We start from the raw sequence: 114,756 nt of genomic DNA on the forward strand, positions 1-114,756 counted from the left end.
ATTAGGTCAGAGCTGCACTACCACACATCACCTGCGGACAGGTGTGGCGCTGTTGCTAGAGAAAGCAACCAAGTTCTAGACACTGAGTGCAGTGATGGACATGGACAAGGAACTGTACACATCCCAGAAGGGAGACACAAACCCTCAGGCCCTTCAGATCTTATCAGACAAGGAGATGAAAGGACAAAGCAGCTGCTCTCAGGAGATAAGTGCTATTGACTTACTAATGGCCTGTATAGTAAATTACTGAATTACTAACGAGCGGCACAGAATATACATTCCATTATCTCTAATGCTGATCATGTGACCCAGAAGATGCCCCCCTTGTATGGACTGTAACCAGCACCCAGCACCTGCCATCACTTAGGGGCTGCGGAACATGTCCCTTATCATGTATATAATGTATATAATATATAATATAAGGGGGCATATTCCAGTGGGGGCACATTAAGGAGGAGGTGTTATGGTGCCCTATATTATGGTGTGTGGGGCACAAAGGGAACACTAAGGAGGAACATTATGGTATTGGGAGCCATGGATTGGGCATATAATAGAGTATGATGGGGCACTATGCTATTGGATATATGATGGTGGGGGTGCACTGAGAGGGTATATTACAGTGAAGGAGACATATTATGGTGCAGCTGGCGATAAGGGGACATATGTTGGGGGATGTTGATGCCATGTCAGTTACATCTCTGAGCATTCAGTTCTGTGTTAGATGGAATTCCCCTTTAAGGGACTGCAGGTATCAGCGCACCATCTCTGCCGCTAAACAAAACAGGGAAAACCAGCTCAGACCGTATCAAACCGGCATTGTCTCAGCAGGGTGTCAGGAAGCTACATAGCGCTGCACTACGGGCACGTGTACCTACCCTCCAGACATATGGAGGACCACTTTATGTAATAGGACACCCCACACAGTGACTACAGTAACTTGTGCCATTGTAGAACTACAAGTCACAGCTGACACTATGACATTTTCTAAATGACAATGCCTTGCTATTATAGTACTACATATCTCAGCATGCCCTGGGAATATTAGCACATACATATCCTTCTGTCTAGGTTGAAGTTTTCCTTCTACAGGATTGTCAGGGTGCTGGGTGCCAAGGGTGGCACCAATAACAGTGCCAGGAAAGTGAACTGAAATCTAGCTACAATTAATCAAATGCGCACTACAAGACCCATCATGCCTTGTTTTTCCAATTACTTTAGTGCATTGCAAAAAAAATTAAAATGATCAAGGCTTTCATCTTCCTTTGTGGAAGTACGTGTGCCAACAAGTAGATTTTGTTCTGCAGTCCCAAGTATGGCACCAACAAGCCACCTATACAGTGCTGGGATAGTGAACTAAAGTCTAGCTACAATTAATCAATCGCGCACTACAAGACCCATCATGCCTTGTTTTTCCAATTACAGCAGTGCATTAAAAAAACAGTAAAATTATCAGGCTCTCATCTTCATCTGTGGAACTACAAGTACCTACAGGCAGATTTCACTCCACAGTCCCAAGGATGGCACCGACAAGCCACCCATACGGTGCCAGAACTAAATCTGAACAAAAGTCTACTTACAATTAAATGAATTGCGCACTACAATACCCATCATGCATTATGGAGCTAGAGTAACAAGAATATTAAGTTCTGCAATAACCGTATACATGATCTGACTACAATGTATCTATTTGTAGTCTGAAACCATGGATACCTATAGGCCTGTATTCTATTAGATTCTTTATCGAAACTATTTGCTAAAATGTAACATTTGTTGTTCGATTTTTTTTTTTTTATTATATTTTTTTGCCACATCGGAAAAAAAAGTGCCAAATTAGTGTCAATAAGTGGAAATGGTTACGGTTGTTGCGGCGTAGGAACGGTTGTTATGTGTCAATGGCGAGTTGTGCGATGTGACAGGAGCGACTCTCCTCCGCTGCCTGACTGCACTTATGAATGAAGCAAGGGTTAGCTGCAGTGGGTGTGCCGCTGCGTGAGTTCAATCGCAGACACTGGGCCAGACCAGTGACTAAGCTCTGGGCGGAACTGCATTCCTGAGCCTGTCACTGGGAAGGATGGGAGGGAGTGGTGAACCGGTGACATAAATTCTAACATAGCTTCTCATTCTTCTCATTCACGCTCCCAGCCATAGCCGGAGACACAACTACAAGGTCCTCTGCCTAGGACTATCCTCAACTGGCTAAGAAGACCCCTTCACTCGTCTTCAAGGAGCTCCCAGTAGACCCTGCATCCACAACATCTCCCAACCTTCCCACCACCCAGAGAATGAAAATGCAGCTCAACACAGAGGTGATTATGGAAGGAGAACTGGAGAAAAGGAGCGACAACCTCCTACAGTTCTGGAGGAAGAAGCAATGCGTCTTGACCAAGGATAGCCTCAACATGTTCGCCGACAGCCAGAAGAAGACCAAGTGCAAGGAGCTTAAGTTCCAGTCCATCAAGAAGTTGGATTGTGTTGAGCGGACGGGAAAGTACATCTACTTCACCATCGTCACCACCGATAATAAGGAGATCGATTTCCGATGCCCGGATGAAAGCTGTTGGAACGCCGCCATCACCATGGCGTTGATCGACTTCCAGAACAAGAAGGCCATCCAACATTTTAGGTCGCGTCAGAACAGCGAGAGGAGGGTGGCCCCGTGTGTGTGATCCAGAGACTGGATTCATGCAACAGCACCCTACCATACAGGTGAGAACAAGTCTACATTACCCATGCCAAGATCTTAAGAAGGTGGCCCAACGTGCCGGCACATGTCTCAAGAAGCCACAAGCAAGGGCTTTCTTGCTACCAGCTGGCATTGAGTGACATACAGCCTAGTTCTTGTATATTCAAATATTATTTGGATTTCAGTAGTTTCTTAAACCTTTTTTAACCCATTAAGTTTGGACACTGGATGTCACTCGATGTCACTGGCTACAAAGTATATAAAAACGTCATATTAACAGTTTGTTACATTTCGGAAATAAATTATTCCTTTATAGATAAAAGGATGGATCTAGATAAGTAGTCGGCTATTGGTAGTCAATGTATATTTGGGGGTGTGGGTTGAGAAATTACATGAGATTCTTCAACCTAAGGAGAGACAAGTTCTCACAGAGACGTAATGTGAGGGTAGAGACGGATGAAAAATGAGGAGAAACAGGAAGAGATTTTTGCTCTGCTGCCATGTGCTTTCTACAGGAAGAGTCTCAGAGCGTGTTCAGGCCAGGCTTTTTATCTTCTTTATTGCACTAGTTAATACATTTAGGCAAATTTCCAAAATCTTAATTCTAATTTTGAAAAAAAAATAAAAATTCAGTTATCTGTTACAAATATTTACCGAAAAAAAGTAAAAGTAACACCGGTCTTACATGAATAACTATTAATGGATAAGATTAATTAATATGTCCAAAAGCCTATAAATACTTCAGGAAATGTCTCCATTTATATTCAGATATTTATTAATTTAATGAATTGTAATTTAATAGTGTTCCAAAAATTGTTCTAAAAACTTTCAATCCAATTTGCAATTAAAATGAAAAAAAAAATACAGGATTTTTAAAATATACTTTGTAATAAATCCAGAATTATTAAAAAATAATAATAATAATTAAAAAAAAAATATATATATATTTTTTTTTTTTTGCTCCAATTTTACAAAATATGAAGAACATTTTTTTTTTTAATCTTATTGATTTTTTTACATTTAGGAAAATATAATTTACTTTAGATAGGGGATTTGTGTTAATATCCTATTTGTTGCATAATTATATTTATGTCACAGGTTATTAATTGGCTGGACAAGCTCTAGTCATGGCTATTGAGTAGTAATATTAGTTATAAGTCTATGGATTAGTTACTCATCTGTATTACATAAGAGTTTGGTATTAACTTTTCGCCCCTTTGTCCCTTGCAGCGCCCATGTGTTATGGACCAAATAAGAAAGCCGAGGCCAAAGCGCTGGCTCCGAAGACAGGAAGCCACTTCCTTACAAGGACAAAGCAAGTTGAGCAAGATTTCTATGTGCATTGATCGCTGGAGCCTAACCAGAAGAGCTGACGATTGAGCAACCATGATGATGATGATGATGATGGAAGATTCTTCACTATTTGCTTAGTGTTATTTATTTATCCGCGGGGAAAAGCCTTATGCAACGTTAGACCGGATCAGGGTCGGATAATTTATTGGATAGTCTCGTCTGTATATGTATCTATTTATTTCCAAAGCTTTCCCTCTTAATATATATATATACGTTGTTCCATTTCAATGCCGGTAATTTCGTAATGAATGTAATTTGAGATGTTAACTTATTATTATATTAAAAAAGAATTTTTTGATACGAAATCTGCATGTTTTGTATGTTTAGTAGAACAAAACACCCAGAAAACAAGCTCATATTTCATAAAAGTAAGGGAAACCCATAGTAGGGGTCAAACAGAGACCCATTACTGTACCTAATTTTGTTATAGAACCATAGAATGGACCGTGAAAGGGGATTATATTCTGCGATTACAATTGGGAGTTGTAGTTTTAGAAGCAGAGAGATGTTGGGAGTCTATTGTATTGAAGGATTAAATTGTCAGGTTAGAATAGTGTGTGTCCCCATGACCACTACTGGATCTCATATATCCTGTTCGGAGAACCTCCAGATACATCCATTCATGTGACTGGTATCATTCACGGCTCTTATGCTGCCGCTGAACTTTCCTAAGGTGACGTCTTCAGCCGGTGACACCCAAAGTTTGACCTTTAGCTGCTTCCCTTTGAAGCATAATTTACTCTATGACTTTGAGCTTTACTGGATGAAGTTATCAAAGTTTCCATAAACTTCTGACCACCTCATCTATAGCCAAGTCCCTCTGAAGTCCCTTTATATGTAATAGGGGCCCTACATAGACGTTGGGCCCTACAGTACACAATGAGCCACTTATGTTAGATTTAAGATTCCAGAGTTTGTTGGGGATAAATTGTTCCAGTTCTTAAATCCAGCAACAATAATGTGCAAGATGATCAAATACTATAGATTCCATAGCTTCCATATAACTTTCTAGTAAGGGGTAAAGGGGTTAAATATTGATGAGCTATTAGTAAAGGTCATCAATACTGATCATCTGATTGTAGAGACCACACTACTTGGTCTTTTCACTGCTTACCAAGAACAGCACAGAATTCATTGTATAGTGGCTGTATTTGGTATTGCAGGTCTGTCCCATTAATTTGAATGAGCCTGAGCTGTAAGCAGATCATGTGACCTGTGGATGTTATGTCACATGCCTGTAGACCCCCGTTGACCATAAATGAATGGCTTATCCTAAGTAAAGGTTACGGATCTCGTACTCTTTGGAAACTCCTTTAAGAGTAGGGCCGCTTCTACCACCACGCAGGACATGCAACCGCCCGGGGTGCTGTCCATGTGAAGCAGGTGTGGGGGCGCCCACCATGTCGGGCAGGTGTGGGGGCGCCGACCATATGTTGAGCAGGTGTGGGGGTGCCGCCATATGTTGAGCAGGTGTGGGGGCGCCCACCATGTCGGGCAGGTGTGGGGGTGCCGACCATATGTTGAGCAGGTGTGGGGGCGCCCACCATGTCGGGCAGGTGTGGGGGTGCCGACCATATGTTGAGCAGGTGTGGGGGCGCTATCCTTCATACCCCACCTGCTCCATATTGCACAAGAGCTTTTAATAAGACAGAACTATATAAATGTTGCAGGGTAGCTACAATTTTATAAACTTTTGGAGATATTCTAGTGACCTGTGATTGGTGGGAGAGAAGAAAGCCGATGGGGCACAGCGCTCATAAGTTATGTCTTCATAATATGTAGAAAGTTCTGAAAGTTTTGCTTATGGATGTTGATGACTTAACCTGAGGATATCTGATTAGTGGGGGGCTGACTCTAAGGGACCCTCACCCTTCGGTTTATTCTGGTGCCCTGCAAACTCAGAGAATAGCTTCTGGGTCTGGATTGGTGGGGTCTTGTGTCAGACCCCCGCCTATCTGATGACCAGTCCTGTGGGTGGAAGCTGGAGAGCTCCTTTATCAGCGGATTATAATATGGGTGGTTTGGGCAGCTGCCCGGGGCCCACGACCACCGGAACCAATCTCCAAGTTAGATACTGATAATAAGGAGAAGGACCTCCAGCCATGAAATCCTCAATGCATACTTATACCAGGGTCCTTCCAGGACCTTTGAAGGTCCTGCAAAGGTTCACAAACTGTAGAAGTGGACAGAAGAGTCTCCCTCCTTTCAAATGTCATTAAAAAGTAAGACTTATAATGGCCGACAATTTTTATACAGCCCAGGACCCATGACTGGCCTAATCACCTGCCCTTTATCATCGCCTTTAACTTTTCCTACTGATAAGAAGTGTCAGGGCGCCTTCCCTCCTATACGTGCACCCTGAGTCCTGCTTAATGTGTAGGGGGTGCCCATTATAATAGTGGGGGGTCCATATGTAGGACGGGAGCATGTGATTGCTGAGTCTGTAGGAATGGGGAGGGGTATGAGACATGGCGTGTGTGAACCTCCCGTGTCATGTAAGATGAGGGCAGGCGTGTACAGTATATAGCGGCGTTACAAGACAAGGCAGCGATACGTCACCGTACAGAGTACAGAAGGGGAATTCCTTGATTACAATCCACACAGCCGCGGGGCGATAACCAGGGAATTTATTATGTGCCGTGAAGTGTATCCGCCTTATTATAGCAGAGTCATAAATGTATCCAATTCATATTACATGTATGGAACGGCCCTTTAAGTGACTGCGCTCCAGTCTATTAATCGAGTCCTACAGACCAGACAGGGCAGGGGTCATGACCTTAGGACCCTGCTGGACCCTGGATCCGGGTCTGCTATATGCATTACCGTTCTGTATGGATACATTTTATTTACACTGATACATTGGGAGTTATTTATCATTGGTTTTCCTGTTTTTAGTGTAAATAAAAGTGTCAAAAAAAAGCCCCATTGATGTTTTTTGGGACTTCTCACTGCTAAAAAGTCTCACAGGACTATTTCCACCCATCATTAATCTGGAGTAAACATAAAACTGCTACTAGTAGTAACATTGTGGAAAGCCACAGTCTTCTGCAAAAAGTCCCATAAAAAGTCTCACAGTTACTGCAGTCCCTGCTGGTGGATGTGCTGGGACTTTTTATGCATTTTGAGACTTTTTTGGGACTTTTTGAAAAAAAAAAAATCCAAGATGGAAAATAGACCATAAGAACATTTATTAAAGTGGCAAACCACTTTAATGGATCTGATGGGCAGCGAAGCTCCAAAAATAGACATAGAACCGTCCCAAGGAGCCGCCTTATATGATTAATAACCCCCTTGTATCAAACTATCAGGAGAGAGATTTGTGCTGCTGATGTGTTCAGCCCACAGAGGAATTTCTTGCTTGATTACAATAGTAACAAACCCTCAGCTGGGAAAAAGCCATTACAGGAATGTTTCCATTCAGTGGAGGAAATAGTAACTGAAAGTACTAGAACTTTCTATAATATAATGATGTATAGGGGGTTGCTGTGCTTTCCGAATGATCTTTTAGGGCATACAGATGACATGGGGGGGGGGAGGGGGGTTAGGGCTGGGGTGTTCTTATGGACCACAGAGTTATCATACAATAAATCAAAATGTAATTTTATATCATCCCTAGACAATATCTGGGCCCTCTGCAGCCGGTGTTATGTATTGTCCCTGGAGAGAGGTGTAATCGGACCTCTCTGTATGTTGTTAGTAGCAGCAGGACTGTGATATATGGATTTATATTCTAGGATTGTAGCTTTTTCAACTGCACTTGTGTCCTCACACTGCTGTGCTCCTTGCTCTCTCTTTAGCCTTTAGCAGGACTGTGAAATATGGATACATATTCCAGGATTGTAGCGTTTCCTAGTAGACTAGGAGCTTCTCTTCATACTGCTCTGATGTTAGCTCTCTGCAGCCAGTTGTATGTTTTAACCCTGAAGAGATGTGTAATCAGACCTTTGTGTTGTTAGTAACAGCAAGACTGTGATATATGGATTGATATTCCACATTTGTAGCTTCTCCAATCCTCGCCAACCTAACAGTGGCTGAAGAGAGCACAGAGCACAGCAGTGTGAGGACACACCACAGTGCACTTGGAGAAGCTACAGTCCTGCTGCTACTAACAACACTAGCTACTAACATCTGCACGGTCTCACCTGTTGATACCATTTAAAACAAGACATGCTGGTACTTGTAGTTGTACAGAGTAGTTGCTATACACATATAGATATAGTGATACGCGTTGTTCTGTGTAATCTCTTATGTGATGTAACCTGTGACTGATGTCATCGAGATGTGATGGTGCGTCACCCGCTGCTCCCTCACCCATCATCTACAATCAGATGAGGAAACCCTCGATAATTATCTGTAATATTTTGGTTACGTCTTGTAATGCGCACATGTTATGTAACCGCCAAGCACACGGTAACACGCAGCGTCATGTTGGCGTCTGTTCATACATGGTGCGCTCTGGCAGCTATTAGTTGAAGGGATTTTCCCACCTGGGATATTTATGGCATTTCCACAGGAATCATCTAAAAATAACTGAGCTCAGAGACTTAGATATTGAGTCTTCTCTGAATGGAGAAGGCCAGGCTTGCATGTCCACCCCTCGCCATATGGGCTGTATGTCCGCCTCTCCACACAGGGGCTGCATCTCTGCCTCTCCATACAGGGGATGCATGTCCCCCTCTCCACGCAGGGGATGCATGTCCACCTCTCCACACAGGGGCCGCATGTCCGCCTCTCAAAGCAGGGGCCGCATCTCCGCCTCTCCACGCAGGGGCCGCATGTCCGCCTCTCCACACAGGGGCCGCATGTCCGCCTCTCCACACAGGGGATGCATGTCCGCCTCTCCACGCAGGGGATGCATGTCCGCCTCTCCACACAGGGGCCGCATGTCCGCCTCTCCACACAGGGGATGCATGTGCACCTTTCCACACAGGGGCCACATGTCCACCTCTCCACACAGGGGCCGCATGTCCGCCTCTCCACACAGGGGATGCATGTCCGCCTCTCCACACAGGGGATGCATGTCCGCCTCTCCACACAGGGGATGCATGTCCGCCTCTCCACGCAGGGGATGCATGTCCGCCTCTCCACACAGGGGCCGCATGTCCGCCTCTCCACACAGGGGATGCATGTCCACCTCTCCACACAGGGGCCGCATGTCCGCCTCTCAAAGCAGGGGCCGCATGTCCCCCTCTCCACACAGGGGCTGCATCTCTGCCTCTCCATACAGGGGATGCATGTCCCCCTCTCCACGCAGGGGATGCATGTCCACCTCTCCACACAGGGGCCGCATGTCCGCCTCTCAAAGCAGGGGCCGCATCTCCGCCTCTCCACGCAGGGGCCGCATGTCCGCCTCTCCACACAGGGGCCGCATGTCCGCCTCTCCACACAGGGGATGCATGTCCGCCTCTCCACGCAGGGGATGCATGTCCGCCTCTCCACACAGGGGATGCATGTCCGCCTCTCCACACAGGGGATGCATGTCCGCTGCTCCACAAAGGGGATGCATGACCTCTGTTCTCACAATAGAAATCCCTCTTGAAGCTGCAGCAGGTCCTGGCCCTGATGCCAGAACATTTTGCTACATTTCTAAGAAGCTTTGACTTTGTTCATCCAGCGCCTCCTGTTTCATAAATAAAACACAATAAACAACTAACTGCCATAACCATTGTGACACCTCAGTGAGGTAGGTGCTGAGGGAAACATGCGCTTATGAGAATATTATGTCATTTATTTTTGCATCTTAAATATTAACAAAAGGTTTATAGCGATAATCTGCAGCCGTATACAACACTTAGAGGTTTATTATACTCCTGAGCGCTGCAACAGAAATAGCTACATGCCGTGTGTACAAAGAACAGATAAGCCTCCAACGGGGAAGCGGCAAGCAGATCCCTTGTAGTTTGCCCTCACACTGCTGTGCTCTTAGTTCTCTGCAATAAACTGCTCCACAGCCCTTCCTCTCTGCTCTGCCTGACAGCTGTGGTATTCAACTAGAAGAAGCCTGTTACAGAGGTGGGATAGGATATATAGAGTAGCACAATGTACAGAGCTAAGGGCACAGCAGTGTGAGGATACATCCCCAGTGTACTTGGGGAAGCTACAATCCTGGAATATAAATCCATATATCACAGTCCTGCTGCTACTAACAACATACACAAAGGTATAACTACACATCTCTAATACCTAACACTGGCTGCAGAGAGCACCGAGCACAGCAGTGTGAGGGTACATCCCCAGTGCACTTAGAGAAGCTACAATCCTAGAATGTAAATCTATATTTCATAGTCCTGTTGCTCCTAAAAGGTCTGACTACACATCTCTCCAAGGAGATACCCAACACTGACTGCAGAGAGCACAGAGCACAGCAGTGTGAGGATACATCCCCAGTGCACTTAGAGAAGCTACAGTCCTGGAATGTAAATCTATATTTCATAGTCCTGTTGCTCCTAAAAGGTCTGATTACACATCTCTCCAAAGAGATACCTAACACTGGCTGCAGAGAGCACAGAGCACAGCAGTGTGAGGACATCTTTAGTGTAATTGAAGCTATTTTTTTCTGATACAGATCCCCAACACCTCTGCATAGAGATTGTTCCATCATGAGATTACTTGTGACCATCACAGACGAAGTAAGACATGAGCCTAGAGCCAAGGAGCTTACAATCTATAGATCCATATGTCTTATGTAGGGGGGGGGGGGGGGTACAATGCTGCTCCCTGTATACGTACAGCGCATACAATGTGGATTGTAGTTTCGGTGTGTGACTCGCGTATATTACACTGGTAACAAGGTCCATAAATCGGGTCCTCTGCCTTTTATCCCGAGTTTACAGTGTTAGGAGCAGATGTGCGGATCCCTTTATAGAGGATGAGCAGCGGCAGCTACACACAATAAAACCGCAACAACCTCGTAAAGATTTCTCACTTTATAGAAAGTCATGTGATGGCGAAAGTCATCTCTTCTCTCTCCCAGTTGTAGTAACAGAGGAGTAGGATGAAGCTGCTGGGCCCCACTGTGTATCAGGGTCCCTACCATCATGTGAGCTCTTACTTAAAGGGAACCTGTCATCAGCTTTTACCCCACTAAACTCACAGCCCCCTCAGGTAGGGATGAAATGTCCTTCTTGAATTCACTCTTTTATGTGAAATCTCCCCCTACACCAAAATGTTCTCTAAAGTCCTGTGACAATGAGCAGAGAAGAGTCATATTTTCACACAGATGAGTCAAGTTTGGATGCCGCAGGGGGGTAGTGATATCATATGCCTTTACCTTTGGTTCAGAGGAACAGGAAGGAAGAATATTTATCTAGAGCTCACATTTTCAACTATGGGGCACATTTACTTACCCATCCCGTCACGATCTCCGAGGTGCGTTGTCCGACAAGGATTCGGAGCTGCCACGATTTACTAAGATTGTGCGTCAAATTTCCTGCATGTGTCACTTCCCCGCTCAGGTCCGGCGGAGTTCAACATCTTCTTCCCGGTGCATGTAAGTGCATGGCTTGCGACACAATTTTGAATGTTAAATCCCGCGCTTAGTCCGAATGAGTCGGGTTGTCTGATGGCCATGCCCCCCCGATTTGTGTCGCATGAAAGTCGTTAAAAAACCCTGTTAAATGCGGCGCAAAAACGAAAAAGTCGGGAAACACAATGAAAATGCGGTCTGCAGACCGTTAGTAAATGTGCCCCTATGTCTTTAACTCAAAGAACCACAAAATTCTTTGATTCTTGTGATTCTTAACTTTAATATGACACCAGCAGCATGTCTCTAGGTGCTATAGAAGTGAAGATACCGGCGTCTGACTATCCCCTTGCAGACTATGAATATTGTCTGCTTATAGTCACATGACTTTGGAGAAGATTTTGAGAAGTAAACGGGTTATATTTCACATAAAAGAGGGTATTCTAGAAAGGACATTTCTTTGCCTCCCTGAGGGGGCTGGGGTAAAATCTAGTCACTGGGGTCAAAGCTGCACCGCCTCTAGACCCTGTTTATACACAACAATTCCTCCTGATTAGACCATGCACATGCACACCTGGCTGAGCTCAGCATGCATGTGTTTTCAGTGGGGAAAGGGCATCAGCCTCTGCCAAAAAGCAGGGCAGTGACCGGATCTGGAGCTGGGTTTTCAGGTTACTATCCTCGCACTCATCATGGTAACACTCCCCCCAGGACTCAGCACCCGGGATAGAGGAATAACTTTACACCCATTTATGTTGTGTATCCTAATCCCATTTTTGGATGAAGGTTACCCAGGACAAGCCAAGCCTCAGAATAGCGAGTCTGTAGATAGGGGTAGGTATATAGTCCCACTAGGGTCGGCCGCACAGAGAGCGGATTGTGCAGTTTTACTGTAAATTGCTGCAGATTCAGGGCCAAAAACATCAGAAATTTATAGTAAAACTGGAACAGGAAGTAAATAATGTAACAACCTGCAGAAACCTGATCCATCCGCCGAGCAGTCGCTACAATTGTATCCAGCGCCGTGTTCCGTCACAGAACCTCTTGTTATGTAAATATTTATTACTATTGTGATACAAACATCTCGATTTCTATAGAACAATTCTAAATATTCGGAAAATGGCATCTTCCTTCCAGGAGCCTTATGGGTAATGTCGGTGATTGGGCACCAGGAAGGGTTAATAGACAGTATATGGTCCTCCCGGGGGCAGCACTCACTATACATGATGGGGGGCTACAGACTGGTCTCCTTTAAGATCATCTTGATTTGCAATAATTAAAAAATATAAAAAATCTGCATATAAAAGTTCTTCTACAGCTTAGTTATTCTTTGCCGTCTTCCGCTTCGGATGAGTATTTATAAGATACATTAATAATAAGACATTGATTATAATATTAAACAGGCCGAAGGAGGGGACCCCATAATGTTTATATAGATATCCCCCAATGGTGGGTCCGATGGTCCGGGTCAGGGGTTGGATGGAGGCGCAGATTCCCAGCATCGCTCCTGTAAGAGAAAAGAAGAAAGAGATAGTTTATAGATGGACTTTAATGACGCCTCCGGATCTGTGAAGATCACTCTGCAGCCTGTGAGCTCATGATAAGGAGGAGTGCAGCAGAAGTTCAGTATAATTTATTACAAGGTAAAGTAATGTAGACAGATCCTCAATGTTATCATCAGTAAGTCTCTGAGTATTTCATTACAGGAGCCCAGTCTCTGCTCTTCTGGATCTGTGAAGATCACTCTGCAGCCCCTGAGCTCATGAGAAGGATGAGAGCAACAGAAGCTCAATACAATTCGTTGCACATCTGACATATGTGACTGCAGGTAAATAATGAAAATGGATCCTGACTATTATTAGTGGCAAGTCTGTGTGTATTTCATTACAGGAGCCTGGTCTCTGCTCCTCTGGATCTGTAAAGATCACTCTGCAGCCCACGAGATCATGAGAAAGATAAAAGCTGAAGTTAAGTAAAATTTGTGCAAGGAAGTAATGCATATAGATCCTTACTGTTATAAGTGTTAAATATCTGAGTATTTTATTACAGGAGCCCTGTTTCTCTGGATCTGTGGAGATCACTCTGCAGCCCATGAGATCTTTAGAAGGATGAGAGAAACAAAAGCTCAGTACAATTCCTTGTACATCTGATGTATGTGACTGCAGACAGATCCTGACTAATATTAGTTGTATGTCTCTTTGCATTTCATTACAGGAGCCCAGGGACCAATTTCTGCTCTTCTTGATCTGTGAAGATCACTCTGCAGCCCATGAGCTCATGAGAAGGAGGAGAGCAGCAGAAGCTCAGTACAATTCCTTGCGTATGTGACTGCAGACATATCCTGACTATTATTAGTTGTAAGTTTCTGTGTATTTCATTACAGGAGTCCAGGGCCTAGTTTCTGCTCTTCTTGATCTGTGAAGATCACTCTGCAGCCCTGAGATCATGATAAGGATGAGAGCAGCAGAACAATCAGTACAATTCCTTGTACATCTGACGTATGTGACTGCAGGGAAGTAACGCAGATAGATCCTGACTATTATTAGTGGTAAGTCTCTGTGTATTTCATTACAGGAGCCTGGGGCTTATAATGTAAGACTAATGGTAATTCTACACAATGTCACAAAACACAGGAATGTGCGGATTCATGGCCGACACCAGAGACCCCTGCAATGTGATACCCCCCTGAGGAGAGATCTGGGTGTGTACAGTATTACCCGGAAACATCCTAAATCCAAAGGGAGACACGAAACCACAAACAATAGAGAATAACTGGTCTGATCCTTGTAGAATTGGGAGTAAAGGATTAGATATCAATGGCTGATTGTCTACAAGACCCCCATTATCATGAAACCAGGGGTCCTGTTACCCCCAATGCTACAATGTATCAGTGCATGTGAATTGTATCCACCTGGAGACTGTGTAGGATGATTACCGCTGGATAATGTAACAAACCCTCAGCTGGGAGTAGTCTGTGCAGGTTTTGAGACATATTAATCATTAGAATGTATCATTGTACAGTCAGCGCATCGCTATGGGTCTTCAGGTTTGGGTTTCTGATCAGTCCAGTCACCCTAGGGGTTAACTACCCCACCATGTACTAGTGAGGATACCCTAGGGGTCCTACACCTGCCCCATCTCTCTTCTCAGGATTTATTGTGGACTTTACAATCACGTTATATGACCCTAGTCCATGCATTGTCAGTGACAGGTGGGACGCCCTGTGTGAACTGTGGGCTTCATGGTAAAGAGACTGCATGGCACTGTATCATCCTGAGTGCCCAAGAAGTACCAGCCTCTAGTACATGCCAGTGCCCAGTATATACCAGTGTTCATTATATAATAGTAATTAGTACATAGCAGTGCTCAGTACATAGCAGTGCCTTATATATACCAGCACCCTTTACATACCAGTGCCCAGAACACACCAGCACCCTGTAGACACTAATGCCCAGTATATACCAGTGACCTGTAGGTACCAGTGTCAAGTAAGTACCCGCACCCTGTAGACACCAGTACCCAGTATATACCAGCACCCTGTAGACACCAGTACCCAGTATATACCAGCACCCTGTAGACACCAGTACCCAGTATATACCAGCACCCTTTAGACACCAGTACCCAGTATATACCAGCACCCTGTAGACACCAGTACCCAGTATATACCAGCACCCTGTTGGTACTAGTGGCCAGTATATACCAGCACCCTGTTGGTACTAGTGGCCAGTATATACCAGCACCCTGTTGGTACTAGTGGCCAGTATATACCAGCACCCTGTTGGTACTAGTGGCCAGTATATACCAGCACCCTGTAGGTACCAGTACCCAATATATGCCAGCACCATGTTGGTACTAGTGCCCAGTAGATACCAGTACCCAGTATATACCAGCACCCTGTTGTACTAGTGCCCAGTATATACCAGTGCCCAGTACATACCAGTCTCTGATGGAGGGACGGCCTTGGTTAAGATGCTGTCAGTGATGACTCCGGAGACGCACAGGGTGAAGACCATGGGGATGGCGATGAGGCAGAAGTGGAAGACGTTTGTCATTACCACCTAAAGGAGGAAACGCAGAAAGTTGTGACACATCGCACCCTCTTATAAAACATAATGGGATTATTCTGTGCCAGCCCTGTGTGCGCTGTGACTAGTTCTGCTATGGGGTCACATTGATCGAAATGCCTTGTTGTTGCTATTAAAGGGGCACCATGGATGACTGGCACTGTTATGTGGGCACCTATATGGAACTGCTATGGGGATACGGAGAGGTCATTTTCTTATTGGCATTACATCTTGTGATAATATAGGCAGGGGAATCGAGATAGACTAGACTTGGTGATGTTATGGGCGCTATGACAGGGGCACCGTGGATGACTGGCACTAGCACTGTTATGTGGGCGCCTACATGGAACTGCTCTGGGGGCAAGTTTTCTGCCACATATGTGATAATAGGTAAATTATTCACCCTAGTGAAAGTAAACTAATGTAAGACATGATACACGTCACATATAGAACACAAAGTAACTACATTTTGTTATTTTCCATTAGTCCTGTAGACTCTAATGGCCACCTCAGAGATAACAGCCGGGGCGGGGACGTCCGTGTATGTCTGATGCGGATGCGCTGTGTACACAGACACATACAAGGATAAAACACATCACTTACTGACACAAAACACCAGAACATAACCTTATGTATGCAGCCGCCGGCAGTGGCCACAGATCTGCGCCGTGTTATGACAGCGCCCAGGACGGGCACATGGTGTAAAGGATGTTATTTCTAGGACTCTTTTCACAAGTGCCGCTGGAGAGTGAGATTCCTGCAGTTGTTATTGTGGTATTATTAGTAACATTCACAGGCGCTGTACAAATAAACTACCTGCGCTACACGAAAGGAGGATTAAAGGGGGAGGATTAAAGGGGGGATCAGGCACCAGACACAAGGGTCTCCAGTGCTAGGGGGCCCTGATCACCAGGACAACCAGTTATATGGTCAATACTTCAATCATCACAATGTAAGTGCATCAATAATGGGGTCAATGTGACTTTGCTATAGGGGCATCGGGATAGAAGTGATATGGAGACACTGTGCCTGGAGCTATAATGGGGGCACTGCAGCTGCTTCTGTTATATCGACACCTGGGATGATTATGGGGGCACTGTAGCTGACACTAACATATAGACCCCTGGATATTACTCTTATACTGACACTATATTTGGAACAATTAAGGGGGCGCTGCGGCTGCTTGTGATACATAAACACCTGGATACTATTCCTATATATTTAGGATGATGATTATGGGGGCACTGCAGCTGCTTCTGTTATATAGACACCTGGATACAATTCCTATATATTTGGGATTATTATGGGGGCGCTGCAGCTGCTTTTGATACATAGACACCTGGATACTTTTCCTATATATTTGGGATTATTATGGGGGCACTGCAGCTGCTTCTGTTATATAGACACCTGGATACAATTCCTATATATTTGGGATTATTATGGGGGCACTGCAGCTGCTTCTGTTATATAGACACCTGGATACAATTCCTATATATTTGGGATTATTATGGGGGCGCTGCAGCTGCTTCTGATACATAGACACCTGGATACTATTCCTATATATTTGGGATTATTATGGGGGTGCTGCAGCTGCTTCTGATACATAGACACCTGGATACTTTTCCTATATATTTGGGATTATTATGGGGGCACTGCAGCTGCTTCTGTTATATAGACACCTGGATACTATTCCTATATATTTGGGATTATTATGGGGGTGCTGCAGCTGCTTCTGTTATATAGACACCTGGATACTATTCCTATATATTTGGGATTATTATGGGGGCACTGCAGCTGCTTCTGTTATATAGACACCTGGATACTATTCCTATATATTTGGGATTATTATGGGGGTGCTGCAGCTGCTTCTGTTATATAGACACCTGGATACTATTCCTATATATTTGGGATTATTATGGGGGTGCTGCAGCTGCTTCTGATACATAGACACCTGGATACTTTTCCTATATATTTGGGATTATTATGGGGGCACTGCAGCTGCTTCTGTTATATAGACACCTGGATACAATTCCTATATATTTGGGATTATTATGGGGGCACTGCAGCTGCCTCTGTTATATAGACACCTGGATACAATTCCTATATATTTGGGATTATTATGGGGGCGCTGCAGCAGCTTCTGATACATAGACACCTGGATACTATTCCTATATATTTGGGATTATTATGGGGGTGCTGCAGCTGCTTCTGATACATAGACACCTGGATACTTTTCCAATATATTTGGGATTATTATGGGGGCACTGCAGCTGCTTCTGTTATATAGACACCTGGATACTATTCCTATATATTTGGGATTATTATGGGGGTGCTGCAGCTGCTTCTGTTATATAGACACCTGGATACTATTCCTATATATTTGGGATTATTATGGGGGCACTGCAGCTGCTTCTGTTATATAGACACCTGGATACTTTTCCTATATATTTGGGATTATTATGGGGGCACTGCAGCTGCTTCTGTTATATAGACACCTGGATGCTATTTCTATATATTTGGGATTATTATGGGGGCACTGCAGCTGCTTCTGTTATATAGACACCTGGATACTATTCCTATATATTTGGGATTATTATGGGGGCACTGCAGCTGCTTCTGTTATATAGACACCTGGATACTATTCCTATATATTTGGGATTATTATGGGGGTGCTGCAGCTGCTTCTGTTATATAGACACCTGGATACTATTCCTATATATTTAGGATGATGATTATGGGGGCACTGCGGCTGCTTCTGTTATATAGACACCTGGATACAATTCCTATATATTTGGGATTATTATGGGGGCGCTGCAGCTGCTTCTGATACATAGACACCTGGATACTTTTCCTATATATTTGGGATTATTATGGGGGCACTGCAGCTGCTTCTGTTATATAGACACCTGGATACTATTCCTATATATTTGGGATTATTATGGGGGTGCTGCAGCTGCTTCTTTTATATAGACACCTGGATACTATTCCTATATATTTGGGATTATTATGGGGGAGCTGCAGCTGCTTCTGTTACATAGACACCTGGATACTTTTCCTATATATTTAGGATGATGATTATGGGGGCGATGCAGCTGCTTCTGATATATAGACACCTGGATACAATTCCTATATATTTGGGATTATTATGGGGGTGCTGCAGCTGCTTCTGTTACATAGACACCTGGATACTTTCCCTATATATTTGGGATTATTATGGGGGCACTGCAGCTGCTTCTGTTATATAGACACCTGGATACTATTCCTATATATTTGGGATTATTATGGGGGCACTGCAGCTGCTTCTGTTACATAGATACCTGGATACTATTCCTATATATTTGGGATTATTATGGGGGCGCTGCTTGTGATACATAGACACCTGGATACTATTCCTATATGTTTAGGATGATGATTATGGGGGTGCTGCGGCTGCTTCTGTTACATAGACACCTGGATACAATTCCTATATATTTTGGATGATTATGTGGGTGCTGCAGCTGCTTCTGTTACATAGACACCTGGATACTATTCCTATATATTTAGGATGATGATTATGGGGGCGCAGCAGCTGCTTCTGTTATATAGACACCTGGATACTTTTCCTATATATTTGGGATTATTATGGGGGTGCTGCGGCTGCTTCTGTTATATAGACACCTGGATACTATTCCTATATATTTTGGATTATTATGGGGGCACTGCAGCTGCTTCTGTTATATAGACACCTGGATACTATTCCTATATATTTGGGATTATTATGGGGGCGCTGCAGCTGCTTCTGATACATAGACACCTGGATACTTTTCCTATATATTTGGGATTATTATGGGGGCACTGCAGCTGCTTCTGTTATATAGACACCTGGATACTATTCCTATATATTTGGGATTATTATGTGGTTGCTGCAGCTGCTTCTGTTATATAGACACCTGGATACTATTTCTATATATTTGGGATTATTATGGGGGCGCTGCGGCTGCTTGTGATACATAGACACCTGGATACTATTCCTATATATTTAGGATGATGATTATGGGGGCACTGCGGCTGCTTCTGTTACATAGACACCTGGACACTATTCCTAAATATTTGGGATTATTATGGGGGCGCTGCAGCTGCTTCTGTTACATAGACACCTGGATACTATTCCTATATATTTGGGATTATTATGGGGGTGCTGCAGCTGCTTCTGTTATGTAGACACCTGGATACTATTCCTATATATTTGGGATTATTATGGGGGTTCTGCAGCTGCTTCTGTTATGTAGACACCTGGATACTATTCCTATATATTTAGGATGATGATTATGGGGGCGCTGCGGCTGCTTCTGTTACATAGACACCTGGATACTATTCCTATATATTTGGGATTATTATGGGGGCACTGCAGCTGCTTCTGTTACATAGACACCTGGATACTACTCCTATATATTTAGGATGATGATTATGGGGCGCTGCGGCTGCTTCTGTTATATAGACACCTGGATACTATTCCTATATATTTAGGATGATGATTATGGGGGCGCTGCAGCTGCTTCTGTTATGTAGACACCTGGATACTATTCCTATATATTTGGGGTGATTATGGGGGCGCTGCAGCTGCTTCTGTTACATAGACACCTGGATACTATTCCTATATATTTAGGATGATGATTATGGGGCGCTGCGGCTGCTTCTGTTACATAGACACCTGGATACTATTCCTATATATTTGGGATTATTATGGGGTCACTGCAGCTGCTTCTGTTATATAGACACCTGGATACTATTCCTATATATTTAGGATGATGATTATGGGGGCACTGCAGCTGCTTCTGTTATATAGACACCTGGATACAATTCCTATATATTTGGGGTGATTATGGGGGCACTGCAGCTGCTTCTGTTACATAGACACCTGGATACTACTCCTATATATTTGGGGTGATTATGGGGGTGCTGCGGCTGCTTCTGTTACATAGACACCTGGATACTACTCCTATATATTTGGGGTGATTATGGGGGTGCTGCGGCTGCTTCTGTTACATAGACACCTGGATACTACTCCTATATATTTGGGGTGATTATGGGGGTGCTGCGGCTGCTTCTGTTACATAGACACCTGGATACTACTCCTATATATTTGGGGTGATTATGGGGGTGCTGCGGCTGCTTCTGTTACATAGACACCTGGATACTACTCCTATATATTTAGGATGATGATTATGGGGGTGCTGCGGCTGCTTCTGTTACATAGACACCTGGATACTACTCCTATATATTTGGGGTGATTATGGGGGTGCTGCGGCTGCTTCTGTTACATAGACACCTGGATACTACTCCTATATATTTAGGATGATGATTATGGGGGTGCTGCGGCTGCTTCTGTTACATAGACACCTGGATACTACTCCTATATATTTGGGGTGATTATGGGGGCGCTGCAGCTGCTTCTGTTACATAGACACCTGGATACTATTCCTATATATTTGGGATTATTATGGGGGCGCTGCAGCTGCTTCTGTTATATAGACACCTGGATACTATTCCTATATATTTGGGATTATTATGGGGGCGCTGCCGCTGCTTCTGTTATATAGACACCTGGATACAATTCCTATATATTTGGGGTGATTATGGGGGCGCTGCAGCTGTTTCTGTTACATAGACACCTGGATACTATTCCTATATATTTGGGATTATTATGGGGGTGCTGCAGCTGCTTCTGTTATGTAGACACCTGGATACTATTCCTATATATTTGGGATTATTATGGGGGTTCTGCAGCTGCTTCTGTTATGTAGACACCTGGATACTATTCCTATATATTTAGGATGATGATTATGGGGGCGCTGCGGCTGCTTCTGTTACATAGACACCTGGATACTATTCCTATATATTTGGGATTATTATGGGGGCACTGCAGCTGCTTCTGTTACATAGACACCTGGATACTACTCCTATATATTTAGGATGATGATTATGGGGGCGCTGCGGCTGCTTCTGTTATATAGACACCTGGATACTATTCCTATATATTTAGGATGATGATTATGGGGGCGCTGCAGCTGCTTCTGTTATGTAGACACCTGGATACTATTCCTATATATTTGGGGTGATTATGGGGGCGCTGCAGCTGCTTCTGTTACATAGACACCTGGATACTATTCCTATATATTTAGGATGATGATTATGGGGCGCTGCGGCTGCTTCTGTTACATAGACACCTGGATACTATTCCTATATATTTAGGATGATGATTATGGGGGCGCTGCAGCTGCTTCTGTTATGTAGACACCTGGATACTATTCCTATATATTTGGGGTGATTATGGGGGCACTGCAGCTGCTTCTGTTACATAGACACCTGGATACTACTCCTATATATTTAGGATGATGATTATGGGGGCGCTGCGGCTGCTTCTGTTATATAGACACCTGGATACTATTCCTATATATTTAGGATGATGATTATGGGGGCACTGCAGCTGCTTCTGTTACATAGACACCTGGATACTACTCCTATATATTTAGGATGATGATTATGGGGGCGCAGCAGCTGCTTCTGTTATATAGACACCTGGATACTTTTCCTATATATTTGGGATTATTATGGGGGTGCTGCGGCTGCTTCTGTTATGTAGACACCTGGATACTATTCCTATATATTTGGGGTGATTATGGGGGCGCTGCAGCTGCTTCTGTTACATAGACACCTGGATACTATTCCTATATATTTAGGATGATGATTATGGGGCGCTGCGGCTGCTTCTGTTACATAGACACCTGGATACTATTCCTATATATTTAGGATGATGATTATGGGGGCACTGCAGCTGCTTCTGTTATATAGACACCTGGATACAATTCCTATATATTTGGGGTGATTATGGGGGCACTGCAGCTGCTTCTGTTACATAGACACCTGGATACTACTCCTATATATTTGGGGTGATTATGGGGGTGCTGCGGCTGCTTCTGTTACATAGACACCTGGATACTACTCCTATATATTTGGGGTGATTATGGGGGTGCTGCGGCTGCTTCTGTTACATAGACACCTGGATACTACTCCTATATATTTGGGGTGATTATGGGGGTGCTGCGGCTGCTTCTGTTACATAGACACCTGGATACTACTCCTATATATTTGGGGTGATTATGGGGGTGCTGCGGCTGCTTCTGTTACATAGACACCTGGATACTACTCCTATATATTTAGGATGATGATTATGGGGGTGCTGCGGCTGCTTCTGTTACATAGACACCTGGATACTACTCCTATATATTTGGGGTGATTATGGGGGCGCTGCAGCTGCTTCTGTTACATAGACACCTGGATACTATTCCTATATATTTGGGATTATTATGGGGGCGCTACAGCTGCTTCTGTTATATAGACACCTGGATACTATTCCTATATATTTGGGATTATTATGGGGGCGCTGCGGCTGCTTCTGATACATAGACACCGGGATACTATTCCTATATATTTAGGATGATGATTATGGGGGCGCTGCAGCTGTTTCTGTTACATAGACACCTGGATACTATTCCTATATATTTAGGATGATGATTATGGGGGCGCTGCGGCTGCTTCTGTTACATAGACACCTGGATACTACTCTTATGCTGACATTATATTTGGAGCAATGATGGAGATAGGAATAATATGGTGACACCACATTAGGAGAGATTATGGGGTAACTCTGACTGGCTCTGTTATGGGGGCTCTTGGATACAACTCTTTTGCTGACACTATAGCTGGAGTATCGATGGGGACACTGCGGCCCACCCTTGTTATATAGACATTTGCAGCAATTATGGGGGCACTGTGGCTGATTCTGTTATCGGGGTACCAGGAAAGGATTGCTAAATAGGGAAATGTATTTGCTGATGTTATGGAGGATCTATGAATGGTTCCGTTATCTGTGCGTATGGATAGAACAGCTATGGTGATTGGAGCCATTATGGGGTCACTGAGGCTCAGTTATAGGGATGCACGGGGCATTGTGTATGGCGGTAGTAAGGGGGCACTGAGGAAGACTCACTTGTGTATTGTGCATGGTGCGGGTAAGGGGGCACTGAGGAAGACTCACTTGTGTATTGTGCATGGTGTATGGTGAGTGTAAGGGGGCACTGAGGAAGACTCACTTGTGTATTGTGCATGGTGTATGGTGCGGGTAAGGGGGCACTGAGGAAGACTCACTTGTGTATTGTGCATGGTGTATGGTGAGTGTAAGGGGGATCTGAGGAAGACTCGCTTGTGTATTGTGCATGGTGTATGGCGCTAGTAAGGGGGCACTGAGGAAGACTCACTTGTGTATTGTGCATGGTGTATGGTGCTAGTAAGGGGGCACTGAGGAAGACTCACTTGTGTATTGTGCATGGTGTATGATGCGGGTAAGGGGGCACTGAGGAAGACTCGCTTGTGTATTGTGCATGGTGTATGGTGAGTGTAAGGGGGCACTGAGGAAGACTCGCTTGTGTATTGTGCATGGTGTATGGTGCTAGTAAGGGGGCACTGAGGAAGACTCACTTGTGTATTGTGCATGGTGTATGGTGCTAGTAAGGGGGCACTGAGGAAGACTCACTTGTGTATTGTGCATGGTGTATGGTGCTAGTAAGGGGGCACTGAGGAAGACTCGCTTGTGTATTGTGCATGGTGTATGGTGAGTGTAAGGGGGCACTGAGGAAGACTCGCTTGTGTATTGTGCATGGTGTATGGTGCTAGTAAGGGGGCACTGAGGAAGACTCACTTGTGTATTGTGCATGGTGTATGCACAATCATGTATGGGGCTCTGTGTCCGGCTCTGCTTATAATCTAGAAAGGGATGAAAATGTTTTCTCACAAAAACGAGTACATCATTACCTGACCGAGTCCGACCACCATGGACACCAGGACACTTATCAGGAGGACGGTGTCATCTGACAGGCGGCTGGTCAGACGACCCACCATGAATCCCTGGACCACCTACAGGAGGAGAAGGATGTCAGACATACACAGAGGACTAATGTACTGTGAAATAAAGAATATAAAACAAAAATTCATATATACAGTATATTATATATATATGTAGATACATTTGTTACATTGTCACCAGACCCAATGACCCAGGGGTCTGGAGGAGGAGGAGGGCAGAGGAGTCTGGAGGAGGAGGAGGGCAGAGGGGTCTGGAGGAGGAGGAGGGCAGAGGAGTCTGGAGGAGGAGGAGGGCAGAGGGGTCTGGAGGAGGAGGGCAGAGGAGTCTGGAGGAGGAGGAGGGCAGAGGGGTCTGGAGGAGGAGGAGGGCAGAGGGGTCTGGAGGAGGAGGAGGGCAGAGGAGTCTGGAGGAGGAGGGCAGAGGGGTCTGGAGGAGGAGGAGGGCAGAGGAGTCTGGAGGAGGAGGAGGACAGAGGGGTCTGGAGGAGGAGGAGGGCAGAGGGGTCTGGAGGAGGAGGAGGGCAGAGGGGTCTGGAGGAGGAGGAGGGCAGAGGGGTCTGGAGGCGGAGGAGGGCAGAGGGGTCTGGAGGAGGAGGACGGCAGAGGAGTCTGGAGGAGGAGGAGGGCAGAGGAGTCTGGAGGAGGAGGAGGGCAGAGGGGTCTGGAGGAGGAGGAGGGCAGAGGAGTCTGGAGGAGGAGGAGGGCAGAGGGGTCTGGAGGAGGAGGAGGGCAGAGGGGTCTGGAGGAGGAGGAGGGCAGAGGGGTCTGGAGGAGGAGGAGGGCAGAGGAGTCTGGAGGAGGAGGAGGGCAGAGGGGTCTGGAGGAGGAGGAGGGCAGAGGAGTCTGGAGGAGGAGGGCAGAGGGGTCTGGAGGAGGAGGAGGGCAGAGGAGTCTGGAGGAGGAGGAGGACAGGGGGGTCTGGAGGAGGAGGAGGGCAGAGGGGTCTGGAGGAGGAGGAGGACAGAGGAGTCTGGAGGAGGAGGAGGACAGAGGGGTCTGGAGGAGGAGGAGGGCAGAGGGGTCTGGAGGAGGAGGAGGACAGAGGAGTCTGGAGGAGGAGGACAGAGGGGTCTGGAGGAGGAGGAGGGCAGAGGAGTCTGGAGGAGGAGGAGGACAGAGGGGTCTGGAGGAGGAGGAGGGCAGAGGAGTCTGGAGGAGGAGGAGGGCAGAGGGGTCTGGAGGAGGAGGAGGGCAGAGGAGTCTGGAGGAGGAGGGCAGAGGGGTCTGGAGGAGGAGGAGGGCAGAGGAGTCTGGAGGAGGAGGAGGACAGGGGGGTCTGGAGGAGGAGGAGGGCAGAGGGGTCTGGAGGAGGAGGAGGACAGAGGAGTCTGGAGGAGGAGGAGGACAGAGGGGTCTGGAGGAGGAGGAGGGCAGAGGGGTCTGGAGGAGGAGGAGGACAGAGGAGTCTGGAGGAGGAGGACAGAGGGGTCTGGAGGAGGAGGAGGGCAGAGGAGTCTGGAGGAGGAGGAGGACAGGGGGGTCTGGAGGAGGAGGAGGGCAGAGGGGTCTGGAGGAGGAGGAGGACAGAGGAGTCTGGAGGAGGAGGAGGACAGAGGGGTCTGGAGGAGGAGGAGGGCAGAGGGGTCTGGAGGAGGAGGAGGACAGAGGAGTCTGGAGGAGGAGGACAGAGGGGTCTGGAGGAGGAGGAGGGCAGAGGAGTCTGGAGGAGGAGGAGGACAGAGGGGTCTGGAGGAGGAGGAGGGCAGAGGGGTCTGGAGGAGGAGGAGGACAGAGGTGTCTGGAGGAGGAGGAGGGCAGAGGGGTCTGGAGGAGGAGGAGGGCAGAGGAGTCTGGAGGAGGAGGAGGGCAGAGGGGTCTGGAGGAGGAGGAGGGCAGAGGAGTCTGGAGGAGGAGGAGGGCAGAGGAGTCTGGAGGAGGAGGAGGGCAGAGGAGTCTGGAGGAGGAGGAGGGCAGAGGAGTCTGGAGGAGGAGGAGGACAGAGGGGTCTGGAGGAGGAGGAGGGCAGAGGAGTCTGGAGGAGGAGAAGAGAGGAGTCTGGAGGAGGAGGACGGAGGAGTCTGGAGGAGGAGGACGGAGGAGTTTGGAAGAGAAGGGGACAGAACAGTGGGGACTGAACAGTCTGGAGGAGCAGGACGGAGGGGTCATGAAAGGAACACAAGAGTCTCGAGGGGACAGAGGAGTCTAGAAGGAATAGAAAAATTTAGAGAGGACGGAGTGTCTGGAGAGGATAGAGGATTCTGGTACTGACCAAGGGGTCTGGAGGAGGGAGAGGAGACCCGGGAGTGTGCAGGGGCAGAGGGATCTTTCTCTCATCTCCCCATTGGTCACACATGCGGATCAGGGCATGCATGTATATTTGGGGGCTTGGAGGAACTATCTGCCCCATGTGTATGATGGAGCCCCACTACAGCGGAGATTATACTGTGATCTCCTTTCTCCTGGATAAATCCGCTCTGCCCTCATTATACGCAGAATACGTCCCGTCTCACATTTCGTCTTCTCTGCTCCTAATATCAAATGTTAAACTTTTCTCAGCGTCTCCGGTGTAAAAGCGTGAGAAAAAAAAAGGAAAACAATAAATGGCAGGGAACCCGCCCCACAGACAAGTCACCGCACAGAATAACCTGCGCCGGCATGTACATTCACAGAATAACCTGCACATGACAATAGGCCACTCCTGCCACACAGCCCAGGAAACCCTGCGGCGCTAGAAAACATGCAACGCAGGACGGCATTCCAGACCGGATTACTGTACTGCACACACCATGTCCAGCAGGAGGGAGCTAGTACTGAGGGTCCAGAGGGGGCAGTATTATAGTAGTTATATCCCTGTACATAGGGGGCAGTATTATAGTAGTTATATTCCTGTACATAGGGGGCAGTATTATAGTAGTTATATTCTTGTACATAGGGGACAGTATTATAGGAGTTATATTCCTGTACATAGGGGCATTATTATAGTAGTTATATTCCTGTACATAGGGGGCAGTATTATAGTAGTTATATTCTTGTACATAGGGGACAGTATTATAGGAGTTATATTCCTGTACATAGGGGCATTATTATAGTAGTTATATTCCTGTACATAGGGGGCAGTATTATAGTAGTTATATTCCTGTACATAGGGGGCAGTATTATAGTAGTTATATTCTTGTACATAGGGGGCAGTATTATAGTAGTTATATTCCTGTACATAGGGAGCAGTATTATAGGAGTTATATTCCTGTACATAGGGAGCAGTATTATAGTAGTTATATTCCTGTACATAGGGGGCAGTATTATAGTAGTTATATTCCTGTACATAGGGGGGCAGTATTATAGTAGTTATATTCCTGTACATAGGGGGCAGTATTATAGTAGTTATATTCTTGTACATTGGGGGCAGTATTATATAGTAGTTATATTCTTGTACATAGGGGGCAGTATTATAGTAGTTATATTCCTGTACATAGGGGGCAGTATTATAGTAGTTATATTCTTGTACATAGGGGGCAGTATTATAGTAGTTACATTCCTGTACATAGGGGGCAGTATTATAGTAGTTACATTCCTGTACATAGGGGGCAGTATTATAGTAGTTATATTCCTGTACATAGGGGGCAGTATTATAGTAGTTACATTCCTGTACATAGGGGGCAGTATTATAGTAGTTATATTCCTGTACATAGGGGGCAGTATTATAGTAGTTATATTCCTGTACATAGGGGACAGTATTATAGTAGTTCTATTCTTGTACTTAGGGGGCAGTATTATAGTAGTTATATTCTTGTACATAGGGGGCAGTATTATAGTAGTTATATTCTTGTACATAGGGGGCAGTATTATAGTAGTTATATTCTTGTACATAGGGGGCAGTATTATAGTAGTTACATTCCTGTACATAGGGGGCAGTATTATAGTAGTTATATTCCTGTACATAGGGGGCAGTATTATAGTAGTTATATTCCTGTACATAGGGGGCAGTATTATAGTAGTTATATTCTTGTACATAGGGGGCAGTATTATAGTAGTTATATTCTTGTACATAGGGGGCAGTATTATAGTAGTTATATTCTTGTACATAGGGGGCAGTATTATAGTAGTTATATTCTTGTACATAGGGGGCAGTATTATAGTAGTTATATTCTTGTACATAGGGGGCAGTATTATAGTAGTTATATTCCTGTACATAGGGGGCAGTATTATAGTAGTTATATTCTTGTACATAGGGGGCAGTATTATAGTAGTTATATTCTTGTACATAGGGGGCAGTATTATAGTAGTTATATTCTTGTACATAGGGGGCAGTATTATAGTAGTTATATTCTTGTACATAGGGGGCAGTATTATAGTAGTTATATTCCTGTACATAGGGGCAGTATTATAGTAGTTATATTCGTGTACATAGGGGGTAGTATTATAGTAGTTATATTCCTGTACATAGGAGGCAGTATTATAGTAGTTATATTCCAGTACATAGGGGGCAGTATTATAGTAGTTATATTCTTGTACATAGGGGGCAGTATTATAGTAGTTATATTCTTGTACATAGGGGGCAGTATTATAGTAGTTATATTCTTGTACATAGGGGGCAGTATTATAGTAGTTATATTCTTGTACATAGGGGGCAGTATTATAGTAGTTATATTCCTGTACATAGGGGCAGTATTATAGTAGTTATATTCGTGTACATAGGGGGTAGTATTATAGTAGTTATATTCCTGTACATAGGAGGCAGTATTATAGTAGTTATATTCCAGTACATAGGGGGCAGTATTATAGTAGTTATATTCTTGTACATAGGGGGCAGTATTATAGTAGTTATATTCTTGTACATAGGGGGCAGTATTATAGTAGTTATATTCTTGTACATAGGGGGCAGTATTATAGTAGTTATATTCTTGTACATAGGGGGCAGTATTATAGTAGTTATATTCCTGTACATAGGGGGCAGTATTATAGTAGTTATATTCTTGTACATAGGGGGCAGTATTATAGTAGTTATATTCTTGTACATAGAGGGCAGTATTATAGTAGTTATATTCCTGTACATAGGGGGCAGTATTATAGTAGTTATATTCTTGTACATAGGGGGCAGTATTATAGTAGTTATATTCTTGTACATAGGGGGCAGTATTATAGTAGTTATATTCTTGTACATAGGGGGCAGTATTATAGTAGTTATATTCTTGTACATAGAGGGCAGTATTATAGTAGTTATATTCCTGTACATAGGGGGCAGTATTATAGTAGTTATATTCTTGTACATAGGGGGCAGTATTATAGTAGTTATATTCTTGTACATAGGGGGCAGTATTATAGTAGTTATATTCTTGTACATAGGGGGCAGTATTATAGTAGTTATATTCTTGTACATAGGGGGCAGTATTATAGTAGTTATTTTCCTGTACATAGGGGGCAGTATTATAGTAGTTATATTCTTGTACATAGGGGGCAGTATTATAGTAGTTATATTCCTGTACATAGGGGGCAGTATTATAGTAGTTATATTCTTGTACATAGGGGGCAGTGTTACAATGATTGCATTGGTGTGTATTAGCAGTAGCATTCTACTTGTAATATTCCACAGATAACTTTATCAAAGTGATAGGGAAATTATTATTTTGGGTGGAATAACATTTTCTGTTTCATTAGAAAACAATACACATTATGATGATATGTAAGTTGCTGTTTATGATTGGGGAAATCTATTATTACTCTGTTGATATTGCAGATTTAGGTCAGAGAAGAACAATGATACGATGTGTAGGAGCTGGAACAAGCCGGTCCTGTCAGTGGCCTACACAGGGTGATACGTTGTGTCATGTATATGTCCCATATAGAAAATCCCTCTAATATACAACACATGGAGAACAATCAGCTACACAGCAGCAGCACAATGGCAGATTGAGATCTTCATGAACGCTGTATAGCTTGACTGGATACAACTGTAACAAACCCTCTGATGTGGAAAAATAGACCTTTAAAGGAAATCTACAACCAGGATGAAGGATTGTAAACCAAGCACACTGACATTCTGGTGAGTGCCCCCTCTGGCAGGTTCTGCTGTTTTTTTTAGCTTCTTAGGATCATGTTTTACAATAAAAAGATTAAAAATTAGCAAATGAGCCTCAGGGGCTCCAGACTCCATAGATATCAATGGAGCTTGGAGCCCCAGAGGCTCATCTGCATGATTTTTAAAACCTATTTTCCTTAAAAACAAAGGCATACAAAGCTACAAGAAGAGCAAATCCTGCCAGAGAGGGCGCACACCAGTATGTCAGTGTTCTTGGTTTACAATCCCTCATCCTGGTGGTAGATTTCCTTTAAGGTCTCTCGGAAAACAGTTGCTGCTGGTCCACAATGCACAATCTGTACCAGACCCCCAACTATAATTTATTGTCATAGTATTGGGGTCTTCATATGGGAAACAGACACCTTAGTCTCCTGTATAGGGATTCACCTGCACAATCTACTCCTCATCCGAAATTCTCTATTGTATTTGATCCATGGTCACACATCCACATTACTGCTCCATTCATTGCCTATGGGGCAATCTCCAGCACTCGGACCCCTCTTGTTGTCCCAGTGATTGGACCCCCAGCAATAATTCATTTTTATTTAGTGAATGGACCGAGCCCTTTATTAGGGTATTCTGATATTGAGCTGCAGTACCACACACAGCCACTGAAGCAGAGTGGCGCTGTTTATGGAATTTAAACAATATTTTTTTCATCTAAACTTGAGTTTTGACACCTCCCTTAGACTATAGTTTGGATTAGACAAGTTCTTACAGTCCCCCCCCCCCCTCTAGAGACATTAGTGAGGGGTCTCGGTCATGGTGTAATGAGATCACACAGCTGCGATCAGTGAGGTCTCTATGTGACGGAGCTTTGTAGTCCCTTTGGCTTTGAAGTTTGGTACAAAGAAAGCAGCAGCTCGGAGGAATCCGTCCTGTCATTCATGACCACAGAGGAAGGAAATCGCTGGCAGGTGGAATAACAGCCGCCCATATGTGTTTATAGGCCCGGGGCAAGATGGCTGCCAGCACAGATGAGTCACAGAGGACACCCACAGCACCGCGGCCGCCCACATACAACGCTATACCGGACTATATACGTGTCATTCATAGGGTAATACAAAGTTATACGACTCTACAGACAACTTTCTGCATACATTTCTAGTTGTTTCAAGATCTCTGCTTGCTGTCTGATAGTAGAGACTTGTATACTTCCAGCTGAACACTGCTGGCAACAGTGTAACCTGTACATGACCTGAACATTCTACTGGATGACAGCAAGCAGAGATCTTATAAAGAATTCTCATGGAATATACATATCGCCACAAACTGCTACAAATGTAAAGACTATAAGGCTGCGGTCGCATGTTGCGTTTTTGTTGCATTTTATAACGTATTAAAACAGATGAGGAGAAGGGATTTGCCTAATTATATTACTGTTAACATTTGCGCTTACAAAATGCAATGTAAACACAATGTTAACACAATTGTTAACATAATGCGTGTGTTAAAACTATGTTAACATCGTGTTTACGATGTATTTTGTTAAAGCAAATGTTAACAGTAACATAATTAGGCAAACCACCTCTCCTCAGCTGTTGGAATCCATTTCAAAACGCACCCTCAGGGCGCGTTCAAACGTTGCGTTTTGCCTGCGTTTTCATTGCGTTTAAACCGCATTACAACAGCTGAGGAGAGACGATTTGCCTAATTACATTACTGTTTACGTTTGTTGATGCAATGTTAATGCATGCGTTAACAAACCACATGCATTAACAAGTTGTTAACGAATGCGTTAACTGCGTGTTTAAGGTGCGTTTTGTAAACTGAAACGTTAACAGTAATGTAATTAGGCAAATCCCCTCTCCTCAGCTGTTGTAATGTGTTTCAAACGCAATGAAAACGCAGGCCAAAAACGCAACGTGTGAACGCGCCCTGAGGGTTCTCATTCAGTTTTTCAGATGCAGTTTTTGATGTCCAAACCAGGACAAAAAAAGAGGATGAGTAGCAACTTTTACTGATGTGTTCTCACTGCTTTCGGCTTCAAAAACAGCATCTGAAATACTGAACGTGTGAATGCACCATAAAGGAAAGGTAATCAATGAAAAATTAAAGGAATAATGGAATTTTATAGCAAACAATACACAGCGCCACTTCTGTACATGAGGCTGTGCACGGTACTACAATCATCACCCTTAATGGAACTGGAACTACAATACAGATGTATCTACTGATGGAAGGGGGGAGGGGCCTAAGATGATGGACCTCCCACCAATGAAACAATTGTGGGCCAATCCACAAACATAACGATCAATTTATATTCCTGGAAGAATTTTGCACTTTTAGGCCGTGTTCACACGATGTGTTGCGTCAAGTTTTTTGTTGCGTTTTCGATGCATTTCAAAGGCTTCAGTCTGGATCACAAGGTTAAGGTTACATTGCGTTTTTCACTGCATTTGCTAAAACGCGATGTAACCTCAGCATGTGATTACAATTCAAGCCTTTGGAAAACATCAAAAAACGTGACGCAACGCATCATGTGAACGCGGCCTTACATCGTGTGCCGCTCCATGTACACTCCCGAAAATGTAAACCTTCAAAGAAGCTTTAACACTTTCCAAGGATTGGCAATCAATACACATTCCTGGCAGATAAAACTCCCATAAAATGATCATCACACACCAGGGATAGGAAATCAATGAAACATGAAAGCCCCAATAGTATCACATGCCAAAAATAGGTGATCAATGGATAAGCCTGGACGATTCAATCTCCATAGAAGCCTGAGGATAGGCGATCAATGTATATTCCTGGACAACTAATCACCCATACAATGTCCAACACACCCTAACGATAGGTGATCAATCCATACTCCTGGCAGATAAAAGCCCCATAAAATGATCATTTTATATTCTTCACATCCGAGATAGGTAATGAATGGATATTCCTGGCAGATAGAATTTACTACAGCATATTCATCACATCCCAAAGATAGAAAGATCAATGTATATTTTTAAGGATTGAGGTCCCTGTACAATTGTCATTACATTCCAAGGATAGACAATCAATGTATATTCATGGATGACTGACCCCTATAGAATGATTATCACTTCCTAAGGATAGGTGATCAATTTATACTCCTTGCAGATAAAAGCCCCCATAGAATGGTGATCACATCCTAAGGATAGGAGATCAATTTATACTCCTGGCAGATAAAAGCCCCCATAGAATGGTCACCTATCCTTAGGATGTGATCACCAAACTATGTGTATATATATTCCTATAACATAGAATGGTGATCACATCCCAATTATAGACAATCAATGTATATGCCTGGATGACTGAACCCCTATAGACTGATCATTACATCCTAAGGATAGATGACCAACCTACATACCAGGAAAGTAAAGCCCCCATCATAGAATGCTCATCCCATCTTAAAGAAAATCGATCAATGTAAATTTCTGACAACTAAAATCCCATAAATTGTTCATTACATTCTAAGGATAGGCAATCGATTTATATTCCTGGATGACTAAACCTCCATAGAAAGTTCATCCCATCCCAAGTATAGGCAATCAATTTATACTCCTGGCCGATAATATCCCCCGTAGAATGGTGATCAGATCCTAAGGATAAGTGTATATTCCGTATACATGTATATTCCTAGAACATTAATGTTGATCCCATCCCAGTCATAGACAATCAATGTATTTTCTTGCATAACTGAATCTATATGGATTGATGATTACATCCTAAGGACAGACGATCCACCTATATACCTGGAAGGTAAAGCAATGTTCATCCCATCCTAAAGGCGATCAATGTTCATTTCTGAGACCTAAAGCCCCATAGAAAGTTCATCCCATTCTAAGTATAGGCGATCAATGTATATTCCTGGACGACTAAGGGGACATTTATCTTACTGTGTCTCAGGTTCACCTTTTTTGTGCCTTTTCCTGTCTTGTATTTTATCTTTGCTGTTTTCTGGCTTAGGTAAATGTGTTTTGTGCTGTCGCACGGACGTTTCATTTGCACCTAATTCGTCCCAAATTTATCCCCTACAACATAAATCTCATTTGCGACTAAAACAGAGTTTTAGCTTGTACAATGTCAATACGGGGCAGGTTCACAAAACCACTATGTGACGTAGTGCAGCCAAAAAAGTTAAAAAAAAGAAGCAAAACTATTAACTGTGTCAAGAAAAAGTGCATAAAAATTCAAAAAACAGCACCAAAAAGTATGATAAATGCCCCCCCCCCCAAAACCCCTATAGAATGTCATCCCAGCCTAAGTATAGGCGATCAATGTATATTCCTGTAGGACAAACCACCCATATAATGTCCGACACACCCTAAGATAGGCGATCAATGTATATTCCTGGCAGATAAAAGCCCCATAAAATGATCACATTATACTCTGCACATCCTAAAATATGAATGAATATTCCTGGAAGATAGAATTAAAGGGCATCTACCACCAGGATGAAGGACTGTATGCAAATGAGCCTGGAGGGCCCCATGCTCCATAGGTGATAATGGAGCATTGAGCCCCTCGGGCTCATTTGCATACAGTCCTTCATCCTGGTGGTAGATGCCCTTTAACTATAGCGTGTTCATCCCATCCTGACATTAGAAAAACCAATGTACATTTTTAAGGATTAACCAATGTATTTTCATGGACTAAACCTCCATAGAATGATCATCACTTCCTAATGATAGGCGATCAATTTATACTCCTGGCAGGTAAATGCCCCCATAGAATGGTGATCACATCCTAATGATAGGCGATCAATTTATACTCCTGGCAGGTAAATGCCCCCATAGAATGGTGATCACATCCCAATTATCAACAATCAATGTATAATCCTGGCAGATAGAACCCCTCGTCCCTCGCTCAGCACATCACGGGTCTCTCTGTATTTTTCCAGCGCCGCCCGGCGCCCTCGCCCACTTCCGCTCTTCACAGACTTTGGTGTTTTATGTCCAAACACGGGCGAGTTTAAAGTAAACACAGATTATTTTTCTTCTTTTTCCTACTCATTATTTCCGAGGTAATAACATCAACAAAGGAGAAAGATCAAAAGTCCAAATATAGATCGCTTTGCTTTGGGGAAAAGTTAAAAGCAAATACTTTGCAACGCAACAAGCCAAAACATTTCCGAAAGGCAACTCAGGTAAAAGCTCAAGGGCTCGGACCGATCACGTGTCATGTCCTTAGATAAGACTGCAGACAGAGTGATCAAGCAGAGCTGCAGTGTAAAGCATGGGAGGGATGGAAGTGTTTAAAGGGAACCTGTTAGCAGATTTTACCCCACTAAACCAGCAGCCCCCTCAGGTAGGAGATGAAATGTCCTTTTGAGAATTCCATCTTCTATGTAAAATCTCATCTGTTTACCTATATTAAAAAATCTCTCCCAAAGTCAAGCAAATATGACTCTTCTCACCTTATTTTCACATGAGACGAGTCAAGTTTAGTGGTGGCAAAGATAATGTCATTTCAGAAGCACCAATCTTTGGTTACATAGCACCAAGAAACATGCTGCTGGTGTTATGGTAAAGATAAGAATCTCATCTTTCAGATCCCACCAGGATTGTGGCTTTGCGAGCTACAGAATTGGAGAGACAATTCTGCCAATTCTGGAGAGTCCTGCCAATTTTTAACTACTTGTATGTCTGGTTCTGTAGCTCACAGAACTGTACCCTTAATAGGGGAAAAAAATATGAGTTTTTTTAATTATTGGGAATTTCCCCACTGTGGGACTAATAAAATTATCTTATCTTTAATATGACACTAGCAGCGTGTTTCTAGGTGCTATAGAAAAGAACATAGGGGCTTCTGAAGTGACATGCCTCCTGCAACCACTAAACTTGACTCGTCTCAAGTGAAAATAGGATGAGACTAGTCATATTTCTCTGACCTTGGAGAAGATTTACTATGGGTAAAGGGGGCAGATTTCACATAAAAGAGGGAATTCTACAAAGGACATTTCATACCTTATCTGAAGGGAGTTTAGTGGCGTAAAACCTGGTGACAGGTTCCCTTTAAACACTCAGAGCTGTGACTGTGATGACTATGTAACCTGAAAACATTGTTGCAATCCATAAAGTAATTCCATTAAGGCCTCTCTTTCTATGACTGTGAGACTTACCAACTGGAGAATCCCAAAATACGACATCAAATATCCGGCCGTAGCAGCGTTAAGACCAAAATAGTCGACAGAGATGATAGGAAACATGAGCATGAAGACACCTGAAGAGACACAAAGTTATAAGAATCACAATTATTTATCACAGGGTTCAGTATTCCACATTTATTGCATTGGATCGTGGAGCGCTCAATGCCAGTCAGCTGCTCTGAAAGCCAGCAGAATATTTAGGAGGGTTAGAATTAAAGGTATTTCAGACTAATTTGACTTATCACAGGCGTCTCGTAGGATTAGTTCAAGGAGGCCCCCAAACAGATTTGAAGATATTGGTAAGTTATAGAAAGTTTAAGAAGAGAAACCCACATCTCATACTCCACGTTTCCATGTGAGTGGTTCTTAAAGTGGATTTTTGATCCCCTCCCCTAACTCAAACTCTTTGCACCCTATCATAGACGCTGCTCCACTGATTCTGGAACAGTTGAAATTTTTTCTCTAGCCCCCACCATTCACAAGCAATCGTTTACTAAAGTTCTCAATGCCAGTCAGCTGCTGCAAAAGCCAACAAATTATTTAGAATGGATGGAATTAAAGTTATGTATTGGACATTTATTGGTCTGGATTAAGTAGTCCTGGCAATAATAACATGAAAAAAACTTTCTTAAAGAGGCACCTATGCAAACATGGCCACCTTTCCTTTAAATAATTTCTTAAAGGGGATCTTCCACTACCTCCAACTAATTACACCCTTTAATAGGAACCACTCCACTGATTCCGAAGCCATTGGAATTTTTTCTTTAGCCCCTACCATTCCTGAGCAATCATTTCTAATAGAATTGGCAACTAATATGCTAATTACTTGAAGTGGGCGGTCCTAGACTGAAGAATTGCTCACCGAACAGTAGAGAACCTCATTGCTCAGGAATGGTGAAGACTAGAGGAAAAATTTCAACTGCGCAAGAGTCAGTGAAGCAGCCTCTATTAAAGGATGCATGGCGTAATATTTGGTGGAGGTGGTCAAAAGTCCTCCTTAAAGGGATGTCCCACAGATTTTACCCTTTCCCATATACAGGCACAGTCACCTACTATAAAGCAGGACCCGAGAAATAGGTCGCCTAGGACACCATATAATTTAGGTTCACCCTTTTCTATAGCAAGCACCTGGGGCCGGGGTGCACTAGCTTAAGGTGAGTTGAGCCACTTGCCTCAGGCTACTGCAGGACTCCATAAGAGAAGCTACTGGTAATGGAGTTTTCAATACATTACCATTTGACTGATGGTCGTAAAAACACACAGAATACCACAAAAAGAAGCAGAAATTACCTATCGGAAACCCGGAGAGAACTTTTATGATAAAAATCGCCATGACGCCTGGGAACTGTAAGAGGCGAACGAGTTCTCCAAAATTGAAGACGCTGGGTTTACCTGGAAGATGATGAGAGTTATATTTATCATGATGTTACTTTTTGTCATTACACAACCAGGCAGCCGGTGGTTACCTTGCAGGGATCTGCTCTCACTCCCTTTAAGAGCTCCGCCATCTTGCTTGGCTTTGGTCTGTGCTGGGATGTAGATCATGACGATGACGCAGCAGACAAGGCTGGCAGCCAGGGCGATCAGGGTGGGGGTGTAGAGCCTGCAAGGGGGAGCACCGGGTGCTAATAATATCACATAATATACAGAGCTGCAGTGTAAAGCATGGTGGATGGAGATCTCCTGCGGGACTTGTGCATATACACAGCAGCCGGTCTGGAGAAGCAGAGCTGCAGTGTAAAGCATGGGGAAGGGACAAGGAAATAAATACATGAACCCACAATAATAACATCACTCATTCCTATACAAAGTAACTACTGAGTGAGCAGAGCTGCAGTGTAAAGCAAGGTGGATGGAGACCTCTTGCAGGGCTTGGGCATATACACAGCAGCCGGTCTGGAGAAGCAGAGCTGCAGTGTAAAGCAAGTGGAAGGGACAAGGCAACAAATACATGAAGGCAAGACACAATCCTGACTTATTTTATTCTAATACACAGTAGCTAGTCTGAGCAGAGCTGCAGTGTAGAGCATGGGGAATGGAGACCTCCTGCTGGGTCTGTGTGTATACAAAGCAGTATGAAGAAGCAGAGCTGCAGTGTAAAGCAAGGAGAAGGGACAAGGCAACAAATACATGAACCTAAGACACAATCCTGACTTATTTTTATCCTGACTACTAATACACAGTAACTAATCTGAGCAGAGCTGCAGTGTAAAGCATGGTGGATGGAGACCTCCTGCAGGGCTTGTGTATATACACAGGAGCCTGGAGAAGCAGAGTTGCAGTGTAAAGCATGGGGAAGGGACAAGGCAACAAATACATGAACCCACAATAATAACAGCATGCATTCCTACACAAAGTAACTACTGAGAGAGAAGAGCTGCAGTGTAGAGCATGGTGCATGGAGACCTCCTGCGGGGCTTGTGCATATACACAGCAGTCTGGAGAAGCTGAGCTGCAGTGTAAAGCAAGGAGGATGGAGACAGCAACAATGAGCACATGAAGAGAATACAATATACTTAATGCTCAGGCTGCACTCATACTCAGGAGCTGATGAGTGTAAACCTCCGGGGGTTGGAAAGCAGAAACCTAAGCCTGGGAAAGTTGGGTGACAAAGGCCAAATTATATGGTAGCCATATTGCTGGTCACCCAGCTCTCCCGGAATCTGTGGAAGTAAAACGGAATCTTCAATAAAGACAAATGTATCTGGGATATTGAGTGTTCTTAAAGGGGCGGGCGCCTTCTCCCCAGCACTGGGTGAGGTTCACACAGATGAGAAGCAGGATCACGCGATTGTGGACACAGGGTCACCGGAATAACAGGGAGATTTAAGAATACATTGGTGGCCCCCTGCGGAGCCCAGTACTAAGACCCCATTATGTGTCGCCCCCCTGTCCCATGACTCTCAGCCCCGAGGCCCCGGACTGCAGGGCCGGAAGTTATCTATTACAGTGTTATAATTATTACCGCTCCTTTAAGAGCATCGACCCCATAGAGGATCCAAAACACAAGCCCACCCCACCCGCTGATATCCTGGCCTAGAGTGTAGGCTAATCCCGCAGACTATTCCACCCGAACAATGGACCGATTGTTCCAGATATTTGTAAGAGACAAGAAGAAGCTTTGATTCCAGAGGGAGAGAAAGGGAGGGAAAAAGTCTCCTCCTGACGGGTAATAAGACCCTTACTGTAATAGGAGAAAAGGCCAAAATATATCTCCGGGGTCTGCAAAATCTCCAGAACTGACAGATTTACCCCAAATGTCACCGAGAGGAAGGGGAAAACATGTCCTTATACTGAGGACAGTATTATAGTAGTTATATTCCTGTACATAGGGGCAGTATTATAGTAGTTATATTCTTGTACATAGGGGGCAGTATTATAGTAGTTATATTCTTGTACATAGGGGGCAGTATTATAGTAGTTATATTCTTGTACATAGGGGGCAGTATTATAGTAATTATATTCCTGTACATAGGGGGCAGTATTATAGTAGTTATATTCTTGTACATAGGGGGAAGTATTATAGTAGTTATATTCCTGTACATAGGGGCAGTATTATAGTAGTTATATTCTTGTACATAGGGGGCAGTATTATAGTAGTTATATTCTTGTACATAGGGGGCAGTATTATAGTAGTTATATTCTTGTACATAGGGGGCAGTATTATAGTAGTTATATTCCTGTACATAGGGGGCAGTATTATAGTAGTTATATTCTTGTACATAGGGGGCAGTATTATAGTAGTTATATTCCTGTACATAGGGGGCAGTATTATAGTAGTTATATTCCTGTACATAGGGGGCAGTATTATAGTAGTTATATTCTTGTACATAGGGGGCAGTATTATAGTAGTTATATTCCTGTACATAGGGGCAGTATTATAGTAGTTATATTCCTGTACATAGGGGGCAGTATTATAGTAGTTATATTCTTGTACATAAGGGGCAGTATTATAGTAGTTATATTCCTGTACATAGGGGGCAGTATTATAGTAGTTATATTCTTGTACATAGGGGGCAGTATTATAGTAGTTATATTCCTGTACATAGGGGCAGTATTATAGTAGTTATATTCCTGTACATAGGGGGCAGTATTATAGTGGTTATATTCTTGTACATAGAGGCAGTATTATAGTAGTTCTATTCCTGTACATAGGGGGCAGTATTATAGTAGTTATATTCTTGTACATAGGGGGCAGTATTATAGTAGTTATATTCGTGTACATAGGGGGCAGTATTATAGTAGTTATATTCGTGTACATAGGGGGCAGTATTATAGTAGTTATATTCTTGTACATAGGGGGCAGTATTATAGTAGTTATATTCCTGTACATAGGGGGCAGTATTATAGTAGTTATATTCCTGTACATAGGGGCAGTATTATAGTAGTTATATTCTTGTACATAGGGGGCAGTATTATAGTAGTTATATTCCTGTACATAGGGGGCAGTATTATAGTGGTTATATTCTTGTACATAGAGGCAGTATTATAGTAGTTCTATTCCTGTACATAGGGGGCAGTATTATAGTAGTTATATTCTTGTACATAGGGGGCAGTATTATAGTAGTTATATTCGTGTACATAGGGGGCAGTATTATAGTAGTTATATTCGTGTACATAGGGGGCAGTATTATAGTAGTTATATTCTTGTACATAGGGGGCAGTATTATAGTAGTTATATTCCTGTACATAGGGGGCAGTATTATAGTAGTTATATTCCTGTACATAGGGGCAGTATTATAGTAGTTATATTCCTGTACATAGGGGCAGTATTATAGTAGTTATATTCTTGTACATAGGGGGCAGTATTATAGTAGTTATATTCCTGTACATAGGGGCAGTATTATAGTAGTTATATTCTTGTACATAGGGGGCAGTATTATAGTAGTTATATTCTTGTACATAGGGGCAGTATTATAGTAGTTATATTCTTGTACATAGGGGCAGTATTATAGTAGTTATATTCCTGTACATAGAGGGCAGTATTATAGTAGTTATATTCTTGTACATAGAGGACAGTATTATAGTAGTTATATTCTTGTACATAGGGGGCAGTATTATAGTAGTTATATTCCTGTACATAGGGGGCAGTATTATAGTAGTTATATTCTTGTACATAGGGGGCAGTATTATAGTAGTTATATTCCTGTACATAGGGGGCAGTATTATAGTAGTTATATTCCTGTACATAGGGGGCAGTATTATAGTAGTTATATTCCTGTACATAGGGGGCAGTATTATAGTGGTTATATTCTTGTACATAGGGGGCAGTATTATAGTAGTTCTATTCCTGTACATAGGGGGCAGTATTATAGTAGTTATATTCTTGTACATAGGGGGCAGTATTATAGTAGTTATATTCCTGTACATAGGGGGCAGTATTATAGTAGTTCTATTCGTGTACATAGGGGGCAGTATTATAGTAGTTATATTCTTGTACATAGGGGGCAGTATTATAGTAGTTATATTCTTGTACATAGGGGCAGTATTATAGTAGTTATATTCCTGTACATAGGGGCAGTATTATAGTAGTTATATTCTTGTACATAGGGGGCAGTATTATAGTAGTTATATTCCTGTAAATAGGGGGCAGTATTATAGTAGTTATATTCTTGTATATAGGGGGTAGTATTATAGTAGTTATATTCCTGTACATAGGGGCAGTATTATAGTAGTTATATTCCTGTACATAGGGGGCAGTATTATAGTAGTTATATTCTTGTACATAGGGGGCAGTATTATAGTAGTTATATTCTTGTACATAGGGGCAGTATTATAGTAGTTATATTTTTGTACATAGGGGGCAGTATTATAGTAGTTATATTCCTGTACATAGGGGGCAGTATTATAGTAGTTATATTCTTGTATATAGGGGGTAGTATTATAGTAGTTATATTCCTGTACATAGGGGCAGTATTATAGAAGTTATATTCTTGTATATAGGGGGTAGTATTATAGTAGTTATATTCTTGTACATAGGGGGCAGTATTATAGTAGTTATATTCTTGTACATAGGGGCAGTATTATAGTAGTTATATTTTTGTACATAGGGGGCAGTATTATAGTAGTTATATTCCTGTAAATAGGGGGCAGTATTATAGTAGTTATATTCTTGTATATAGGGGGTAGTATTATAGTAGTTATATTCCTGTACATAGGGGCAGTATTCTAGTAGTTATATTCCTGTACATAGGGGGCAGTATTATAGTAGTTATATTCTTGTACATAGGGGGCAGTATTATAGTAATTATATTCTTGTACATAGGGGGCAGTATTATAGTAGTTATATTCCTGTACATAGGGGGCAGTATTATAGTAGTTATATTCTTGTACATAGGGGGCAGTATTATAGTAGTTATATTCTTGTACATAGGAGGCAGTATTATAGTAGTTATATTCTTGTACATAGGGGGCAGTATTATAGTAGTTATATTCTTGTATATAGGGGGCAGTATTATAGTAGTTATATTCTTGTATATAGGGGGCAGTATTATAGTAGTTATATTCTTGTATATAGGGGGGCAGCATTATAGTACTTATATTCTTGTATATAGGGGGCAGTATTATAGTAGTTATATTCTGGTACATAGGGGGCAGTATTATAGTAGTTATATTCTTGTACATAGGGGGCGGTATTATAGTAGTTATATTCTTGTACATAGGGGGCGGTATTATAGTAGTTATATTCTTGTACATAGGGGGCAGTATTATAGTAGTTATATTCTTGTACATAGGAGGCAGTATTATAGTAGTTATATTCTTGTACATAGGAGGCAGTATTATAGTAGTTATATTCTTGTACATAGGGGGCAGTATTATAGTAGTTATATTCCTGTAAATAGGGGGCAGTATTATAGTAGTTATATTCTTGTATATAGGGGGTAGTATTATAGTAGTTATATTCCTGTACATAGGGGCAGTATTATAGTAGTTATATTCCTGTACATAGGGGGCAGTATTATAGTAGTTATATTCTTGTACATAGGGGGCAGTATTATAGTAGTTATATTCTTGTACATAGGGGCAGTATTATAGTAGTTATATTTTTGTACATAGGGGGCAGTATTATAGTAGTTATATTCCTGTAAATAGGGGGCAGTATTATAGTAGTTATATTCTTGTATATAGGGGGTAGTATTATAGTAGTTATATTCCTGTACATAGGGGCAGTATTATAGTAGTTATATTCCTGTACATAGGGGGCAGTATTATAGTAGTTATATTCTTGTACATAGGGGGCAGTATTATAGTAATTATATTCTTGTACATAGGGGGCAGTATTATAGTAGTTATATTCCTGTACATAGGGGCAGTATTATAGTAGTTATATTCTTGTACATAGGGGGCAGTATTATAGTAGTTATATTCTTGTACATAGGGGGCAGTATTATAGTAGTTATATTCCTGTACATAGGGGGCAGTATTATAGTAGTTATATTCTTGTACATAGGGGGCAGTATTATAGTAGTTATATTCCTGTACATAGGGGGCAGTATTATAGTAGTTATATTCCTGTACATAGGGGGCAGTATTATAGTAGTTATATTCTTGTACATAGGGGGCAGTATTATAGTAGTTATATTCCTGTACATAGGGGCAGTATTATAGTAGTTATATTCCTGTACATAGGGGGCAGTATTATAGTAGTTATATTCTTGTACATAGAGGCAGTATTATAGTAGTTATATTCTTGTACATAAGGGGCAGTATTATAGTAGTTATATTCCTGTACATAGGGGGCAGTATTATAGTAGTTATATTCTTGTACATAGGGGGCAGTATTATAGTAGTTATATTCCTGTACATAGGGGCAGTATTATAGTAGTTATATTCCTGTACATAGGGGGCAGTATTATAGTGGTTATATTCTTGTACATAGAGGCAGTATTATAGTAGTTCTATTCCTGTACATAGGGGGCAGTATTATAGTAGTTATATTCTTGTACATAGGGGGCAGTATTATAGTAGTTATATTCGTGTACATAGGGGGCAGTATTATAGTAGTTATATTCGTGTACATAGGGGGCAGTATTATAGTAGTTATATTCTTGTACATAGGGGGCAGTATTATAGTAGTTATATTCCTGTACATAGGGGGCAGTATTATAGTAGTTATATTCCTGTACATAGGGGCAGTATTATAGTAGTTATATTCTTGTACATAGGGGGCAGTATTATAGTAGTTATATTCCTGTACATAGGGGGCAGTATTATAGTGGTTATATTCTTGTACATAGAGGCAGTATTATAGTAGTTCTATTCCTGTACATAGGGGGCAGTATTATAGTAGTTATATTCTTGTACATAGGGGGCAGTATTATAGTAGTTATATTCGTGTACATAGGGGGCAGTATTATAGTAGTTATATTCGTGTACATAGGGGGCAGTATTATAGTAGTTATATTCTTGTACATAGGGGGCAGTACTATAGTAGTTATATTCCTGTACATAGGGGGCAGTATTATAGTAGTTATATTCCTGTACATAGGGGCAGTATTATAGTAGTTATATTCTTGTACATAGGGGGCAGTATTATAGTAGTTATATTCCTGTACATAGGGGCAGTATTATAGTAGTTATTTTCTTGTACATAGGGGGCAGTATTATAGTAGTTATATTCCTGTACATAGGGGCAGTATTATAGTAGTTATATTCTTGTACATAGGGGGCAGTATTATAGTAGTTATATTCTTGTACATAGGGGCAGTATTATAGTAGTTATATTCTTGTACATAGGGGCAGTATTATAGTAGTTATATTCCTGTACATAGAGGGCAGTATTATAGTAGTTATATTCTTGTACATAGAGGACAGTATTATAGTAGGTATATTCTTGTACATAGGGGGCAGTATTATAGTAGTTATATTCCTGTACATAGGGGGCAGTATTATAGTAGTTATATTCTTGTACATAGGGGGCAGTATTATAGTAGTTATATTCCTGTACATAGGGGGCAGTATTATAGTAGTTATATTCCTGTACATAGGGGGCAGTATTATAGTAGTTATATTCCTGTACATAGGGGGCAGTATTATAGTGGTTATATTCTTGTACATAGGGGGCAGTATTATAGTAGTTCTATTCCTGTACATAGGGGGCAGTGTTATAGTAGTTATATTCTTGTACATAGGGGGCAGTATTATAGTAGTTATATTCCTGTACATAGGGGGCAGTATTATAGTAGTTCTATTCGTGTACATAGGGGGCAGTATTATAGTAGTTATATTCTTGTACATAGGGGGCAGTATTATAGTAGTTATATTCCTGTACATAGGGGGCAGTATTATAGTAGTTATATTCCTGTACATAGGGGCAGTATTATAGTAGTTATATTCTTGTACATAGGGGGCAGTATTATAGTAGTTATATTCCTGTAAATAGGGGGCAGTATTATAGTAGTTATATTCTTGTATATAGGGGGTAATATTATAGTAGTTATATTCCTGTACATAGGGGCAGTATTATAGTAGTTATATTCCTGTACATAGGGGGCAGTATTACAGTAGTTATATTCTTGTACATAGGGGGCAGTATTATAGTAGTTATATTCTTGTACATAGGGGCAGTATTATAGTAGTTATATTCTTGTACATAGGGGGCGGTATTATAGTAGTTATATTTTTGTACATAGGGGGCAGTATTATAGTAGTTATATTCTTGTACATAGGGGCAGTATTATAGTAGTTATATTTTTGTACATAGGGGGCAGTATTATAGTAGTTATATTCCTGTAAATAGGGGGCAGTATTATAGTAGTTATATTCTTGTATATAGGGGGTAGTATTATAGTAGTTATATTCCTGTACATAGGGGCAGTATTATAGTAGTTATATTCCTGTACATAGGGGGCAGTATTATAGTAGTTATATTCTTGTACATAGGGGGCAGTATTATAGTAATTATATTCTTGTACATAGGGGGCAGTATTATAGTAGTTATATTCCTGTACATAGGGGGCAGTATTATAGTAGTTATATTCTTGTACATAGGGGGCAGTATTATAGTAGTTATATTCTTGTACATAGGAGGCAGTATTATAGTAGTTATATTCTTGTACATAGGGGGCAGTATTATAGTAGTTATATTCTTGTATATAGGGGGCAGTATTATAGTAGTTATATTCTTGTATATAGGGGGCAGTATTATAGTAGTTATATTCTTGTATATAGGGGGGCAGCATTATAGTACTTATATTCTTGTATATAGGGGGCAGTATTATAGTAGTTATATTTTGGTACATAGGGGGCAGTATTATAGTAGTTATATTCTTGTACATAGGGGGCGGTATTATAGTAGTTATATTCTTGTACATAGGGGGCGGTATTATAGTAGTTATATTCTTGTACATAGGGGGCAGTATTATAGTAGTTATATTCTTGTACATAGGAGGCAGTATTATAGTAGTTATATTCTTGTACATAGGAGGCAGTATTATAGTAGTTATATTCTTGTACATAGGGGGGCAGTATTATAGTAGTTATATTCTTGTATATAGGGGGCAGTATTATAGTAGTTATATTCTTGTACATAGGGGCAGTATTATAATAGTTATATTCTTGTACATAGGGGGGCAGTATTATAGTAGTTATATTCTTGTACATATGGGGCAGTATTATAGTAGTTATATTCTTGTACATAGGGGCAGTATTATAGTAGTTATATTCTTGTACATAGGGGGGCAGTATTATAGTAGTTATATTCTTGTATATAGGGGACAGTATTATAGTAGTTATATTCTGGTACATAGGGGGCAGTATTATAGTAGTTATATTCTTGTACATAGGGGGCGGTATTATAGTAGTTATATTCTTGTACATATGGGGCAGTATTATAGTAGTTATATTCTTGTACATAGGGGCAGTATTATAGTAGTTATATTCTTGTACATAGGGGGGCAGTATTATAGTAGTTATATTCTTGTATATAGGGGGCAGTATTATAGTAGTTATATTCTGGTACATAGGGGGCAGTATTATAGTAGTTATATTCTTGTACATAGGGGGCGGTATTATAGTAGTTATATTCTTGTACATAGGGGGCGGTATTATAGTAATTATATTCTTGTACATAGGGGGCAGTATTATAGTAGTTATATTCCTGTACATAGGGGGCAGTATTATAGTAGTTATATTCTTGTACATAGGGGGCAGTATTATAGTAGTTATATTCCTGTACATAGGGGGCAGTATTATAGTAGTTATATTCCTGTACATAGGGGGCAGTATTATAGTAGTTATATTCCTGTACATAGGGGGCAGTATTATAGTAGTTATATTCCTGTACATAGGGGCAGTATTATAGTAGTTATATTCTTGTACATAGGGGGCAGTATTATAGTAGTTATAGTCTTGTACATAGGGGGCAGTATTTTAGTAGTTATATCCTTGTACATAGGGGGCAGTATTATAGTAGTTACATTCTTGTACATAGGGGGCAGTATTATAGTAGTTATATTCTTGTACATAGGGGGCAGTATTATAGTAGTTATATTCTTGTACATAGGGGGCAGTATTATAGTAGTTATATTCTTGTACATAGGGGGGCAGTATTATAGTAGTTATATTCCTGTACATAGGGGCAGTATTATAGTAGTTATATTCTTGTACATAGGGGGCAGTATTATAGTAGTTACATTCTTGTACATAGGGGGCAGTATTATAGTAGTTATATTCTTGTACATAGGGGGCAGTATTATAGTAGTTATATTCTTGTACATAGGGGGCAGTATTATAGTAGTTATATTCCTGTACATAGGGGACAGTATTATAGTAGATATATTCTTGTACATAGGGGGCAGTATTATAGTAGTTATATCCCTGTACATAGGGGGGCAGTATTATAGTAGTTATATTCTTGTACATAGGGGGCAGTATTATAGTAGTTATATTCCTGTACATAGGGGGCAGTATTATAGTAGTTATATTCTTGTACATAGGGGGCAGTATTATAGTAGTTATATTCTTGTACATAGGGGGCAGTATTATAGTAGTTATATTCCTGTACATAGGGGGCAGTAGTATAGTAGTTATATTCTTGTACATAGGGGGCAGTATTATAGTAGTTATATTCCTGTACATAGGGGGCAGTATTATAGTAGTTATATTCTTGTACATAGGGGGCAGTATTATAGTAGTTATATTCCTGTACATAGGGGGCAGTATTATAGTAGTTATATTCTTGTACATAGGGGGCAGTATTATAGTAGTTATATTCTTGTACATAGGGGGCAGTATTATAGTAGTTATATTCTTGTACATAGGGGGCAGTATTATAGTAGTTATATTCTTGTACATAGGGGGCAGTATTATAGTAGTTTTATCCTTAATGGCTAATATCTGTGATGTCATCTCTTCTATTGCATTAATACACTGTAATACATGCAGATATGTGCAGCCTCCCCGATTCTTCTCTGTATGGGTGGGATTGGGGTCCTTGAACTCAGGGTCTCGGTCATCCAATCACATTGCAGTATTTGTATCTGGAGTCTGTTGCAGGGTAAAACTCTTTCCTGACGGCTACGAAGATCAAAAGACTAGTGGAAGGGGGAAGAATATGCGTCTCATGATTATATAATAGGGTCAGGGTCAGATGTGGGGTCGGGGGCTGCACATGATGATATTCAGGAAGTATAGGATGAATGAGCAGATGTTGTCAGCACATGATGTCTCTCCCGTCCTCATTATCTCAGCACATGGCGATGGCGGAGCTTTGTAAGATGATGTTATTGTGGGTAATTGTGTTAATCAACCATCATCTTGTAGAGTGCGGCCTTGGAGCCCAGACCCTTCCCCCCAATGTCCTAAACACAGGGGTCTCAGACCCCATAAAGGGACTGAAGGGTAACAGACCTCAATGCTAAATCTATCCATGTTACTGTGTAAATTTGACATTCAGGAGCCCAGAAAGCTTGGTGGGTGCTAGATGTCCAGATTGGAGGTCACCCAGCTTTCCCGGGATGGGATGGGGTATGAGAGCACAGGCTGGTTGTGGGTCCATCCCCGGCTCTTCCACTTACTGTAATGCGGCGTGGGATGAGCAGCGCAGTTACATTTTTCTTGCATGACATCAGGAAATAATCTCCTTATTCTTCACAGAAATCAGAAGAAAATGCGATGGTGTTGGCCGCAGAATAATAAACCCTCTCATCCGCACCGGGGGACGCAACGCCAGGACAATAGCCGAGTGTTACTGCTAAATACAGCAACACAACAAGTCATCTACACAGAGAAGGAGGGATAGATAGAGATAGATAGATAGATAGATAGATAGATAGATAGATAGATAGATAGATAGATAGGAGATAGATATGAGATGGATAGATAGATAGATAGATAGATAGATAGATAGATAGATAGGAGATAGATAGGAGATAGATAGATAGATAGGAGATAGATAGATAGGAGATAGACCGATAGATAGGAGATAGATAGATAGGAGATAGACCGATAGATAGGAGATAGATAGATAGATAGATAGATAGACAGATGGATAGGAGATAGACAGATAGATAGATAGATAGATAGATAGATAGATAGGAGATAGATAGATAGGAGATAGATAGATAGATAGATAGATAGATAGATAGATAGGAGATAGACAGATAGATAGATAGATAAAGTTTCAAAAACTGGCAGCACTCCGGATTGGTGTCAAAAAGGTGATGGGGTGTCTTTTATTCCATGTGCTAGGGCAGTGGTGGCGAACCTTTTAGAGACCAAGTGCCCAAATTACAACCAAACCCACTTATTTAAATGCAAAGTGCCAACATGGCAGCTTTTAATTGTATCTGTGTCCTAAGGACACCAATACAGTTGAATGAAATAGGAGAAATTCCGATTATCATTGGAGCTTCCTTTCAGGGGCCCCTGAACAGTAAGAATTTGGGTGCTCAGAGAAGGAGCTCCAATAATAATGCAGCCTTGTCTGCACCTCCTTGCTCCTTCTATAGTCCCAGGCACCTAAGGATGTGTAGCTTTAAAATAGCATTGATCACAGCACCTCCTGGGTGGCCAGGGACTGCAGGAGGAGGTTTTGAGACCTTGCAAACTCTGTGCTGGGGTGATGGTCTGGGTGCCCACAGTGAGTGCTCCGAGTGCCACCTCTGGCACCCGTGCCATAGGTTCGCCACCACTGTGCTAGGGCATCTGGACTTTGCATCCACCAGCATTGCGGTGCTGCTCCAAACTTTTTCACATATCCTAGATAGATAGATAGATAGATAGATAGATAGGAGATAGATAGATAGATAGGAGATAGATAGGAGATAGATAGATAGATAGATAGATAGGAGATAGATAGATAGATAGGAGATAGATAGGAGATAGATAGATAGAGAGATAGATAGATAGATAGATAGGAGATAGATAGATAGATAGGAGATAGATGGATAGATAGGATATAGATAGATAGATAGATAGATAGATAGGAGATAGATAGATAGATAGATAGGAGATAGATAGGAGATAGATAGATAGATAGGAGATAGATAGATAGATAGGAGATAGATAGATAGATAGATAGATAGATAGATAGATATGAGATAGATATAGCTACATAGATAAATAAGTAAGAAATAAAAGGATAATAAAAGATAGATGAGCAACAACACACAGAGATGATAGATAGAGAGATAATAATAGATGAATGGATTGATTGATGATAGCTACATAGATAGATAAATATAGATAATAGATAGATTACAATAATAATGATAGATATTGAATAGAGAATAGACAGGCAGATATTGCCCCCTATAAGCAGCCTCTGGAGTTGATGGTCACTTTGGGGTTTGTTGCTCTATAATGTGCCAGGACCCTGAGTGACCATCAGATGGGTCAGAGGTCACAGGATCGGTGTCTGTACATTGATCTGGGGTCACGTGGACTCGATTGCTGAGATCTTGTCAGGACATGTCTGACTGCTGTACACGGAGAGATAAGAGCTGCAGGTGACACTTATTAGGTCATTATTCTAGATAATGTAGCAGAAATATCTGGATTTGCGTTCTCCCGCTGAGGACTTTTCACGGCTGAGGATTTAGTCACAATTAAATCTACTGTTCAACGGCAGAAAACAAAGTTCTGGTGAATAATGCAGAACTGATGCACAAGGTCAATTAGAAAGTTCTAGAAGTTTCCATTATTTAGTGATTACAATTATTCACCATTTATCACCATCAAATCTTATTGTTCCGTCACTTCCAGCTCAGTGACAATGTGTCAGCCACTTTAAAGTCACATCTGACTTCCAGTGTTTGGGATCGTGTCTTGGTAACTCCACAAATGGAAGGTGATGTTCAGAAGAAAGTAGAAAAATGTTTTGTTCGTTAGAATTTTGTCCGGAGAAGTATGTGAGAAATCTGAGAAATGTGCGTCGCTTAAAGCAACAGTAAACGGACCCTCATGTGTCAGCAACAGTGACAAGGTGAAGAGCGTTACTGTGACAGGTGAAGATCACAAAGACAACGCTGAGGAGCAGAAAGACAACGCTGAGGAGCAGGAAGACAACGCTGAGGAGCAGGAAGACAACGCTGAGGAGCAGGAAGACAACGCTGAGGAGCAGGAAGACAGCGCTGAGGAGCAGGAAGACAGCGCTGAGGAGCAGGAAGGCAAGGCTCAGGAGCAGGAAGGCAAGGCTCAGGAGCAGGAAGGCAAGGCTCAGGAGCAGGAAGGCAAGGCTCAGGAGCAGGAAGGCAAGGCTCAGGAGCAGGAAGACAACGCTGAGGAGCAGGAAGACAGCGCTGAGGAGCAGGAAGACAGCGCTGAGGAGCAGGAAGACAACGCTGAGGAGCAGGAAGACAACGCTGAGGAGCAGGAAGACAACACTGAGGAGCAGGAAGGCAAGGCTCAGGAGCAGGAAGGCAAGGCTCAGGAGCAGGAAGGCAAGGCTCAGGAGCAGGAAGGCAAGGCTCAGGAGCAGGAAAACAAGGCTCAGGAGCAGGAAGACAACGCTGAGGAGCAGGAAGACAACGCTGAGGAGCAGGAAGACAACGCTCAGGAGCAGGAAGACAACGCTCAGGAGCAGGAAGACAACGCTCAGGAGCAGGAAGACAACGCTCAGGAGCAGGAAGACAACGCTCAGGAGCAGGAAGACAACGCTCAGGAGCAGGAAGACAACGCTCAGGAGCAGGAAGACAACGCTCAGGAGCAGGAAGACAACGCTCAGGAGCAGGAAGACAACGCTCAGGAGCAGGAAGACAACGCTCAGGAGCAGGAAGACAACGCTCAGGAGCAGGAAGACAACGCTCAGGAGCAGGAAGACAACGCTCAGGAGCAGGAAGACAACGCTCAGGAGCAGAAAGACAACACTCAGGAGCAGAAAGACAACACTCAGGAGCAGAAAGACAACACTCAGGAGCAGAAAGACAACACTCAGGAGCAGAAAGACAACACTCAGGAGCAGAAAGACAACACTCAGGAGCAGAAAGACAACGCTCAGGAGCAGGAAGACAACGCTCAGGAGCAGGAAGACAACGCTCAGGAGCAGGAAGACAACGCTCAGGAGCAGGAAGACAACGCTCAGGAGCAGGAAGACAACGCTCAGGAGCAGGAAGACAACGCTGAGGAGCAGGAAGACAACGCTCAGGAGCAGGAAGACAATGCTCAAGAGCAAGAAGACAACTCTCAGGAGCATGAAGACAATTCTGAGGAGCAGGAAGACAATGCTGAGGAGCAGGAAGACAATGTTAACGAGTAGGAAGACAACGCTGAGGAGCAGGAAGACAACACTGAGGAGAAGGAAGACAACGCTGAGGAGCAGGAAGACAACGCTGAGGAGCAGGAAGACAACGCTGAGGAGCAGGAAGACAACGCTGAGGAGCAGGAAGACAACGCTGAGGAGCAGGAAGACAACGCTGAGGAGCAGGAAGACAACGCTGAGGAGCAGGAAGACAACGCTCAGGAGCAGAAAGACAACGCTCAGGAGCAGAAAGACAACGCTCAGGAGCAGAAAGACAACGCTCAGGAGCAGAAAGACAACACTCAGGAGCAGAAAGACAACACTCAGGAGCAGAAAGACAACACTCAGGAGCAGAAAGACAACACTCAGGAGCAGAAAGACAACACTCAGGAGCAGAAAGACAACACTCAGGAGCAGAAAGACAACACTCAGGAGCAGAAAGACAACACTCAGGAGCAGAAAGACAACACTCAGGAGCAGAAAGACAACACTCAGGAGCAGAAAGACAACACTCAGGAGCAGAAAGACAACACTCAGGAGCAGAAAGACAACACTCAGGAGCAGAAAGACAACACTCAGGAGCAGAAAGACAACACTCAGGAGCAGAAAGACAACACTCAGGAGCAGAAAGACAACACTCAGGAGCAGAAAGACAACACTCAGGAGCAGAAAGACAACACTCAGGAGCAGAAAGACAACACTCAGGAGCAGAAAGACAACACTCAGGAGCAGAAAGACAACACTCAGGAGCAGAAAGACAACACTCAGGAGCAGAAAGACAACACTCAGGAGCAGAAAGACAACACTCAGGAGCAGAAAGACAACACTCAGGAGCAGAAAGACAACACTCAGGAGCAGAAAGACAACACTCAGGAGCAGAAAGACAACACTCAGGAGCAGAAAGACAACACTCAGGAGCAGAAAGACAACACTCAGGAGCAGAAAGACAACACTCAGGAGCAGAAAGACAACGCTCAGGAGCAGAAAGACAACGCTCAGGAGCAGGAAGACAACGCTCAGGAGCAGGAAGACAACGCTCAGGAGCAGGAAGACAACGCTCAGGAGCAGGAAGACAACACTCAGGAGCAGGAAGACAACACTCAGGAGCAGAAAGACAACACTCAGGAGCAGAAAGACAACACTCAGGAGCAGAAAGACAACACTCAGGAGCAGAAAGACAACGCTCAGGAGCAGGAAGACAACGCTCAGGAGCAGGAAGACAACGCTCAGGAGCAGGAAGACAACGCTCAGGAGCAGGAAGACAACGCTCAGGAGCAGGAAGACAACGCTGAGGAGCAGGAAGACAACGCTCAGGAGCAGGAAGACAATGCTCAAGAGCAAGAAGACAACTCTCAGGAGCATGAAGACAATTCTGAGGAGCAGGAAGACAATGCTGAGGAGCAGGAAGACAATGTTAACGAGTAGGAAGACAACGCTGAGGAGCAGGAAGACAACACTGAGGAGAAGGAAGACAACGCTGAGGAGCAGGAAGACAACGCTGAGGAGCAGGAAGACAACGCTGAGGAGCAGGAAGACAACGCTGAGGAGCAGGAAGACAACGCTGAGGAGCAGAAAGACAACGCTGAGGAGCAGAAAGACAACGCTGAGGAGCAGAAAGACAACGCTCAGGAGCAGAAAGACAACACTCAGGAGCAGAAAGACAACACTCAGGAGCAGAAAGACAACACTCAGGAGCAGAAAGACAACACTCAGGAGCAGAAAGACAACACTCAGGAGCAGAAAGACAACACTCAGGAGCAGAAAGACAACACTCAGGAGCAGAAAGACAACACTCAGGAGCAGAAAGACAACACTCAGGAGCAGAAAGACAACACTCAGGAGCAGAAAGACAACACTCAGGAGCAGAAAGACAACACTCAGGAGCAGAAAGACAACACTCAGGAGCAGAAAGACAACACTCAGGAGCAGAAAGACAACACTCAGGAGCAGAAAGACAACACTCAGGAGCAGAAAGACAACACTCAGGAGCAGAAAGACAACACTCAGGAGCAGAAAGACAACACTCAGGAGCAGAAAGACAACACTCAGGAGCAGAAAGACAACACTCAGGAGCAGAAAGACAACACTCAGGAGCAGAAAGACAACACTCAGGAGCAGAAAGACAACACTCAGGAGCAGAAAGACAACGCTCAGGAGCAGGAAGACAACGCTCAGGAGCAGGAAGACAACGCTCAGGAGCAGGAAGACAACGCTCAGGAGCAGGAAGACAACACTCAGGAGCAGAAAGACAACACTCAGGAGCAGAAAGACAACACTCAGGAGCAGAAAGACAACACTCAGGAGCAGAAAGACAACGCTCAGGAGCAGGAAGACAACGCTCAGGAGCAGGAAGACAACGCTCAGGAGCAGGAAGACAACGCTCAGGAGCAGGAAGACAACGCTCAGGAGCAGGAAGACAACGCTCAGGAGCAGGAAGACAACGCTGAGGAGCAGGAAGACAATGCTCAGGAGCAGGAAGACAATGCTCAAGAGCAAGAAGACAATGCTCAAGAGCAAGAAGACAACTCTCAGGAGCATGAAGACAATTCTGAGGAGCAGGAAGACAATGCTGAGGAGCAGGAAGACAATGCTGAGGAGCAGGAAGACAATGTTAACGAGTAGGAAGACAACGCTGAGGAGCAGGAAGACAACGCTGAGGAGAAGGAAGACAACGCTGAGGAGCAGGAAGACAACGCTGAGGAGCAGGAAGACAACGCTGAGGAGCAGGAAGACAACGCTGAGGAGCAGGAAGACAGCGCTGAGGAGCAGGAAGACAATGCTCAAGAGCAAGAAGACAACTCTCAGGAGCATGAAGACAATGCTGAGGAGCAGGAAGACAATGATAAGGAGCAAGAAGACAACACTAAAAAGCAGGAAGACAATGCTGAGGAGCAGGAAGACAACGCTGAGGAGCAGGAAGACAACGCAGAGGAGCAGGAAGACAACGCTAACGAACAAGAAGACAAAGCTGAGGAGCAGGAAGACAATGCTAAGGAGCAGGAAGACTACGCTCAGGACTACGCAACCTAGGTATTTCAGGTACTGGGAAAGCTGGGTGACAACCCCTGTGGGGTCTGTAGAGACCATTCACAGACCAGACCTGGTATATAAAGCAATACGGGCGTTGTCAGTCTGCATCAGTGAAATAAATTCTGCAGAGTCAGGGCGTTCCATAAAAATAACAACAATTATCCCAAATACATTAACATAAAATAACAACACTGTGTAATGCTAAGGCGATGTACACAGCTCAGCTACATCAGTACTAGGTAGTATTAATATATACCCTCTGACTCCAAAGAGACACTGTCATACCTGACTACATGACTACTATGGTGTCAGAGGGGGAGGGGGTAAGGCTGAATATTATCCTCTGTTTCATGTCACATTTACCAAATATCACCACTAGGAGGAGCTCAGCGCTTACAGATTATCACATATATATACATGTACATGTACTGGGTTCTTTTCATTCTTATATAAAGTGATGGCACATGCCCTCCCAGCCTGGGTCAGTGGACCTATGGATTTCTGGGACACTGATGTCCGTGGCATAATGGAAGGTCTTATAGAGGAGCAGCTCTGCAGGATTTCATGATTATCTGCACAGCTCTGCTGCATCGCTCTGCCTGATCATAGAGAGAAGTATTTCATATTAGATGTAATGTATATTATGATCATAGTAACTAGTCCTCACCCAAATCTTGTAGCCAGGTATCCTCCGAGTGACGACCCAACAATGATACCTAATCCAAAGCAGAGGCCGAGCTTCCCGAGAGATCCAGCGCGTTCCTGGTCTGTGGTCAGGTCAGTGACAATCATCTGCGCACCTACCAAACACAGAAGAATCTCCATTACTGAGAGCAGAGGAGCCGCCATTAGTGTAACTGTGACATCACTGTGTGTAATATCCCTGTACTGTGACATCACTGTGTATTATTTCTCTGTACTGTGACATCACTGTGTGTATTATCTCCTGTACTGTGACATCACTGTGTGTATTATCTCCTGTACTGTGACGTCACTGTGTGTATTATCCTGTACTGTGACGTCACTGTGTGTATTATCCTGTACTGTGACATCACTGTGTGTATTATCCCTGTACTGTGACATCACTGTGTGTATTATCTCCTGTACTGTGACATCACTGTGTGTATTATCTCCTGTACTGTGACATCACTGTGTGTATTATCTCCTGTACTGTGACGTCACTGTGTGTATTATCCTGTACTGTGACATCACTGTGTGTATTATCCCTGTACTGTGACATCACTGTGTGTATTATCCCTGTACTGTGACATCACTGTGTGTATTATCCCTGTACTGTGACATCACTGTGTGTATTATCCCTGTACTGTGACATCACTGTGTGCATTATCCCTGTACTGTGACATCACTGTGTGCATTATCCTGTACTGTGACATCACTGTGTGTATTATCCTGTACTGTGACAACACTGTGTGTATTATCCCTGTACTGTGACGTCACTGTGTGTATTATCCCTGTACTGTGACATCACTGTGTGTATTATCCTGTACTGTGACATCACTGTGTGTATTTTCCCTGTACTGTGAAATCACTGTGTGTATTATCCCTGTACTGTGACATCACTGTGTATTATCCCTGTACTGTGACGTCACTGTGTGTATTATCCTGTACTGTGACATCAATGTGTGTATTATCCCTGTACTGTGACATCACTGTGTGTATTATCTCTGTACTGTGACATCACTGTGTGTATTATCTCTGTACTGTGACATCACTGTGTGTATTATCCCTGTACTGTGACATCACTGTGTGTATTATCCCTGTACTGTGACGTCACTGTGTGTATAATCCCTGCACTGTGACATCACTGTGTGTATTATCCCTGTACTGTGACATCACTGTGTGTATTATCCCTGCACTGTGACATCACTGTGTGTATTATCCTGTATTGTGACATCACTGTGTGTATTATCCCTGTACTGTGACATCAATGTGTTTATTATCCCTGTACTGTGACATCACTGTGTGTATTATCCTGTACTGTGACATCACTGTGTGTATTATCCCCTGTACTGTGACATCACTGTGTGTATTCTCCCTGTCCTGTGACATCACTGTGTGTATTATCCCTGTACTGTGACATCACTGTGTGTAATATCCCTGTACTGTGACATCACTGTGTGTGTTATTCCTGTACTGTGACATCACTTTGTGTATTACCCCTGTACTGTGACATCACTGTGTGTATTATCCCTGTACTGTGACATCACTATGTGTATTATCCCTGTACTGTGACATCACTGTGTGTATTATCTCTGTACTGTGACATCACTGTGTGTGTTATCCCTGTACTGTGACGTCACTGTGTGTATTATCCTGTACTGTGACATCAATGTGTGTATTATCCCTGTACTGTGACATCACTGTGTGTATTATCTCTGTACTGTGACATCACTGTGTGTATTATCTCTGTACTGTCACATCACTGTGTGTATTATCCCTGTACTGTGACATCACTGTGTGTATTATCCCTGTACTGTGACGTCACTGTGTGTATAATCCCTGCACTGTGACATCACTGTGTGTATTATCCCTGTACTGTGACATCACTGTGTGTATTATCCCTGCACTGTGACATCACTGTGTGTATTATCCTGTATTGTGACATCACTGTGTGTATTATCCCTGTACTGTGACATCAATGTGTTTATTATCCCTGTACTGTGACATCACTGTGTGTAATATCCCTGTACTGTGACATCACTGTGTGTATTATCCTGTACTGTGACATTACTATGTGTATTATCCTGTACTGTGACATTACTATGTGTATTATCCTGTACTGTGACATCACTGTGTGTATTATCCCTGTACTGTGACATTACTATGTGTATTATCCCTGTACTGTGACATCACTGTGTGTATTACCCTGTACTGTGACATCACTGTGTGTATTATCCCTGTACTGTGACATTACTATGTGTATTATCCTGTACTGTGACATTACTATGTGTATTATCCTGTACTGTGACATTGAGTGAAACCAGAAATCATGGCCTGAAAAATGTGAGAAAAATTGATACATTTCAGGTTTTCTGTATTCAGTAAACACAGGCTGATCCCTTTTGTGCTCCATAAACTAATGGTGCAGTGTCTCCATCTAGTGGGCACAATATAGAAGTGCAAATCTCCCTTTGTGGTTATTCTATCACATATTCTGTTTTCTTGCTCCTTTATAATAATCAGGGCCAAAATTAAGGTTCTTGGGAACCCCTGGGGTCGAAGTCTGGTGGGGGCCCCCATTGAATGTAGTCCAGAGAGGTAACAGCAATCGCTATACACTGCTCCCCAGCAATCACTGTATACAGTTCCCCAGCAATCACTGTATACAGCTCCCCCAGCAATCACTGTATACAGCTCCCCCAGCAATCACTATATACAGCTCCCCCAGCAATCACTATATATGCAGCTCTCCAGTCATCACTATATACAGCTCCCCCAGTAATCACTATATACAGCCCCACAGCAATCACTATATACAGCTCCCCCAGTAATCGCTATATACAGCTCCCCAGCAATCACTATATACAGCTCCCCCAGAAATCACTATATACAGCCCCACAGCAATCACTATATACAGCTCCCCCAGTAATCGCTATATACAGCTCCCCAGCAACCACTATATACAGCTCCCCCAGCAATCACTATATACAGCTCCCCACAGCAATCACTATATACAGCTCTCCAGCAACCACTATATACAGCTCCCCCAGCAATCACTATATACAGCTCCCCCAGCAATCACTATATATGCAGCTCTCCAGTCATCACTATATACAGCTCCCCCAGTAATCACTATATACAGCCCCACAGCAATCACTATATACAGCTCCCCCAGTAATCGCTATATACAGCTCCCCAGCAACCACTATATACAGCTCCCCCAGCAATCACTATATACAGCTCCCCACAGCAATCACTATATACAGCTCCCCAGCAACCACTATATACAGCTCCCCCAGCAATCACTATATACAGCTCCCCCAGCAATCACTATATACAGCTCCCCCAGCATTCACTATATACAGCTCCCCACAGCAATCACTATATACAGCTCCCCCAGTAATCACTATATACACCTCCCAGCAATCACTGTATACAGCTCCCCCAGCAATCACTGTATACAGCTCCCCCAGCAATCACTATATACAACCCCCCAGCAATCACTATATACAGCTCCCCCAGTAATCACTATATACACCCCCCAGCAATCACTATATACAGCTCCCCCAGCAATCACTATATACACCCCCCAGCAATCACTATATACAGCTCCCCCAGCAATCACTATATACACCCCCAGCAATCACTATATACAGCTCCCCCAGTAATCGCTATATACAGCTCCCCAGCAATCACTACATACAGCTCCCCCAGCAATCACTATATACAGCTCCCCCAGCAATCACTATATACAGCTCCCCCAGTAATCACTATATACACCCCCCAGCAATCACTATATACAGCTCCCCCAGTAATCACTATATACAGCTCCCCCAGCAACCACTGTATACAGCTCCCCAAGCAATCACTATATACAGCTCCCCCAGCAATCACTATATACAGCTCCCCACAGCAATCACTATATACAGCTCCCCCAGCAATCACTGTATACAGCTTCCACAGCAATCACTCTATACAGCCTTCCCAGTAATCACTGTATACAGCTCCCCCAGCAATCACTGTATACAGCTCCCCCAGCAATCACTATATACAGCACCCCAGCAATCACTATATACAGCTCCCCCAGCAATCACTATATACAGATCCCCACAACAATCACTATATACAGCTCCCCACAGCAATCACTATATACAGCACCCCAGCAATCACTATATACAGCTCCCCCAGCAATCACTATATACAGCGCCCCACAACAATCACTATATACAGCACCCCAGCAACCACTATATATGCAACTCTCCAGTCATCACTATATACAGCTCCCCACAGCAATCACTATATACAGCTCCCCACAGCAATCACTATTTACAGCTCCCCAGCAGTCACTATATACAGCTCCCCCAGCAATCACTATATACAGCTCCCCCAGCAATCGCTATATACAGCTCCCCCAGCAATCGCTATATACAGCTCCCCCAGCAATCACTATATACAGCTCCCCCAGCAATCACTATTTACAGCTCCCCCAGCAATCACTGTATACAGCTCCCCCAGCAATCACTATATACAGCACCCCAGCAATCACTATATACAGCTCCCCCAGCAATCACTATATACAGCTCCCCCAGCAATCACTATATACAGCTCCCCCAGCAATCACTATATACAGCTCCCCCAGCAATCACTATATACAGCACCCCAGCAATCACTATATACATCACCCCAGCAATCACTATATACAGCTCCCCCAGCAATCACTATATACAGCACCCCAGCAATCACTATATACATCACCCCAGCAATCACTATATACAGCTCCCCCAGTAATCACTATATACAGCTCCCCCAGCAATCACTATATACAGCACCCCAGCAACCACTATATATGCAGCTCTCCAGTCATCACTATATAAAGCCCCCACAGCAATCACTATATACATCCCCCCAGCAATCACAATATACAGCTCCCATTAAGCACTATATACAGCCCCCCAGCAATCACCATATACAGCCCCCAGCAATCACTATATACAGTCCCCCAGCAATCACCATATACAGCCCCCAGCAATCACCATATACAGCCCCCCAGCAATCACTATAAACAGCTCCCCAGCAATCACTATATACAGCCCCCCAGCAATCACTGTATACAGCTCCCCCAGCAATCACTATATACAGCCCCCCAGCAATCACCATATACAGGCCCCCAGCAATTACCATATACAGCCCCCCAGCAATCACTATATACAGCCCCCTAGCAATCACCATATACAGCCCCCCAGCAATCACCATATACAGCCCCCCAGCAATCACTATATACAGCTCCCCAGCAATCACTATATACAGCTCCCCAGCAATCACTACATACAACTCCCCCAACAATCACTATATACAGCCCCCCCAGCAATAACTATATACAGCCCCCAGCATTCACTGTATACAGCTCCCCCAGCATTCACTATATAAAGCCCCCAGCAATCACTGTATACAGCTCCCCCAGCAATCACTATATACAGCTCCCCTAGTAATCACTCTATACAGCTCCCCCAGCAATCACTCTATACAGCCCCCCAGCAATCACTCTATACAGCCCCCCAGCAATCACTGTATACAGCCCCCAGCAATCACTATATACAGCCCCCCAGCAATCACTATATACAGCCCCCAGCAATCACTATATACAGCCCCCAGCAATCACTGTATATAGCTCTCCCAGCAATCACTGTATACAGCCCCCCCAGCAACCACTATATACAGCTCCCCCAGCAATCACTATATACAGCTCCCCCAGCAATCACTGTATATAGCTCCCCCTGCAACCACTACATACAGCTCCCCCTGCAACCACTACATACAGCTCCCCCAGCAATCACTATATATAGGCCCTCAGCAATCACTATATACAGCCCCCCAGCAATCACTCTATACAGCCCCCAGTAATCACGATATACAGCTCACCAGCAAACTCTACATACAGCTCCCTATAATAACTTTATACAGACTCCTATTATAAATATATACAGTCCAGGTAAAATAATAAAATTGTACTCACTTTCCATCAGTCCCCCCGATGTGCGCCGACCTCGTTCCTTTCCCTCGAGAAGTCAGGGTAGTGGAAATTGGGGTTTACCAAGATGGCGGTACCGTGATATTGCGGCATTGTCATGTCAAAGCTGCCATCTTTGTGTACCTCCGACGATTATCTATAGTAGAGCAGGGAACTCTACTCTACTATTCCCCAGCCATAGGGGAATACGTGATTGAGCAGTGGGGCATATCGATTGCGATCACAGGGAATGGAGGGGGCCCACAGTCTACCATCAGAGATATTATGCATACAAATGATAATATGATATACATATAATAGATGCATATAAATTATTACAAGTTTGCACAGGAATAGTCACGCAGGACACTTTATTAATGATGTGAGATTGCTGGACATTCTATTAATGAGGGGAGGCTGCTGGGCATTTTAATAATGTGGGGAGGCTGCTGGGAATTTTATTACTATGGGGGGGCTGCTGTGCATTTTATTAATTAGGGGAGGCTGCAGGAATTTTATTATTAAAAAGAGACTGCTGGGCATTTTATTAATGTGAGGAGGGTGCTGAACATTTTATGAATGAGGGGAAGCTGCTGAACACTTTATTAATGAGGGGAGGCTGTAGGGCATTTTATTAATGAAGTGAGGCTGCTGGGAATTTTATTAATATGGGGAGGCTGCTGGGCAGTTTATTAATGAGAGGAGGCTGCTGAGAATTTTATTAATGAGAGGAGGCTGCTGGACATTTTATTAATGAGGGGAAGATGCTGGGCATTCTGTTAATGAGGGGAGTCTGCAGAAATGTTATTAATTAGAAGAGGCTGCTGGGCATTTTATTAATGAGAGGAGGCTGCTGGGCATTTTATTAATGAGGTGAGGCTGCTGGACATTCTATTAATGAGAGGAGGTTGCTGGACATTCTATTAATGAGAGGAAGCTGCTGGGCATTTTATTAATGAGTGGAGGCTGCTTGGCATTTTATTAATAAGGGGAAGCTGATGGGCATTTAATTAATGAGGGGAGGCTGCTGGGAATTTTATTACTGAGGGGAAGCTGCTGGACACTTTATTAATGAGGTGAGGCTGCTGGACATTTTATTAATATGGGGAGGCCGCTGGGCATTTTATTATTGAAGGGAAGCTGCTGGACACTTTATTAATTAAGTAAGGCTTCTGGGCATTCTATTAATGAGGGAAGTCTGCAGAAATGTTATTAATTAGAAGAGGCTGCTGGGCATTTTATTAATGAGAGGAGGCTGCTGGGCATTTTATTAATGAGGTGAGGCTGCTGGACATTCTATTAATGAGAGGAGCCCGCTGGACATTCTATTAATGAGAGGAAGCTGCTGGGCATTTTATTAATGAGGGGAAGCTGATGGGCATTTTATTAATATGGGGAGGCTACTGGGCATTTTATTACTGAGGGGAAGCTGCTGGACACTTTATTAATGAGGTGAGGCTGTTGGGAATTTTATCAATGAGGGGAGGCTGCTGGGAATTTTATTAATGAGAGGAAGCTGCTGGGCATTTTATTAATGAGGGGAGGCTGCAGGAATTTTATTAATTAGAAGAGGCTGCTGGGCAGTTTATTAATGAGCAGAGGCTGCTAAGCATTTTATTAATGAGAGGAGGCTGCTGGACATTTTATTAATGAGGAGGCTGCTGGGAATTTTATTATTGAGGGGAAGCTGCAGGACACTTTATTAATGAGGGGAGACTGCAGGAATACTATTAATTAGAAGAGGCTGCTGGGCAGTTTATTAGTGAGAGGAGGCTGCTGAGCATTTTATTATTGAGGGGAAGCTGCTGGACACTTTATTAATGAGGGGAAGCTGCTGGACATTCTATTAATGAGGGGAATCTGCAGAAATGTTATTAATTAGAAGAGGCTGCTGGGCATTTTATTAATTAGTGGAGGCTGCTTGGCATTTTATTAATGAGGCGAGGCTGCTGGACATTTTATTAAAATGGGGAGACTGCTGGGCATTTTATCAATGAAAGGAGGCTGTTGGTCATTTTATTAATGAGAGGAAGCTGCTGGGCATTTTATTAATGAGGGGAGGCTGCAGGAATTTTATTAATTAGAAGAGGCTGCTGGGCAGTTTATTAATGAGCAGAGGCTGCTAAGAATTTTATTAATGAGAGGAGGCTGCTGGACATTTTATTAATGAGAAGAGGCTGCTGGGAATGTTATTAATAATGTGAAGCTGTGGGACAGTTTATTAATGATGTGAGGCTGCTGGACACTTTATTAATGACTTGAGGCTGCTAGACACTTTATAAAATGATGTGAGGCTGCTGGACACTTTATTAATGAGGGGAGGCTGCTGGGAATTTTATTAATGAGGGGAAGCTGCTGGGCATTTTATTAATGTGGGGAGGCTGCTGGGCATTTTATTAATGAGCGGATGCTGCTGAGCATTTTATTAATGAGGGGAGGCTGCTTGAATTTTATTAATTAGAAGAGGCTGCTAGGCCTTTTAGTAATGAGGGGAGGCTGCTGGACACTTTATTAATGAGGGGAGGCTGCTGGACATTTTATCAATGAGGGAGTGCTGGACATTTTATTAATGAGGGAGTGCTGGGCATTTTATTAACGAGGGGAGAGTGCTGAGCATTTTATTAATAAGGGGAGGCTTCTGGGCATTTCATTAGTGAGGGGGGGGTTCATCAAGGGTTAAGATATATGGGGCCTCAATGCAAAGTTCATACTGTTATCTTGTTATGCCATTGGTTCACATCACTGTTGCTTAATTCACTTTTATGGAGCATAAGTTTACAGCTGGGACAATCCCTTTAATGGAGGCTATGTGTATAATGTGGCAATCCCATATAAGTCATGTACCTGGGAGGCCGTGCATGAAGATGGAGGGGAGCCGGGACAGGAACAGTAGCGGGATGTTGGTGGTGAAGGCGAGGATCATGTAATAGAAGAATGAAGACAGGAAGGAAAGTGTGAGAGCTGCACGGGGGCCATACTGATCCGAAAACCTGCAAAATAGAGGAAATTATTAATACTAGAACAAAGAGCGACCTCTGCTGGTCATCACCAGGAATTACAAGCTTTAAACCTATTCTGCCCTGGCTTCTGGGACCCTCAGTGATCCAGAGATTGGAGAATCCAAAGTTCCCCATAGGCAGCGCCCGGTGAGTGATCCTGCGCCGCTGCTCATGCATGCGCTATTGCACTGGGTTCAATTAAGTTAAGATTCATGAGAACATGAGGTCCCCCCACTGTACTGATAGTCTGGACTCCTCCCTGATCCTCTATCTTTAGATGGATAACCCCTCCAAATTATATTTCTGCTTCCATCACTGGGGGGAGCTCTATGCATATAGATTGTCACACCTTCTATAGAGTTGAATGGCAGCTGTATAATCGCTATGTACAGAGCTCCCTCTAGTGGTGGTGCCAGCAGCCAGAGATTTATCATTGTCAAGTGAAAGGACTGAGGACATTATGGATGAAGCCACATGGGAATTACTATAACACCTCCCATTGCATGAAGGAGAGACCCCGCTGGGGCCACAGCAACTGCTTGATCAGTTACAACCCAATTAACTTCCATTAATTGATGCTGCAGGTGTCACAATTATGTTTGGTTAAGCGATGGATGTGAAACACTTTATTTTGAACACTTTATTATTATTACTCAGTGGTTACTACATAATAACTTATTGAGGTTATATAGTATATCCTATAACTGATGAAGAACAATTGTCACACGTGAGGAATCTACCAGGACAAAGACCAGGAGGGAACAGGCCAGCACAGGGACAGTAGGCAGGAGTTGATGTGGAAAAATAAAAGCTGAGCTCTGATTGGTTACAAGGATCAACTAGAACAAATTTGCTCTCAGACATTTCTGATAAATCTCGAGCTATAAATTCATGTACAGTATCTTCACTACTGTTATATATGTATGTGCCATCTATTCACTGCTGGTATCTATTTATGTGCAGTATATTCGCTGCTGGTAGAAATTTATGTGCAGTATATTAACTGGTGTTATATATTTATGTGCAGTATATTCACGGCTGGTATATATATATATATATATATATATATATATATTTTTTTTTTTTTAAATATATATGAGCAGTATATTCACTGCTGGTGTATATTTATGTGCAGTATATTCGCTGCTGTTATATATTTATGTATAGCATAGTCACTGCTGGTATATATTTATGAGCAGTATATTCACTGCTTGTAGATATTTATAAGCAGAATATTCACTGTTGGTGTATATTTATGAGCAGTATATTCACTGCTGTTATATATTTATGTGTAGCATAGTCACTGCTGGTATATATTTATGAGCAGAATATTCACTGCTGGTGTATATTTATGAGCAGTATATTCACTGCTTGTAGATATTTATTAGCAGAATATTCACTGCTGTTATATATTTATGTGTAGCATAGTCACTGCTGGTATATATTTATGAGCAGTATATTCACTGCTTGTAGATATTTATGAGCAGAATATCCACCGCTGGTATATATTTATGAGCAGTATATGTACTGCTGGTATATATTTATGTGTGAAGTGTATTCATTGCTGGTATATATTTATGTGTGCGGTATATTCACTGCTGGTATATATTTATGTGTGCAGTATATTCACTGCTGGTATATATTTATGTGTGCAGTATATTCACTGCTGGTATATATTTAAGTGCATATTTTGATCTATTTATGCAAATCAAAACCTGGGCACATTGCAGTCTTGTTACGCCCGTGGGTATGTAAGTACTGCCCTGCCAGGACCTTTTTCTCATTCTCCTCTAAGCTTCCCAATATGCTTGTATATGTCTTATAACTACAGTTGGACTCTAAACATTGATTCCTACAATTTACTTTTTGTAACAATGTATCAGTTTTTCTTGATGCCAGGGACAAGATGAAACATTGTTGCCGGTGACAGCAACATGATGAATGATTTACCTGGGGTCAGTAACACCTTACACAAGACAGGAGGCCAGAAGTGACTGACCTCAGAACATCTCCCCGATCAGTGCTCAGATCTACAAACATCTCACCGCGTCATCGTCTTATCTGCTGCTGAAGTGTCATAAAAGACGCTGCCAAGGAGGAGGGCGCCCCCTTTACTCCAGGATAATAACTGTGGCTTAGCTGAGTTATGTTAATAATTCCTAGAGGGTTATGGGTAGCTTCATGAACTGGGGTGGAGTTAGGACATGGCTGATGATCACCAGGACCATCCCCTTAAATCTATGTGGGTGACCGTGCACCCCAAAGTCTGGTAGTAAGAACTTGCTCATTCCTGTCTGTTCACTAACTACTGACCAATTGTATTGAATCTGATAGATCATTGCTCCACAGAAGAAAAGAATTTGCATCTGCTGAAATACTCTGCGCTGCTGTTCCCAACACTACTTGTCTCTGTTCCCCTCCCTTCCTATCCGGGGAGATGTAGTCCTTACAGGGGCTTTCCAATTATCTGATGCAATTGTTTAACAAAAGCCACCACCTTGGAAAACCCCTTTAAAAACATCATCAAAGGAAGGAACTGATACCACAGGATCAGTATTTACTGAAATACTCTGTGCTGCTGTAACTCTCAGTGACACTTACCACTTGTCTTCATCCCCTTAATCATAAGATCAGCACAATCCAATCCTGAAATACTCTGTGCTGCTGTAACTCTCAGTGTCACTTACCACTTGTCTTCATCCCCTTAATCATAAGATCAGCACAATCCAATCCTGAAATACTCTGTGCTGCTGTAACTCTCAGTGTCACTTACCACTTGTCTTCCTCCCCTGAATCATAAGATCAGCACAATCCAATCCTGAAATACTCTGTGCTGTTTTACCTGCCAAAAATGGGACCTCCCACCAGCTGAAGGACACCAAAGACCGTCTGCAGGTATCCAAAACCGACTGTATCCAAGCCGAGACTCTTAGCCAGATACTGCAGGAACAAAACAAGAGATGTCACAGGGAAAGGGAGAAACTGCTCTATAATATGTGATATGAAAGAAGAGGTGGGGGGAAGCACTTGTAGGGTGGAGGGGTGACCTGCGGGGGAAAGGGAAAAGTCACCTGTGGGAGGAAGAGAAGAGTCACGTGTTTGAGATAGGAAAGGGTCACCTGTGATGAGAGGGGAAGAGTCACCTGTGGATAGAAGGAAAGAGTCACCTGTGGATAGAAGGAAAGAGTCACCTGTGGGAGATAGGGAGAAGTCACCTAGGGGAAGAAGGTGAGAGTCACCTGTGGTGGGCAGGAAAGAGTCACCTGTGGTGGGCAGGAAAGAGTCACCTGTGGATAGAAGGAAAGAGTCACCTGTGGTGGGCAGGAAAGAGTCACCTGTGGTGGGCAGGAAAGAGTCACCTGTGGGGGGCAGGAAAGAGTCACCTGTGGGGGGCAGGAAAGAGTCACCTGTGGGGAAAGGGGAAGAGTCACCTGTGGGGAAAGGGGAAGAGTCACCTGTGGGGAAAGGGGAAGAGTCACCTGTGGGGAAAGGGGAAGAGTCACCTGTGGGGAAAGGGGAAGAGTCACCTGTGGGGAAAGGGGAAGAGTCACCTGTGGGGAAAGGGGAAGAGTCACCTGTGGAGGGCAGGAAGCATCACCTGTGGGAGAAGGCAAGATTCATATAACCCGTAATGTTTACTTAATACAGGGACAATGTCAACAGCCCCTAAGGATTTCCCCCAACCTCATACACATTATATCACCTGAGATCATACAGCACAGAGAGCTCAGGACACAGATGCTCTATAACAACCTTGTATCGGAAAACCCAAATAAGTCCCTAATTGCCCAAGAAAACATTGAAAACCTACAGGGAATTTCTACTGTACAATTTACATAATCCACATCCTCTTCTGTAAATGCAGCAAGCAGAGATCTTGAAAACAGTGAGAAAGTGAAACACAATTTTCATTATAAATGTATAGAACAGTTTATTATTATGCTGATATACACTCAGCGGCCACTTTATTAGGTACACCATGCTAGTAACGGGTTGGACCCCCTTTTGCCTTCAGAACTGCCTCAATTCTTCGTGGCATAGATACAACAAGGTGCTGGAAGCTCCTCAGAGATTCTGGTCCATAGTGACATGATGGCATCACACAGTTGCCGCAGATTTGTCGGCTGCACATCCATGATGCGAATCTCCCGTTCCACCACATCCCAAAGATGCTCTATTGGATTGAGATCTGGTGACTGTGGAGGCCATTTGTGTCCAGTGACCTCATTGTCATGTTCAAGAAACCAGTGTGAGATGATTCCAGCTTTATGACATGGCGCATTATCCTGCTGAAAGTAGCCATCAGATGTTACAGGGTACATTGTGCTCATAAAGGGATGGACATGGGCAGCAACAATACTCAGGTAGGCTGTGGCGTTGTACCAAGGGGCCCAAAGACACCATGACACCAGCACCACCAGCTTGACCCGCTGATACAAGGCAGGATGGATCCATGACACCACCACCAGCCTGAGCCGCTGATACAAGGCAGGATGGATCCATGACACCACCACCACCAGCCTGAGCCGCTGATACAAGGCAGGATGGATCCATGACACCAGCACCACCAGCCTGAGCCGCTGATACAAGGCAGGATGGATCCATGACACCAGCACCACCAGCCTGAGCCACTGATACAAGGCAGGATGGATCCATGACACCACCACCACCAGCCTGAGCCGCTGATACAAGGCAGGATGGATCCATGACACCAGCACCACCAGCCTGACCCGCTGATACAAGGCAGGATGGATCCATGACACCACCACCACCAGCCTGAGCCGCTGATACAAGGCAGGATGGATCCATGACACCAGCACCACCAGCCTGACCCGCTGATACAAGGCAGGATGGATCCATGACACCACCACCACCAGCCTGAACCGCTGATACAAGGCAGGATGGATCCATGACACCAGCACCACCAGCCTGACCCGCTGATACAAGGCAGGATGGATCCATGCTTTCATGTTGTTGACGCCAAATTCTGACCCTACCATCCGAATGTCGCAGCAGAAACCGAGACTCATCAGACCAGGCAACGTTTTTCCAATCTTCTACTGTCCAATTTTGATGAGCTTGTGCAAATTGTAGCCTCAGTTTCCTGTTCTTAGCTGAAAGGAGTGGCACCCGGTGTGGTCTTCTGCTGCTGTAGCCCATCTGCCTCAAAGTTGGACGTACTGTGCGTTCAGAGATGCTCTTCTGCCTACCTTGGTTGTAACGGGTGGCGATTTGAGTCACTGTTGCCTTTCTATCAGCTCGAACCAGTCTGCCCATTCTCCTCTGACCTCTGGCATCAACAAGGCATTTCCGCCCACAGAACTGCCGCTCAATGGATGTTTTTTCTTTTTCGGACCATTCTCTGTAAACCCTAGAGATGGTTGTGCGTGAAAATCCCAGTAGATCAGCAGTTTCTTGCACCAACAACCATGCCACGTTCAAAGGCCACAAATCACCTTTCTTCCCCATGCTGATGCTCGGGAGAACTGCAGGAGATTGTCTTGACCATGTCTACATGCCTAAATGCACTGAGTTGCCGCCATGTGATTGGCTGATTAGAAATTAAGTGTTAACGAGCAGTTGGACAGGTGTACATAATAAAGTGGTCGGTGAGTGTATATATATATATATATATCACATGACAAGAACAGATCCCACCTGTACCTCATTCTTCAACACATAGGGACATATTCTACAGAAAATACATCAACCTTTTTTATTTAATAAAAAAATTTAAACAGAAAGTGCTGCACTCACTATTCTGCTGCTGGTGCAGTCACTGTGTACATACATTACATTACTTATCCTGTACTGATCCTGAGTTACATCATCCAGCACTGGAGTATAATACAGGATGTAACTCAGGATCAGTACAGGATAAGTAATGTCATGTATGTACACAGTGACTGCACCAGCAGCAAAATAGTGAGTGCAGCTCTGGGGTATAATACAGGATATAACTCAGGATCAGTACAGGATAAGTAATGTCATGTATGTACACAGTGACTGCACCAGCAGCAGAATAGTGAGTGCAGCTCTGGGGTATAATACAGGATGTAACTCAGGATCAGTACAGGATAAGTAATGTCATGTATATACACAGTGACTGCACCAGCAGTAGAATAGTGAGTGCAGCTGTGGAGTATAATACAGGATGTAACTCAGGATCAGTACAGGATAAGTAATGTCATGTATGTACACAGTGACTGCACCAGCAGCAGAATAGTGAGTGCAGCTCTGGAGTATAATACAGGATGTAACTCAGGATCAGTACAGGATAAGTAATGTCATGTATGTACACAGTGACTGCACCAGCAGCAGAATAGTGAGTGCAGCTCTGGGTATAATACAGGATGTAACTCAGGATCAGTACAGGATAAGTAATGTCATGTATGTACACAGTGACTGCACCAGCAGCAGAATAGTGAGTGCAGCTCTGGAGTATAATACAGGATGTAACTCAGGATCAGTACAGGGTAAGTAATGTCATGTATGTACACAGTGACTGCACCAGCAGCAGAATAGTGAGTGCAGCTCTGGGGTATAATAAAGGATGTAACTCAGGATCAGTACAGGATAAGTAATGTCATGTATGTACACAGTGACTGCACCAGCAGTAGAATAGTGAGTGCAGCTCTGGAGTATAATACAGGATGTAACTCAGGATCAGTACAGGATAAGTAATGTCATGCAGGTACACAGTGACTGCACCAGCAGCAGAATAGTGAGTGCAGCTCTGGAGTATAATACAGGATGTAACTCAGGATCAGTACAGGATAAGTAATGTCATGTATGTTCACAGTGACTGCACCAGCAGCAGAACAATGAGTGCAGCTCTGGAGTATAATACAGGATGTAACTCAGGATCAGTACAGGATAAGTAATGTCATGTATGTACACAGTGACTGCACCAGCAGCAGAATAGTGAGTGCAGCTCTGGAGTATAATAAAGGATGTAACTCAGGATCAGTACAGGATAAGTAATGTCATGTATGTACACAGTGACTGCACCAGCAGCAGAATAGTGAGTGCAGCTCTGGGGTATAATACAGGATGTAACTCAGGATCAGTACAGGATAAGTAATGTCATGCAGGTACACAGTGACTGCACCAGCAGCAGAATAGTGAGTGCAGCTCTGGAGTATAATACAGGATGTAACTCAGGATCAGTACAGGATAAGTAATGTCATGTATGTACACAGTGACTGCACCAGCAGCAGAATAGTGAGTGCAGCTCTGGGGTATAATACAGGATGTAACTCAGGATCAGTACAGGATAAGTAATGTCATGTATGTACACAGTGACTGCACCAGCAGCAGAATAGTGAGTGCAGCTCTGGAGTATAATAAAGGATGTAACTCAGGATCAGTACAGGATAAGTAATGTCATGTATGTACACAGTGACTGCACCAGCAGCAGAATAGTGAGTGCAGCTCTGGGGTATAATACAGGATGTAACTCAGGATCAGTACAGGATAAGTAATGTCATGCAGGTACACAGTGACTGCACCAGCAGCAGAATAGTGAGTGCAGCTCTGGAGTATAATACAGGATGTAACTCAGGATCAGTACAGGATAAGTAATGTCATGTATGTACACAGTGACTGCACCAGCAGCAGAATAGTGAGTGCAGCTCTGGGGTATAATACAGGATGTAACTCAGGATCAGTACAGGATAAGTAATGTCATGTATGTACACAGTGACTGCACCAGCAGCAGAATAGTGAGTGCAGCTCTGGGGTATAATACAGGATGTAACTCAGGATCAGTACAGGATAAGTAATGTCATGTATGTACACAGTGACTGCACCAGCAGCAGAATAGTGAGTGTAGCTCTGGAGTATAATACAGGATGTAACTCAGGATCAGTACAGGATAAGTAATGTCATGTATGTACACAGTGACTGCACCAGCAGCAGAATAGTGAGTGCAGCTCTGGGGTATAATACAGGATGTAACTCAGGATCAGTACAGGATAAGTAATGTCATGTATGTACACAGTGACTGCACCAGCAGCAGAATAGTGAGTGCAGCTCTGGGGTATAATACAGGATGTAACTCAGGATCAGTACAGGATAAGTAATGTCATGTATGTACACAGTGACTGCACCAGCAGCAGAATAGTGAGTGCAGCTCTGGAGTATAATACCGGATGTAACTCAGGATCAGTAATGTCATGTATGTACACAGTGACTGCACCAGCAGCAGAATAGTGAGTGCAGCTCTGGAGTATAATACAGGATGTAACTCAGGATCAGTACAGGATAAGTAATGTCATGTATGTGCACAGTGACTGCACCAGCAGCAGAATAGTGAGTGCAGCTCTGGGGTATAATACAGGATGTAACTCAGGATCAGTACAGGGTAAGTAATATCATGTATGTACACAGTGACTGCACCAGCAGCAGAATAGTGAGTGCAGCTCTGGAGTATAATACAGGATGTAACTCAGGATCAGTACAGGGTAAGTAATATCATGTATGTACACAGTGACTGCACCAGCAGCAGAATAGTGAGTGCAGCTCTGGAGTATAATACAGGATGTAACTCAGGATCAGTACAGGATAAGTAATGTCATGCAGGTACACAGTGGCTGCACCATCAGAATAGTGAGTAGGATGTATTGTATATATAAGGTGTATCACGTTATGTAGATGAGTGGAGCAGCTGTGCACCCCATACACTACACACATTACAATCACTACTACTTACCGGTGTTACTGCAAACTGCATGAACAGACAGGAGACATCAATAGAAGACAGCAGGTAGGTGACCCTGATTACCCGGTCCCGAGACTTGGAGGTTCCCGGATCGGCAGCCATTGCCGGTTATTATGATGCAGCTCAGTGATGACTGTATCAGACTCCTGGGTCTCACTTCCAGGTTCCTGCATGTGCAGTGCAAAGTTCACACGTGACTCCTCCCACAGAGAAAGTGAAAAGTTTAACCCCTTTTTCTTAGCATTGCAGATGATAAACTCCAGAAAGTTAGGACTTAAGTTTTAGGGGAATATCGATGTTCTGTAAATTTAGGGGGTTTTCTATATAAATCCATAAAAGAACTGAAGTAGTTTTGCTAAGAATCTCTTATGATTTTGTATCAGCAGCTTCTATGCTCAATGATGTGTCTCCATGGTTACAGACTACAAGCCCACCCTGTGTAGTCTGATCCTGCCCTTACGTCTCCCCCTCTAACATATGACTGTGGGATCTGCACTATATGTCACTGGGGGATGGTTTCATGATCTGTTAACTCTTTGCTTACCACAACTTGCACCCTTGTAGCAGTATGTCTCATCTATCTATCTTTTCATTGTCATTTTTGAATAGGCAGTGAGTACCTCTGGTGGGCTCCAGGGGGCGCTGTTGATGCATAGAGTGGATAAGTCAATCTGTGGCCATAGGTCACACACAAGATTGTCCTATACCAGTCATTCCACTCTTAATCTACCATCAGAATCCACCCTGATAAACCAGGGACATTACTTATAGATCCAGGCACCGGGACTGTATTATCTTCCTATATTTGTTATCCATGGCCTCCTCCCTTCTTTAAACAATGCCAATAAACCAGAATGGCTCTTGGGGTGTTACCAGAGCCTCTCGGTGCTGTAGCTTCACAGGCTGTTACACTGTAACCCACACCCCCATCCCCTGCTCCATCAACACTTCCTGATCTTACACAGTGGGAACGGGGAAGTGCTCCTGTGCAGTGTAACAGAATGTGAAGCTACAGCACAGAGGGGCTCTGGTAACACCCATCAGTAACCCTTCAGGCTCATTAGTATAATTATAAAAGTTGATTTTAGAAGGAAGGAGGCCATGGATTACAAATTTAAGAAGATACCACAGTCACAGTGCCTGGATCTATGAGTAATGTCCCTGATTTATCAGGATGGATTTTAATGGGAGATTTCCTTTAACTCAATTAACCCCCAAATGCCCAGATCCAATACAATGAAGTGGGAATGGTATGGAATGGCAGATATGTTACATTATATACTGCACTTTTTGGTTGGAATGTAACATATAGAAATATTATATTATCCAAGTAACCACTAGGGGGAGCTCACAGCCCTCATCACAGAACAGCAAGGTATCATATCATCTTCTCTGCTAATGCACAAGGTGGTGACCTCCCAGCCTCTGGCACCAGGATATCGTGTCATGTATGCAGGGGGTGCAGGTACATAGATGTGATCCGGTGACTGCCTGCACCCGGGTATCACATGCCGCTGTACATATTGATGAGATTCGGTGTTTGCCTTCTGTTCTGCACACAGACGTGACCTGTATTTATTCTACATGACTGTCACATGATACATTGTATCCCCTCAGTGTGACATATCCGCTAGTCTTGGGGTTCTGTGCTTATACTTATAGTATTGGGGGTCTGTAGGTCCTGGATTAGGTGACAGTAGGTATGTGCCTAGGGCAGTACCTTGCATGAAAGGTGGAGGGCGCTATGGAGCTTCTTGACATCCTCAAAAGTTTAGTTTAATCTCGCCCCTGTAGACTATTTTTAGGTGGATTTAAGGGCTTTTGAAGATGTCATAAGGTGAATGGAGACTGTGGGTCTATAATTAGAGGAACTGGGAACTGTAATTATTTTAGGAGCGCGGTGTGATGGGGGATGTATGCCATACACATCAGGTCTGTATACAGAGGATGTGGTCTGAGGTTTTTACTTACTAATTAGCTCTGGCTTGAAGTCTGTACACTAATAGTTTGGGGGGCTTTGATGTATAGTTATTAAAAAGAGAACCTGTCACCAGGTTTTACCCCTGAAAACTTTATCCCCCTGAAGTGGGATATGAAATGTTCTTTCTAGAATTCCCTCTTGTATGTGAAAACTCCCCCGTTTACCTTTAAAAAAAAAATCTCCCCCAAAGTCATGAAAACATGACTCTTCTCACCTCAGTTTCACATGAGATGAGTCAAGTTTCATGGTTGCGTGTGGAGCGTGACTTAAGATGTCCCTATCTTTGGTTCTGTAGCTCCTTGAAATATGCAGCTTGTGTCATCTTAAAGATAAGAAACTCATCTTTCCGATCTCTACTATCGATCGCTACATTAGTGGACACACATGTAGTTAAATAATAGGCCAAACTGGATCTTTATCTGCAGCCTGCATTTCCAACTATGTCTGTGTGTTTCTGAAGATCCAAAAACCTGATGTAATCTGAAAGATGGGATTCTTCTCTTTAACATCAGCATGTTTGTAGGTGCTGCAGAACAGAAGATACCTCTGCAACCACAAAACTTGACTCATCTCATGTGAAAAAAGAGTCATATTTACCCGACTTTTTTTTTTTTATAGGTAAATAGATGAGATTTTTGCATAAAAGAGGTGATTCTAGAAAGGACATTTCATCTCCTACCTTAGGGGGGGTGCTAGTTTAGTGGGGTAAAACCTGGTGACAGCTTCTTTTTAAGATTTGATCTGAGGTTTGAATTTATTCTGGGGTCTCTATATACTTGTTGTCTGGTTGGGGGTCTGTATTTATCAGTATTATCCTGCCGTCCAGAGTGATGGTGTAAAACTTGTTGCCTGTGCGGTAACCTATTGCTGTACTGTGGTAGCGGGGGCTTCTATGGGGAGCAGATAATAACTGTGCACCCCTCCTGATAAAGAGGATCCCTGCGCTCCTGCATCCATATAGAAGATCCCTGAATATTATCCAAGCTCCTTTGCCTCATATTTGAGAATCCTAAATGGGAAACATTGTGACCCTAATGAGACAATCTAATAGCTGGCCCCCTGCACTATACATGGTCACCACCAGAGGTCGCTGCAGCACTGGAGCTTTATACAATGCTTTGATTTTTTGCAAATATTTCCTAAAAAAATCTTTAAATTTGTTTGCCTTAACTCCAATATTTACTTATATAGATATTTTTATACTTGATTTTTTTTTTCTTTTTAATTTTGAAAAAAATTATACTTTCTAAACTTTTCAGAATCCAAAATTCAAAATGTATTTAACACATTTATCCGATGACTTATCACATGATATCCAGCAATTAGTGGTAATGTAAAAAAGGAACTCTGGGGGTCATTTATCTTATTTTCCTATTATTTTGCACCTCATTTTTCCATGTAGTTTTGGCTCTTTTTTGAGACTTTTTAGGCGCATATTTTTGCGCAAGTCCTACCATTGCTTTTCCTACGCATGGTCAGGACTGGAGTGTTTTTGCGCAATTATTTACATCAAATTAATGTTAGATCAGGTCCAAACATCTAGAAGTAGTAGAAGTAAGAAGAAAGACGCGAAAGCAGGAAACTGCTACACAGTGAACTCCAGGCAAGGAGAAACCAAAATATGTGCATCAGACTAAGATAAATCTGCTATTCCCTGCAGCGCCCCTGCAGGAGAAGTGAGGTGTTGCATTGCATTGGGGGACATTAATCATAGTGGGGTCTCAGGTTCACCTATTTTTGCGCCTGGTTTGTTCTCTTTTTGGCTCCTGATCTATGATGGATGTAGTTCTGCCTTAGTAAATTTCGGAATTGTTGCATTTCCGATTAATTTGCGCCTAATTTTGTGCCAAATTTGTCTCTAATTTTTGCCCTCATTTAGATCTCATTTGTACAATAAGACAATAATCACTCCCAGAGATGATCCCATAGACAATGGTGAAGTCGTTACTGGAGAAATTTTACATTTTAAAACTGCTCCGAAATATTTTCCATGTTGCATAGAGGAAATTTTTTCATTTGGCAAATGAAAACCTTTCTTTTGGGTAATGAAAAGTGAAGTTTGTTTTTTTTTTAAGTGCACCTGCTTAGAGTAGGTGCATTTTTGGGACTTTTTAGGGGCAATTGTGATAGATCCCGTGCAAACATCTGTATAGCAGCCGCTCACTATGTCAGATAAGGCTGATGCCACACGCGGCGTTTTGAACCCGTTTTTGTTAAGCAGTCCGTTAAAAAAAAACGCATCAGTTTTTGACAGGTTTGATCAATTATCTTAATTAAATCTGGTCAAAAACGGATGAGTTTTTTAACGGACTGCTTAAAAACGGAACGGGTTCAAAACGCCGCGTGTGGCATCACCCTAAGGCGCAGGGACTCAGAACCACTAAGTGCTGGACTTTTGCTTGCACCCAAAAAAGTCGCAAATTAGAGACAAATCTACTAACTAAATTAAACGTCAAAAACAGTCTAAACAACTATGATCAATGTCCCCCAATATTTTTCTTATATAACGTTCACTATCATGTGATGGGTCTCAGAGAAGGAGTGAGACCACCGGTGACACTCAATATTCTAAAATACTAAAAATCATATTTTCTATCCTCCCCTGATTTATATGGAGCATGGTTTTTTTGAATCCACCATCCTACACATCATAGAAGATAATTCAGACCAGACTGACACATGACTCACAGGATTATTACAGCCCGATCTACATAGACTCCAATTTAAAGGGGAAGAGTCCATTTTTTGGGCCGGTCCTTCTGTCTCCCGGCACACAATGGCCACTACAAACTCAGCAAGGAAATCATGGCCGGCGAGACACCTGGGCTCACAAGAGGAATCCATAAAAGCCGGCAACAATGGAGCAACCATTGCTAGGAAACCCCAGGGGTAATAAAGCTTATCTGCATTCACCCCCCTGAGATCCCAGCAAAAGGGAATCCATAGAATTTAATCTTTGGGTCTGGCAGCTTTTCAGATATGACCTTCCTTCATCAACTGAGCGGGGGATGGGGGACAAGTGTTCTCCTTTGTCTGAATCGTTGCCAAACATTAATACATTCTGGGGCTCAGGTTTTTCGGTGTTCATCATATGTAATACATTCAGCGACGTTATACGGGAAACAGATTGGGATTCAATTTATCTTCATCTGACTTGTTTTTGTACCATTTGTTTTCCAAATTATATGGTAAAAAGGTAAAATGTAACTCTTTCACCATGACTATTATTCCCAAAATTATTATCATGATATCACCTCCTATAATACTGCCCCCTATGTACAAGAATATAACTACTATAATACTGCCCCTTATGTACAGGAATATAACTACTATAATACTGTCCCCTATGTACAAGAATATAACTACAATAATACTGTCCCCTATGTACAAGAATATAACTACTATAATACTGCCCCCTATGTACAAGAATATAACTACTATAATACTGCCCCCTATGTACAAGAATGTAACTACTATAATACTGCCCCCTATGTACAAGAATATAACTACTATAATACTGCCCCCTATGTACAAGAATATAACTACTATAATACTGTCCCCTATATACAGGAATATAACTACTATAATACTGCCCCTATGTACAGGAATATAACTACTATAATACTGCCCCCTATGTACAGGAATATAACTACTATAATACTGCCCCCTATGTACAAGAATATAACTACTATAATACTGCCCCCTATGTACAAGGATATAACTACTATAATACTGCCCCCTATGTACAGGAATATAACTACTATAATACTGCCCCAATGTACAAGAATATAACTACTATAATACTGCCCCCTATGTACAAGAATATAACTACTATAATACTGCCCCCTATGTACAAGGATATAACTACTATAATACTGCCCCCTATGTACAAGAATATAACTACCATAATACTGCCCCCTATGTACAAGAATATAACTACTATAATACTGCTCCCTATGTACAAGAATATAACTACTATAATACTGCTCCCTATGTACAGGAATATAACTACTATAATACTGCCCCTATGTACAGGAATATAACTACTATAATACTGCTCCCTATGTACAAGAATATAACTACTATAATACTGCCCCCCATGTACAAGAATATAACTACTATAGTACTGCCCCCTATGTACAAGAATATAACTACTATAATACTGCCCCCTATGTACAAGAATATAACTACTATAATACTGCCCCCTATGTACAAGAATATAACTACTATAATACTGCTCCCTATGTACAAGAATATAACTACTATAATACTGCCACCTATGTACAGGAATATAACTACTATAATACTGCCCCCTATGTACAAGAATATAACTACTATAATATTGTCCCCTATGTACAAGAATATAACTACTATAATACTGCCACCTATGTACAGGAATATAACTACTATAATACTGCCCCCTATGTACAAGAATATAACTACTATAATACTGCCCCCTATGTACAAGAATATAACTACTATAATACTGCCCCCTATGTACAAGAATATAACTACTATAATATTGTCCCCTATGTACAAGAATATAACTACTATAATACTGCCACCTATGTACAGGAATATAACTACTATAATACTGCCCCCTATGTACAAGAATATAACTACTATAATACTGCCCCCTATGTACAAGAATATAACTACTATAATACTGCCCCCTATGTACAAGAATATAACTACTATAATACTGCCCCCTATGTACAGGAATATAACTACTATAATACTGCCCCCTATGTACAGGAATATAACTACTATAATACTGCCCCCTATATACAAGAATATAACTACTATAATACTGCCACCTATGTACAGGAATATAACTACTATAATACTGCCCCCTATGTACAGGAATATAACTACTATAATACTGCCCCCTATATACAAGAATATAACTACTATAATACTGCCCTCTATGTACAGGAATATAACTACTATAATACTGCCCTCTATGTACAAGAATATAACTACTATAATACTGCCCCCTATATACAAGAATATAACTACTATAATACTGCCACCTATGTACAGGAATATAACTACTATAATACTGCCCCCTATGTACAGGAATATAACTACTATAATACTGCCCCCTATATACAAGAATATAACTACTATAATACTGCCCTCTATGTACAGGAATATAACTACTATAATACTGCCCTCTATGTACAAGAATATAACTACTATAATACTGCCTCCTATGTACAAGAATATAACTACTATAATACTGCCCCTATGTACAGGAATATAACTACTATAATACTGCCCCCTATATACAAGAATATAACTACTATAATACTGCCCTCTATGTACAGGAATATAACTACTATAATACTGCCCTCTATGTACAAGAATATAACTACTATAATACTGCCCCCTATGTACAAGAATATAACTACTATAATACTGTCCCCTATGTACAAGAATATAACTACTATAATACTGTCCCTATAAGAATTAAACTGCTACTATACTGTATAGCCTTCCTATCCCTCCACTGTGGTCTGTGCTTGGGCTGTTGGTCTGTAGACATCATTACTGGGGGCTTTGTGGTGGGCTGGCATTATTGGTACATGTTGTGGTGGGTTCATAGGGGACTGGGATGCTTTAATTTGCTGACAAAGCCTCTTTTGCAGGTCAAGATGATGGCACTCGTCTCCTGGCTCCTCCAGATCCCTCTTTGTCAGGCTCTTACCCCTGGTGCCAGATGGCTAAAAAAATGCTAATTTCCTTCTTTTTTTTCCCCTCTTAATTGAATTGATGCGTCTGAGCCGGGACTGTGGAGCGTGAGGCGCGTGGGACACCTCCGCCAGGGAGCCAACTCACTTTACCTTTAATGATCTTGTATTGGATCCTTGAGTGAACCTTCTGTTTTATGTGGAGGCTACATCTCCGGTAATCTGGCATCTGATCATCCGGAAAACTATAAGGGGGGATTGACGCTCCTTCATTTTGCTGATCGTCAGGGGTCCCCCAGATATTAGACTTGTATCAATATGTTCTATTGATAGATCAAATGTTATTAAATAGACAATCCCTTTAACTGTAAGTAACAAACTTATTGGACAAAAAAACAATGTAACTTTTTATAGTTGTGTGCTATATGTTATTTTATGGTTCTATGTTGTGTTGTTCCTCTGTTATTCCTCCTGGAAATGTATAAGACAACTGCTTGTTACTGTTCCCTTAATTGTCTAAGAGGAATTTTTAGAATTCATTAAAATCAAATTTGGTCTCTCACCACAACTCCCATCATGCTCAAATAGTTGCCAATCGTTGTGAACAACCTTTATTATGCTCAGGCTTCCAAACTACAACTCCCAGCAATCCCTGTCTTAAGATATTGTAGAAATATAACACCCAGCATTCCCTAACTTAGGTAGAACTACAGTTCCCAGCATGCACTGCTGATATTTGCACAGCTACTCCCATCATGCTTTGACAGTTCCCAGAGTTTGCACAACTACTACACCAATCATCAATACAGCACCCAATATCCCTTAAAATTTGCATCTGCTGTGACACTACAACTCCCAGCAATGTTATATGCTAGATACAAGTGTTTCTTATAGACATCCTTGGTGACAACTAATACAACCATCATTGTAGTCCCTACCCAACTTTACATTGCTCCTGAACAACAGATGTAAATAATTATACAAAGAGCCTTTGTAGTATCACAGAACAATTGTGCCATTCAGGATTTCAGGAAAGCTGGGTTAGAGGTCCTAATTTGCTACAATAAGTTGAAATAAAATTCAACAAAATTTCAGTTACTGGATCCCTGATTATACAGCAATACAGTGTCTTCCTCTTGTAATCTGTCATTCAGGGGTCCAGGAAAGCTGGGTAATCAAAAACGTATTTGATTGACACAGAGTTTTCGTCTTGCAAGGGGAAGTATAGGATTTCCTCTTCCGCATGGGATACATTTGTAGCTGATCAATACCGCCACTGGTTGATTGATCAGGGCAGCGCCATGCGGGTCTGGCAGATGGCACTGGAGCTATTGTCCTGTCTTCCGGATCAATATGTAGTGAAAGGGTGGCAGCCATTATCCCGCACTGGTGGATTGACTCTATCAGTCTCTGTCCCCTTTCTATGGCTGACATGTTAATGATAGCTCAGGGGGGTCAGGGGCAGGAGACAGGGGGCAGCAGCAGGACAATAGATGGACAGTCTCAGGATTAGCCAAAAGCAACAACCTGCAGCTCTCCAGCTGTTACGTAACTGCCACTCCCAACCGCAGACCATCAGGGCATGATGGGAGTTGTAGTTACACAGCAGCTGGAGAGTTAGATAGAACATATGTAAGAGAGTCATGGGATAAAAAGAAGATACCGTGTATCTATAATACAGAATTCCATAGAATCCTCTAAATGTAAATATTTACAAAAAGATACAATGTATCAAAAAATCTGCAGGATACTAAAAATATCACATATTATCTTCCATAGGAAGTGTTGGGGCTTCCATTGATGAAGTTCTTTGTCACCCCAAGATTAGGGTTCATCATCCATTAACTTAGAATTCCCTAAATCTGATATTTGGGAAGCAGATGGCCTTTTCTTTGACATTCATGACACATCCACAGAACCTACTGAATGTGACCTGTACAAGTCTCTACTGACATTAATTATGGTCATGCTGGATGCTCCATGGCTGGTGCTATTACCCAGCTTTCCCAGGCTCCGGAATAGTCATGCAGAGCTACAACTAGAGATGTTAGCCTGAGGTGTTACTTGAAGCTGCTGGGCCACAATGTAAAATGTGTTAGAGGCTCCTAAATATAATGTGTGGCTACCAGTTGTTGAGATTGGACCTTATTAGTTAGACTGGTGTTAAAGGGGATGGCAGGAGTAGTGGTTGAGCCTTCCCAGCCCCCGTCATGCAGATTGCAGTGGGCTTTGTCCTAGATAAACCTGATGGTCTGGCTTCCGCTGGTAATCCCACATTGGTATACAGAGGGGATTTGCCGTACAATGGGCAGGAATGACAAGGAGGACTTTAATATTTAATGGTCCTGACTTCCTGTCCCCATTGGCTGATGGCTGGGGGGACATCTGCCCGACCATCACATCAGCCACCAGGACCAGGAGACATATGGCAGGACACATCCAGCTCCCACTTCATGATTCCTGCAGCCTATCCCCATCAATAATACATGCCAAACACTGATCCAATTGTTCCCAACCCCGAGACATGATGAGAGGGAATAATATGGATGTGGGCTCCGCCATATGGCTGCACCAGAAGAATGGAGCCATGCGGGGAATGACAGCGACTGCAATCACACTGATACTAGCGCAACAAAATGGGACAAACATGGATGAATGTAGCAATAAATCTCCGTAATCCCCCCGGGGGAGGGTATCAGGGTGTGGGGGGCATAGGATGTCATAATATGAGCTAGAGAGAAGGGAAAATAAGTCACAGAAAATTCTGGTTTAGATCGGGGGTGGATAGATAGATATGAGATAGATAGATAGATAGATAGGAGATAGATAGATAGATAGATAGATAGATAGATAGATAGATAGATAGATAGATAGATAGGAGATAGATAGATAGATAGATAGGAGATAGATAGATAGATATGAGATAGATAGATAGGAGATAGATAGGAGATAGATAGGAGATAGATAGGAGATAGATATAAGATAGATAGATATGAAAGAGATAGATAGATAGATAGATATGAGATAGATAGATAGATAGATATGAGATAGATAGATAGGAGATAGATATGAGATAGATAGATAGATAGATAGATATGAAATAGATAGATATTAGATAGATAGATAGATAGATATGAGATAGATAGATAGATAGATAGATAGATAGATAGATAGATAGATAGATAGATAGATAGATAGATATGAGATAGATAGATAGATAGATAGATATGAAATAGATATGAAATAGATATAAGATAGATATTAGATAGATATAAGATAGATAGATATTAGATAGATAGATATGAGATAGATAGATAGATATGAGATAGATGGATAGATAGAGATATGAGGTAGATAATAATACAGATATGGAATAGATGGATCCCGCCCAGTGTTCTGACATGTGGATGGATTGTGATGGATGTGACATCAGATACAATGTATTTCCTCCACCACCTGCTCCCAGTAATGTAATGTATGTGCGGGGTCTGGTTATGTGACTGGGTGCAGGGTGCCGGGTGATGCCATATGCTGTGAATATCCTAATGAATTTATTGCATATTTCCAGAGCCTTGTGGTGTGAGCAGTGAGGATCTCATTGTCCGCTCCCCTATGAGGCGCCCATTGTCCCCCAGGACCCTCCTCACTGTATATGGGGGCGCTATGCGGGAATATATTTGCATATAAATGTAGTGATTTCGTGATTCATTGCGCCCACACTGTATAATCTAATCTAATCTCCAGCCTCTGTATAGGACTTCTACATAGGATGGGGTCTAAGCCAAAATTCAGGAAATCTATGCCCATAAAGCTGCCATTCCCACCATATCACCAGACGTAGGGATCTCCTCTAACCTTGGCCATCAAAATTCTGAGACAATTAATTTCATTTTAAATATTTACACTCAGTTTTCCTGACACAAAGCTCAAAATTCTCTCCTCTTCAAACAGGTTTATACATGATTCACTACATGAAAAGATTCTGGGTGTCTGCAGTCACCACTAGGGGGAGCTCATCATACGGAGATTATCACTGAGCTCAATAGAAAACATGTCTTATCTCCCCCTAGAGGTGACTGTGGCTATGGTGTAGATTTAGAGCAGTTTATTGGAAAATGAGCTACATGTTGACTGATATGGGGAAAATTAGTGTGTATTTTGATAAATAAATAATGGAATAATTGACCCATTGTTCCAAGTTGATGGGGAAAGAAAGGAGAATGATGGATTTGTGCAGCTCTTCCATGAAAAATTAGAATGCCCTTAAAGGTGCTGCTCAGATTTACAAAATGAAGACTATTTTACTCCAAAAACAGCGCCTCGCCTGACTACGGGTCGTATGTGGTATTACAGCTCAACTTCAGTTTTGTAAATAAGGCTCAGCTGCAATACTACAGACCACCTCCAGACAGGTGTGGTGCTATTTCTAAAGATAAATAGCCCTACATATATAATACTGGACAATCCCTTTAAATGACCAATGTCCTACAATAGTTTTCACGTGTCCTCTCCTTCCTATAGGATATTCAGGTTCATGCCCTAAATTTTTAATTTTTTTTACAATCAGGATCAGATCAGCAAATCAGCTGTTTCTGGCAACCTACAGGATCAGACTACACAGGGATTGTGTGTAGTCTGTAACTATGGAAACACATGGATCTGTGTAGGAGCTGTATACACAAAACAGTAGGGATTTTTTTTTTTATTTCAATATTATAGAAAAAGTTGCTTTATTTTGAATATTTCTGACATATTGGAGCAATAAAAATACAGTGGGGAGGGTTGTGGGGTACGTGGGGGGGGGGGATGAGGGGGGCAAAGGTTGTTTGTTTTCAATCTGCAGCCAAAACTAACGTTTTTATTTTAAAAAATGAAACTTTAGCGTCCAAAAAAATATCGGACGCCTCATTTATCCTCTCCGGGTTTATTTACCGACAGATTTCCCAGAATTGCAGCTGACAGCGCCCGCGCAGCACATCCAGCCGCAATCTGTTTCCAATTGATTTGGGGGCGAATGAGTCAAATTCAGACACCTGCTGCCACTTAAAGATAATTTATAGCAGCAGAGATGAGGTCTTCATATTATATCAGCCATCCGAAGGATGATGGACGCGGGCGACGCCTGGAGAGCACTGACACGCAATCAGCCGACATAAAGGGAACCTGTCATCAGGTTTTACCCCCTCAGGTAGGGGATGAAATGTCATTTCTAGATTTCCCCCTTTTATGAGAAATCTACCCCAAAGTCAGGCAAATATGACTCTTCTCATCTCATTTCCACATGAGACGAGTCAAGTTTAGAGGTTGCAGGGGTGGGTCACTTCAGAAGCCCCTTCTTCTGTTCTATAGCACTTAGAAATAAGCTTTTTGTGTCATTTTAAAGATAACAACCCCATATTTAGGATCCTGTATGCTACATTAAAGGACATATAGGCAGTTAAAAAATAAGCTGGGACTGGATCTTTATCTGCAGGCTGCATTTCCAGCTATGTCTCTAGTTGCCTGGATCTTTGGCTCTGTTGCTCAAAAAGACATAAGCCTGATGTAATATGGAAGATGAGATTCTTATATTTAACATGACACCAGCAGCATGTTTCTAGGTGCTATACAACAGAAGATAGGGGCTTCTGCAGTGACACTACCCCTGTAACGACTAAACATGACTCATCTCATGTGAGAAGAGTCATATTTGCCTTTTTTTATAGATAAACAGGGGAAATCTCACTTAAAAATACAAGCATGTTTCTAGGTGCTACAAAGCAGAAGATAGGGGCATCTGAAGTGACACTACCACTGCAACCTCTAAACTTGACTCATCTTATGTGAAAATAAGGTGAGAAGTGAAATTTCACATAAAAAGAGGGAATTCTAGAAAGGACATTTCATACCTGACCTCAAGGGATTAGATTAATGGGGTAAAACCTGATGACAGGTTCTCTTTAAAGAGGATGTTCAGAACTTTGACATTAAGGTGCACTGTTGTGTGCAAATAATTTTTATCTTAATATATCATTAGAGGGATTGAAGCTTAGTTTTTCTGATAAAAAGTTCCAAATCCCCTGCAGTAAGAGAGTAAAATGATAAAATTCGAATATTCTGCAGCCACCACTAGGGGGAGCTCTTTTGCAAGAGTTGCAGAAATTGATATACATTCTGCAGAGGCAGATTCCATATAATACTATGGAACCTCATGAATTGCCTAAGGTTTGCTACAATGTATCATTGAATTAATTCAGGTGGTTTTTATAACTGGATACAATTGTAGCAAATGCTCAACTGTGTTTAGAAATATTACATAATAATCATTGACAGCAAGCAGAGATGCCACGAAATTGATACACAACATGAAGTTATACAGTAATTCAGCGTAGCAGGAAGTTACAGAGCAGCTGCCGCCAACCCACCCCCTGATCTAATGTAATTATAATAGGAGGGGGGGGGGGGGTCTGCTCAATGTCTGAATAGATCAATTACACGAGTCTACTAATTAGATTTGGTCTCATGCATCTCACGTGCTACAATGTATAGCGACATCAACCCCCAACTCTCCTACCTAACCTTACCATCTCTATTAAGGGAACCTGTCAGCAGGTAGGACCAGGCACTCCTGCACCTATGTACTTTCCTGGAGAGATGTGTAGTCAGACTTTTGTGTGTGTTGTTAGTAGCAGCAGGACTGTGGTATAAGGATTTATATTCCAGGATTGTAGCTTCTCCAAGTGCACAGGGGTGATGGTCCTCACACTGCTGTGTTCTGTGCTCTTTGCATTGAACTGCTCTATAGCCCTTCCCCTATGTAGTATTGTATGAGAAAACTGATGAAGCTGAACAGAAGGTAGCTGGTGTGCAGCAACTTAGAGGGGATAACTAAGAGCACAGCAGTGTGAGGACAACCCCCAGACCAGTTGAAGAAGCTACAATCCTGGAATATCAATTCATACATCACAGTCCTGCTGCTACCAACAACATACACAAAAGTCTGATTACACATCTCTCCAGGAACAATATCTAACACTTACTGCAGAGAGCACAGCAGTGTGAAGACAGACCCCCAGTGCACTTGCAGAAGCTACAATCCTGGAATATAAATCCATATATCACAGTCCTGCTGCTACTAACAACATACACAAAGGTCTGATTACACAGATCTCCAGGGACAATACTCAACACTGGCTGCTGTGTGTATGGTCACACCTGCTGACAGGTTCCCTGTTAATATTGATTACAGATTGATAATCAGATAACCCTAGAGAATAACCAATCAGGACTCTTATGTGCTAGTTCAGGGCAGGAATAAATGTTGTCACCCAGCTTTCCCAGGCCCAGATAGAAAAAAGTGCTTGCATTTATAAATCTGATTAATAATTTATACAAAATCTTAAAAATTGTCCATATTTTATATCATGGCACTGACAAGCCCCTTTGTTTTGATCTGTAGGTTGTACGGATCCTGCCGACTCAGCAGATGCATGGACGTCATACATTAGCATTGAATCGCTCCTTTGTCTCCCATATTCCTTAGGGGGAGGGGGGTCCTTTACATTACATTCCCTCTTCTTTATGTAATAACTTAAAGGGGGTCTGCAACTACTATGGACCACTATACCTTGGGATGGCCTCAGCTGATCATTGGGCGACCTCTGCACTCAATGAGCCCAACAAAGTAAGAAAATATAAAAAATGAACAATCCCTTTAAGAAATAGAATATTCAATATTGTAACAGGGGAACAGAATGGAGAACACGAAATGTGTGTGTATGGCCCCTACGTCCGGGCGGCTCCTTTACCAGGAATGGAAGAAACCCATTAAATCAGATTTAAGGACTGATCCCTAAAAATCTGATTAATAAGTCAGACCGAGGAGGAGTTAATTCGTTAACCCTTAAGAGGGGCGCTACTAAATCACCTTGTTGAGTCAGTATGGGCAGTGGTGGAGGCAAATTCGCTTCCTATAGGCAGTGGGTAGATGAAGTCTTCTGGAAGTGTGGTCTTAGTAACCAGATTTTTTAAAAAAAAAATTTAAAAACACCATAAAATTTAGATTTTTGTGAAGCAGGAAAGTGAGGACGGATCTGTATTACGGATCATTGTACCTTCACCATCCACACAGAGGAGGCATTCATGCCTCAGGAGACGAGGAGCGAGTCACAAGACGCCTCATTGTCTTCCCCCAGATCTCAATAAACGGAGGCGGAATTGACGCCATACACCCGTTCTCCATATCAGCTGGTGGAGGTGACGGGCACAGAGAATATAAAGTATCAGCTCATCCGAGACTGAGGACACATCATGGATAGTCTCAGTCTGCATCATTGTATCCAGTTGTATTGTATCCAATGTGTTCTTGTGTTTATGTGAAAATTAAGCTGCAATTCCCATAGTGGCCACTAGGGTTTGCCCAAGAGCTTCACATTTCTCAACTTGAAAATCTCACTTTACGTCTTTGCTGCACAAAACCTTATTAAGATTATTTAGGGAAACCCATTAAGGACTCTTAGGACCCCCTATATTGAGCATCAGGGAAGTCATAGCAAACTTGATGCAAATGGAAACCAGACACCCCCTATAGGCTATTACGGTCATTACACTAATCTACTAATTTATCAAGAAAAAATAAATAAAAACAAACCCAAATTAGAAACAAAAAAAAACTTTCATTGAAGCCAATCATAAATAAATGCACAACAGTGTAGATACAAGAAAAAGTTCAATATCCTCACAAAATAAAAAAAGTCAAAACTTTTGCAAACAAGTGAATATAGTGCCATTCCCATACAGGAGAACTAGAACCGGCTCATTCATACTTATATAAATAAGATAATATAAGTTAGTAAACTTTTCAAAAAAAACATTAAAAAAGGCAATAGAAATACAGTAACATTATTTGTGTACGTTGCAGGGGATGCCCTTCCAAGCACACACTAAAGGGTTAATGCACAGAATCTCCCCTGACCAGCACGTAAGGCTCATAGATAGTGGAGTCACTATACAATAGAAGGATTGGGCTCCAGAGCTGTATTCTTAATTCTGCAGACTGGAAGTGGAGACAGTCAGTAAGCTGGTTAGCAGATAACAGCTTAGATGTGGTGCCATGATGCAGGGAGCTTCCCTTATACAATGTCTGCTGGAAAGAAGACATTATCCAGTTTAAGGGGGTGACTGGGGTGTGCAGAATTTGGACTGGAAGGGGGTGCGAGATGCAGGGAGAGCTAGGAAACAGTCATGTAAAAGCTGTCAGGCATTAACAACAAAGGGGGTGTCCAGGATTGAAAATAATAGTAGTGCACCCCCTACTTGTTCACTGTCTGCAGAGGTAAAGTTCTACATTTTTTTTTTTTAATCTGGAATTTAAGGGGATGTCTAGGATTGAAAATAAGAATAGTGCACCCCCTGCTTGTTCAGTGTCTGCAGAGCCTATGTTTTGCATTTTTACTTTTTTTAATCTGGATTTAAAGGGGATGTTTACAATTGAACATCATAGTAGTGCGTTCCATGCTTATTCAGAGGCAAAATTAATGGAGTTTTTTTTTTTTTTTTAAATCTGTACTTAAAGGGGTTGTCCAGAAGTACAAAGACTTCTCTGCTTTCTTCCAGAAAAAAAAAAAAAGCATCACATGACCAAAGGTCAAGAAAGTGTCTAGTATTGTAACTCCGCCCAACTGAAGTGAATCGTACTAAGCTGCAATACCAGACACAACCTAAGGGCAGGTGTGGCGCTGTTCTTGGAAGAAATCAACAAAGCTTCCTATTAATGATAAAAATAATAAAAAAAATTTTAAAAAAATTAAAAACGCAAAATTTTTCCCTTTGAAGACACTGAACAAGCAGGGGGTGTGCTGCAGACTGAAAATCCTGTAACTTATACACACACAGAAAAAAAAAAATCTGCAAAAATTACTTTTTTTTTTTTTTTTGTAGACTGCGAAATGTTAAATTGTGGTCAGGGGCGAAACTGCGCCTTAAAATAATATTAAAACAATAAACCAGAACAAAATTAACCTTTAAAAAATAATAATAATAATATTTAAAATTAAGGAAGAGTTCAGGTTCGGGGCCGCGGCTGCCGCAGAGAAGTGTCCATTCTTTTTTTTTTTTCTTCAGTCCTTGAAGTCCCGGCTCAGTTTTCGGCTCCTCGCTCGGTGGGGGGGGGGGGGGGGGGGTGCTTGAGGTTTTTGGGCAACTCCGTAAGTGCAAATCTGCATAAATGAGAGAAGGAAATTACTGGTCAGCGCTGGAAAGATGAGATCACACGAGGCATCAAGCGAGATCATCTGCCACGGAAAATGTGAGCGCGTGTGCCCAAGCCGTAATCGCTGCAGGGGTGTCACACCCGTAATTTACATCACTGGGTGCGGTGGATGATGCCAGCATGGGCACAAGACGGGCACAGCCCTACAGCGACAGAATGAATGATTTCTAATACAGACAGCGCCACATCTGTCTGCAGGTTGTGTGCAGTATTGCAGATCAGCCCAATTCAATGGATCCGATCTGCAATACCACATGCCACCTGTGGATAGATGTGGCGCTGTTAGGGCTCTGTGCTAGTAATCCCTTACAACTGAAATTGCTAAATGAAATTTAGGATAGATTCCGAATTGTATAAATGGCAATTACCTGGCATCAGCATCCAACATTATGGGGAACCCGTCAGCAGGTGTGACAATGAATACAACAGCCAGTGTTATGTATTGTCCCTGGAAAGAGGTGTAATCAGACCTTTGTGCATGTTGTAGTAGCAGCAGGACTGTGATATATCGGTTTACCATTTATTCCAGGATTGAAGAACACTGGGAAAGTGTTCTCACACTGCTGTGCTCTGAGCTTGCTGCAGCAAGTGATAGGAATCGTCTCAGCAGAAATATGTACTTGAACCTTTATGTGTGTTAGTAGCAGCAGGACTGTGAAATATGGATTTATATTTTATAGCTTCTCCAAATGCACCTCACACTGCTGTGCTCTTAGCTTTTTGTATTAAGCACCTCCAATGCCCCTCTTCTCTCAGTGACCGCAGAAGCCTGTTAAAGCCTTTAGAGAAGAGAGGTTGTAGAGAAGTTTAATATGGAGCACAGCAGTGTGAGCACTGAACTGCTGCTACTAACACACAAATGTATGATTACACATCTCTCCAGGGACAATACCCAACACTGGCTGCAAAGAGCACAGAGCAAAGGAGTGTGAGGACACACCCCAGGACAGTTGATGAAGCCACAATCCTGGAATATAAATATATCACAGTCCTGCTGCTACTAACAACATACACAAAGGTCTGATTGCGCTGCTCTTCAGGGACAATACATTACACTGTATGCTGTCACACCTGCTGACAGGTTCTCTGAAATACTGGACCCCCTGGAGATTCTGCAGATCCCGAAAGGATCCTCTTCAACTTTAGGAAGTTATTTAGTCATCATTTGAGTAAAAGTTGTTGTGTCAATAAAAAACATAGATTTGGGAACTGTCATTAAGCAATTTCCTAAAATATTACTCTGCAGATATGTAAATATTTTCTGAGTCCTGCATAGATACAAAGTATCACCTTATAATAAATCAAAACCAAATATTCCAACACTATAGCTGCATTGTGCCACATACACACTGGCCCAGATGTAGCAGGGCTGAACAGGTTACTGGGGCCTCGGAGCTGCATATATTGCAGATCAGAACTTTTCATCCTGGGACAATGCTGTAAATTTACATTCAGACTATAGGTGACACATTATGGATGAGTTATACTGATGACAGACTCAGCCCTGCTACATCTGGCGCACTTACTGCTATTCCATCTGCACTGAGTCATTCTGAACTTCTTATCTTCCCATCACTAAGCAAACACTTATTATAACTCATGGACTGGGGCCCAGCCTTGTCTATATGATAAACCCCTTTAAACCCCCCCATCCATTGTACATGACATCACCCCCGGGTGTGAGCGCAGACGGCAGCGAATCCGGGGATCACTCATCTCCGGAGAAGATTTATCTGCTCTGCGGACGCTGCACAAGGCAAAGTCAACAGGACAGGGAAGACAATGCAATGAAAAAAAAGAGGGGGAAGTGCAGGGGCTATACACTTGTACAGTGACTCATACAACCAAGTATAAAGAGATATCTGGTCCCGGGAAAGCTGGGTGACAACTACATCCAGCACTAGAGCTCTTACTCAGCTTTTCTAGAGTCCCGAGGGCTAAACCTACAAGGATACATCTTCCATGTTTCCTAAATAGCCAGACTTGCCATTCAGGATTCAGGGAAAGCTGAGTGAAACCCCTTTAAGCAGTGGAATATGAAGGGTTAATAGAAGATGTAACTGGATGCCCTCAGTAATGGAATCAACCTGCACTGTGTAGGGTCATTCAGGGACAAGGAGCTTCTCATCCGCAGCCTCAAGTGACCCCAGATCTCCAAGGCGAGTGGGAAAGGAGGGGGATTAGGGGAGAGGATTGGGGGGAGGTTTGTGCAATGTTTGGCTGGAGATAAGTGATGGATTGTATCAGCTACCTGCCTGGCCCGCTCAGAACATTACCCAGCATGCACCACGAATAATGTGATGGGTTGGGGTGCACTGGAGAGGGGGTTCTCTACAACAGACGGCAAGTTATATCTATTACAATTGTATCCAGTGCAGAAAGATTTAGAATTGGGGCCCCATATACAAGGAAACAGCACCCCTAGTGGCCAGTGCACAGATCCCAATTTTTCTCCGTACCTCGATCATCGGATCATCTTGCGCGGCGTGTGCTCTGTGGGGATGGGAGAGGCGGGGTGCAGCTTGTCACAAAGCGATGCCACAACTTTTGGCTTTTTTCTCGCTGGGAAAAAGTCTGAAAACAAAAATTTGCAAAACTTTTATTAGGGATTGATACAATGTGATACAATTTATGGGTTTATATACTGATTAAAGTGTAAGCCCTTTAGACTAGGTGTCCACAGCATCCCCATATAATGATCTTCCTCACAGTGCACCATAAACATTACTAGTAATATGCACATATCTAGGTGTGTATATATAGGTAACAAAAGAGCCTAAAACAAAGCTCCAAACCCCCAGAATAGACAAACACTAAAACACAATCATCCTGCAGCCACCACTCAGGCGGGTCACAAGTTTACTGTAACTCAATTATATCAGTACTGTATACAGTATGCTCCTGAGCTCCCCCTAGAGGCATTTTTTAATACATAATTTTATACAAAGCCCAAATGACCGAACCAGGTAAGGGGAAAGGCAAGAATGACCACAAGGCTTCGATACAGGAGGTTCCCAAAGGAGTAGAGAGGATGGGTAGCAGCAGTGGCGTAATTTGAAGCCGATGGTCTCTAGTGCAAAGCCCCTGACTATAATGTATGGTATATAGTACTAGTCTTCTCATATGGGAAATTGACACCTTATGGGCCCCCTAAACCTTATGGGCCCGGTTGCGACCACACCCTCTGCACCCCTTCAAGTTACGCCCCTGGGTAGCAATTGGTGAGATAACTGGCCATATTAAGAACTTAGATCATTCTCAGCAAAACTATCCTTTCTGTACCTGCATTGCTGCTGGTACTTATAGTGCAGCTGTATAACGCATGGTCATGGCGAATACGTTTTAGCAATTACTGTAGACAACACAAGCAGCAGTACAAGGTCCATCCGCCAAGATACTGATCTGTAACCCCTGTAGTGGTCACTAAATTAACACCCAAGTAATAAGAATATACAAAAAGTTGCTACCCAATGTCAAACGCAATGGGCTCCTTGCAGATGGGAATTGTCCATCCATGTAGGGAATTGCATTCTAAGCAATTCCCAATATACAGTATATCTATTACTCCACTTCAGCATTTGGATACTCCGATACCAAAAATACGCACCAAGCGAATAGATCACCCCTGACTACTACTTCCATCATTGAGTGCGTTTTTCTAGGATCCCTGGTCATTGCTTTCTCCTGCTGTGGAACTACAATTCCCAGCATGCCCCCCGTTGTCGTTTTTTAACAGATGCACATCCCCAGTTGGAGACCACAGGATTAATGTACATAAAATAAATACAGTAGAGGCTAAGAAGGAATAAAGGGATCAGTCTATGGCGAGCGCTGTCTGCGCAGATGTTACCGCTCGCCATTTCCCCTGCAGGAAGGAGATAATTAAATGCAATTTTATTTCTCGCTGTGCATCCACTAAATCTTCCCTTCGCCTGTGACTGCAGCTCCTCACAGCATTGAAATGCTTCATGCTCAGCTGAGATCAGCAGCACAAATTGCTGTGCTTGCACTTCTATTGTACTAGGGGTGAGGGGGGAGGAAGGGGGAAAGGAGGGGAATGGAGGGGGGGGGAGGAGGAAGGGGGGCGCAGGGCTGCCCCCGAGCCTGAGGACAAACTAAAGGGGATACATCACCGGGCACAAAGCAACGCCCCAATACTCAGCAAAATAGGTGCCTACGGATACATTAACCCTTTCAGAGCCTTGGTGGAAAGAAAGTGTTAAGCACAAAATTTTACAAGTGCAAGGCACCAAATGAGGAGGAGCGAGGCCTCAGGGAGCAGGTGATGCAAGAGGCAGCCAGAAAGTGCAATCCGGGTAACCAGACAAGTGAAGAAACGCCGGTGACGGGAGCAAAGCGACAAATCAGGGACTGAATAATGCGTAACACAACCGCAGTGAGGACATCACCACCGCAATCCAGGGCCAATGTGGTGACAGCAGTAATGAAGCAAATCTGCCAGACTGTAACAAAGGAAGGAACAATGAGAAACAATGAAGTGACAGCCAATCAGGACACAATGTAACCAGGAGGGGGGGGGGAGGATACAGTAACACTGGGGTATACAGTAATTGGGGGGGAAGAGAATCCTTTACTGTATGACTAGAGATCAGAATATAAGAAGTACAACACACAGAGGATACAATGTAACCAGTGAGATGGATACAATGTATCAGGCAGGAGGAAGCGTAAACAAGAGGAAGAATACAAAACACAGGGACAAGCCCGAAATTACAGTGTAACTAGACCCCAGATACAATGTATCTTACACTAAGAGGATAGAAGGGGGTGCACTATGGAAGATCAGGGGGTGCACAAAACTATTTTATGATAAACAGGATCTTAAAGTGAAGAAGCTTATAAGCCATATAATAGTTTACATATACCATCTACTAATATGGACCAATAAAGCACAAGGAGCACTACGACCCCCAGTATACACCACAAAGCACTACAATCCCCAGTATACATAAAGCACTAGGACCCCCAGTATGAAGCACTACAGCTCCCAGCGTACACAACAAAGCAGGACCCCCAGGATAAAGCACTAGGACTCCCAGTATACACAACATTTCACTACTACAACCACCAGTATGAAGCACTACAACTCCCAGCGTACACAACAAAGCACAACTCCCAGCTAACACGACAAGGCAGGATCCCCAGTTTGAAGCACTACAACTCCCAGTATACACAGCACTACAACTTCCAGTATGAAAGGCATAAAAAATGACATTACGGTCCCGTTCTGCACAATAGTACAACCCCCAGTATGAGAGACAACAACAGAACTCGGACGCACAATACGGACAGAGTACGAAGATCACTAGTCACAACACTACGACCCCCAATCAACCATACAATAAAACACTACGACGCCCAGTATACCAGGAAACAGCAATACGACCAATTCGAGAACCTACCTGTAATCTGGGCTGCGGGCTGCGACCTCTTGGCTCCAGCAGGTCTGGCTGTAAGTGCAGTCGGGGCGCAATCAGCTGTAGTCGTGGGGCTGGAGGTCCGGTCGGGTGTAGTCGTAGAGGTCCGGCCGGGTGTAGTCGTGGGGCTGGAGGTCCGTTCGGGTGTAATCGTGGAGGTCCGGCCGGGTGTAGCCGTGAGGCTGGAGGTCCGGCCGTGTGTAGTCGTGGATGTCCGGTCGGGTGTAGTCGGGGTCCTGTAGAAAAGGGGCACCGTGTCCTCCCCGCTCTCCTCCCAGGTGTAGCGGCTGCTGGGCAGGGGGACCCCTCTCTGGAAGTCAAAGTCCCACCTGCGGCTGCTCTCCTCCTGCATCTCCCGCAGCCGGGCGTGCAGCTCCCTGCTCAGCTCCTCATGATCCACCGGTCCGAACAAGCTCCTGCACACTCCGGGCCCCGGCCTAGGGGCGCCCTCCACCCGCTGTACGTTACACATCATCACCGGGGGCTCCTGCAGCTCCAACCTCCCCCTCCCCGGACACTGACAGACAGAACCGACCCGAGACCGGGAGCAGGGGTGAAACTACACACCACGAGGCTCCGCCCAAAACACTGCACGCACCGCCCCCTGTCCAACCGGCAGCCCCGCCCATATTACTACGGCGCCTCCTATTTACACAGTCAGCTGGGATTGGCTGAAAGCGCTGTCAATAACTGGAAGCCTCCATACATGACAGCATAACATTGTATCATCTGCACATCCTCCCATAACAGTGCCACCTACACATCCCCCCATAACAGTGTCATCTACACATCCCCCCATAACAGTGTCACCTACACATCCCCCATAACAGTGTCACCTACACATCCCCCCATAACAGTGTCATCTATACATCCCCCCATAACAGTGCCACCTACACATCCCCCCATAACAGTGTCACCTACACATCCCCCCATAACAGTGTCACCTACACATCCCCCCATAACAGTGTCACCTACACATCCCCCATAACAGTGTCACCTACACATCCCCCCATAACAGTGCCACCTACACATACCCCATAACAGTGTCACCTACACATACCCCATAACAGTGTCATCTACACATCCCCCATAACAGTGTCATCTACACATCCCCCCATAACAGTGTCATCTACACATCCCCCATAACAGTGTCACCTACACATCCTCCATAACAGTGTCACCTACACCTCCCCCATAACAGTGTCATCTACACATCCCCCCATAACAGTGTCACCTACACATCCCCCATAACAGTGTCACCTACACATCCCCCATAACAGTGTCACCTACACATCCCCCATAACAGTGTCACCTACACATCCTCCATAACAGTGTCACCTACACCTCCCCCATAACAGTGTCATCTACACATCCCCCCATAACAGTGTCACCTACACATCCCCCATAACAGTGTCACCTACACATCCCCCCATAACAGTGTCATCTACACATCCCCCATAACAGTGTCACCTACACATCCTCCATAACAGTGTCACCTACACCTCCCCCATAACAGTGTCATCTACACATCCCCCCATAACAGTGTCACCTACACATCCCCCATAACAGTGTCACCTACACATCCCCCATAACAGGGTCATCTACACATCCCCCATAACAGTGTCACCTACACATCCCCCATAACAGTGTCACCTACACATCCCCCATAACAGTGTCATCTACACATCCCCCATAACAGTGTCACCTACACATCCCCCCATAACAGTGTCACCTACACATCCCCCATAACAGTGTCATCTACACATCCCCCATAACAGTGTCACCTACACATCCCCCATAACAGTGTCATCTACACATCCCCTCATAACAGTGTCATCTACACATCCCCCATAACAGTGTCATCTACACATCCCCCATAACAGTGTCATCTACACATCCCCCATAACAGTGTCACCTGCACATCCCCCATAACAGTGTCACCTACACATTCCCCATAACAGTGTCACCTACACATCCCCCATAACAGTGTCACCTACACATCCCCACATAACAGTGTCACCTACACATCCCCCCATAACAGTGTCACCTACACATCCCCCATAACAGTGTCATCTACACATCCCCCATAACAGTGCCACCTACACATCCCCCCATAACAGTGTCACCTACACATCCCCCCATAACAGTGTCACCTACACATCCCCCATAACAGTGTCACCTACACATCCCCCCATAACAGTGCCACCTACACATACCCCATAACAGTGTCACCTACACATACCCCATAACAGTGTCACCTACACATCCCCCCATAACAGTGTCATCTACACATCCCCCATAACAGTGTCACCTACACATCCTCCATAACAGTGTCACCTACACCTCCCCCATAACAGTGTCATCTACACATCCCCCCATAACAGTGTCACCTACACATCCCCCATAACAGTGTCACCTACACATCCCCCATAACAGGGTCATCTACACATCCCCCATAACAGTGTCACCTACACATCCCCCCATAACAGTGTCACCTACACATCCCCCATAACAGTGTCACCTACACATCCCCCCATAACAGTGTCACCTACACATCCCCCATAACAGTGTCATCTACACATCCCCCATAACAGTGTCATCTACACATCCCCCATAACAGTGCCACCTACACATACCCCATAACAGTGTCACCTACACATCCCCCATAACAGTGTCACCTACACATCCCCCATAACAGTGTCATCTACACATCCCCCATAACAGTGTCACCTACACATCCTCCCATAACAGTGTCACCTACACATCCCCCCATAACAGTGTCACCTACACATCCCCCATAACAGTGTCATCTATATGTATCTCCCCATAACAGTGTCATCTACACATCCCCCATAGCAGTGTCACCTACACATCCCCCCATAACAGTGTCACCTACACATCCCCCCATAACAGTGTCACCTACACATCCCCCATAACAGTGTCATCTACACATCCCCCCATAACAGTGTCACCTACACATCCCCCATAACAGTGTCACCTACACATCCCCCCATAACAGTGTCACCTACACATCCCCCATAACAGTGTCATCTACACATCCCCCCATAACAGTGTCACCTACACATCCCCCCATAACAGTGTCACCTACACATCCCCCATAACAGTGTCATCTACACATCCCCCCATAACAGTGTCACCTACACATCCCCCCATAACAGTGTCACCTACACATCCCCCATAACAGTGTCATCTACACATCCCCCCATAACAGTGTCATCTACACATCCCCCCATAACAGTGTCATCTACACATCCCCCATAACAGTGCCACCTACACATACCCCATAACAGTGTCACCTACACATCCCCCATAACAGTGTCATCTACACATCCCCCCATAACAGTGTCATCTACACATCCCCCATAACAGTGTCATCTACACATCCCCCATAACAGTGTCACCTACACATCTCCCATAACAGTGTCATCTACACATCCCCCATAACAGTGTCACCTACACATCCCCCATAACAGTGTCACCTACACATCCCCCATAACAGTGTCATCTACACATACCCCATAACAGTGTCACCTACACATCCCCCATAACAGTGTCATCTACACATCCCCCATAACAGTGTCACCTACACATCCCCCATAACAGTGTCATCTACACATCCCCCATAACAGTGTCATCTACACATCCCCCCATAATAGTGTCACCTACACATCCCCCATAACAGTGTCATCTACACATCCCCCCATAATAGTGTCACCTACACATCCCCCATAACAGTGTCACCTACTCATCCCCCCCATAACAGTGTCACCTACACATCCCCCATAACAGTGTCACCTACACATCCCCCCCATAACAGTGTCACCTACACATCCCCCATAACAGTGTCACCTACACATCCCCCCCATAACAGTGTCACCTACACATCCCCCATAACAGTGTCACCTACACATCCCCCCATAACAGCGTCACCTACACATCCCCCATAACAGTGTCATCTACACATCCCCCATAACAGTGTCACCTACACATCCCCCATAACAGTGTCACCTACACATCCCCCATAACAGTGTCATCTACACATCCCCCATAACAGTGTCATCTACACATCCCCCCATAATAGTGTCACCTACACATCCCCCATAACAGTGTCACCTACACATCCCCCATAATAGTGTCATCTACACATCCCCCCATAACAGTGTCACCTACACATCCCTCCATAACAGTGCCACCTACACATCCCTCTATAACAGTGTCACCTACACATCCCCCATAACAGTGTCATCTACACATCCCCCCATAACAGTGTCATCTACACATCCCCCCATAACAGTGTCATCTACACATCCCCCATAACAGTGCCACCTACACATACCCCATAACAGTGTCACCTACACATCCCCCATAACAGTGTCATCTACACATCCCCCATAACAGTGTCACCTACACATCTCCCATAACAGTGTCATCTACACATCCCCCATAACAGTGTCACCTACACATCCCCCATAACAGTGTCACCTACACATCCCCCATAACAGTGTCATCTACACATCCCCCCATAACAGTGTCATCTACACATCCCCCATAACAGTGCCACCTACACATACCCCATAACAGTGTCACCTACACATCCCCCATAATAGTGTCACCTACACATCCCCCATAACAGTGTCACCTACACATCCCCCATAATAGTGTCATCTACACATCCCCCCATAACAGTGTCACCTACACATCCCTCCATAACAGTGCCACCTACACATCCCTCTATAACAGTGTCACCTACACATCCCCCATAACAGTGTCATCTACACATCCCCCCATAACAGTGTCATCTACACATCCCCCCATAACAGTGTCATCTACACATCCCCCCATAACAGTGTCATCTACACATCCCCCCATAACAGTGTCATCTACACATCCCCCATAACAGTGCCACCTACACATACCCCATAACAGTGTCACCTACACATCCCCCATAACAGTGTCATCTACACATCCCCCATAACAGTGTCACCTACACATCTCCCATAACAGTGTCATCTACACATCCCCCATAACAGTGTCACCTACACATCCTCCATAACAGTGTCACCTACACATCCCCCATAACAGTGTCATCTACACATACCCCATAACAGTGTCACCTACACATCCCCCATAACAGTGTCATCTACACATCCCCCATAACAGTGTCACCTACACATCCCCCATAACAGTGTCATCTACACATCCCCCATAACAGTGTCATCTACACATCCCCCCATAATAGTGTCACCTACACATCCCCCATAACAGTGTCATCTACACATCCCCCCATAATAGTGTCACCTACACATCCCCCATAACAGTGTCACCTACACATCCCCCCCATAACAGTGTCACCTACACATCCCCCATAACAGTGTCACCTACACATCCCCCCCATAAGTGTCACCTACACATCCCCCATAACAGTGTCACCTACACATCCCCCCATAACAGTGTCACCTACACATCCCCCCATAACAGTGTCACCTACACATCCCCCCCATAACAGTGTCATCTACACATCCCCCCATAACAGTGTCACCTACACATCCCCCATAACAGTGTCATCTACACATCCCCCCATAATAGTGTCACCTACACATCCCCCATAACAGTGTCATCTACACATCCCCCCATAATAGTGTCACCTACACATCCCCCATAACAGTGTCACCTACACATCCCCCCATAACAGTGTCACCTACACATCCCCCATAAGTGTCACCTACACATCCCTCATAATAGTGTCATCTACACATCCCCCATAACAGTGTCATCTACACATCCCCCCATAATAGTGTCACCTACACATTCCCCATAACAGTGTCACCTACACATCCCCCCATAACAGTGTCACCTACACATCCCCCATAATAGTGTCACCTACACATCCCCCATAACAGTGTCACCTACACATCCCCCATAATAGTGTCATCTACACATCCCCCCATAACAGTGTCACCTACACATCCCCCCATAACAGTGTCATCTACACATCCCCCCATAACAGTGTCACCTACACATCCCCCATAACAGTGTCATCTACACATCCCCCCATAAGTGTCACCTACACATCCCCCCATAACAGTGTCACCTACACATCCCACATAACAGTGTCACCTACACATCCCCCCATAACAGTGTCATCTACACATCCCCCATAACAGTGTCACCTACACATCCCCCCATAACAGTGTCACCTACACATCCCCCATAACAGTGTCATCTACACATCCCCCCATAACAGTGTCACCTACACATCCCCCATAACAGTGTCACCTACACATCCCCCCATAACAGTATCATCTACACATCCCCCCATAACAGTGTCATCTACACATCCCCCATAACAGTGTCACCTACACATCTCCCCATAACAGTGTCATCTACACATCCCCCATAACAGTGTCACCTACACATCCCCCATAACAGTGTCACCTACACATCCCCCCCATAACAGTGTCACCTACACATCCCCCATAACAGTGTCACCTACAAATTCCCCCATAACAGTGTCACCTACACATCCCCCATAACAGTGTCATCTACACATCCCCCATAACAGTGTCATCTACACATCCCCCCATAATAGTGTCACCTACACATCCCCCATAACAGTGTCATCTACACATCCCCCCATAATAGTGTCACCTACACATCCCCCCATAACAGTGTCACCTACACATCCCCCATAACAGTGTCATCTACACATCCCCCATAATAGTGTCATCTACACATCCCCCCATAACAGTATAATCTACACATCCCCCCATAACAGTGTCACCTACACATCCCCCCATAACAGTGTCACCTACACATCCCCCCATAATAGTGTCACCTACACATCCCTCATAATAGTGTCATCTACACATCCCCCCATAACAGTGTCACCTACACATCCCCCCATAACAGTGTCATCTACACATCCCCCATAACAGTGTCACCTACACATCCCCCCATAACAGTGTCACCTACACATCCCCACATAACAGTGTCATCTACACATCCCCCATAACAGTGTCACCTACACATCCCCCATAACAGTGTCATCTACACATCCCCCCATAACAGTGTCACCTACACATCCCCCCATAACAGTGTCACCTACACATCCCCCCATAACAGTGTCATCTACACATCCCCCATAACAGTGTCACCTACACATCCCCCCATAACAGTGTCACCTACACATCCCCCATAACAGTGTCATCTACACATCCCCCCATAACAGTGTCACCTACACATCCCCCCATAACAGTGTCATCTACACCACCCCCATAAGTGTCATCTACACATTCCCCATAACAGTGTCACCTACACATCCCCCCCATAACAGTGTCATCTACACATCCCCCATAACAGTGTCATCTACACATCCCCCATAACAGTGTCACCTACACATCCCCCATAACAGTGTCACCTACACATCCCCCATAACAGTGTCATCTACACATCCCCCATAACAGTGTCATCTACACATCCCCCCATAATAGTGTCACCTACACATCCCCCATAACAGTGTCACCTACACATCCCCCATAATAGTGTCATCTACACATCCCCCCATAACAGTGTCACCTACACATCCCTCCATAACAGTGCCACCTACACATCCCTCTATAACAGTGTCACCTACACATCCCCCATAACAGTGTCATCTACACATCCCCCCATAACAGTGTCATCTACACATCCCCCCATAACAGTGTCACCTACACATCCCCCATAACAGTGTCACCTACACATACCCCCCATAACAGTGTCACCTACACATCCCCCATAACAGTGTCATCTACACATCCCCCATAACAGTGCCACCTACACATACCCCATAACAGTGTCACCTACACATCCCCCATAACAGTGTCATCTACACATCCCCCATAACAGTGTCACCTACACATCTCCCATAACAGTGTCATCTACACATCCCCCATAACAGTGTCACCTACACATCCTCCATAACAGTGTCACCTACACATCCCCCATAACAGTGTCATCTACACATACCCCATAACAGTGTCACCTACACATCCCCCATAACAGTGTCATCTACACATCCCCCATAACAGTGTCACCTACACATCCCCCATAACAGTGTCATCTACACATCCCCCATAACAGTGTCATCTACACATCCCCCCATAATAGTGTCACCTACACATCCCCCATAACAGTGTCATCTACACATCCCCCCATAATAGTGTCACCTACACATCCCCCATAACAGTGTCACCTACACATCCCCCCCATAACAGTGTCACCTACACATCCCCCATAACAGTGTCACCTACACATCCCCCCCATAAGTGTCACCTACACATCCCCCATAACAGTGTCACCTACACATCCCCCCATAACAGTGTCACCTACACATCCCCCCATAACAGTGTCACCTACACATCCCCCCCATAACAGTGTCATCTACACATCCCCCCATAACAGTGTCACCTACACATCCCCCATAACAGTGTCATCTACACATCCCCCATAATAGTGTCATCTACACATCCCCCCATAACAGTATAATCTACACATCCCCCCATAACAGTGTCACCTACACATCCCCCCATAACAGTGTCACCTACACATCCCCCCATAATAGTGTCACCTACACATCCCTCATAATAGTGTCATCTACACATCCCCCCATAACAGTGTCACCTACACATCCCCCCATAACAGTGTCATCTACACATCCCCCATAACAGTGTCACCTACACATCCCCCCATAACAGTGTCACCTACACATCCCCACATAACAGTGTCATCTACACATCCCCCATAACAGTGTCACCTACACATCCCCCATAACAGTGTCATCTACACATCCCCCCATAACAGTGTCACCTACACATCCCCCCATAACAGTGTCACCTACACATCCCCCCATAACAGTGTCATCTACACATCCCCCATAACAGTGTCACCTACACATCCCCCCATAACAGTGTCACCTACACATCCCCCATAACAGTGTCATCTACACATCCCCCCATAACAGTGTCACCTACACATCCCCCATAACAGTGTCACCTACACATCCCCCCATAACAGTGTCATCTACACCACCCCCATAAGTGTCATCTACACATTCCCCATAACAGTGTCATCTACACATCCCCCATAACAGTGTCACCTACACATCCCCCCCATAACAGTGTCATCTACACATCCCCCATAACAGTGTCATCTACACATCCCCCATAACAGTGTCACCTACACATCCCCCATAACAGTGTCACCTACACATCCCCCATAACAGTGTCATCTACACATCCCCCATAACAGTGTCATCTACACATCCCCCCATAATAGTGTCACCTACACATCCCCCATAACAGTGTCACCTACACATCCCCCATAATAGTGTCATCTACACATCCCCCATAACAGTGTCATCTACACATCCCCCATAACAGTGTCATCTACACATTCCCCATAACAGTGTCATCTACACATCCCCCATAACAGTGTCACCTACACATCCCCCATAACAGTGTCACCTACACATCCCCCCCATAACAGTGTCACCTACACATCCCCCCCATAACAGTGTCACCTACACATCCCCCCCATAACAGTGTCACCTACACATCCCCCATAACAGTGTCACCTACACATTCCCCCATAACAGTGTCACCTACACATCCCCCATAACAGTGTCATCTACACATCCCCCATAACAGTGTCATCTACACATCCCCCCATAATAGTGTCACCTACACATCCCCCATAACAGTGTCATCTACACATCCCCCCATAATAGTGTCACCTACACATCCCCCCATAACAGTGTCACCTACACATCCCCCCATAACAGTGTCACCTACACATCCCCCATAACAGTGTCATCTACACATCCCCCATAATAGTGTCATCTACACATCCCCCCATAACAGTATAATCTACACATCCCCCCATAACAGTGTCACCTACACATCCCCCCATAACAGTGTCACCTACACATCCCCCCATAATAGTGTCACCTACACATCCCTCATAATAGTGTCATCTACACATCCCCCCATAACAGTGTCACCTACACATCCCCCCATAACAGTGTCATCTACACATCCCCCATAACAGTGTCACCTACACATCCCCCCATAACAGTGTCACCTACACATCCCCACATAACAGTGTCATCTACACATCCCCCATAACAGTGTCACCTACACATCCCCCATAACAGTGTCATCTACACATCCCCCCATAACAGTGTCACCTACACATCCCCCCATAACAGTGTCACCTACACATCCCCCCATAACAGTGTCATCTACACATCCCCCATAACAGTGTCACCTACACATCCCCCATAACAGTGTCACCTACACATCCCCCCATAACAGTGTCATCTACACCACCCCCATAAGTGTCATCTACACATTCCCCATAACAGTGTCACCTACACATCCCCCCCATAACAGTGTCATCTACACATCCCCCATAACAGTGTCACCTACACATCTCCCATAACAGTGTCACCTACACATCCCCCCATAACAGTGTCACCTACACATCCCCACATAACAGTGTCACCTACACATCCCCCATAACAGTGTCACCTACACATCCCCCCATAACAGTGTCACCTACACATCCCCCATAACAGTGTCACCTACACATCCCCCCATAACAGTGTCATCTACACATCCCCCATAACAGTGTCACCTACACATCCCCCATAACAGTGTCATCTACACATCCCCCCATAACAGTGTCACCTACACATCCCCCCATAACAGTGTCACCTACACATCCCCCATAACAGTGTTACCTACACCCCCAATAACAGTGTCACCTACACATCCTTCTATAACAGTGTCATCTACACATCCCCCCATAACAGTGTCACCTACACATCCCCCATAACAGTATCATCTACACATCCCCCCATAACAGTGTCACCTACACATCCTCCATAACAGTGTCACCTACACATCCCCCCATAACAGTGTCACCTACACATCCCCCATAACAGTGTCACCTACACATCCCCCATAACAGTATCATCTACACATCCCCCATAACAGTGTCACCTACACATCCCCCATAACAGTGTCACCTACACATCCCCCATAACAGTGTCATCTACACATCCCCCATAACAGTGTCATCTACACATCCCCCATAACAGTGTCACCTACACATCCCCCCCATAACAGTGTCATCTACACATCCCCCCATAACAGTGTCATCTACACATCCCCCCATAACAGTGTCACCTACACATCCCCCCATAACAGTGTCACCTACACATCCCCCCATAACAGTGTCATCTACACATCCCCCATAACAGTGTCACCTACACATCCCCCATAACAGTGTCACCTACACATCCCCCCATAACAGTGTCACCTACACATCCCCCATAACAGTGTCACCTACACATCCCCCCATAACAGTGTCATCTACACATCCCCCATAACAGTGTCACCTACACATCCCCCATAACAGTGTCATCTACACATCCCCCCATAACAGTGTCACCTACACATCCCCCCATAACAGTGTCACCTACACATCCCCCATAACAGTGTTACCTACACCCCCAATAACAGTGTCACCTACACATCCTTCTATAACAGTGTCATCTACACATCCCCCCATAACAGTGTCACCTACACATCCCCCATAACAGTATCATCTACACATCCCCCCATAACAGTGTCACCTACACATCCTCCATAACAGTGTCACCTACACATCCCCCCATAACAGTGTCACCTACACATCCCCCATAACAGTGTCACCTACACATCCCCCATAACAGTATCATCTACACATCCCCCATAACAGTGTCACCTACACATCCCCCATAACAGTGTCACCTACACATCCCCCATAACAGTGTCATCTACACATCCCCCATAACAGTGTCATCTACACATCCCCCATAACAGTGTCACCTACACATCCCCCCCATAACAGTGTCATCTACACATCCCCCCAGAACAGTGTCACCTACACATCCCCCATAACAGTGTCATCTACACATCCCCCATAACATTGTCATCTACACATCCCCCATAACAGTGTCATCTACACATCCCCCATAACAGTATCATCTACACATCCCCCATAACAGTATCATCTACACATCCCCCATAACAGTGTCATCTACACATCCCCCATAACAGTGTCACCTACACATCCCCCCATAACAGTGTCATCTACACATCCCCCATAACAGTGTCATCTACACATCCCCCATAACAGTGTCACCTACACATCCCCCCATAACAGTGTCATCTACACATCCCCCCAGAACAGTGTCACCTACACATCCGCCATAACAGTGTCACCTACACATCCCCCCATAACAGTGTCACCTACACATCCCCCCATAACAGTGTCACCTACACATCCCCCATAACAGTGTCACCTACACATCCCCCATAACAGTGTCATCTACACCTCCCCCCATAACAGTGTCATCTACACATCCCCCCATAACAGTGTCATCTACGCATCCCCCATAACAGTGTCACCTACACATCCCCCCATAACAGTGTCATCTACACATCCCCCATAACAGTGTCACCTACACATCCCCCCCATAACAGTATCACCTACACCCCCCCCATAACAGTGTCACCTACACATCCCCCATAACAGTGTCATCTACATATCCCCCCAGAACAGTGTCACCTACACATCCCCCATAACAGTGTCACCTACACATCCCCCATAACAGTGTCACCTACACATCCCCCTAACAGTGTCACCTACACATCCCCCCATAACAGTGTCACCTACACATCCCCCATAACAGTGTCACCTACACATCCCCCCATAACAGTGTCACCTACACATCCCCCATAACAGTGTCATCTACACATCTCCCCATAACAGTGTCACCTACACATCCCCCCATAACAGTGTCACCTACACATCCCCCCATAACAGTGTCACCTACACATCCCCCATAACAGTGTCATCTATATGTATCTCCCCAGTACTGAGCAGTCTCCTGTGTGTTGTAGTAAGGTGGCCCCACCCCAGTGTCATGTTGTGTTGTGCTATCGGGGAGGGTGCTGGGTGTCCGCCCTACTACACGGAGGAGACACCCACTTCCTTTGTTTGCGGTGTAGTATTTTGCAGTCAGCTGTGGAGGCGGAGGAGGAAGCCGGTCCTGCCTGGATGTGTCACCAGCAACGTCAACGTAACACGGATCCGCCACCGCAGGACGCCACAGTCAAGAAGTTTCCAACTTTGTATCAACATTTTATTTTGACTTTTAATGGTTTATTATTAATTATTATTATTATTATGTATTCATATAGCGCCAACATATTCTGTGGCGCGGTACACACTGTGATGTCACCACTTCCATCTCTCCTTCTCCAAACTCGTCTATCAGTGAGTTTTTGGATTTAAAGGGGTTCTCCAAAATGTCTATATTGCGGAACGACCCCTTCCATATAGCGGCTCTCAGTTCCAGAAGTAGATGGTGGACACATCTGTTATCTGCCCCTCCTATATCGTGCAGAGTCCATGGAAAGCTGGGTGACCAAATGGAAACCCCCTTTAAATGTATCCAGCCAGAAGCTTCTGAGGAAATGTTCTTGCTTCTAGTCGTCCGTCTTGTGTTCTTTTACTTCCGCTTTTTCTTTATACGGAATTCAGTTCTTCCCTTTAATATTGCAGCACCTGGAAAGTACCGTCATACGTCATAGGACTACAACTACCAGCATCCCCCGGCGGTTGCAATTAGACAGGAGCTCTCGTCACGTTCGCTGTGGTCCTATAACGCACCGTGGACCAGTAGAATACTCCTTTGAATCCTTACAGTTAAAATACCAAATTTAGGAAAATGTAGGCAAAAAATATTTTTGCAGTTAGGTCCCAGGGTCTAAAAATATAAATTTTTACTAAAATCCTATGTAGGCGGAGACATTAGGCACTTCCTGTTCTCCGATGTCACCTTTGAACTCTTGTTTCCAGACTGCCCAAATAAAATAAAACCATGAACCACCGGGAGCGCGGGCCCCTTTAACCTTAAACCAATATTCGCCGATAAATAAACACACAGAGACTTGAATTAACGTTAAACATATGTGGGTTGACGTGAGGGTCGGCCACAGCTTTATATATTATTATTATAATAAACATCTTGTATTTTTTTTATATTATTTTTTGTATTATTTAAAACATAACTTGACAGGTAACAAATTTAAACAAACAAAGAGTAACCAAACCCCTCCCACCTGTATGCCTGCCAGCCAATGGGCATGTAGGCCAAATAACCCAACTAACCGCCAGCTGTGACAAAAACAAAGCCGAAAATACCGTAAACAAAGGGAGGGCGGGTGGGAAACGCAATCCAGAAAGAGGGTGAGTGACGTCTGCAGCCCCTATTTAAGCTATGCTCACTTCCTGTACCACCCACGACACAAGCCCGCCCCTAGTCACGTAGCCCCCACCTCCCTGGGATACGCAGGGAGACAGAAAGGAAAGGGAAAAACCACCTCAGTTAAAGAAGGGCCTATTCCTGTACATAGAACCCCGCTAACTAAAAACCCCTTTGTGCAGTCATTAGCCCAACGGCTATACGCCTCCGGGCTTGCAAGTATTGACTGTTTATCAAATTCGAAATTCAAAAATATTGTATCACTGCAAATAACTGCCACCAGAGGGCGGGGCTACTGGGGGACAGGGTGATACGGTGCAGCCCCATGAGCGATAATGTCCAGGTGGGGGTCATTAGGGGGTGTCCTGCCAGGGACTATTTAAAGGGATTGTCCCATCTAGGTCCTATGGCTTTTAGGGTTATTCCATCCTGGAAAAAGGGGTTTATTTGTAAGTTCTCCACCTTCTCCACATTAATATGTCTTTAAATAGATAAAGGGAATTGTTATAGCCGCCCCCCCCCCAAAAAAAAATTTATATTTCATTTGAGCTACAATTTTTCATTTTTCTGTCTTTTAGGAATATTTAGCAAAATCAAATGAAATAAAATGTTTTCTTTGGCACAACCAGGGTACAACATGGGGGGCCCTACCCTGGCACAATGGGGAACCCTACCAGGGTACAAAGAGGGGGGCCCTACCCTGGCACAATGGGGCACCCTACCAGGGTACAACATGGGGGGCCCTACCCTGGCACAATGGGGCACCCTACCAGGGTACAACACGGGGGGCCCTACCCTGGTACAATGGGGCACCCTACCAGGGTACAACATGGGGGGCCCTACCCTGGCAAAATGGGGCACCCTACCAGGGTACAACATGGGGGACCTTCCCTGGCACAATGGGGCACCCTACTGGAGCAGAAGAGGGGGGGGCTACTCTGGTAGAATGGAGCACCCTACCGAGGCACAACAGGAGGGCACCCTACCATTAACTATTTAAAGGGGGTTGTCCCATTTGTGTCCCATCAAGAATCTGAGTCCCCATTCTGCTTACACATCGGGGCAGATTTACTTACCCGGTCCATTTACGATCCAGCGGCGCGTTCTCTGTGGTTCGGGTCTTCCGGTGATTCACTAAGGCAGTTCCTCCGACGTCCACCAGGTGTCACTGCTATGCTGAAGTTCCCCGAGGCCTGCCGGAGTTCACAATCCTATTCTTGGTGAAGGTAAACGCGTGTCCCGCGACACTTTTTTTTTTAAATGCGGCGGTTTTTCCGAATCCGTCAGGTTTTCGTTTGGCCACGCCCCCCTGATTTCCGTCACGTGCATGCCGATGCGCCACAATCCGATCGCGTGCGCCGAAATCCCGGGGCAATTCAGGAAAAATCAGCGCAAATCGGAAATATTCGGGTAACACGTCGGGAAAACGTGAATCGGGCCCTTAGTAAATGACCCCCATCATATCCCCTAAAATTGTGGGTTTACATGGGATTCCCTTTACCCTCCACCTCTCAGCCTTCAGCTTCCTTTCTATTTACATTCCCTTAATCTACAATTCTTTATTTCTTAACCTTCTTAGATTTAGTTTTTTGGAAAATTTTGGGAAAATTACATTCTCAGAGTGATTGGTAAAATTTGGGATGCCCTACCAGGAACCCTTTAAAGGGATTGTCCCATCTGGAGCCCTGTAGAGTAGGAGATGATCGTGCAGGGTCCCCATCCCCCCATTACTTGTATTCACATTTCCTAAGACCTTTCATTATTTTTCAGCTTTTTTTTCCCAAATTTTGGGGAAAATTACATCCATCAATTTTTTTTTCCCCATCCTGTCGATGGTATTTTCTTAAAGGGCCATTATCACAGTGAATCTCAGCTCCTGCTGGGAGGCGGGGCTCATTATTCCACCTCCTGAATTATTCAGTACCTGCCCCGCCGGTCCCTGCCCCCCACCAGGTGGCGGTGTTAATGCTTCTCTCCATTCAGCTGATATTTAACTACTTGATCCCTGTATAATGGGATGTGGGACCAGCTGGCTGATACCACCCCGAGCAAACGCATGCAAATCAGGCAGCAGCTTGTGTTATTAGCTCGCAATTTGCCCAAAATGTAAAGGTTTGCGACCTGCGACCAGGTTCACCATCTTATTGCGCGGCCGTACAATGCAGACGGTTTGCAGAGAGAAATTACCCCGAGAAAAGTCAGGGCCAGTTCCCGTCTTCCTTTTCCCGTTTCCGTTTTTTTAATAAAACATTGTAATTTAAGCAGAAGCCTGGACAGATACAGTAATAGCAAAGTATCCGT

The 114,756-nt window shown here is 43.7% G+C and overlaps 2 protein-coding genes across 2 annotated transcripts; one reads left to right on the forward strand and one right to left on the reverse strand.

The window, feature by feature from the left end:
• Positions 1 to 2,110: 2,110 nt before the first annotated feature.
• PHLDA2 (pleckstrin homology like domain family A member 2) lies at positions 2,111 to 4,341 on the forward strand. The gene is made up of 2 exons (XM_072118990.1): positions 2,111 to 2,706; positions 3,914 to 4,341. Exon 1 carries the CDS (start codon positions 2,283 to 2,285, stop codon positions 2,664 to 2,666), a length of 384 nt encoding a protein of 127 aa, XP_071975091.1. The 5' UTR covers positions 2,111 to 2,282; the 3' UTR covers positions 2,667 to 2,706; positions 3,914 to 4,341.
• An 8,199-nt stretch (positions 4,342 to 12,540) lies between these two features.
• SLC67A1 (solute carrier family 67 member 1) lies at positions 12,541 to 74,898 on the reverse strand. The gene is made up of 10 exons (XM_072118991.1): positions 74,709 to 74,898; positions 68,838 to 68,935; positions 65,841 to 65,986; positions 56,976 to 57,108; positions 38,067 to 38,203; positions 37,891 to 37,992; positions 36,574 to 36,674; positions 24,413 to 24,514; positions 15,436 to 15,556; positions 12,541 to 13,005 (listed from the first exon to the last, which is right to left on the reverse strand). Exons 1-10 carry the CDS (start codon positions 74,817 to 74,819, stop codon positions 12,818 to 12,820), a joined length of 1,239 nt encoding a protein of 412 aa, XP_071975092.1. The 5' UTR covers positions 74,820 to 74,898; the 3' UTR covers positions 12,541 to 12,817.
• Positions 74,899 to 114,756: the final 39,858 nt, after the last annotated feature.

Source organism: Engystomops pustulosus, chromosome 7 (genome assembly GCF_040894005.1).
Source record: "Engystomops pustulosus chromosome 7, aEngPut4.maternal, whole genome shotgun sequence".
NCBI classification, from domain to species: Eukaryota; Metazoa; Chordata; class Amphibia; order Anura; family Leptodactylidae; genus Engystomops; species Engystomops pustulosus.

Bases quoted from the DNA above. Each gene is read 5' to 3' on its own strand.
- SLC67A1 (XM_072118991.1), bottom strand. From the start codon at position 74,819: ATGGCTGCCGATCCGGGAACCTCCAAGTCTCGGGACCGGGTAATCAGG. The intron at 68,936-74,708 runs GTAAGTAGTAGT...TTGTTCCTGCAG, and splicing joins TGCAGTTTGCAGTAACACCG to TATCTGGCTAAGAGTCTCGG. The intron at 38,204-56,975 runs GTGAGGACTAGT...TCCCCCTTGCAG, and splicing joins TACCTGGCTACAAGATTTGG to GCTCTACACCCCCACCCTGA.
- PHLDA2 (XM_072118990.1), top strand. From the start codon at position 2,283: ATGAAAATGCAGCTCAACACAGAGGTGATTATGGAAGGAGAACTGGAG.